Raw genomic sequence first — 144,179 nt, forward strand, 5'->3', positions numbered from 1 at the left:
GGTGTCATGTATTACCCCCCATGACGGGTTGTGCAGCCCGAAGGCGGGACTCGACAATGGCTGGCCGACCACTGCCGAATCAAATATGTCTGTAAGTACGATGAGCCCGCCACACCCTGGTCCGGACTGTCAGGTGGACGTCCACACTCTACTGAAAGCCACATCGACTATCCATCTCCCATCCCCTCGTGGGACAGTAGCACTAATAAGGCCTCGTGCCAAAATGAACCCATAGCTACGGTACCGAACTCCTGGTCTGAACTAAACTAACATCCTAGTTGTGAAAACATATAATACATGATCACACGTAACATCATTACGGCCTCGTGCCGAAAACATAGATACGGCCTTGCGCCGAAATCATACATATGACCTCGCGCCAAAATCATAGTAAATATGGCCTCGCACCAATAATATAAATACAGCCTCGTGCCGATAGCATAAATACGGTCTCGTGCCGATAACATAAATACATGGCCTCACGCCAATAACATAAATACGGCCTCGTGCCGATAACATAAATATATGGCCTCGCGCCAAAATTATTTCAGGTATATATATACTGAAATACATCATTTATTACATAATCGTCAAAACCATCACAACATAACTCATATTTTCATAATACCTGAAATCATGCTTGGTTCGTAAAATCTTTCACATCATAATACATTTCACATAAAATAATATTCATGCCACACATATGCTGTTAAAAGTCATACTTCATATTCTAAAATCGTGAATTCCTTACATCTCATACATACATATACATTTTAATCATCATAGCAGTATTTTTCCCAATCGTACATTTCATTTGTAATACACAATATAACTTATGTTTTTCTGAAAATAAATTTACTCATAATCAATAATAATTTGTATGGAAAAATTACTACTTTAGTTTATTCCCTTACCTGACTATTGAAAAATTCCTTAGGACCCAAAATTTCACGCCCTTGGCGCCCGAAATCTAATTCCTGCAATTTACATTTTTCCCAGATTAATTAATCTATTTCTCCAAAATAATACTCATCTAGCCTTCCTTAGGCTCCATATACCTCAAATTAATATTTAAACTATTATTTAATATCCATACTTAATTTTCCAAATTTTGCCTGCGGGTCCCAAAATTACACCCGCGGCACTCACCTGAGCCCTAAATTTCAGAAATCCTACTTCAGTCCTAGATGCTTAATATTTTAGCATTTCTAAATTAATGCTAATTAATTAAAAATAAGCCCCTTAATAATCGCCGCACCCCAAATTTAGAATTTTGGCCCGACACCCCCACGAGAATTCCGTCCCACTAGACTTGTAAAAAATCATCCCTAGATTCTCGTGGTGGTGTCCGTTCGTCAATTGGGCTTATATTTTGTAAGAAATTAAAGAAAAATGGGAAAATGGCTTACCCCAAGGAATACGCTTACGCCGCTCCTACCACCGATCCGCTCTGGTAGAAATAACGGCAGCGGCGAATGGAGTCCAGTGGTATTTTCAGATTTTCGATCGGGCGAAAATCCATCACAAAATCGAGGAGAGAGGGAGAGAGAACGTGAGGAGAGAGAGAGATTACAGAGAGTTGCAGGACAAACAAAACAAATAAATAAATAAAGAAGAAGAAGAAGAAGAAGAAGAAGATAAAATATAAGGGGGGGGGGCGTGAATCATTTATCAGAAGTCACCTGAAGCTTCAAAGAAGCTTCAGGTGATTTAATATCTATATATATATATATATATATATATTATAATAATAATAATAATAAATAAATACATATTTAATTAATATAATAATATATTTTATTAATAAAAATAAAAATAAATTTTAATTAGTTAATTAAATTTTTTTCTTTTTCTTTTAAATCTGATTAATTAATTAATTAATTAATTATTATTATTATTATTATTTTTTTTTTTTTGGGAAATCAATCCACTAATATTTATATCTCTTTTTGGGGGTTTTTACAATTAGCTCTTCATTAATAAGACCAATTACATGTATGAGAACCTTTTAAAGACATATTTCACCAAATAATGGAAGTCATTGCATTTAGGTAAGTTCTCGTGTAGTCTTAGAAGCTATGACCACTTTTCACCATCCATTCATTCAAGGAGTCATGGATGGATAACTAGCATACAAAGAATATTAGGACAACTAGAGCATGAAACAAATATGATCAAGCTATCGATTCTATGCATTCATTGAAACCAAGAAGGGCAACCTTTATTTCATCCAAAACATGCTTCCATGAATATCTAATAGAATCGCCAATGATATCAAAGTGATGTACAAAGGAGCATACATGGCGTGGACGTTAAACATATGTAAATATCTAGGAGCATGCAATAAATAAATCTAGACAATTTCAGCCCAATCATACCTTAAAGCTCAGCCATTAAGGCTGCTGCTCATTGTTATCCTCACATATATATATATCAATACAAAAAGAAAATAAAAGGATATACATTGATGATTCTACTATTCTCAAAGTATATTGAAGAACATGAAAAATTATTAAACCATTTTCATTATTCAATATATGATCATTGTCGATAGCCATATTTGACCAAATGGTCAAAAACCCAATCACAAAATACCATAGTGAAAATCAGGATCAATAAAACCTTAATTCTCCATTACTTTCTGTTTATTTTGTCTATTTGGAGACATTTATTCTTCTTTTTGACCATTTCAAGTGATCCAATATAATATAAAATAATTAAAAGTGCTTGAGGAGAATTTCAAACGCTTTGCATGAAAAAGTCGAGAAAAATATCTACTCTTGGTACATTTTATAGAAAAATAATTGTAAAGTATGAAAGTATGAATAGTTGAATAAAAAAAATAAAATGTTCGTTTATATATATATTTTTATGCATGGGTCCCATTAGAAGAATGCATGATCAAATCACAAAATTCATTTCAATTGGTATAACTTCTAAATTTGATGGGATTGGTATAAATAATGATCAACCCAAATGCAATTTACATGGCAAGTATACAATTTTGGGCATGAGTGATTGTGCACTACTATTTCCCCAAGCAAGGAACATAAATAAAATTCTTGTGACGTACCAGTGATCATATATCATGTAGTTGGATGTAGGGGTGAGCATAATTCGGTGAAAACCAAATTAACCGGATTAACCGGTCGAAATTGGCCGGTTCGGTTCGGGTAAAAAACCCGGTTCGATTAGAATTCTACAAATTTTCAGTTAATCGATTTCGGTTCGGTTAACGGTAAAAAAAATATCGGTTAACCGATTAACCGAATTACTAATAGTTTACATTTTTAATATAATTTATAATAGGGGCGGGCAGTGAACGCACTGAACGGCAGTCGAGCTTGGGGCCTGGGGGGAAAAAGGTCTTCGTTCACAATGGGGATTGGGGATTAGAGTTAGGGCTAGGTTTCTCACTTTCTCTGCGCTCTGCCGATCTGCCCCGCAGGCCCGCAGCTCTCCATCGGACCACCTCTCGCCTCTCGGAGTCGGAAAATCCCCTCTGGCCTCTAGCCTCTTCGAGTCTTTGGCAGCTCGGCTCTCCAGAGTCCAGCCTCTCGGCCCTCAGCGTCTCAGCCACCAGCTCGCTGTGCAAACCCAGACCCTGTCACCCCAGTAACTCTTCAGTCTCTTCCCCTTCTCCTCCTCCTCCTCCTCCTCTTCTTCTTCTTCTTCTTCTTCTTCCACCCCGTAAAATATCATTTTTATTAATAAAATTAATAAATAAGGTATATAATTAAGCTGGATTTGGTTTTTTTATTTTTTTTATAATAATCAATTTTTAAATAATTTCGATTAATATCGGTTAACCGAATTACCCAAATGGGTAATTCGGTCGGGTGCTGTTCGATTTCCTCCTTCAATTCGGTCGGTTCGGTTAATGGTATTATTTAGCCGAATTTTTCGATTAATTCGGTTAATTACCTGAATTTGTTCGAATCGACCGTTTGCTCACCCTTAGTTGGATGAGTCGAGTATGTTTGGACACCCCATCGTAACATAAAAAAGAAAAAAGAAAAAGAAAAAGGAAAAGAGAATGATAGGTAAGATGGTCATTTTACTTACACAATCCAGCGCCAGCGGGACCCGCCTAGGAATTTAGGTGGGTCCCACCGTCATCTGATCTGCGGCTTGTAGCCGAGTTTCTACAGTCTACACTAAAACTTTCTTACGTTTTTCAAACAATCGTCCGCAAAGCACCACGTCACTGTACTGACATTTTGTAGTACTAATCTACCCTCCATTTCACTCCAAAATACCAAACCACAACCCCCAACGACACTGATACGGCATCGTATTGTTCGCAGCCATACGTACTGCGCTGATGCAAATGCTCTCTCTCTCTCTCTCTCTCTCTCTCTCTCTCCGTTTTTCCTTCTCTTTTTTTTTTCAGAGCTCTCCCCCTTCGCACGGCCCCTTCTCCCTCTCTGTCTCTCTACCCTTTTTCGAATTCAACCTCTGCTCAGCTCTCCTAGCCCAGGTACAGTCTGTCTGTCTGTCTCTGTTGGGTACTGGGTACTCTTTTTGGTTGTTTCGTTTTGTTTCATAGAGAAGGTTGATAATGGAGGTCGATCAGAGAGCATAACAATGAGAACTTGTTTGCCCAGGTGTTCTTTCTGCACGTGAAGTTTAACGTGAAGCTCTTCCATGGAGGAGGCAAGTGAATCTCCTCTACCCTTACTCATTGTTCTGTGCATGTTCTGCTTTGTGTGTTTGAGCCATCTCAATATAATGGGGTTCTTCTGTGGTAAAAAGAGCTATGCTTGACGTTATCAGTTAGGAATTCTCTATCTTGTTATGGGTTTTCTACTTGATGCTTGGACTGTTTTAATTTTGGTTCATTGGCTGTGATTATGTGGGTACTCTACCTTCATACATAATTTGTTTTATGTTAGTTCTTGCGTACGGTTCTTATATGGTCATACGTTGGGTGAACATGTTTGGTGGCTGCTGTTGTTAACTTGTTGCCTAAAATGGATCTGCGGTTTCTCACCTTGTTTTGGGTCAGTGATTTTAAAGCTATGCTCATTTTTAATGGCGTGTTTGTAGAAATTTGGTGCCTGGCCGGTCAGCATGTTGATGATTGATTGCAATTGAGAAAGTGAAGAAGATTTTTAATCTTGAAATGCTGTTGATGTTTGAGATAATTAATGGTGTTTTATGCATAGAAGCTTGGTCTCTAGGTTTTTATTGGCTCATCAGTGTATCAATGTTTGTCAAAATATCTTTGTTGTAGCTTAGTTGGCTTTTAAATAGAGTTTGGTTTGTTTTCCTTCTCAGAATGCCATACAAATTTAGCATGTTTTCAAGGTAGTTTTTCATATCATGTTTTCAGAGTTTTGGGTTTTCCCCCAATTTCTCCTTTTTCTTGAATTTTTTGGGTTTATTCATTTTTATTCCTTTGTTCATTTTGTAGTTCTGAATATTTTATCTGATCTAAAGCAGGATTGTAGCAGGTTTGAGGTTTGTGTGTACTCACATGCGCATATTTTTCTCCTTTTCCTCAGCTGCATGTATGTTGGCTTCGTGGGATGTCCATCACACATGCTTTCTCATAATTCCACTATTTCATTTACTTTCAGAAATATTTTTCTTTCTTTATTTTTCCCCTGAATATCATGCATGGTGGTACAGATCACGTTTCATCCCGCTCACACACTCTCCCTTTTTTGAAAGCTTCCAACCATTTTGTGTGAATTGAATTGAGAAATGTCTTTTTGGTTAGATATGATCCTAATTTTATAGCTGTCTACCTAGAAATACTTAATTTCAGCATTCTATAATGCGTGAATATGAAACAATTTATCATTTATGGTATAGAATTTTATTGTAGTCACCTAACATGGAAGTGTAATCACAAGACAAAAATGGAGCACAACGCAGGAAATACAATGGGGAGATCCAGATGTGTGTTAATGGTTACTCTAGTTATTTGGTATCACTGCCATGTGTTATTGCTACGTTAATAAGTGTGAGTTTAGTTAGTGCATGAGTTAATAAGGTTATATGGCCATTGTTATATACTTGGCATATATTATAATTGAGGTTGAAAGACCTATCATTGTTATTAGGTCATCCAATTTACTTCACTCTCTTAACATGTCAGGGTTGCTAGAAGGTCCTGATTTCTGGTCTTGTTGCCTATGTTTATTGTGTTGTGGTTAAATCCTTGTTGTGAGTATTACTTATTGTTTGCTTGTCTTGACATGCACAATCGAGTTGCACGTGTGGGGGAGCATTAAAGCTTGATATACATTGTTAGCCCACTAACCTAAGCTTAAGATTTTAGGTAACAAATGTGTTTTTATGGGCTACTCTTGTATTCAAAAATTGTGTACTCGTGCTATCAAATGTATTCTTTTGGGCTACTGTTGCATTCAAAAAGGAAATCAATGTTATAGCCCCTTCTTTACTCTAATTTCTTACTTTGTGCTGATGTTACCTTATTTGAGTCTACACCATGCTATTTTGATTCCTCGAGTCCTGCTCAACTGGATGAGTCCCTTCCTCTGCCTAGTCTTCTAGATCCTATTCCATTATCTCTACCAAGCCCTCTTGAACTCCTTCTCGATACTTTTGTTAGAATCAAGGGAGGAGCCTCCTCTAGCTTCTACTTCTACCCCTTTAGTTCCTTCACCAATTCTATTTCCCAAGATGTTGATCTTCCTATTGCTGTTTGGAAAGGTAAAAATGCACTTGTACCCTGCATCCAATAGCTAATGTATGATTTCTTTTCACCCTCATATTATGTTTTTGTTAGTACTCTATCTTCTATTGCTTTTCCTAAATTTTTTTTATTTTGAAGTTGTGCCTCATTTTGGGTCGAACTATGGAAGAAAACAATGATTGAAGATATGTATGCGTTATAGTATAGTGATACTTGGGAACGTGTACCTCATCCTCAAGTCTACGGTTTGGATATTATGATAAATTCTCTTGGTCGCTAAACTTACTTGGTCATCGACTTGGTCACCATGTGTCATTGGCCTCATGAAGTTAGATGTAAAGCTCTTCCTACATGGTGATGAGGAGGTGTATATGGAGCAACCACTTGGTTGTTGCTCTTAGGATTAGTGTGTTGGCTTAAAATAAATCCTTGTATGGTTTGAAGCAGTCTCCTAGAGCATGATTTGGTCTATTTAGTGTCATTGTACTTGAATTTGCTATTCAATGGTACACGATTTATCACTTCCTATTTTATCATACTACATCTCGTAGGTGCCTGCTGTGGATGATATTGTGATTACTTGTGATGATGATCAAGTCATCAAGCGTCTAAAGCATTTTCTAGGTTCTAAATTTCAGACCATTTTGGGCCATTGAAATACTTCTTGGTATTGAAGTAACCCTATCTTGTGGGGATTGTTTTGTCTCGAAGGAAATATGTTCTAGACCTTTTGGATGAGATTGGGCTGTTCGGATCCAAATAGCAAGTTAGTGCTAGATGTGGGGTGATTTGTTGGATGACCCTAGACGGTATCGGAGACTTGTTGGAAAGTTGTACTATCTCACAGTCACTCTATCATAGATATCTTTTGCAACGATTGTCGTGAGTCGGTTTCCTCATTCCCCAAGAACAATTTACTGGGATGCAATTATTTGTCTCTTTAGATACCTCAAAGGTGCATCTAGGAGAGGTTTTTTACATCAGGATAAGGGCTGCGCTTTTGTTCAGGGATATATAGATGCATATGTGGCTCAATCACCTTCCAATCTACAATCGGGTATTGTGTTTTTGTTGGTGGTAACTTGGTATCTTGAAAAATAAGAAACAAACTTGGTGGCTAGGTTGAGTTCTAAGCCAAAGTATTGGACCATGGGCCACACTACATGTGAGCTCGTTTGGCTAAAGAACATGTTGGGGTGGGTTTCCATATTCTCAGCCTACGGAGTTGATGTGTGATAATCAAGCTCCAATTCTTATTGTCTCCAACCCAATCTTCCACGAGTCAATGGGACACATCAAAGTTGATTGTCACTTTGTTTTGGAGAAACTTGTGAAGAAGCTCATTACACCCACTCACATGAAGTCTAAATTCCAATTTGCTGATTTAGTTATTTAGTATTACTGCTTTGTGTTGTTGCTGTGTTTGTAAGCATGAGCTAGTGTGTAAGATAGCAAGGGAATATGGTTTGTAATGTACTTGACATATATTATAAATAGAGGGAGAGATCTACTGTTGTGATTAGCTCTTCCAATTTACACAGTACTCTTAACAATGCGAAGCATGTATTTAAGAAGGAAATATAAATGTTCAAAAAAGAAAAGAAAAGAAAAGAGTGAAACAATTTATGGCATTCACATTTCAATGGACATTTTGGTTACTCAATACTCCACTGCTTAGTTGTTTTCTAGTTTTTGTTTCCCTTCTTTTCTGTCCCGCAAATTTCATCGAATTTCTACCATGCTTGGGATACATAATGATTTTTGGAAATGAGAACAGATTTCCTAGAAAATGCTGATCATTTTGCATGACGAGTTTTCTGCAACAATGTTTAGGAGTTACCAGTGATTGCTATGCATGCCTACAGCATGCTGAAAGTGTTACCCACTTCTTGTGATTCAAGTGCAGAAATTATAATCACTCTCACGTGGACATGTTCCAATAATTGATGCATAGCATCACACTCCTTTTTAGGTGTTGAAGTCAGTCCAAATTTTCCAACATGTCTCACTGTTACTCCTGGCTGGCTTTCATAAGGAGGACATTAGATTATTCTTCCTTGCTTTAGACAACAGCTTATAGTATTTGTTTTTCTTAGGTTACTATGCATTTTTAAGTTGTAGTATAACTTGACACTTATTTTATTCTTTATTTTCATTAATTTGTTAAGTTGTTTTTATTTTCATAAATTTGTAGAATGATTGGTTTAGTTTGCAATCTTAGATCTGTTTCTTGGACCTTATGCTGTTATTGTGAGTTTGAGTTTTAATGCAAGTACAAGATTATAGAGGGAACTGATTTCTAGCCATCACAAAATTGGAATTCTAGAATTTGGCTAGTATCAACTGTTTCCTGTGCAAATATTTTTTCTGGGACCTGAGAAAATATTTGGAGGATTAGTATTTTTTATTTGATTTATATCAGGAGTCCTAACCTCAAATAAATTTTACTCCCTCCTTTCAAGCCTCAGCTATGCACATATGTAGTACACTTGTTTATTTTAATTTTCAGTAGTTTTTAATTTGTTTGAATAATGTTACAATCTGCCTTTTTTGCTTGAGATGGCCTTTGCCTCTTTGTCCTGTTTATGCTTTTATTCATTCATGGTCTCTTTTTTTGAGTTAATTTGTGTGTTTCAAATATATTGATCAACAGGTTGACTTAGTTCGGCCAGATCATGATGTCAAGGGCATTGAAGAAACAGAAGCTGAGCAGTTACTTCCCCGTGATTCTCCTGATGCATATGATATATTTGGAGATCCACTGGTGCATCCTCGAGTTGGTTGTGAATACCAGGCCGAAATACCTTCCATCATATTGGAATCTGAGCATTTTCATCTTTTAATGAATTCTATTGATACAAAAGTCATGGAAGATTCTTCCCACTCTTCTCTGATGGGATTACCCATCCCAATTATGTGGGTTGTTGATGAAGCATGTAATATTAAAAATGAAGGGGCAGGAACATTTTGTAATCCCTACAAAGCAGTCAGTGTAAATGGTTTTGTGGAATCTAAATGCAGGAACAAGGGGCAGATTAATCCAACCAATAAAAATTCTAAACACAAAGTTGAAACCTTTGATCCTGGATTGCACTGTGAAAAAGAAATAGAATCAATGAGCCTAGATTCTACAATTGAAAATTCTAACCTGGATCAAATTTATAAAAGCAAAAGCTGTTGTCCGCTCCCTGGTTCTTTAGGTGGCTCATGGAATGATATTGAAATGGATAGTTTTGTCCTTGGTTTATACATATTTGGGAAGAATCTTGTTCAGGTGAAGAAATTTATGGAGTGCAAAGAGATGGGAGATATATTGTCATTCTATTATGGTAAATTCCACAAGTCTGATAGACATTGTAGATGGTCAGATTGCCGGAAAATGAGAAGCAGGAAGTGCATAATTGGACAGAGGATTTTTACTGGATGGAGGCAACAGAAGCTGCTATCTCGTGTGCTTCCTCATGTCTCAAAAGAATTCCAGGACACTTTGCTGGAGGTACTTCATAGGTGTTACATATGCATGTTACTTTAATTTGCAGATTTACAATTATTTAATCAATGATCTAGTTCCCAAATATATTTGTCTATTTTGTAACTGTTGCATATCTATTCCTCTTTAGTTTATATATTAAGACTATTTGATCAGATATCAAGTACACAAATATTTGAGTTTTGGAATCTATGGTAGATTAACCCCTTTTATTTTGGTCTTAATTGAGTGCTTTATTGCTGATGAATTATTCCTTACTTTTATGGTGTCACAGTCCATTGTGCTTCCAACTTTATTTTCTGTTGCATCTTAGTTTTCTTTATCTCTCACATTCTAATTGACAATATGAAGAGCGTCAACAAGTGCGAAGCATTTTTGTTGTGGAAAATTTCTTTGTTGGGTCTGACAAAAGGAGTAAAATGGATGAAAGATCAATTTTTTCTAGAACAGGGGTAGATATATAGTACATAAACTTACGATAGTAGAAAATTCTTTTTCCCCCTTCTTGTAGTCATTCTTGGTGAAAAAGAAAATAAATCTTTTTAATGCGATTGTCATTTGCTTGTTGTTGTTGTTGTTGTTTTGTTATTTCATTAGAGAATCCTGCAACATTTATCTTTCTTGGTAATGTTCTGTGCTTCCACATATGTTCCTTTTCTTCAACTTGCTAAATATATGGCACAAGTATGTAACCTGAAGCCTATCTCTCTTAGTCAAGATTTATGCAAATAAGTTATTGTTGTGCAAATGAATGCGCAGTGGAAAACAGAATCACACAATGCTGCAGCCAATAATGAAATATACAGAAAACACAATCACACAGATTATATGAAAGCAATAAAACAATGACACAAAGAATTACGTGATTCAGCAATGCCTACATCTACGGGAGCAAATGGGTGTGAATTTTCACTATCTTGTGTCCAAAGACAGAGTTACAACATAAAACAACAAACAACAAAACCAAGCCTTAGTCCCACTAAGTGGGGTTAGCTATATGAATCCTTTTCCGCCAATTTATGCGATCATGGACCATTTCTCGGAGGTTTTTTCCCCGAAACCCAACCTATACAACTTCCCAATTCAAAAATTGGAAACCAGTGCAGAGTAACTGATCAAAACCGTCGACGGTTTAATGCTGAGACCAAACAGTCGATATACCACTACAAATCCGTCGACTGTTTCTTTTGCACCTGGACAAAACCGTCTACGATTTCAGGCAAACCGTTGCCAGTTTCTTCCTGCAAGTCAGCATCACTGTTTTCTACCATGTTTTCTTTGTACATGCATTCCGTTCAACATATGAGCCACATATTACAAAAATCTCCACCTTGGTGAATATACACCCCTTCGGAGAAAATCGAAAACATAACCCCACCTAGGACAATAGGTTGGGACCGCCTCCCGTCTAGCAACTGGAGACATTAAACAAGTCCAAGCAATCCTTGAACTTATCCGTGGTAACAAGCTTTATCAATACATCTGTTGCATTCTCAAAAGTGTGAACTTTCTCAAGCAAGAGTTCACCAGAAGAGACCAACTCTTGGATCCTGTGAAACCTCAAATCTGTGTGCTTCATTCTTGCATGATACACTTGGTTCTTCACCAAATAAATGATACTTTGATTACCACAACGCAGCAAAACTCCATCTTACTGGATACCCAGCTCCTTGACCAATCCTATAAGCCACAATGCTTCCTTGGCAGCTTCGACTACTATCATATACTCCGACTCAGTTGTTGATAATGTAACCAGAGACTGTACCATGGACTGCCAACAATAGGCCCTCCCACAAGGGTAAAAACATACCCTCTTGTAGACCTCCTGTCATCCAAGTTCCCTGCATAGTCTGCATCCACATATCACTCAACTGATGGATCACTCTGTTGCCTGCCGAACATGATGTCATAGTGTGAAGTACCCTGTAAGTATATGAAAATCCACTTGACTGCATCCCAATGCTGTGTACCCGGATTTGAAAGAAACTTATTCACCGCACTGCACTAGCATAGGGTACCTTTGACATGTCACGAATGTTATCATCCATCCTTGGGCACTGAGCGATAGATAATTTAAAATGATTTACCAACAGTGTACTTACCGATTTTGCATTAATCCTACTAAACCTCTCCAACACCTTTTCCACATAGCTGTTTTGAGATAACCACAATCTCCTAGCAGCTCTATCCCTGTGTATCTCCATCCCAAGAATCTTCTTGGCCGCACCCAAATCTTTCATGTCAAACTATTTACTCAACAGAGTCTTCAACTGATTTACCTAAGTCATATCCTTCGAGCAATCTGCATGTCATCAACATTTTGCAATAGAAAAATGAGAGAACCGTCCTCAAGACTCTTCATATACACGCAGCAATAATACTCACACCTCTTGTAGCCAATCCGGATCATGTAGGAGTAAAAACGATTGTACCACTGCCTTGGAGACTGATTCAGCCCGTAAAGTGACTTCCTCAGTTTACAAACCAAGTGCTCCTATCCAGGTTGATTAATCCCTTCTGGCTTTACCATGTAAATTAGTTTTTATGTCCATTTGCTCCAAATGCATTTTGAAATGCGCCACTAATCCCAACACTACCCTAATGGAAGTGTGTCTGACCATAGGGGAGAAAATCTCATCATAATCAACTCCTTTCTTTTGCGAGTAACCCTTTGCTACTAACTAAGTCTTGAATTTCTCTCATTCCTTTTCTAATACCGCTTCTTTTTTCCTATACACCCACTTGCATCCTATCACCCTCTTCCCATTTGGAAGCTCCACCAACTCTCATGTCTGGTTCTTATGCAATGAATCTATCTCCTCCACCATAGCACCTATCTATCTATTTTTCTCTTGAAAAGTAGTAGGATCCTTGTAACTGGTAATGAGAGCATAAGACACCAGATTATCAAATCCATACCTGGGCAATGACCTGATAGTGCGTTTGGGTATGTGTATAGCTATACTGTGATCCTGCTGGTCTCCCGTGTTAGAACTCTCTGCATTCTGAACAATGTCATCTCTGCCCTTAGTCGCTAACTCCACCTACACCCCATGCTTATTTTTGCTGCAGTTTTCTGGCGCACCTGTTTCTTTTCATCTTCCTCCTGAGTACGCTGCACCATGACTTTACTGATCACCACTTTGTTTGCCATTGGATCCCACAGTTTGAACCCTTTCACACCTTTCTGATACCCCAGAAAAATGAACCATCTAGACTTAGCATCATACTTTGATCTCTCCTCACTAGAAATGTGCACATAGGCTGGACATCCAAACACTCTCAAATAGGAGTAGTCTACCGCATTACTTGTCCATACCTCTTCTACAACTTTCCCATCTAGTGATGCCCTTGGTGATCGGTTAACCAAGAAACACGCTATACTCACCGTCTCGGCTCAGAAGTTTTTTGCAAGCCCTGCATTCAACTTGAGACACCGAACCCTTTCAGTTAGAGTTCGGCTCATCCTTCCCACCACACCATTCTGTTGTGGTGTCCTGCGTACGGTGAAATGTCTCCTTATGCCATGCTACTCGCACAACTCCATGAACCTCGAATCAGCGTACTCGGTTCTATTGTCTGACCTGAGGCATTTAGTTCTCCTCCCGGTCTGATTTTCTACCTCAGCTTTTCACAATTTAAACTTGGTAGACGTCTCTGACTTGTGCCGCATGAAGTACACCCAAACCTTTTGTGAGTAATCATCAATAAAACTCACGAAGTACATATGTCCACCCCATGATGCTACCCTCACCGGCCCCCAAACAACCGAATGAATGTTGTCAAAAATCCCCTCCGTCTTGTGTGTGGCTGTTTTGAATTGCACACTGTTTTATTACCTAAGAACACAATACTTGTAGAAATTTGGCCTGCACGTTTTGACACCTTTCAAAAGATTTCCCTTATAAAGTTCCTTCATCCAATGCTCACCCATATGCCCTAATCGCATATGCCACAAAACAGTATTATCTAACTAAGAATCTGCAACTGTAACTCCACCTACAACTGTAGTACCTAGCAGTGCATAGATATTTCTCGCAAATTTCTATCCCTTCATCACCATTAGGACGCCTTTACACACCTTCATTACCCACTTTTAGACTTGTAATTAAACTTGTTACAATCCAAAATGCCCTATGAAATTAAATTCTTTTGTAGATCCGGTATGTGCCTAACATCACATAATATTCTCACAACACCATCACATATTTTAATTCTTATGTTTCCTATTCCAACAATTTCGCGTGAAGTATTATTTCCCGTTAGAATAGAACCAGAATTAATTGACCTATAGGTGCTGAACCAATCCTTATTTGGTGTTATGTGATAAGAGCACGTTGAATCTAGGATCCAAGAATCCGTAAGGCAATTTGAACCCTATGAAACAGAAAGCATATCACCATCACCGCTTTCCGGGTCTCCTTCTTCCACTACATTCGCCGATTTTGAAGAACCCTCTTGATTTTCTGCATTCCCCTTCTTCCTTTCTGGACACTTCGGTTTTATGTGTCTCTTTTTCCCGCACTTAAAACACTATATGTCCTTTTTCTTCGTGGATTGCGACCGAGACTTATTATTACTCGATCCGCTCCGGAACTTGATTCTCTCACGTTTTTCGTTACCTTTCACCACATGCCCTTCACCTTGTGAAATCTCATCGTTGGCTTTCTTTCTTTGATGAAAGCCTAGTAGAGCGCTTGTAACCTCTTCCAAATTCAGGGTTTCTTTTCCCCCTGTTAAAGTTGTAACCATATTTTCATATGTATGAGATGCAAGTAAGGGATTCAATAGCATCAGCGACTTGTCTTCCTCCTTGAACTTCACATCAACCCACATTATCACTTATAATCTGATTGAATACATTGATGTGTTGGTTCAAATCCGAACCTTCTGTCATCTTAAGCCAATACAACTTCTGCTTAAGATATAATTTGTTCGTTAAAGACTCAGACATATACTGGCTTTCCAGTTTCTGCCAAACAGCCGCCAGAGATTCCTCATCCATGACGTGATACAACATGTCATCAGCTAGACAAAGCCTGGTAGTTGCCATAGCCTTCGCTTCCAACTCCTTCCAACTCGTTTCGTGTATGCCTTCCGGTTGACTTCTATATAATGCCTTCACCATACTCTGCTGCACTAATAGATCCTTAACCCTTTTCTGCCATAGTCCAAAGTTTCTCGATCCATTGAACTTGACAAAATCAAACTTTGCAGAAGAAATCTTAGAAGCCATTGTAACCAATTGCTCTGATACCAATTTGTTGTGCAAATTAATGCGCAACAGAAAACTGAATCCCACAATGCAGTAGCCAACAATGAAACACAATTACACAGATTATATGAAAGCAATAAAACAATGATACGAAGAATTACGTGGTTCGGAAATGCCTACATCCACGGGAGCAAACAACTGTGAATTTTCGCTATCTTGTGTCCAAAGACATAGAGTTACAACATACAACATGTATATATAACCCTTTCGGAGGTTTTCTCCCTGAAACCTAACCTATACAACTTTCCAATTCAAAATTCGAAAACCAACATTGAGTAACCGAGCAAAACCATCGACGGTTTAATGCCGAGACCAAACAGTCATTATACCACTGCAAATCCGTCGACTGTTTCTTTTGCACTTGGAAAAAACCTTTTACGGTTTTAGGCAAACCATCGCCCGTTTCTTCCTGCAGGTCAGCATCACTGTTTTCTACCATGTTTTCTTTGTACATGCATTCCACTCAACATATGAGCCACATATTACAACAGTTATCTATCTTTTTTAAAAGCAGAAATGAATTTTGCAAGGTGCGAGTTCTGATGATAAATTGATAACTTCATTAGATTTGTCACATTGGCATGCTTTCTTTTCGAATAGCTAAAAGTCCATGTCCAATTCTAATGGTACTAGAAGCAACATCCTAGATGCTTCATGAACCATTAATGCATACAATCATAATTGTCAACTATGATTCATATTGTGAATTATCTTAATTTTGTGAAGTGAGAATCACAATATTCACCATAAATTATAAAAAAATCTGCAAGTGACATGTACATATGTAGAACTAACAAAATACAAAAGGAAAATATACATTGAATGATCGTGCATCCATATATCAAAATAAATGTATGGAAAATATATTGATAAACACTGTATGTATGTATAGATGCATGCATATGTGCATGATGTTATTTATTAGAATTCAGAAGGTTAACAGTGTGAAAAAGGCCACTTTAAATTTAGTATTTTAAAAAAAATCTTCATCCTTAAATACTTCTAATCTCCAAATAAACAATTTTTGAGGAGAATCAAACAACTGAAGATTGTATGGTATTTTTGAACTCTTTCAAAAAAGTTACACTTAAATCCTTTTCATGTTAAAACTAAGGCATCTTCATGTTTGAAATTTATGTTTAATTCACAACCAATTGGATCAAACTATATAGGTCACAATTACTTACTGAGTCATGGAACATGAGGTCCAAAATGTGAATTGTATGATTTGAATTCCAGACTCATATGCATGGTCAGTCCTTACTTTGATTCTCCAAATAGATTCAAATTGGTACGCCGGTGAATGGAATTAAATTAAGTCATATGATTTTATTCGAGAATTGTATGATTTTGAGAACAGTGCAAATGGTGCACATAACATTTATTGACTCAAATGAGGGGGAAAATGTATTTTCTCTGGTTTACACGGTATAACTTCTTGTAATGTCCTGACATGGGACACTATGGCAGATCCTAAAGAAATGTGCAAGGAGATCCAACTGTTTGGGTTGTCATGACAAACATACCAACCTAGTTCCATAATTTCCATCAAGTATATTTGTTATTTTCCTTGTATGTTCGTTGAATAGCTGCAGAACTTCTTGTACTCCTCTTCTGCCTTCTTGATTCATAGAGGAGAAAACATTGTCATATAATTTTTAAGTTTTAGAAACCAAGAACTGTCGAGTTAGTGTATGTTGAGGCTTGAGGTACATGGTTGGTCTACTACCTAGAGTTTATGTTAAGCAATGATTAATATGGTATCAGAGTCTTGGTTGTGGGAGGCTACGAGTGATTCAATTTTGTTGCCTGCATTTGTCTTCTATTTATTAAATTATTTTATTCCTATAATGGAAGTTGTTCACTGTTATTATTTTGCTGCATGCAATCAGGCCACACATGTGGGGGAGTGTTAAGGGATTAAGGCTTGATAGCTGGGATGGCCAAATCAGTCTTAACTTTTGTGCTTAGATTGAACTAGAATCAGCTCAAGTGGACTTGGTTAGGGTGGTTTTGGATTGAGTAGATGAAACAGGTAGGCCAGTGGCACTGTGGATCCTTATCATCAAGTTTACTTCTCCACATAATCAAAACCAATGATGGACATGGATTAAGGCTAAACTTGTTCCTCGGGAGCCCTAAAGGTAGTTTGAGGCGTTGCAGGTTGAATTTTGAATTTGATTTTGGTGTAGCCAGATTAGAACCTAGGAAATTTTAGGGCCCGTTAAGTTGTGGAAAAAAGTTTTTATTTTATATTTTAGTAAGTTTTTATTTTATATTTTAGTTTTCCTAAAATATTACAAAAAAGCTATCTAATTTTTCATTTTTACAATATTTTTATGAAATATGTGAACAACAATAAGCAGTTTTGGCATTATTTGCTTGTGAAAATAATTTTATTTTTCATTTCTAATTTTTCAAATAATTACAAATATGCCACCTCATTTTCCAATTTTCCAAATTTAAAAAAAAAAAGATGGAAAACATGGAATTTGGATCTTAAACTTAATTTTGTATGGATTATGCATAGAGTTTCTTATAGATCCACAAAAGTCCAAATTCAAGCCCCAAAATCCATGATTCCAAATATTACCTTATACAAAATTTGGAAAATTGGAAAACAAGTTTTTTTTTTTTGGTGATTGTTATAAAATCAAAAAGTGAAAAGTGTTTTGCACATTTAAACAAACTGTTTATTTTCTACCTCTTTAATAAGAATGTTGAAAAACTTAAAAAGTAAGCTAAAATTTTTATAATTCTTTGGAAACTAAAAATTGGAAAAATGTTTTGCACGACTAAACAAGCTCTTAGTATTTCTATTGGTTCCTTAAGCAGGGAGTCTTTCAATGTATTAGTTGCATATAATTCTGCAATTAGCCTATTCTTTTATAATATATATGTCTATATATATATATATATATAAAATATAATATATAATATATATGACAGAAATTGGATGTTCTAAGACATTGTCTTCAACTCAAATCCAAACGCTCTTCAAATGATCTGGAGTAAGAGGTCTGGAATACACAAGAGCAAGACGAAATCAGTTGCAATTAACAAGGCCTCTTTAGATGGATGGCAGGTGTTAAAATATCAACCCTGAATATCTTTGTAAATAAAATACAAATTAGGAAAGTGAGTAATTATTGGGGATTTGATATTATTCAATAGGAAATTGTTTCCTTGTTTAAAATAGGTAATTGTATTATATATTGGATTGTACATAAGAACAATATAATGAAGAAATATATTTTTTCCAATTGTTTCTTCTTTCGTGGTGTCAGAGCTAGGGTTTCTTAAACCCAGCTAAACGATGGCTGACAGCAGAGGCTCTACCTCCTCTGCAAACATCACCGGCGACTCAGAGGTTACGTCCGGTGGGGGTACGAATGATAACACAGTTTTTCCACTCTCATTGGAAAAACTAAACGGAAAAAATTTCCTTGAATGGTCTCAGTCCATGAAACTGGTGATTGAGGGAAAAGGAAAGCTTGGTTATCTTACCGGTGAGCGAAGGAAACCAGACCCTTCCGACGCCGTAGCCTTGCAAAGATGGAGGTCCGAAAACTCCATGGTCACGACTTGGCTCGTCAACTCGATGCAACCATCAATCGGAAAAATTTACTTGTTCTTGCCGACGGCGAAGGAGGTCTGGGAAGCCGTACGTGAGACGTACTTCGATGTCAAAAGTTACTCACAAATCTTCGACATCAAGACCCGATTGTGGCAGATGAGGTAAGGCGAGAGAGGTGTTACCGAGTATTTCATGGAGATCTTTGGCCGGAGCTCGATTTGAGCATTGACGAGGAGTGGGAGTGCTCTAGCGATAGCACGTGATACCAAAAGAGGCTCGAAAACGAGAGGGTCTTTGAGCTTCTTGCCGGCCTGAATCGAGAGCTCGACGACGTGAGGGGACGGATCCTTGGTCGGCGACCTCTCCCTTCAACTCGAGAAGTCTTCGCAGGGGTTAGGAGGGAAGAGAACAGGAGGCGGGTGATGTTGCGGCCTCAAAATGAATCCGCTGGGTTGGACCCGGTTGTACCTATATCTGCCCAAAAATTAGATGGGCTACATGCTGGGCCGGATGCCTCAGCTCTTGCATTAAAAGGCCCAGGAGGACCTAGTCAATGACCACAAAGAGGAAAAATATGGTGCGAACATTGCCGAAAAATAGGTCATTCAAAAAATACCTGCTGGGAGATTCATGGAAAACCGGCAGATTGAAAATCGAGACAATACCAAAAAAATCGTGGGTACCAGGCTAGCACTGGCGGATCAACTGAAAGATCACAAGAAGTGAACAACAATACCCCGTCCAGCAGTGCATTCAGTCCTGAACAGTTGGATCAGTTATATAAGATGATTTCATCAATGCAAACATCGGGTCAATCTTCCTCTGGTTCCTTGGCTCATCGAGGTAATCATCTGTCAGCTTTAAAAATCACATCTTGTTACAAATGTCCTTGGATAATTGATTCGAGTGCATCCGATCATATGACTGGGTCTTATCAATATTTTTCATCCTACTCACCATATGCCAGGAATTTGAGGGTAAAAATTGTAGATGGATCTCTCTCACCACTTGCTGGAAAAGGAAGTATTCGCATATTTGATTCCTTAACTTTACAATCGGTCTTACATGTCCCCAAGTTATCGTGCAATCTGTTATCTATCAGTAACAAAAGACTCGAATTGTTCCACTAAATTTGTTTTCTCCCATTGTGTTTTTCAGGACCTATCATCGGGGAAGACGATTGGCACTGCTAAAGCGTATGAGGAACTCTACTACTTTGAGGAGGCAAGTTTGAGTGAACTATGTAATACTGCGATTTGTGATTCTGCATCTACTTCTAGAAATAGTGAACTTTTGTTATGGCATTCACGGATGGGTCATCCCAATTTTCAATATTTAAAACGTTTGTTTCCTTCTCTTTGTTCAAATAAAATGGCTTCTGAGTTTCAATGTGAAGTATGTGAGCTTGCAAAACATTGTCGTACTTCTTTTCCATCATCCATATACAAACCATCTCGCCCATTTGCTATGTTTCACAGTGATGTATGGGGTCCCTCACGTTCCCTAAATCGCACCAATACAAAATGGTTTGTGACCTTTATCGATGACCATACTCGTCTTTGTTGGGTCTACTTACTGAAAGACAAAACTGAAGTCCGCTCCATTTTCATCAATTTTCATAGCATGATTCATACACAGTTCCAGACTCATATTCAGATCCTACGTACTGATAATGGTACGGAATATTTCAATACCATTTTAGGAACTTATCTTCAAGATCATGGGATTGTTCATCAAAGTTCTTGTGTGGATACCCCTCAACAAAATGGGGCTGTTGAACGAAAAAATAGACATATACTTGAAGTAGCCCAGGCTTTAATGTTTACTACTCACATGAAACATTATTTTTGGGGCGATGCCATCTTAACAGCCACACATCTCATTAATCGAATGCCAAGTCAAGCACTCTCATTTGTCACCCCTCTTTAGAAGTTTCAGGAAAACTTTCCTACCTTTTGACTCCCTTCCAGTCTCCCATTGAAAATTTTTGGTTGTACTGCTTTTGTTCATGTCCATGCACACCATCGCGATAAATTGGATCTTTGTGCCATTAAATGTGTCTTGCTTGGTTATTCACCTACCCAAAAAGGCTACAAATACTATGATCTGGTCTCCAAACGACTGTTCATTAGTCTTGATGTCACTTTCTTTGAAACCACTCCTTATTTCTCAAAGCCCTCTCTTCAGGGGGAGAAATGGAGTGAAGATCGGTTCTTTGATTCTTTTACTACTGAATATGCGGTTACTCCAGTTACTCCATTCCCTGACCCATCTATTGAGTCTTCCATTACATTACTTCCCGACTCGCCAAACACAACTGAACACTTACCCTCAGGGGGAGATGCAGGAGAGCAAAACAACGCAGACATACTGGTTTACTCAAGAAAGCCGAAAACAAAGGAGAGGGAGAATCTCAAACCTGAGGCACCAAGAGCGTTGGAACCGGTGATGGCTCCAAATAATCATGAGCCCTTGACTTATCCTAATCTGATAATTGAGTCTTCCTCTAATAATTCTGCACCTGATGATATCAATCTACCTATTGCAATTAGAAAATAAACCAGGTCATGTACTCAATATCCTTGGTCGAAATACATGTCTTATAAAAGCTTGTCTACAGGATATCGTGCGTTTGTCTCTAATCTTGACAGGATGAAAGTACCAAAAAACATTCAGGAAGCTCTAGAAATACCAGAATGGAGAGAGGCAGTCATGGAAGAAATGCGAGCCCTAGAAAAAAATGGAACTTGGAATTTGACAGATCTACCGAGAGGGAAGAAGCCAGTGGGTTGTAAATGGGTTTTCACAGTGAAATGTAAATCTGATGGATCAATTGAAAGATATAAAGCCAGACTTGTTGCAAAAGGCTTTACACAGACCTACGACATTGACTATACTGAGACATTTGCACCAGTGGCAAACTTAAATACAGTTCGGGTTCTCTTGTCTCTGGCAGCCAATTTAGATTGGCCACTACAACAACTTGATATTAAAAATGCTTTCTTAAATGGAGAATTATAAGAGGAAGTTTACATGACTATACCACCAGGATTCAGAAGAACAAGTGAAGAAAACAGAGTGTGTAAACTAAAGAAATCGTTATATGGCCTCAAACAATCTCCGAGAGCGTGGTTCGACAGATTCGCAAAGGTACTAAAGAATCAAGGGTATCGACAAGGGCAATCAGACCATACACTATTCTTCCAACAGTATGAAGGAGGTAAGAAAACAATTCTAATAGTGTATGTTGATGATATAATCCTTACTGGTGATGATACTATAGAAATGGAGAGATTGAAGAAGGTTCTGGCTACTGAATTTGAAGTTAAAGACTTGGGACAGATGCGGTACTTTTTGGGCATGGAAGTGGCAAGAACGAAAAAGGGGATTAGTGTTTCTTAGCGAAAGTATGTTATCGACCTCCTAGTTGAAACTGGCATGCTAGGGTGCAAACCTAGCGATACCCCGATAGAAACAGTAAAGAGGGTTGAAGATTGTGGAAAACCAGTAGAAAAGGAGAGGTATCAGAGATTGGTTGGCAAACTAATCTACCTATCACATACTAGACCAGATATTGCATTTGCAGTCAGTGTAGTAAGTCAACACATGCATTCGCCAAAGGAAGTTCACTTCGATGCTATATACAAGATCCTTAGATATCTCAAGGGATCCCCGGGAAGAGGACTCTTCTTTAAGAAATGTGAAAGCAAGGAAGTAGAGATCTTTATAGATATAGATTGGGCAGGATCAGTAGAAGATAGAAGGTCCACCACAGGATATTGTACATTCGTATGGGGAAATCTCGTGACTTGGAGAAGCAAAAAACAGAATGTGGTGGCTCGTAGTAGTGCTGAAGCTGAATTCAGGGCAGTCGCTCAAGGGATTTGTGAAGGATTGTGGTTACGAAAACTATTGGAGGAATTACGGGTACTGGTGAACCTTCCTTTCAAACTCTACAGTGTCAATAAGGCAGCTATTAGCATCTCTCTTAATCCAGTCCAACATGACAGGACTAAACATGTGGAGGTAGACAAACACTTCATCAAAGAAAAAATTGAAGAAGGAATTATATGTATGACTTATGTACCAACCAAGGAACAAACTGTAGATATCCTCACTAAAGGGTTGGGATGACAGAGCTTTGATGATCTTATTAGTAAGTTGGAGATGATTAATATTTATGATCCAACTTGAGGGGGAGTGTTAAAATATCAACCCCGAATATCTTGTAAATAAAATACAAATTAGGAAAGTGAGTAATTATGGGGGATTTGATATTATTCAATAGGAAATTGTTTCCTTGTTTAGAATAGGTAATTGTATTATATATTGGATTGTACATAAGAACAATATAATGAAGAAATATATTTTTTCCAATCGTTTCTTCTTTCAGTAGGCATATGGGAGTCCATTTATCTGAGTAGGAAAAAAGGGTTAAGACCCAATCTAAAAGAGGTATCCACTTTGTTTGTATTGGTCAGATCCAACTAGAGTGGTAGATTTATGGATTTCTTAAAGAGGAATCAATGGTCATCCTTTAGAATCAGAGTCCTTGAAGCAGCTGAGATTGAAGGATGGTGCTCTTTTCCCAAAAATGCCATGAAGTTGGAGGGTTAAAGGGTTCATCTGAAGATGCTTCTGCCATTCAAAGCTTGTCTTCACAGCTAGAAGGAAATGGACCAAGAATAATACTCTTTTGGAAGACTTGGTAAAAAAAAGACAGATTTTTTTGCTCAGAGTTGAGAGTTCAAATGGGGTGCAAATGAGGCTTCCATCTGCATTTGGTTGGAAGCTTATGAGGTGATGGTTTAGTCCTAGGTAGATTGAGATGCAACAATGCATAGAGGGCTCTCGGGGTCTAAAAGTAGGAGTGAAGGTCTTCAACATGAATAATTGTCTCTTTGTATTTGACTTTCAATGAGAGTTAAAGCGGAGGAAGTGCTAGCAAAAAGGTGGTTTTGGTGAAGATGAAATCATCTTGGATTGCATATGCTGAGTTTTATGCGGGGGGGAAAAGGGGAGGGGGGGGGGTGTAGGTAAACACAAGACAACATACTAAATGTGATCATCTCTCATTCTTTTGCAATAGAAATATATGAAGTACACAAAAATATCCCTTTAAAATAACTTTGAAACTTACACTTTTCAACATTCCCCTGAACCTGGAGCATATATGTGTGTATCATATATTTCCTGCTTGTTACAAATATACCTGAAGACTTTGTGAGTAGATTAGCAAGCTAATCCTTTGATTTCGTATGAATAGTGTTGACAAATTTCTTTAGAAGTTTATCTCTAATAAGTGACAATGAACTTCAATATGCTTTGTCCTCTAATAAAATTCCGAATTTGAAGCAATATGGACAGTAGCCTTATCATCGCATACTAACTCCCAGCTTCTCTGACATATTCTTCAACCGGGCAAACTGAAAAGTAGCATGTGCCATGACTCAATATTTAATTCCTCTGTAGGTTGCAACTATTGATTGCTTCTTGCGCTTCTAAGATATCAAATTTCCACCATAAAAGACGCAATACCTTGTAAATCTTCAATTAGGGGAGATCTGGCCCAATCTGCATCTGTGTATCCCTGGATCAAAGTTTAACCATGATTCTGATATGTCAGTCAACTTGTTGGACCTTGAGATACCTCAAGATGTGCATAACTACATTCGTATGACTAGTTGATGTGACTCTAAGAACTATCTAACCACACTCTGTGCGAAAGCTTGTCTGGTAACTGTAAGATAGTGTAGTTTCCCATCTATCTCTTGTGCTGCCTAAGGTTTGGTATCAATTTGCCATCATCTTCTGTTAACTTAGTGTTAGGATCTACCTGTGTATGAATGGGCTTGGAGCCTGACATTCTTGTTTCAGTTAACAAATCCAGTTCATACATTCTTTGCCATAGAAAAATCCTGAAAATTATTGATGTGCTTTAAATGCCCATAACCGAGCCAAATCTTTGGTTTGAAACCTGCCTTGCAATACAATTTCAACTCTTGCATTCCCTTGCTGTTGTGATGTGTCATGGAAACATCATCCACATACTATAAAGAGAATGTTCCTTATAGTGGTGTTATGGTTGAATACTAAATAATGCATCCTACACTTGTCAAGACTGAAAGCGATTGCTACTCTACTAAATCTCACAAATCATGATCATGAAGATGTTTTTAGATCATATCAAGACTTCTTCAAATGGTAAACCATCATTTACTCCCAGTTAGCATAAAAAACTGGAAGTTGCTTCTTGTAGATTTTCCCTTTTAAAGTCTGTAAAAAGGCAATTTTGATCTCTAAGTGATGCAATGGCTAATTAAAAGTAATGGAATGGCACTAAAATAGATGCAAAGAGGCGATATTGGCCATAGGTGAAATGCCTTGTGTAATTTGGTTCATAAATTTGAGTTTTCCTTTTATCGACAAGTGAACCAAACCTTTGGGATTAACTTTTATTGTAAGCACTCATTGACAATCTGCAACAGACATATTAGATGGAAAAGGTATTAATACAGTGCATTATTTTGCTGCATCTCTTCTTGTATAGCAGCTAGCAGGCCAGGATGGGAGATGGCCTTAGAAACTGAATTAGTAAGAGAAACTAAAGAAAATGTGGAGATAAAAGCATGATATGAATGTGACAAAAGACTACATGACATGAAATTTGATATTGGACGGGAAATGAAAGTACACTTACCTGATGGACAGCTATTAAAAGATCTAACTCACTGGAGACTGGATAAATGGACAAGGACCTATTAGAGAAATCTGTGAATCCACAGTCAAAGGCACAGTGTGATTATGACTTTGTTGAGTAGACCTAGAAATATAGAGATGGATGTTTGGAAGAAGAGAAGATGAAGGTACTAGGAGTTTTGTCGAACTAAGTAACAAGAAGAACAAGCAACAGAAAAGATTGTGAAGATGTGCAAAAGTATTTGTGGTAGACTAATATGTGATAAACTCAAAGAATATAACATTAACACAAGCAAAGAATCAATTAGAGGTAGGACTAAAACACTGACCCTTTTTGAGATTGAGAATACCCTAAAAAGATACATCTTATCGCTTCGGGATCTAATGTATCAATAGGAAGTAAGTTGATTGTCACAAACCAAGCTCGTTTAGGGCAATATGCTTGTTAGTGACTGTTTGTCTTGTGTACATGGGATGGGTAACCATTGGGAGTATGACTCCTCAGTCAGTTTGATGTTTCCTAGTTTCAAAGTTAGAATAGCGTAGAAAGCTCTTTAGGGGAGGGTGAGTATTCATCAGTCATTGTCAAACTCACTAGATTTTGTAAACGAGTTTGGGCTACTTGCCTCCTAACCTAAATACAGGTCACCTAATTAATAGTGAATTTTTTCTTTACAGTTTACTATGTGATTCTTGTCTAATTTAATGCTTGTTAACTACTGCTGGTTAATTTTGTATTTTATGGTTGAGAATTTGTTCATGTGGTGAAACAACGGTATACTTTCAGTTGACTAGTTAAGCACAAGTGCTATAACTAGTGCCATATGAGCCTTCACAAGGTGTGAAGTGTTTGTCCTATGAAAATTGGTATTAGAGCTTGGTTATTTGCTTCGCGAATTCTGTTGCCTTCATATTGTGGGATTGTGTAAAGCATTGGTAAAAGATCATGCCCATCAATACTGAAAGAATTGAGGCCTTAGAGGCGCAGGTTGTGATAGCCAACAATGTGGCCATAGAGATGGTTAGACGTGCTGAACATGTTGGTGTATTGGAGGGATCACAGAAACATCAGCAAGGTTCTATTTTGGAATTGTAGAAGATTTACAGATTCAAATGGGGGATCTTACTGCCAAGATGAACCTGATGGTTCGTGCTGCTGGGAATTCGAACTCTACATTGGTAAAGTATGGAAGAACGGGTGCTAGAACCCTGAGCGTATGGGGGTGCCTGTGATGCTAATGGGTTGGGGAACTTTTTATTTGACATGGAGCAATACTTTCATGCAGAGGAGGCAAAAGTATCCATGGCAACAATGTACTTGAGTGGTGATGCTAAAGTTGGAGTCAATATTTCTTATTCTAGCCCTTGGAAATTTTTCTCACAAATTTATCATCTTTTTAGATCTAGCTTTTATGATAGGTTTGATACTGAGGAAAGAATTCAGTTTTGGGCTGGTATAGGTATTTGGATTTCTGTTCCTTAAAAGAGGTTGGGCAAAGCTGGATTTTCACTTTTTTGAGAAACCTTAATGAGAGGGAGAATGATGATCTTGTCCTTATGTTGAATGTGCTTGATTCGTTTCATGTCCATTTGAGGAGGAATAGAAGATTTTGGTTGCTTGAATCCTTTGGGGATTCCTTTGCAAGTGTTCCTTCTCCCATTTGATTCATTATCTTTGTGCTTTGCCTTTTGGCTTTCATTCTTTTATCTGGAAAGCTAAGGCCCTGTTTACTTGAGGAAAACTGTTTTAATTTCCATTTCCAGTTTTTCAAATAATTACAAAAATGCCACCTGGTTTTCTTTTTTCCAAATTTGTATAGGAAAGTTGGAGAACATATTTTTATTGCTTTGTAGATTTTCTATTGGAAAACAGGAAAACAAGGTGGCATTTTTGCAATTATTTAGAAGCCTGGAAAAAGAAGACTATTTTCTACACTAAACAAAGCCAAAGTTGTGCCAAATTTGTAATGCTGTCTCCCTGTTTATAGTTATTATATGCCATTCCTCCAGCTTTTGAAACTGCTGGGGGCTGAGTCCAATTACAGTGTTATCCATTGTTTTAGAAGGCTTAATTGAGGCAGGCTTGCCTCAAGAGAAGGTATGCCCAAAATGCATTAAGGCTCAGTCTAAATTGCCAAATAACAAAAGGCTTACACATTATACTTAGAGGGATGAGCTGCATATGCACTTGTATAGAAGGCGCAAGCACCTTTAGTTGGGACTTAAGCATTTTGGGTGTGTGAATCTCAAATTTGATTTGGTTAGAAAATTTTAATATGTTTATATGAAAAGGAATGTTGTAATATGAGCTGATTCGTAAACCTCTAAACCTCAAGGTCAAGTTATTTTTATTTTTTGAATGCATCAAGTAAATTATATTTGATTTTTAAAATTTATTTGTAATTTTCTTAATTTTTTGTTTATTTTTAAAAATATATGTAATTTTATATTTACATAATTTTATATCAAAACTAAATGCTCAAAAGGCTTACCTCAAAACCTTAAGGCTTACACCTCATCTCAAGAGCGTCTGCCTTTGTGTTTTAAGACATTGTTTTATTCACTTGTGTGAGAATACCACTTTACCTAAAAGCTTAAGCTCTTAGGTTGTGGGCCAACAATTTATATCAAGCTTTAACCCTACCCTGCACATGCAGCCCAGTGCAATGTGGAGAGATAGAAACATGATAAATAACACCCATTATGGGGAATACAATAATTCTTCAAATACTATGCAATAAATGTGGACAACAAGACTAGAACCCAGGACCTTTTGGTAACCAGCTTTGATACCATGTTAGGATACAACATTTACCTAAAAGCTTAAGCTATTCGGTTGTGTTCCAACACTTTATATCAAGCTTTAACATCTTGTTTAGAGAAAATTCTGGATCTTTAGTCTTTTGATTATTAATTACTCACCTTATATCGTCATTTAAATTTGATCCATTATCAGGTCTCTAAAGCATTTGCAGTAGGAAGAATTTCACTGGAGGAATATGTCTTTAGTTTAAGGAATACTGTGGGAATCCATGTTCTTATAGAAGCCATAGGTATTGGGAAGGGGAAGAAAGATCTCACAGGCCTTGCCATGGAGCCTTTGGATGCCAATCAAGTGTTTCCTATTCGACCTGAAATACCAAATGGCAAAGATTGTTCTTCTCTGACTTCTGGAGATATAATTAAGTTTCTTACTGGTGACTTCCGATTAAGCAAAGCTAAATCAAATGATCTCTTCTGGGAAGCTGTTTGGCCCCGTTTGCTAGCAAGAGGATGGCACTCTGAGCAACCAAAAAATCAATGTTATGCTGGCTCCAAACAGTGGCTGGTTTTTCTCATGCCAGGTGTTAAGAAGTTCTCAAGAAGGAAACTCGTGAAAGGAGACCACTATTTTGATTCTGTTAGTGATGTCTTGACCAAAGTAGCATCCGAACCAAAACTTCTGGATCTTGAGAATGAAGAAGCTAAATCCAGCAGCTGCAAGGAAGGAGCATGGCTCTCAGAAGTGAAATCAGAGCCAGATGATGTGCTTGTTCACAAGCACCAGTGTTACCTTAAGCCTCGGGCTTCTGCTAGCAGTTCAAACTTCGTAAAATTTACAATTGTGGACACCAGTTTGGTTAATGGAGAAAGGTCATCTAAGGTGAGAGAATTGAGAAGTTTGCCAATTGAGACTAGAAGTACCTCTGACCAAACCAGTTCAGGAGAAACTGAAGCAGATTCCTCTGCCGATTCACTGGATGAGCCAGAATTTGCTGATAGGTCATTAAATGATAAAAAGTGTACTAATAATTGTAGCCGTGCTAAGGGTATATCTGACGGTAGTGGTTCAAATACAAGAAAGCTAATTAATTGTTCTGGAGCTCCAAAGAAACTGCAGGAATATCACCAGGATCAAAACACTAATGCATCTGATGACAAGCACTCAAGGAGAGTTATAAAGCACCAGTTCAGCCGGAGAGTGAAACCTGGTCATTCTGATGATCCAGCCCCTCTAATGAAACGGCAGAGATTAGCTACTTGTATGAAGGCAGAGGCCAACCTAACAATGCAGACTTGCATTGTGGGTCCTGATTCAAAACAAGAGGATCCCCATCGCGTGTTGGACACACCAGAAGCAAGAAAGAAAGTTGTTTCTTCAGCAGTGCCTTCAGCATTATTCATCAGTTCTGCAAAAGGCAGTCCTGAAGGCGAGAGTTGTGAAGGTATCCCCAATGGAAGTTGTGATGGTATGGAGATGTCTTGTATGAAAAATGAGAAATTTCAACATTGGCCATTGATTGACCTGAACCTGCCCCAGGTCCCTTCAGAGTCTGACAGGGGTGAACCATCTGTGATGGAGGTGGACAAAGACCAGGCCAATCTTGATGCAAATGGCTTGTGCCTTTCAGTTGATACAAATGAGCATGTTGATGATGTTAAGGCATTGGAAACTACTCCACTAAATGTCGATATAGGAGGACAGCATCCTGTTATGAACCCCAGGAGGCAAAGCACCAGAAGTCGGCCATTGACCACTAGAGCATTGGAGGCTCTTGCAAGTGGGTTCTTAAACATTAGACAGAGCCGGAAGCGTACAGAAGTTCAGAGACACGAAAATTTGATATTGAGACCTTCTCGCAGGGCTCGCAGCAGAGTGCCAATAGCTACAAGGTTTGGTAATACTAGTAGTGTTATTGTGAATTCCAAAGAAGATGGTTGCAATGGTAACACAAAGATGGTTGGAAAATCTCTTGCCCCAACTGAAAGAAAACTAGCTCATGAACTACTGGGGATTTCTAAAGCTTCCTACTATCATGGTGTTTTGGGTGTCAATGACAGTTGATCAGGTTTGGTGCTGATTAGTTCCTCTCTTGATGCTTTCACTGGCTGCTGTACATGATAGCACCTATAGAATTGCTTTTTCTGTAGTTACTTTACTAAGATACAAGCATAAGCCGTGCTATGGAATATAATCAACATACTAAAAAAAATAATATGCAGAGAGAGTTATAGACCTCACATAATTTAGTTATGAATTCATTATCCATTTTTCAAATATATATCTTTAATTGATTTTTGATTTTAAAAAAGAATAAAAATATTAAGGGTATGTGTAGTTGTGGAAATCAATTTTCATTTTTTGTTTCCATTTTTCTAAAGAATTAAAAAATGCCCATTTTTTTTTTTTTTTTCCAATTTTCCAACATTTTATTATTACTATATGAATGCATATGTATACTTTCCAATACAAATGTTGGAAACTAGAAACAAGGTAGTGTTTTTGTAATTATTTAAAAAATTGAAAATGGAAACTGGAAAATGGAAACTGTTTTTTAAAAACTAGAGAGGCCCTTTATGCCTCTAAAGAGGTACTATTAAAGTATTCAAATTAAATATGCCTCTAGAATTGTATGAGAAGTAGTTAAATGCATTATACATACTTATTGCAATATGAATATATTGAATTTTATATAATATTGAGATATAACATAAATAAATAAAATATTATCTCAATAGTAAAATGTGTAAAATGAATCATTATAAATATATCAGAAATACGTAGAATATACCTCAACATTTATTAATATAAGATTTTATTTATTACATAGACAAAACTGATTAATGTTTGGAAGGAAGACCACCTCTAGAGTAGCATGAAAAATACTTAAATAAATATTGATTTTTTTTTTTTTCGTTTTGATGTATAGCTATGTTGCATCTAGATACATATGAGTATATTTTTAATATAGGAAATGATAATAGCTTAATATGGGTTGATATTTTCATTTCATTTATAAATAAACTTATCTTTTACATGTTTATTTAATTGCATAATATGCTTATGTGTGAGTTTAATGTAAATATCATTGTTTACATGCTAATCCAAATTATATTATTGCATCATCTAATTCTATTTTATGTAAACAACTTCCTTGTTTTTACTAGCTAGAAGGAACATTTCCAAATGGGGCTTAGTAACTCCTTCCAATACTCGTGTTGGATCATTATTCCCTCTTATTGGAAGCGTCTGTTATGGGAAAGAGGGAGAGGGGCTATGAGAAGAGGTCCTATACTGTTCTGTTTAAAGAATGTGTGGCTTAAAGGCATAATGGTCCAAAGAGCTTGTGGAGATTTGGTGGAAAGAGATATTAGTTGAACGTCATGCAAGCTTAATGGCGTGCTTGAAAACTAGGGGCCTAAAAGCTGAAACCAAGAAGTGAAATTAGGAGGTTTTTCTATACTTCTGTGTCAGAAAACTGTATCTTTTAAAGGCAGCAGAGAGGATCCCATTGAGGAAACAGAGTATAATTTTTGCCAAAACAAGCTTTCAATTGTTATAGGAATGGAGGAAGTCACTTGGAGATAGAATTCTAGAGCTCTATTGTTCAAAGAAGGGGACACAAAAACACAATTTTTCACTCCAACTGCAAATGTTCACAGCAGATATAATATGATTATGGGTTTACCCTCAGGTGGTGTTGTCTTATGTCAACTATCCAGGGATGCTGAATTTTTGTACGTCTGTCTCAAGTAGTGTATGGTGTCACTTTCCCATGCTTTGACTTGCAGGTGGTTTATGGTGAGTACACTTACATGAGGATTGTACTGTGTGGATGGGAGTCACCCTTTCTTGTGGAATGTAAGTTCAATAACCTTACCATTTAAGTCTTGGTTCCTCAGTGATCATCTCGGATGGGACAAGGGTTGTCATGCCACTAGTCTTGACCATTAAATTTATCTGTAAGCATTTCACTGTATTTGGATGAGTGTGGCTGAGCAGGACATGGTGTAGTCAAGTGTGACTTTGTCACATGTTGGGCAGATTAAGGCAATGGTGATTCTTTTAGCCTTGGTATTCTACCACTTTGTGACTCCTAGCCATGGTCTTAAATTTCCAGCAAATTGGCGAAATTTTCGTCAAAATTTCCGGTTTCCATCACCCTCGAAATCGAAATGGCAATCAATTTACATCTTACATAATTTCTGTTCAAAATTCTACGAATCATTTGAAATTTATCAAAATCTTGAAATCTTAGCGAAACTTGTCAAAATTTTAAATATAGAATGAAATTTCCTTGGAATTCAAATGAGAAATTAGAAGTGAAGTGAAATTTCTCTCTTAATCTAATTTATTTTTTTATCAAAACAAAAGATTATTACAAGGGCTTTTGAAATTGATTTAAAAAATAAACTTCCAACAAAATTTTGCTTAACCATTCATGTCTAAATTATTATTATTGGTATAATAAATTGTTGAGAATTCTACTAGTGAGTTTATCGTACATTGAAAAAATTGAGTGGATGATGGGTGCTTATATATATGGTTGGGCCCAAGACCCAATAGACTTAAGCTTTTTGGGTCAAGTTGGTGCTCATCCATATGTATCAAACCCACCCATGGACTAACAAGTGGTATTAAGCCCACCCATGTCTTCACAGTAGGTGCTACTGCCGTTAGTTGGGTATTATAGATACATAAGATTGTTGCACTATCCACTACAGAGGCAGAGTATGTAGTCATAACAGAGGCCAACAAAGAGATGATTTGGCTACAGGGTTTGTTGATAGAGTTGGGTTTCAAGTAGGCGAAGAGTGTTTTGCATAGTGACAGTCAGAGTGCCATACACTTGGCGAAGAATTCAGCACTTCACTCAAAGGCCAAACACATCGGACTTGCTATCACTTCATCAGAACTCTTCTAGATGAAGGGGTGTTGGAATTGGTGTATTCCCAAGGGGGGGTGAATTGGTTATTTAAAAATTTCTTCCTAGCTCAAATAAAACCAGCAGCAGTAATACACAACTTAGGGTCTGTCTAAACGAATACCAATTACCCAACAAGAATTTAACTGAGCAAATAATCAAAGCAAGTATATCAGGCTTAGTTTCTTAATCATTCACAATAATAAAACATAAACATTCAAGTGCAGAAATTTAAATTGCGGAAATTAAAATTAGGCACAAGAAATGTTATTGGGGTTCGGCCAATACTGCCTACGTCCCCGTCTCAAGCTAACAAGCAAGATGATTCCACTAAGTTGCTCACTTGCGGGTGGAACGACATCGATTACAACACCTTACACGATGGTGTACCCAGTTTTCCTAATCGGGTCTGAATCAATCCAATGCTCTCCTAACCAAGTTTGAGCAATTCAGGACTTTTCACAAGGCAAGTCTCTCTCTTCCAACCACACGTCGGGAATACAACGATATTTCAAAAAAGTATTTTTCGTACAACCATGATACCTTTTAAAAGCAGATGTGTATAACAATAAAGCACAAATGCCCTCACGTATGATATGAAGAAAAAGCTCAATGCAAGTGTGAATATTTTTCTCGATAAAATTTTATAATCTTTGAAAAGATGTGTATGATGAACGCTTCAAAGATTCAAACCCTAATAATAATTTTCTCCCAAAAAATATTTTTCAAAATAAAGTATAGGAGAACCTAGGGTTTTGCACTCAAATTAATTTATGCCTGAATAATAATAAATGATCTTTGATAAAAAAAGTATGCAAATTATACTTCAAAGATCTTCAAATTCTCAAAAGCAATCTTCAAAAATATTTTTCAAAATGAAGTATAGGAGATTTTAGAGTTATGCTCAAAAACGAATTCTTGTAACAAAGGTAAGATAAGTTTTATGAATCTTGCAATAGAAATGCTAAAGATTCACAAGCTAGAAAAATATTTCTCCCAAGATATTTATCAAAGAAATATGTGGAGAAACACAACTTATACTCTCAAGGAATGATTTTAAAAAATAAGAGCAAATGAGAGTAAATGATATTTTTTGTGAAAAATAAATGCCCAAATAAATTTTTTCTTGAAAAGATTTTCAATGTAATGAGTATAGGAGACTATAAAGGAATGAAAAAATCAAAAATTTTTTCAGAGGATTTTTCAATCTAATCTCTTGTTAAATTTTAGTAATGAGGGAGTATATATAGACTTAGGGGAAAATCTAACTATTAGGGACATATTAGGCATTTTAGAATTTATTTAATAAAAAAATAATTATGTTTAAGCGCTTAAAAATGGTCCAACCCGAGAGGCTTGGTTGATTGTATTAAAGGGTCAGTCGGCTGAGCCAAGGCAATATTCCAAACCTTCGTAGGTTCGGTTGCTCGGGCACAGGTTCGGTCTGCCGGTTCTTGAGAGTCGGTCGACCGAGGCAAATATGAACTGAAAGTTCGGTCGATTGGGGTAGGTAGAAAGGTCAAGATTTAGGGTTCGGTCGACCGGGAAAGGTGAGTTCAAAAGTTGTTCGGTCGACCAGGCTAAGTCAAATTTTGACTTCTGGCTTGGTCGGTCGACTGAGCTATTTTGACCTGGAATGGTCGGTCGACCAGGCTTTTTAATTAAGCCTAAAAACCAACGTTGGTTGACCGAAGTCTGTTTAAGCCCCAACTGTGACCCTAAAGTTATTCCGAAAACCCTTGTTTGGTTTTTGTCTCTATGAAAAGGATTTTTGAATAAGTTGATGGTCCCTAAGGTCTACCTAAGGTCATTTTGAGCTTTCAATCACATCATGCATGCCATGCAATTATTACAAGCCACAAACTAAATATATATACAATTTAAAAACAAATAATGTCTTCAATCTTCTTTTGCTCTTCTTGTTCTTTATGGAATTCGCCAAGTGAATGTGAGCTCTAAGTCCTTTCTGGTTTCCATTTTCCTTTTCCATGTGTGTGTTTTGAATTATATACCTGTTCAAGTACTAGGCACACACGTTAGTTTCAAGTGCTTTGTTAGCTTCAAAACAGGGATCAGACTCAAAAAGTCAACCAGGGGTGTTAGTAGTTGAGAAGATCCTTGGCAGTAAAAACCCAGCAGATGTGTTGAAAAATACAGTGACTACAAAATTGAAGCTATGCTCAGATTCAGTGGGTCTCCTAGATCCAATGAAACCATCCAGAAGATGGTTACTGTACGAGCACCCCAGCAAGGGGGTGCGGGTACTCCTGCAAGGGGGTGCGGTCGCTCAGAGAGTAGGGCGAGGACATTGTGTTGTAACACCAGAGCAACCGACACTTGGTTGCCCCCATATGTTTGGAGGGGATGATTTGTTGGGCCACATGTGTTGCAATAAATGATAAGAGAAGAAAAATGTGAAGAAATAAAAATCAAAGATTGTATATTCCAAGTGAATTACGCATGCTCCAGCATGATGGTTTTTTTCGGCACCGAATCCTCCATAGTCAAGGATTTGCAGCTTGTAAATCTTGGCTCAATAAATGCTACACTATCTCAATTTCTCCTCTCCCCCCTTATAAAATGGGTTGTGTGTTGTAGAGGGATATACACAAGTGTAATCGGTGGTGTAAGCAAGTGAGTTTTGTGTTGCAAACTGTGATTGATTGGCAGAGAGGTTGAGCTGAGAGTTGAGTTTGAGTGTGTTACTCCTCCACCGTATTTCCTATTGATATAGTGAAACTCCCTCTCTCCCGTGGATGTAGGCCGATTTTGGCTGAATCACGTAACTCCGGTGTTCCTTGTGATTGCTTGTTTGTGTTTGTGTTCTGGACCATCCCCAACCCCTAACAAGTGTTAGCAGAGCTGACAGTTTGTAATTCAGGGTGAGCGACATCTTAAAAGTCGAGACGTGAAGTTAATTCTCTTGACGTGCTAACAATTGGAGGACCAAGTGTGTGACTGACGCCAATAAGGATCATCTAGGCTTGGAAGATGGATCCGAATAGGGTCAAGACGTGGGAGGTAGGATTGGTTCGGTGGCACGTGGAATGCAATTCGAGGCATGTAAGGCACGGTGATAAGACCCACTTGAGCAATTGTTGGAGAATTAGACTTACTCTCACAAAGGAGACTGTTTCCGTCCAAGGGGGAGCAGTTGGATCTCACAAGTGAGGGGGAGATTGTTGAGAATTTCACTAGTGAGTTTGTTGCACATTGAAAAAATTGAGTGGATGATGAGTGCTTATATATATGGTTGGACCCAAGACCTAATAGGCTAAGCTTTTGGGTCAAGTTGGTGCTCACCCATGTGTATCAAGCCTACCCATGGACTCCTCCGGCGCTAATATAAATAATATTTAAATGATTTATGACTTTCACTTGTATTAATTGAATATGTTTAATGCACATTATCTTACATATATGTTTGATACATGTTGTGACATCCCCAGGAGCGAGGGTGCCCCGAGGTGGGCGAAATAAAAAATGATTTTGATTTTCGTGAATAAAATGGAATGTAATGGAGTCCCCACTAACCTTTTGGAGTGTAGTTAAAACACTTGATTACTACCCAATTAAGGGTAGAATTGGTCTGTGTTACCAAAGTAGGGATCGGGAGTTCGGTTACGGTTACGTGAGGGGAAGGTATTAGTACCCCCTACACGCCTGTTCTTCGAACGGTACCTACTTAATTGAAAATTATCCTTCAAATTAAATTTAATAGCCTTTTAAATTACTTCGTTTGAAAAATTACAAAAATGCACATACACATGCAAAATACTAAACCACACAAATATTTACATAATATACATATTCCCTTAGAACTAAGACATACAATGCTCCGAAGAGTCCATGCCCCCTTTTGAAATCATAGGGAAAGAAAAATCGAGAAAATATGTTACAAAAATAAACTCCTAGATTTGTTTTGAAATTTTATGGGATTTTTCTAAGTATTCTATAATATTTTTAAAATTTCCGGGATTTTTCAAGGTAATAAACATAATAATATAAATATAACAATAAAGATAAAAATAATAATAAACTAAAATAGTAGAATACCACAATGTATACTAAACATAATGACACAATATATAATGATGCAAAGAAATACTAAACTATCAAAATACATGATGATAAAAAGAACCCTAACAATAAACTAACATGAATGCATGATGATAAAGATAATAATAAATAAAACTAAAATATTAAACATGATGATAAAAATAACCCTAACAACAAACTAAACATCATAATAAACCACAATACATGAGATAAACATAATAACTTCAAAGGTTTGTTTTTTCATTTTATTTTTCTAAAACTGCCCAGAAAAATCCAATTTCTTCTGCAGCTGTGTGTATGCTGTGAATGAGAGAGAGAGAGGAGCAGTGTGTGTGTGTGGGTGTTGACAGTGTGTGTTTGCCGTGTTCACAGGGTGTGTTCGTGGGTGTTGGCAGTGTGTGTTAAGGTGTGTGCATGAGCTAGTGTGTGTTTTAGTGTGTGTGCAGGTGTGTGTGAGTTAGTGTGTGCTTTAGTGTGTGTGTATGTGTAAAAGTGTGTGTGTGCGGGTGTGTGAGCTAGTGTGTGTAAAGTGTGAAGAGTGGCTGCAAGTGAGAGAGTTACCGGAGCAAAGACAACCCTCCCGGAAACGGACATAGGGCAGCTACAATGGTGGAGACGGAGACAGAGACAGAGACGATGGCGAGCTGCGAGAACGAACAGATCTGATTTGGCGATGGAGACAGAGACAGAGGCGAGCGGTGTGGGCGAGGGCGAGGGCGAGGGACGTCGCGTCAGCTAAAAGTTCGCTGCGGCAACGGGTGGTGTCGCTGATGTTGTGATGATGAAGGGCAAGGGGTGACGGCGACGGTGAGGCTGAGCTGGGCTGTTTGTCGTGTGGCGTGCAGGCGGCGTGCAGGCAGTGGGTGAAGAATGACCGGAGTGTGGATGAGTCGCCGGAGCTGTGGCCGGCTGTATGTGGGTGCGTATGGTTGTGTGGAGAGAAAGGAGAGAGAGAGAGAGAGAGAGAGAGAGAGCGTGAAGGCGAGCTCTTCCGGCCGTGGGGTGAGCAAGGGAGATGATGGAGAGGGGGAGAGGGAGGTTGTCTGCGGTGGTGTGGGGCTGCTGGTTTCGAGAGGGAGCGTGAGAGCAAGAAGAGTGGTAAGCAGCGGGGTTGAGAGAGTGAGGGAGTCGAAGGTAGTGGAGGGATTCAATGTGAAGATGGAAAATTGAGGATCGAGAGATGGACGAAGACGAGAGAGCTACTGGGTTTCTCGGCTGTTTTCTGGTGTGAGAGGGTGCTTGCAAGGCGTTTTTTGTGGGCTGTTGAGAGTGCGAGTGAGGTGAATAGTGCCAGTGAGTCCGTTTATAGGAAGCTTGGGTGCGGAATGAGCGTCGGCATTCCCGCCGGATTCGATGCTTGTGGGTAGTCCGTTTGAGAGTCTTTTTTTTTTTTTTTGTATTTTTTTGTATTTGTTTTTATTGGGTGATTGGATAATAATAATAATAATAATAATAATAATAATAATAATAATAATAATAATAATAATAACGCCTTTGTTTTATTTGTCCTGGACAAAATGGGGTGTCTATAATACACATTATATTATAACGTTTCCACCTCATACACAACATAAATTTATTTAACTTATAATATATTAGTCCTAAAACTTACATTATTATGTCTATTAAACATTTCTAAAGTTTTATAAAAGAGTTTTATGCTTTACTATTGATTTCTGTTATTTTTTCAAATCGAAAATTGACATTGAAATTGAAATTGAAATTGAAATTTTTGTACTTTTGGAGCTTCAAAATTTGAGTCGAAATCGAAATTTAAGACCTTGCTCCTAGCTGATTTTTCACATTGCATTTTAGACACTCCTTAATTTCTTTTAGGTGAATGCTCTCGAGATGGTTTTCTCTCGTGCAAGAACCTTTTTATTTCTCATTTCGCTATTGCACTTTTTCATGGTGCTGTTAGATTTGATCGTGGGGGTCATTCAGTCCAGATCGAGGGGAAATTCTTCAATATGAGATTGGGTGAAGTGGGGTAGGTTGCACCTTTGTTCATTCTTGAGAAGAGTCGGCAACACAATCAATGGGTAAGACTATCATGGGCTGCTGCAACATGGTTCTCGCAGGGATTTTAGTCTCTTGTTGGGAGGTCAAGCAAGGGTTTTCGAAGCTCTCGGGTGGGTTTGGCTGACCAGGGAAGGTAAGTTCTTGGAATTAGGGCATGGATGGAGAGGCAAGTGGTACTCTATCTTTGTTCCCAAAGGGTCCAAAGGTGATCAATGGCTTCAATTTGGGTAAGAATTTAGTGCTCTAGTGAGCTCTCTTCTTCCTAGCACTAATGGTGTAGGTAGTAATAAGATCATTGAGAATCATTCTTGGAGTCAGGTAGTTTCACGAAATAGTGATGACACTGGTGCTCGTGCAACTTCTAAGGGTATGCCGGAGGTGTTGTGTGTTCGTTGTTTTGGGGGGGGGGGGGGGGAACATGCAAGAAGAAGTCCTTTGACCTCCTTTGTTTGATCAGTTGAAGCTACTGTGGGCAAGGATTCCAGCTAGAATTCCAACTGGGGGGTTGAGTTTAGACGTGAGTAGGATTTCCTGTGGGATTGATGAAGGTTGGATGGGTTGGGCCTGGGTTTTTTTTGACGATTGCTTTATACCTGGGCTGGCTGCTTGACAGCAATAAAGGCCATTTAAAACATTTGATGGGCTTATTGGTTAAGGAGGCCCAAAATCAGAATCAGGATTCTACTTTGGGCTTGATTAATGAGAAAGAAAACCATCCGGGGAAGCCTCAACTGGGCCAACTGAATGGACGGGCCCAAGAGTCTATTCTTGTTGGCTTTAATAGCCCGGTTGAAAATTAGGTCCCCAACTCGGATGAAGACCATAGTCTTTCTTCTAAATCCTGTGAGGTGGTAGGACTTCATCTTCCTTCAGGCCAAAAGCAAACTGTGAGTGCATTAGTGCTTCACTTGACCTCAAATCAGATCCATGTTGGTCAAGAGGAGAGGATTAGCTGTTCTGAAAAGAGAAAACAGAAGATGGTATTAGAAAGGTTGGCTTCTAAAAAAATTCAAATAATATTCTTGAGGGTGATTTTTCTCCTGTTCAGAAGAAGAATGCAATTGGGTGGGGTTTCAGGGGTGAAATGGTTAGATTCATATAAGAATATTAATTGTCGTGAGAATGAAATTGAGGATTTTGTTGTGGGTTTGGAAGGAATTTCAGATAGTAAGGAAGCAAATTCAGATAATCTAAGGGGTCAAAAGGTTTACTTTTGCCATAAGGAAATGCAAAAGGGTTTTGAAATAAGGAAACATCTTGAAGAAATTCGACATTCATCTGGTGAAAAAACAAAAAAAAAATATTATTAAGAGAGATTCAAAAGGTGGGTTAAGTACAGTGGAGGAATCAATTGGTGAGAGGGCTAATACTTGCAAGGATAGTAAGAAATGGGATCTTGAGAGGATGTTTCAGATGATGATAGTGCAGACAGTAGTGATTTTGATTGTGACAGGCTTACCCTTGGATCAAATTTGGGATCAGTGTGGTTATTTTTCCTACTCTTCTTCTGATCATCTTGGGGATTTATCTCATGGCCTCTTCCTCTAGAAGGGATAAATCGTATTAGTATTTTATGGGATGATGTTTCTAAAAAGAGCAAAAGGAAAAAGATGTAATTCCGCCCACTCCAGCTCAAGAAACTTCAGGGAAGGACCTTCAAACTTAGAGTTTGTTGGATAACTTGGGCCTCAATTTGTCTAATCATGGAGGAAATGTAGTCAAGCTAGATGGTGGTAAATCTAAGTTGAAGAAGGGTCAGGGGAAGGGGTTTAGAGGGGTTTTCTTTGCTGATTTTGGTTTTATTTTTCATTCGTTATTTTTTTAATCTTTTATCATTTTTTGTTTCTTTATTATTTTTTTCTTTTTCTGTTTAAGGATTTAGTATCCTTGCACTGATTGTATATTCTCTCTCTTAATAGATCTTCTTTTTTATAAGAAAAAAAATTGTTTTAAGACATTCAAGTACCATTTCTTCTACTAGTATTCTTGGTGTGGAGGATTTTAATGTTTTTGTCTGGGCTTTTACTAGTCCCTCCCATATATGGGCTAAAATAAAGACCAGGGAAAGGCGAAGACGAAGGCATGGATCGACTTGAATCTATGACTGAACTTGAATCGCCCTGGAATCAGTTGTTTCTTAAGTAATTCATATCATCTGATAGAGCAGACCTGCCAAAGAAGCCTTTTTCTTTCTATGTCCCTTTTTCGTACTATAGGTAGCATCGTTAGTTTCCAAGTGTTCCCCATTAAATAATAAATGGGTGCTGTTGAGAAAATCTAGTCCCATTTGAAGCAACTATGCAGATTTAAGCTTGCTGGCTAAAAATGAATTGGTTTATGATCATTTAACTTGACTACGTCAAACCTGAATCTCAAAAACCAGATCCTATTGGGTTATTGTTGAGATTTTGATTAAATGAATGACCTAACTCAAAGATAGGTCTCTCCCTCTATTTATAATACAAATCACATGCATTCTAGTGGCCATAATACTCTTACTTTCTCACTAATTAACATAACACTAATGCACTTAATAATAATACTAAAAGACTAAAATAACCTTGAACACTCCCCCTCAAGTTGGAGCATAGATATCATATGCTTCTAGCTTGTTACAAATAAATTTAACACAAGCACCACCTAAAGCTTTGGTAAACATATCAGCAAGTTGCATATCAGACCTACTTAAGTGGTAGTAGTGAGCTTCTGCACAAGTTCCTCCCGAACAAAAAGCAATCAACTTCAATGTGTTTCACTTGCTCATGGAAGAGTAGCTTGATTATCACACATAAACTTCATAGATTGAGAATGTGGAAAACCCATTTCTACCAACATGTTCTTCAACCAAACAACTTCATGTGTAGTGTGAGCCATAGCTCTATACACTGACTCAACAACTTGACTTGGTCACGACAGTTCGTTTCTTACTCTTCCATGGAAGCAAATTACCAACAACCAAGATAAAGTACCAGATTGTGGGTCTTCAGTTGGAAGGTGACTTGGCCTGATCTGCATCTGTATATCCTTGAACATAAGTGTGACTCTATTCTTGATATAAAAGACCTCTTGTAGGTGCACCTTTTAGATATCTCAAGATGTGAATTACTGCATCCTAGTGACTTGTCTTCAGAGAATCCAGAAATTGACTCACAACACTTGTTGCGAAAGATATATTTGATGGAGTGACTGTGAGATAATTCAAATTTCCAATAAATCTTCGGTACCGTCTAGGATTAGGCAACGAATTACACATATCTGACATTAACTTGCTATTAGGATCTATGGGTGTATCAACTAGTTTGGATTCCAGCAGTCCAGTCTCATCCAACAAAATATACTTCTTTTGTGACAAAACAACTCCTATACGAGATTTGGATACTTCTATACCCAAGAAGTATTTCAATAGTCCCAAATGTTTGGTTTGAAACTTTGTTTGTAGAAAATGTTTAAGGCTCTGAATACCTTGATCATCAGCACCTATAATTACAATATCATCCACATACACAATAACAAGGAGTCAAGGATCCTACCTGTTGAAGTATGACGATAAAAAATAGAGTGATCCGCTGCACACTATTGAAGGCCAAACTCAAGTATGAATCAACCAAAACATGCTCTAGGAGACTGTTTTAAACCATATAGTGGCTTCTTGAGCTAACACACTAAGCCTGCTCCCCCTGGGCAACAATCCCATGTGTTTGCTCTATATAGACCTCCTACTCAAGATCACTATGCAAGAAGGTGTTCTGCAATAGGTGGTAGCCAAGGAGATGAGTAAACGAATTGATGTAAGTTTGGCAACCAAGGAGAAAGTGTCGGAAGAATCTAAACCATACACCTAAGTTTACTCCTTAACAACAAGACGTGGCTTTAGACAAGCCATAGAACCATCTGAGTTGAATTTCACCGTGTATACCCACAATAACCAACTACAGACTTGTTAGGAGGGAGAGATACCAAGTCCCAAGTATCATTGTCCTGTGAAGCATTCATCTCTTCAAACTTGGAATTCCTCCACCCAAAGTGAGCTAAGGCTTTTAAAATAGATTTAGGAAGGGCAGCAGATGATAAGAGTAGTAACAAAACAATAATAATAGGGTGATAAGAAGTAATAGCAAACATAGTTGGAGATGGGATGTTGTGTACATGAGCATTTACCTCTTAGGACAGCAATGGGAGGATCAACATTGTGGGAAATATGATCATTAGACGAGGAAACCAAAGGTGTGGTAATAGAAGCTAGAGGGAACTCTCTTCCTTAGAGCTACCATCATGAATACACCTGCAACTTAGGGATGATCGAGATGATGAAAAGGACTCAAACTACATGGAGACATGATTGGGTAAGGACAGAAAACTAGAATTTGAAAGATTAGGCAGAGGAGGAAACTCATTGAGATCAGGAGCACTTGGGGTCTGAGTGTAGTAAGATGTAGACTCAAAGAAGGGAACATTTGTAGAAACAAAGAAGTGATGTAGTGTAGGACTATAGCAAAAATATCCCTTTTGAGTATATAAGTAGCCTGGAAAGACACGTTTTATAGCACGAGGATCCAATTTATCCACCTTGGGAGTTAGTTAATGAATAAAGGACACACACTTGAATATATGGGGGTAGAGAGAATAGAGATGAATCAGGAAAAAGAATGGAGTAGGGAATCTTATCACTAATAACAGAGGATGGCATCTTGTTGATAAGATAGCAAGCAATAAGTACAACATCAATCCAAAACACTTTAGGTACATGCATTTGATAAAGTAAGGTGCAAGTGATTTCAAGGATATGTCTATTTTTCCTCTTTGCAACCCTATTTTGTTGAGGAATGTGGGCACAAGAGATTGATGAACAATACCAAACAGAGTCATGTAAGTAGTGAATTGAGTACTAAAATACTCTTTAGCATTATCATTTTGAAGTATTCGAACAAGAAAACTAAATTGAGTCTTTATTTTAGAACAAAATGCAAAAAATATATGAAATAACTCGAAACAATCTTTTATTGCATATAGCCAAGTCATCCTTGAATAATCATCCACAAAGGTTTCAAAGTACCAAAAACCCAACTTGGACATAACTCTACTAGGACCCCAAACATTAGAATGGACTAACATGAAAAGGTTTGCAGCCCGGTTACTGAAACAGCTATGGATGAGGTGAACTAAAACACTGCCACAGCCTCACAAATCAACTTATGAACACTGTCTCTGCTCCAAGAAACTCACAAAAAGCCTTTATAAATAAACAACTAACAGATTACCACAAGTTCATGGTCGAAAAGGTTGGATCTTTGAGCAAAAAACATGCCCAATAGCTTGATAATATGGTCTAGGGAAGGAATCAAAACATGCTAGAGGAAAAACTTAGAAAAGGTGGCCGGAATCACTCTTATGCGACAACATGTGGGGTTGGGACTGCTGGCAGTTGGCCGGAGTGTGGGGGCACGTGGGGAGGTTTCTGGCAATGGGATTTGTAGGGTTGTGGTCCAAAGGGTTTTTTTTGGCTATATGGTTAGTTTTGTGAAACAATGGACGGTTGTGGTGGTTCTAAGAAGGGCAGCCATGGGAGGGTGTTTTGCAACGGCGGCTGAGTGCGATAGAGTTTTGGTTGGATCACGCTCTAATACCATGTTGAAATTTTGATTAAATGAATGACCTAGCTCAAAGATAGGTCTTTGCCTCTATTTATATTACAAATCTAATTCATTCTAATGACCATAATACCCTTACTAACTCTCATTAATTAACATAATACTAACATAATAATAATACTAAAATACTAAACTAGCCATTAACAGTTATAACCAAGCGTGCTTTTTACTTGGTCCATAAAAGGGAAAATGGCTACATTTCAAGAAAGTTGTGCAGGATTTTAGCTTCCACACTTGTGCCCAGGCATTTCTAAATTTGTTGAATGAGTCTCTTCCTTGGTGTGTCTAATCATTCCAAGTATCCATAGTTTCTGTTTTGAAGGTTTCAAAGAGGTGGGATCAATATCCCTTTCAAATTCTTAAATTGCTCATTTCATTATCTGAATTTCCTCTACTGCTTGGAATGCTTGGCATTCTTGTTCCTATTATGGAGTTTCTATGCACTCTTTCTATCAAAAGCTCAATAATTTTAAAAAGGTCCCTATTCTCATAAAGAGCATTTTTCCAATATCGGAGATGGGCTAAAGGAAGCAAGAGATGACCTAGACATAATTCAACTAAGAATGCTGGAGAGGTCTGACCTAGATTTGGTTAAGGAAGTGAAGGATAAGCGTAAGCTATTTGAAGCTTAAGCGTGGAGACAAAAACAATGAGTTTTGTTTGGCAGTGAATGCTAAGAAGACTAGATCACAAATCAAAATCCTGGTGAACCACGATGGGACAAAAGTTGATAACTTTTGAGGGTATAAAAGAGGAGCTCCTAAGTTTTTATACAAAGCTTTTGGGTTCCCAATATGGCGAGGTTATCCTTTGGAGTATCCCATTTTTGAATAACCTTCCTAATTTCAATTGGTCTCACGAGGGGAAAAGCATTTTGGGCAAGTCTGTTGAGAAGGAAGATATTAGGAAAGCTTGATGCTCTTTTTCAGATGGTAAGGCACCAGCCCCTGATGGCTTTAATTCCATATTTCTAGTCTTGTTGTGATATCATAGAAACAGACTTAGTGGGTGCATTTCTTTTACTCCAAGCTTTTAAAGCAAGTTAATGCCACCCTTTTGTTCAGGTGCCTAGAATTAAAAATCTGTCATCTCCTTCTGATTATAGGCCAATTGCATGTTTCAGTATTTTATATATATGCATTACAAAAATCTTAGCAAATAGGCTTCTACAGCTCTTGTCTTTTTCATTATTATAATAATCTGAAACCTTCTTTTAGGGGGAGATGCATCCAAGATCACATGTTGCTTGCTCAAAAGCACAACGACAACAAAACAAACAACAACAAAACCAGGCCGTAAGCCCCATTAGGTGGGGTCGGCTATATGAACCCTTCTCTACCAGTTTATGCGATCATGGACCATTTCTTTTGACAGATTCGGGGATATTGAATCCTTACTCACTATCTCCTCCCAAGTTGTTTTAGGTCTATCCCTACCCCTTCGACTGCCCCCAACAGTAACTAACTCTTCCTCACTGGTGCACTATGCGGCCTACGTTGTAAGTGTCCATACCATCAATCGTTCCTCCCTTATCTTTTCTTCTATAGGAGTTACACCTAACTTACCGCAAATATGTTCATTCCTTAATTTATCTTTCAATGTTATACCACTCATCCATCTAAGCATTCTCATTTCGGAAACTTTTACTTTTTGGATATTATGTTTCTTTGTCGCCTAACATTCCGATCCATATAGCATAGCTGGTCTTATAGGTGTCTTATAAAACTTCTCTTTCAATTTTAAGGGTATTCTATTATCACAGAGCACACTTGAAGCACTTCTCCATTCTACCTAACCTGCTTTAACTCTATGCATTACATCATCTTCAATTTTTCCTTCAGCTTGCAAAATAGATCCAAGGTATCGAAATCTACAAGTATTATTTATTTTTTCATCATCAAGTTTAACTTTGTCTCCAATATTACTCTTATCATTACCAAAATTTCATTTCATATATTCTATCTTATTTCTATTTATCCTAAACCCTCTAGATTCCAAAGCTTCTCTCCATAATTCTAATTCAGCCTCTACTCTGTCCCTAGTTTCATCAATTAATACAATATCATCTACAAACAACATACACCATGGAACCTCCTTAGTCAATTGGTCCATCACTAAAGCAAAAAGATAAGGACTCAAAGCAGATCCTTGATGTACACCTATGGTGATTGTAAATTCTCTAGTTTTTCTATTTATAGTCCTTACACTAGTCATTACTCCATCGTACATATCCTTGATGACATCAGTATACCTACTATATACACCTTTTTTTTCCAAAACCCACCATAGAACTTCCCTAGGTATCCTATCATATGCTTTCTCAAGCTCAATAAATATCATATGCAAGACCCTCTTCTTTTTCCTAAACTTTTCCATTAGTCTTCTTAAAAGATATATAGCTTTTGTGGTAGATCTCCCAGGCATGAAACCAAATTGATTTTCTGAGACCTTCGTTTCTAACCTTAATCTTTGTTCAACTACCCTTTCCTTTAATTCCACGATAGTTATTACAATTTTGAATATCTCCTTTATTTTTGTATATAGGTATTAAAGTGTTTTCCTCCATTCATCTGACATTTTATTAGTTTTTATAATTGTATTAAATAAATTAGTAAACCATATAATTTCGCTATCACCTAAACATTTCCAAACTTCAATTGAGATGTTATTTGGTCCCATAGCTTTCCCATTTTTCATCTTTTTTAGTACAAACTTAACTTCATTAACTCTAATTTTGCGAATAAATCTCATATTTTTAGTATTTTCCTCATTTGACAATTCTAAGTTTAAGCCTTCTATTTGGTTTTCATTAAACAACTTACTAAAATAACTTCGCTATCTTTCTTTAATGTCTTCATCCTTAACCAAGACAATATCATCCTTACTTTTTATATATTTTACATTTCCTAAGTCCTTACTCTTCCTTTCTCTAGCTTTGGCAAGTTTAAATATATCTCTTTTCCCTTCTTTTGTATCTCATCTATCATACAAACTATTAAATGATCTATATTTAGCTTCACTAATGGCCTTTTTTGCATCTTTTCTTGCCTCCTTATGTTTTTCAAAGTTATCCCTGTTTATACATTTTTGCCATGTTTTATACAAATTTTTTTTGCCTTTATGGCTTTTTATACATCTTTATCCCACCACCAATTTTCTTTTCTATTTGAGAATCTTCCCCTTGATTCACCTAAAATCTATTGTGCTATCTTTTTAATTGAGCTAGCTAATCTACTCCAAAGAGTATTTGTATCTATCTCATCCTCTATAGTCCAATCCCCATCTTTGATCATTTTATCGTTAAATTTTATTATATTTTCTCCTTTTAGGTTCCACCACCTAGTTCTCTTATATTGGTTTATTTTATCATTTTTCTGCCATTTTTTAATACATATATCTAACACTAAGATTTTATGTTGTGTGGTTAGACTTTCACCTAAAATAACTTTACAATCCTTGCATGATAAACGATCTACCCTCCTAGTTAAAAAAAAATCTATTTGACTTCTATTTTGTCCACCTTTAAAGGTTATTTAAGTGTTCTTCTCTTTTTTTAAAGCAAGTATTCATTATACTAAAATCATGACATAGCGAAGTCTAAGATCATCTCCACAGGCTCATTTTTGTCTCCATATCCATATCCTCTCTGTATCCTCTCATAATTTTTTTTTATTCCTTCCAATGTGTCCATTCATATCTCCTCCTATAAATATTTTCTTAGTCCCTGGTATGCCTTGTATAATGCTATCCATATCTTCCGAAAATCGTCTCTTAAGATTTTCTACTAAGCCTGTCACGCCCTGAACCCCGTAATGGGACCCAGGTATTGAGTGTTATGATGATACAACATACACGCAGTTGAATGCAATCCAGTACTAATTCACACAATGCATACACGCACGCATACGACGGCCATTTATACGCAGCCCCATCACAATACACACACATGATCAGTAATACATAGTGTCGTCACACTCATCGGCTTGAAGCCGGTCCAGCATTCCGGCGTTGGCTCGTAGCCAACCCGCGAAGCATGGCGCCACCGGCACATGGCTAGTCCTCGACTCCCATGACATCGTATCGGCGCTTACTGGTGGATCCACACCTTTCGGCCTGATCTGCCATAATAGGCTCACGCCTTCGAATGTAGAGTCGGACACTCTTGCCTACGTGGCAGGTGATAAACACACGCCCTCGGATATAGAGCCGGACACTCTCAGTACCTGGAATCATTTTGGAACTGCGTTCCTATCAGCAATTCCGCATATCACACACACATGTATGCTCATATAACCAAACAAACCACACTCATTTGGTAATCTAAATCATGGTTTTCCAAACAAATACAGTTTAAACAAAGTCAAGGCACGACCATCCCAATGTCACAGTATAAATCACACATATACTCAGTTTTCAACAAAACTCAGGATTCAGCCCGTCGCCCCCTTTTTCCCAAAACTACAATAATGAAAAATCCATAGTTTTTCCCGTTAGATCCCCCCAAATGAGTAGCCAAAACACACACAGGACTGTGGACCACAGTTCCACCGAGTCCCATTTCGAAAAGAACCAATATAAACATAGTTCCCCTTACCTTAACCCCGTATAACAAATCTCAAACTCCAAGGCTTGTAAACAACGAATCGAGTTTCAATATCTACAAATCACAGTACAGAATATAATCACAAGATCATCCTCTACAAAACTACCAGATTAGAAATGAAAACCGAGCCTTACCTCGATTTTTAGCCAAAACCCAAAAACCTCTGAAACGAGATTCCGATTCGTAGAAGTTGTAGAGAATCCTTTCACGATCCTCGTGGTAACTTTTGTTTCCCGATTCTATCAACGATTGACGAAAAAATCTAGAGAGAGAGAGAGTAGGGAGAGGTTTAGAGAGAGAGAAAGAGATAAGTTTGAGATTTCTTGATGAAGAAGTAATGAAAATTTCCTTTTATAGCCCTTTGACCCTGCCCAATTTCGTCGATGAAATGGTGCCTTCTTCGACGAATCTTTCATTAACTTCGTCGACGAATTGGTGGCCTCGTCGACGAATCTAAGATCGCCGGTTTTTCTGAGACCCCTCGGCTTCTCGTTGACGAGTCTCTGAATTTCGTCGACGAGAAGAACATAGGCTTTGTCGACGAAATCCGACTTCGTCGACGAATATGCTCTTTTACCAAAATGTCCCTCTCTTTATATATATAAACCCATCATCACGGTTCGGGTTCTTACAATCTCTCCTCCTTACAAAAATTTCATCCTCGAAATTTGCCATCTCTCATTCACAGATTCATACATACAATCGAACACACAGACACAACTCAAGAGCGAACTGGCGATCACCACAGCGCAGTCCCATCATACACATACACATACATACCCTCACTTATGGCGGAAGAATACCGTGGTTACATATACAATGGTCTCAGGAGTTCACAATACACACACACTCCCGACGACTAACCACCTATCCCAACCCATAGTAGGATCATGTACAAGTGCTCAAAACAACTGTGGATACTTCCGGCGTATTTCCGTTTCCAGTTCCCAAGAAGCTTCCTCAACCTCATGATTTCGCCACAATACCTTCACTAACGGTATCTCTCTGGTACGAAGCTTCTGAACTTTACGGTTCAGAACCTGAATAGGTATCTCCTTATACGCTAAAGTATCCCCAATTTCCAACTCATCATAACTAATAACATGTGAAGGATCCAACGCGTACTTTCTCAACATGGAGACGTGAAACACATCATGGACCCTCGAAAGTGCTGGAGGTAATGTAACTCTATAGGCTACCGGACCCACTCGCTCAAGTACCTCGAATGGTTCGATATACCTCGGGCTCAGCTTGCCCTTTCTCCCAAATCTCATCACCCCTTTCATTAGAACAATACGTAGAAATACCTTACCTCCCACTTCGAACTCTTAACTCACGGCGGTGAACATTTGCATAACTCTTTTGCCGACTCTGAGCTGATTTAATCCTCTCCCGAATCAAACCCACCTTCTCAGACGCCTGCTGCACAAGTTCAGGTCCTAACACCTGACGTTCACCAACCTCATCCCAACACAAGGGAGATCGACACCTCCGACCATACAAAGCCTCGAACGGTGCCATCCTGATACTAGACTGGAAGCTGTTGTTATAAGCGAACTCCACAAGTGGCATAAACTGTATCCAGCTACCACCAAAGTCTAACACACAAGCTCGCAACATATCCTCCAATATCTGTTTCGTCCTCTCCGACTGTCCATCAGTCTGGGGGTGGAACGCCGTACTGAAAGTAAGTTTCGTCCCTAATGCCTCCTGCAAGCTCGTCCAGAATCGAGAAGTAAACCTCGGATCTCGATCCGACACAATGGACACCGGTACTCTGTGCATTCTCACAATCTCATGCACATACAACTCTGCTAGCCTACTCCAGGGATAGCTAACTCTCATTAGTATGAAATGAGTAGATTTCGTCAATCTATCCACGATCACCCAGATAACATTCTGCCCTTGAAGCGCTGGCGGCAATCTGGTCACAAAATCCATAGAAATATGCTCTCATTTCCACACCGGAATAGGCAAAGGCTGCAACGGCCCTGTCGGCGTCTGATGTTCAACTTTCACTTGCTGACACGTCAGACACTGCTCCACGAATTGAGCAATCTGCCTCTTCATACCAAACCACTAGAAGGTCTTGCGCAAGTCCCGATACATCTTTGTACTACCGGGATGTACCGTATACATAGAACGATGCGCTTCCTCCAAAATCATCCTTCTGATCTCATCATCATTCAGAACACATAGTCTGTTCCCAAATCTCAACACACCTCCCTCGGAGATATTAAACTCTGTAGCCAGTCCCTGCCGTACCTTTTCCCTAACCTCTGCCAACTCTGCATTACTAGCCTGTGCGGCTTTTATACGCTCAAACAAAGTCGGTTGGACCACCAAACCAACAAGATAAGCCTGATGATTACTAACCACCAACTCTATACCTGAGCTTTCCAAATACTATCTGATGTGACACTGAGTTACAACCGCAGATACAGCCGTAGGCCCTGACTTCTGACTCAACGCATCAGTCACCACATTAGCCTTCCCTAGGTGATAACTGATCGTGCAATCGTAGTCTTTAATTAACTCTAGCCACCGCCTCTGCCTCATGTTCAACTCTTTCTGTGTGAAGAAATACTTGAGGCTCTTATGGTCTGTGAAGATCTCACACTGCACCCCGTACAAAAAATGTCGCTAGATCTTCAGCGCATATACAACAGCAGCCAATTCCAGATCATGCATAGGGTAATTTTTCTCATACTCTTTCAATTGTCGAGAGACATACGCCACTACCTTACCCTGCTGCATAAGCACACATCCCAAGCCTTTCAGAGATGCGTCGCTATAAATCACAAATCCACCATCCCCTGAAGGAATGGTCAACACTGGAGCAGTAATCAGCCGGTGCTTCAACTCCTGAAAGCACTGCTCGCAATCACTGGTTCACTCAAACTGCACTCATTTCCTGGTCAATCGTGTTAGAGGTCCAAACAGTTTAGAGAAACCCTCTACGAACCAACGATAGTAACCCGCCAGTCCCTGAAAACTCCGAACCTCCTGTACATTCTTCGGCCTTACCCAGTCGACCACAACTTCAATCTTGTTAGGATCAACTGATATACCATCCCCAGTAACCACATGGCCTAAGAACGCAATCTGACTCAACCAGAATTCACACTTCTTCAATTTAGCATACAACCTCTTTTCCTGCAGAATCTGTAATACTAACCTCAAAAGTTCAATGTGCTCTTCCGTACTCCTCGAGTATACCAAAATGTCATCAATGAATACCACTACGAATCAATCTAGGTACTCATGGAAAACCTTGTTCATCAGATCCATGAACACCGCCGGTGCATTCGTCAACCCAAAAGGTATGACTAAGAACTCGTAGTGGCCATATCTGGTTCGGAAAGCAGTCTTCGCTACATCCTCCGCTCTAACCCTGACCTGATGATATTCTGACCGCAAGTCGATCTTCGAAAAGACCCGTGTCCCCTGCAACTGGTCAAAAAGATCATTTATACGAGGTAAAGGATAGCGATTCTTCACAGTTACCTTGTTAATCTCACGGTAGTCAATGCACATCCGCATCGATCCGTCCTTCTTCTTCACAAACAATACTGGAGCTCCCTAGGGTGAAACACTAGGTCGAATGAATCCCCTGTCCAGTAATTCCTGCAACTATTCCTTCAACTCCCGAAATTCTGCTGGAGCCATCCGGTACGGAGCTTTAGAGATCAGTGCCTTACCGGGCAGCAATTCTATTGCAAACTCCACCTTACGATCTGGAGGTATACCAGGTAAATCATTCGGAAACACATCCGGGAACTCGCTGACTACCCGAATGTCCTCGAGTCTCAACTCATCCCGCGGCGGTTCCTTCATACAAGTTAGGTATCCCTGACATTCGTCCAAGAGTAGCCTCCTCGCCTGTAGTACCGACAGAATCTGTGGCGCTGAACGCACACACGATCCCACGAATTCGTACTCTTGCTCCCCAGGAGATCTGAAAACTACCACCTTCCTACGATAGTCGATCACAACATAACTGGAGAACAACCAATCCATCCCCACAATGACATCAAACCCCAACATGTCGTATACCACAAGATTTGCCGTTAGTAGCTTCTCCTGAATTACCACTGGGCAGTCCTCCAACATCTTCCTACAGAAAGATACACTCCCACATGGCGTAGTAACAGATAATACCTCATTCATGTCTCGGATCTCAACCCCACATTGTTCCACAAAATTCACAGATACAAAGGAATGGGTTGCACTCGAATCAAACAAAACAGAAGCTTTATTCGAAAGCAATAATAAGGTACCTGTCACCACGTTACCTGCATGCTCAGCATCCGCTGGAGTAAGAGAGTATATTCTGGCCGGAGTTGCATTCGTCTGAGCGGTTCCCCGAGGTATCTGGTTGCTCCCTCAGTCCCCACTAAGTGCAGGCACGTCTCGCCTCGGTGCTCGATAATCACGAGACATGTGGCCTGGCTAGCCATAGTTGTAGCAACTACCCCCAAATGACCGGCACTCACCCTCGTGCCGCCTGTGACATCTGGTACAACGACCACCAATCTAGCTCATTTGAGAATCCTAGCGCTCTGTATTCTGGCGGTAATCTGAGCCCTTGCTCATTTTCTTCCACAATCCTTGACGAGATCTATCTGAGAACCAGAAGTTACTGTCCTCTCCCTCGATTCCTGATCTGCCTCATCCTCTCGAATACCAGTCTTGATCACCGTGGCCTTATCCACCAATACCGAGAACTCGCGGATTTAAAGCATACCCACCAGTCTACGAATATCCTTCCTCAAACCCTTCTCGAACCTCCGAATCTTCTTATACTCACTCGAGATCATACATGGTGCAAAACGGGACAGCTCTATGTATCGAGCCGCATACCCCTGCACCGTCAAACTCCCCCGCGTCAGAGCAGAAAACTCATCTGCCTTCGCATCACGTATTGAAGCCGGGAAGTATCTGTCAAAGAACACTTCCTTGAAACGACTCCATGTCATCTCCTCAGGACCACCTCTTTGTTTCTTCAGCAGATTCACTGCAGTCCACCATCAACCCGCCTCCCCAGACAGCTGGAAGGTGGCATAAAGAACTCGTTGCCTATCCGTGCAGTGCAGGACCTCCAGGATCCTCTCAGTCTTTTCCATCCAGTCCTCTGCTGTCGTTGGGTCATGTCCTCCAGAGAACGTCGGAGGATGCATGCGTGTGAACCTCTCAATGGTGCACCCTGCAGCAGTAGGAGAGCGCTCGCGTCTCCTCACACTCCGCCCGATCTCCCGTAACACTTGCCTCGTCAAACCTCGAGGCACAGAAGGAGACTCATTACTCGCAGTCTCCTCGGAGCCACTTCCCAGGTTATTTTCCTTGGGCTCCATGCTGCAACACAATAAGAATCTATCAGTATCCCTACAACACATACAGTTAACACCATGATCTACACTAATCGTGTTAACTACTCCCTGCCAGGTCTAGGTCTGTCCTATCACACCGACACGAATGTCATCAATGATCTACCTTGCTTTTACTAGAATCGTCATCCCAGGAAAAACACAGAATACCGTCGACAAATCCCGGTCTAGCAACCGAACAACTCTCAACCAACTCTACCCATATCCGCATCCTATACTCTGGTATGTACTCAAAACTAAGCCTAACCAAGTCTACAAGATCTAGTAACCTGGTTAGCTCTGATACCAAGCTGTCATGCCCCGAACCCTATAATGGGACCTAGGGGTGAAAATATAACCTAACTTGTTCCTGTATCATACAAATCATCATAGATACAGTACAATGGATAAGGGTCCGACCCCGTGGGGTTCCCAGGCACCCTAAACACATCCAACCACAATCATATACGCAACGAAAAAAAAGTCATTTTATATCAACATATGCAGTACCATACCAGAATCTATACAAGAGTAGAACATGACTCTAACAAAACGTACAAACTGGGTGCCCAAATACCACTTAAAATGGCAACCCAACAAACTACAGTCCTTGCACTTACCCAACGCTAAACACAGTACACCGGTCACTACGCTCCCTACACCAGGACGCTAGTTCCGGTTACTCGAAGGACCTATAAAAATATACGTACAGCAGGGGTGAGACACCTCTCAGTAAGGAATAACACAGGTTATATCAGTGTGTGGCATTTGAGTGTTATGATGATACAACATACACGCAGTTGAATGCAATCCAGGACTAATTCACACAATGCATACACGGACGCATACGGCAGCCATTTATACGCAGTCCCGTCACAATACACACATATGATTAGTAATACACAGTGTCGTCACACTCATTGGCCCAAGGCGTTGGCCTGTAGCCAACCCGCGAAGCACGGCGCCACCAGTATATGGCTAGTCCTTGACTCCCATGGCATCGTACCGGCGCTAACTGGTGGATTCACACCCTTCGGCCTGATCTTCTGGAATAGGCTCACGCCCTCGGATATAGAGCCGGACACTCTTGCCTACGTGGCAGGTGATTAACACATGCCCTCGAATATAGAGCCAGACACTCTTAGTACCTGGAATCATTTTGGAACCGCGTTCCTATCAGCAATTCAGCATATCACATACACATGCATTCTCATATAACCAAACAAACCACACTCATTTGGTAATCTAAATCATGGTTTTCCAAACAAATACAGTTTAAACAAAGTCAAGGCACGGCCATCCCAATATCATAGTATAAATCACACATATACTCGGTTTTCAACAAAACCCGGGATTCAACCCGTCGCCCCCTTTTTCCCAAAACTGCAATAATGAAAAATCCATAGTTTTCTCTGTTAGATCCCTCCAAATGAGTAGCCAAAACACACACAGGACTGTGGACCATAGTTCCACCGAGTCCGATTTCAAAAAGAACCAATATAAACATAATTCTCCTTACCTTAACCCCGTATAACAAATCCCGAACTCCAAGGCTCCTAAACAGCGAACCGAGTTTCAAAACGTACAAATCATAGTATAGAATATACTCACAAGACCATCCTCTACAAAACTACCAGATCAGAAATGAAAACCGAATCTTACCTCGATTTTTCGCCAAAACCCGAAAACCTCCGAAACGAGATTCTGATCCTTAGAAGTTGTAGAGAATCCTTCCACGATCCTCGTGGTAACTTCCGTTTCCCGATTCTATCAACGATCGGTGAAAAAATCTAGAGAGAGAGAGAGTAGGGAGAGGTTTAGAGAGAGAGAGAGATAAGTTTGAGATTTCTTAATGAAGAAGTAATGAGAAATTTCTTTTAGGCTCAATTTTGTCGACGAAATGGTGCCTTCGTCGACGAATCTTTCACTGGCTTCGTCGACGAATCGGTGGTCTCGTCGACCAATCTGAGATCGCCGGTTTTTCTGAGACCCCTCGGCTTCTCCTTGTCAACGAGTCTTTGAATTTCGTTGACGAGAAGAACACAGGCTTCGTCGACGAATCTGCTCTTTTACCAAAATGTCCCTCTCTTTATATATATATAAACCCATTATCACGTTTCGGGTTCTTTCAAAGCCGACTTGAGGAGCATAAGCACTAATGATATTTATTATCTCTTGTCCTAATACCATCTTGATTTTTATAATTCTATCCCCTACTCTATTTACATTAACAGCGCTATCTTTTAGGTTTTTGTCTATAATAATTCTTACTCAATTCTTATGTTTTTCTTTTCCAGTGTACCAAAGTTTAAATCCCCATTTATCAATTTCTCTAGCTTCCTCCCCCATCCACTTAGTTTCTTGAAGGCAAGTTATATTAATTCTTCTTTTGATCATTGTATCCACAATTTCCATACTTCTACCCGGAAGTGTCCCTATATTCCAAGTTTCGCATATTTGACACCGTACCTGAGCGCCGACGTCGCTTCAAGGCGACGTCCTAGCCCACCCTCGCCCCACTTTTCGCTACACCTAGGTGGTACAAGTGCAACGCGTCGCTCGTAGCGGATGCCCCAGCAAATATTCGGTAAGGATTCATCTATGTCTGCTGGCTGGGTTAAAGAGTGCATAACCTCCCCTTTCTTTTCTCTTTCCATAAATGGTTCTCTGAAGGGTTTTTACAAGGGAGAAAAAGGTGTTAGGCAGTGGGATTCAATTTCCTCCTACCTCTTTGTCATTGTAATGGAATTCCTCACAAAACTTCTTGAAGGGGCTGCTACTCATGGTGAGCTTAAATATCACCAAAAATTTATTAAAGTGGGTATCGCAAATCTATGTTTTGCTGATGACATGCTATTTTTCTCCCATGGGCATGCATTCAAAATGTTCTTCACCTGCTCTAAAGGCTTGGGGCTCCAAGCTAATCCTGCCAAGTCATCTATTTTCACTGTGACTGTTAAATGGGGCATCATCCAAACCCTTGGAGTGGCAGAAGGCTCCTTTCCTGTGAGACACCTTGGTCTTGCCCTGGTCACAAGAAATCATTAAGTAGGAATGTCCCAGCTTAAGGAAAAAAAAATCTCCACAAATATTTATAACTGGACCGCTGAGAACCTTTCCTATGCTAGGCTCCTGCTCAGTATGTATGTTCTGATGAATCATCAGAGCTTCTGGAATTCTGTTTTGCTCCTCCCAGTTGAGAAGAAGTTAATGGGTTTCTTATGGAAGGAGAATGACACAAATTCCAAGGGTGCAAATCAGCTGGCCCAAGATCTGTAAACCCTATTCTGAAGGTGGGTTAGACATACGGAAGCTCTTTGAATAGAATTATGTTTTAGCTATAAAGATGCTTTGGCATTTCCACTTCCAAGTCTTTCTTATGGGTAACTTGGGTCCATGTGCCTGGATAAAGATACTCAAAATAAGGGATTTTGTGTGTTGCAACTTCAGTATACTGTTGGAAATGGGAAGTTTGCTACTCAAACCTTCTGATAATTGGCATCCTTCAAGTCTTCTTATGGAAAAATGCATTCCTATTGTAAATGATTTGCTCTTCCTTTGAAGGTGCCAATATTATCGAGGATAGGCATTGTTATGGCCAAGAATATCTTCATGGAGAATTTTAGAAATCAGGTTTGAGGATTCCTCCAAATCCAAAGTCCCAATGATGAGTTTCAACCATTTTCTTCTTATAGGGACTAGAAATCTGTTGGATTGTGCTTTGAGCATGATTAGAATTATTTCAATTGTGGCACGCTCTGTTTCAGGAGAGTTGTGGGCTTGGAGAGGGGAAAAAAGAGTGGCATGTGGTGAACTTATGCCATAATAGTGTGCTCACATGTCATGCTCTGAAGTAATACCAACTACTCACCAAAAATGTTGAAATGCGTCAGTGCCGGTTACCATAGCCAAAAAAAACTTAGTTGGGCTCTGAGAATAGGAATGAAAAAAGGGTCCTTTTGGATGAAATCAAAAGGAGTTTTTATTTTAATTCATTTATTTATACTTATTATATTGGACAGATCTTTTGAGCCGTGGAACTTATCTATATAGTATTTGAGTAATTTACTAGCCTTTCTATTAAAAACAAAAATTTACTCAACCTTTTCTTTTTTAGGAAAATGATGAGTCTTACTAGACTATGATGCGGTGTGTTACAACTTACATTCAGCTGAAGGCTTGCTAATGGACAATTGCTACCGACTTTATGAATAACAGAGGAGACAAACCTTCTTCAGAGAAACTGCCATTCTTTCCAGCCCTCCATTGGCTGAAATTTACAGCTGGTGAAAATTGGAGCACGAGAAAGTTGTAAATATTTTATTGAGAGTTTCTGCTTCCTTTACCAGCTATTTGCATCAGATGCCAGCCCCAAGCATGATCGTGGAGTTTAATATTTGACCACATCTCTTGGAAAATGTCTGATAGTCGAAGGACGTGTTTCCTATTCTTGAACATGATGTTTATGTTGTAGCTCTTGGGTTCTAAAATTATCGGGGTTTGTGGGAAAGTCTGGTGAATAACCAGTCTCCAAACCTTCTGAGCTGTCATAGGCTGTTTTATTCTGCACATTCTGAAAAACGTACCATGCTGTTTATCCACCACTTGAGTGTGCTCATGTAACCATTCATAATATATTGGATGAATTTCTTGCTTATGGTATGTCCTGAAAAAATTGTTCTGTGTTGGGCTATTAAAATTCAAAACTCTAACTCATTTTTAATGTGATCATAAGTCACGTCTGTTGTGTGCTGTTCCCATTTTAATTCTGGATAGGGGATGACTTTATTTACAGCTGTGAGTTACATGAAAATTTTACACAATCAAATGAGTTTATTTTCATCAGAATATGCATGATGTTGCTGGAATCAAATGTTCTCATCACATGATCACAATTTCAGTTAACATAGCAGAGTAGCCATTCAGCATCTAGCCTTTCACATAGCAGCAGTTTCTATGGCCTTTAGTAGAGGTTGCCGCTGGTAAAAACACTCTAGAAAGATTTTTACAGTGCCTGGCAAAACTGGGCATTTTTTCAGGACAAGGAAGTCTTGAAAAATGTCAACTTTAAGATCAGCCTAATAAACCCCAGTACTTACAACGGTAAGTGAAGCCTAAAAGGATATGCCAACCATTTGGGACCGAGACGGGGGCGAAACCCGCAATCGAAAAATGTCCTTGCAAAAGAAGGAAAGGTTTAGGGTCTACTATAAAATTAGGCATCCTCCTACATGCTGGCTTGTTATGGATACATGTACAAACTTAGTAAATGGGGAATGACAATATGCTGGCCCAAGGTTTAATAATCTTGGATTTAGTGATAGCAAACTATTCTGGAGTAACATCTCTGAGTCTGAGATTAATACATATTTACTATTGGAAAGTTCATATGGAACCATTTGAACTTGAAGCTTGAAGACTTTTAGTTGGTTACTTTTTTATTTTGATTTTTTTAGATGTTAATCTCATACGTTATCTTCATCATGGGCAAAATGGGATCGCATTACCCTGGGGACAGTCAGCTTACTCCTTTACTGGTGGTTGGTTACTCCTTTATCAAGTAGTATGCGGTCGACAACCTATAATAGGCTCTAACTAGCATCATTAACTTTCCTTGACCACCAAGCCTATGAATAAGTTATAAAACCTCAATATACAAGTGTATGATAAAAATACACTAATAAGCTTTTCTACTCTCGAACTCTCAAATTTCTTTATCATGCTTTCTTTTCGAGAGTGCTATAAAATTCTTTGTTTCAGGCCTTGATAATCTTGCTTGAAGTTTAATGTCCTTGTGCCTTCATTTGAAAATCAGTCCATTGAGAGGATCCATTTTTATTTCTTCTTTCTCATTTAAAAAAAAAGTGTGTGATTGCCTTCCCTTGAAACAGTACATGTAAGTTTGGGAGAGCCAAGCCAATATAAAAGAGTTTGTATTTCGTCTCCTTTAAATTTGTGAGATATTGTGTTTGTATTTATTTTGAACACATTAAGTTTTAGCTTAATAGCATAAACCATTATTAGTTGATAAAATATTTAGTAACCTAATTTATTTTTCTGTTTTGTCACACTTTGGCATAGCAAGATGGAGAATGAACTTAGAATGCATGTAATAATTCTCCTAATGATATGTCGACTCATAGGGACCAAGGAAAATGTATAAGATTTGGCACTAGTCTTAGGGAAAGCTTTTTGGATTTATAGCTGGACGATTTTAACATATGTGGTACTAGAAAATTCAACCTCAACACCACCTACTTCACAAACTCTCCCACATGGAGCTGGTTGCTAGCGTACTCAAAGAAAGGACTAGCTTCACACACAACTTCCTTGTTCATGGAAAAAGAAATTAAATGAAATTAAGACATGGATTTCTCCTTGACATTGCAACACAAAATCAAATTCCCATGGTGAGCCATGAAAACAAGATAATTCTTAAGGATGAAACAAATCAAAGGGGGAAGGGATAATCAAGTAAAACAAAGGAATTAAATATAGGCACGTAGTTGATTAAGGAAGAAATATAAGCTAAGGATCAAAAGACAAGATGCTTGGTTAATGAAGATCAAAGAATTGAAGAGTTGCATAGGGTTTTGGCTTTCAAAGGAGCTCGAAATAAGAAAGTGAAAAATTAACCATATTGTAAACATATGAAAGCGTGGATGTTTATATTGAATGAAATGTTTCTAGCAACTGATTGAGAAATGACATGTTGGCATGTGTACTAATTGTTAGGATGTGTGGCTCGTATGGGTGTCAGCAGCCGCATCACCCGGCCACAATTGTTGAAGCTGGAGATGGACGACCACCAATAATCTGCCTACCATCTTTGATTTGCAGCAGCCTTACTTGACTTCTTCCCCCTCCCATGTATATATATATATATATATATATATATATATATATATAGATATATATATATATATGTTTGTAATTGTGTGTGAGTTGTGTGAAGAGGTGCAGCAGATTGTGGTGAGTTGTGCGACTTTGTTGTGTGCAACAGACAGCTATATGTGTGTGCATGTAGAGAGTTGCATTGTGAGAGTACAGAAAGCTGTGTTGTAGAGAGGTGTGGTGAGCTGTGTGTGAGGCAGAGTGAATCCTTGTAGTGAGAGTGAGAGAAGAGTTGAGGGCAGTAGCCTCCTCCTTCTCCTTGTATATTTCTCCCGATGGTTATAGTGGATTTTGTGCTCTCTTGTGGATGTAGGTCACAGTGGACCGAACGACGTAAATCTGGTCTCGTATTTGTGTTGCGTAATTTTTAATTATGCGATTGTTGCTCGTTGGATCACTTCCTAACAAATGGTATCAGAGCAAGGTTGGAGCAAAATCGTCGGATCGAAGCAAAATTCTTAGGTTTGAGCCTCTGCCCAGTAGCTCGAAACTCAAATTTGAGACCACCACAAGATTCCTCTCGTTGAGACGAAGCTAACGGCAGTAACCAGAGTTTGAACGGAGCTTGGACGAAGCCGCACGCGCTCACGTGCTCCACTGGCGGAAAGACCGCATTGTCACGTGCTCCTACGCACCGGCGGCTGATCGGGAAAGGTTGTCACGCGCCCCCAAGTGCCGGTGAAAGTATGGTGCACGTCCAGAGGTTAAAGACGTTGACGTTAGCGGTCACGTAAGCGCTGAGTCAGTGCCGCTTTAGTAAGTGCCAGGCCCCGTCATCTTGCCACGTCAGCGCTGAGTAAGCTACACAATTAGCAGCCACGCCAGCGGGGGACAGCGACACGTCAGTAGTCCGTGTGCCACGTCAGCAAGTGGGTCCCACCACAATGTCACGTCAGTAGTGGGTCCCATAGGGGGTGGGCCCCGATGCCACGTCAGCAGGTGGGCCCCCACAGGAGGTGGGCCCGGTGTCACATCAGTAGGTGGGCCTCGGGACACGTCAGCAGGTGGGGACCGCGACACCACGTCAACAGATGGCGTTAGTGGCCATTAATGCCATCAAGAATATTCCGTTAATGGAGGGAATATTCCGTAAAAGTTAACGGAGAGTTGACTTTTGTTGACCAATTTGACCAAAAGTTCGATTGGGCCTTTCGGAGCCATTTTGGGTTGATTTTTCGAGCGGTTTGAACCATTTCTAAGGTTTTCAACTGTTCCGGAGCCATTGGCGGTGTCCATTTTGTGAGATTTGGAGCAGAATGGTAGGAATTGGCACTTCAAAGTTTGAGGTGGAGAAATTTGATGGGCGGAACAACTTCAGTATATGGCAGAGCACGCTGAATGATATTTTGGTTCATCAAGGCTTGATCAAGCTGTTGATTGGGAAGAAACCAAATGATTTCAAAGATGATGATTGGACCGAATTAGAGATGAAGACGGTCAGCACAATCCAATTGTGTAACGTCCCTCAATTTCTTAACACAAAATGTAATATATTAGATAAAATAGTCAACTCGGACTCGTGGGTAACGGGCACACCTGTCAATCACAGCGGAAGCCTAAGCAGTAGTAAAATAAAATCTCAATCATTCAACCATGGAACATAATACCAGAGTTATTTACATTCCCAAAATACTATATTTATTTATTTACAATCTTTCAAAAGTCAAAAATGACACTACGACCTTACAACAAAAATCTCCTAGTCCTAGTTCAACGCTTACCCTTCTAGTAGGGAAGCTCCACTCACTCAACAACGGCCTTGACCCGCCGGTTTCTCTGGATTTCCTGAAAAATATGTTAATGTTGGGGGTGAGACACTTCTCAGTAAGGGAAAATAAACAAAATATAGCTGTGTGGCAACATGAACATTTAAAGTGCTTATATATATACAATACATTTCATAATTCTGAAAATAATCATAATATCCTACTGGATAATCATGTACTTTCATATTTGCTAATAAAATCATAACATACATAAGCATCTGTTATAACTCGTAATACTGAAATCATCCCAAGATGAATAGCTAGCTAATGTCATGTATTACCCCCATGACGGGTTGTGCAGCCCGAAGGCGGGACCCGATAATGGCTGGCCGACCACTACCAAATCAAATATGTCTGTAAGTACGATGGGCCCGCCGCACCCTGGTCCGGACTGCCTGGTGGACGTCTACACTCTACTGAAAGCCTCATCGACTATCCATCTCCCATCCCCTCGTGGGACGGTAGTACTAATAAAGCCTTGTGCCAAAATCAACCCATAGCTACGGTACCGAGCTCCTGGTCTGAATTAAACTATATCCTGGTTGCAATAACATATAATACATGAACATATGTAACATCAACACGGCCTCGTGCCGAAAACATAGATACGACCTGGCGCCGAAATCATACGTATGGCCTCGTGCCAAAATCATAGTAAATATATATATAGCCTCGCACCAATAACATAAATACGACCTCGTGCCGATAACATAAATATGGCCTCGTGCCGATAACATAATAATACGGCCTCACGCCGATAGCATAATAAATACGGCCTCGCGCCGATAACATAAATACGGCCTCGTGCCGAATCGTTTCAGACATTTACATTCTAAAAATAACTCTTTTATCATATATTCGTCAAACTCAATATAGCATAACTCGTCTTTCCAAAATACCTGAAAATATGTTTTACACGTAAAAGCATACATATCATATCTCATTTCACGTAAACTAATATTCATGCCACACATGCTCTGTTAAACGTCATATTTCATATTCTAAAATCGTGTTTTTCTATCGTCTCATATATACATATACGTTTCATCATAATAACAGTATTTCTCAAACGTACATTTCATCTATAATATACGGGTATATCATATGCTTTTCTAAAAATAAATTTACTCATAATCAATAATACTTTGTATGAAAAATAACTGCTTTAGTTTATTCCCTTACCTGGCTATTGAGAAAGCCCCCAAAATATCTTAGGCTAACCCCCGTATGATTTTCTGATCAATACCCTAAAACTCAAAACTCCCAGTATTAAACATCAGTATTTTCATGCGTACGTCAATTTCTATAATTACCATAAAGTCTACTTTGGCTTAAAAAGCCTTACCTCAACTCTGGGATGATTTCCTACTTCGTTTCCTCAACAATCTGCTTTGGCAAACTTGTAGGGAACTTCGCCAGGAGCGTCGTGGTAGCCTCAGATCTTTGATCCGGCGTAAAACTAGCCCAAAATCGAAGAGAGAGAGTGAGAGAGCCGAAGGGGAGAGAGAGAGAGAGTGAATAGGAAGCTTGCAAATGAATAAAAAAAATTTGATTTTTCATATATATAGACAGCAGAATTCGTTGACGAGCCCGATCTTCGTCGACAAGTTCTTCATAAATTTCGTCGACGAGACCTTATATTCATAGACGAAATTCAAGCTGCCTTAGAACCCTTCTTGGTATTTTCTCGTCGACGAAGCCCTGTGTTCGTCGACGAAATTCTTAAAGACTTCGTCGACGAAACAATGTGTTCGTCGACAAAGCTTAGCGGCTTCCCTTCTTTTCCTTTTTCCAATTTTCCTTTCTTTATTATTTAAATTTCATTTAAAATTCGGGTCGTTACAAATTGTGTCTGGAAAATGAAGTTAAATATTCAGTGTTAGACGAAACCTCACCAATGGAGCTTTGGAAGAAACTGGAGCAAAGGTATATGTCAAAGTCCCTTACCAATAAATTGTTTCTGAAGAAGAAACTTTATTAACTTCGAATGAACGAGAGAAGTAGTCTTTTTGATCACATAAATTGTTACAACAATATTTTGACCCAGTTGTTGAGTCTTAGTGTAAAGATTGATGAAGAAGATAAGACGCTTCTACTATTGTCGTCTCTACCAGCTTCATTGGATGGTCTGGTAACTGCATTGCTCGTGGGGAACGATACCTTAAAGTTGGATGATGTGATTACATCACTTCAAGATTTTGAGACGTTAAGAAAGCTGATTGTGGCGTCTCATGAGCAAGCTTTGGTAGCTAATAGTGAGAGACAAGGAAGAAGCAAAGATCGAAAGCTCGGAGGTAAGCAATGGCATTCGAAATCAAGAGGATGAGACATGAGCGAGGTCGTATGTTACTGGTGTGATAAAAAGGGGCACTTCAAGGGGGACTGTGAAGATCGAAAAAGATACGAAGAAGAAAAGAAGACACGGGATGGTGTCAATGTATTAGAGCATGCCACATGGCATGGTAATGACGAGGCCCTTGTAACGGTGAGCAGCTCATATCAACAAATTAGTCGAAGGAACGTGCAGTGTCGATACTGCAAGAAGCATGACCATATGAAGAGAGAGTGCCGGAAATTGATGAGAAAGAACATGAATGCTCATGACAATCCAAACGATGATGGATGGGTTTTGGACTCTAGGAGTTCAGTTCATGTCTGCTTTAAGAAAGAATTTTTCCATTCTTTCAAAGAAGTTCGCGGTATGGTATCACTTGGTGATGGGTCTTCATGTGATGTCAGAGGGATTGGATCTGTGAAGCTGAAGACGCTTGTTGGAGTGGTCCGTATTTTGGATAACGTTAACTTCATTTCAAGGATGCGAAGAAATTTGATCTCCCTTGGTCGGTTGGATTCTAAGGGTTGCCAAATCTCTGTCACATGTGGAGCTATGGAGGTGACCCGACGTGACTCAATGATATTTACTGGGAAGGAGTCTCGTGGGTTATATCAGTTAATGGGAACCACAGTAGTTGGTGGTTTAACCTCAAATGATGATAGCGGTACGTCGTCAGAAACAGACAGACGAGTTCGGTTTGCTGACGAAGAAGGCGGTACTCTTTGCATGGTTCAGACGTTTGAACCAAGTTTCGAAGACTTGCCTTGATCGAGTTCGTATCAAAGTGGAACTTTGGACTTGGGAGTTGATACTCGCCAAGGTGGAGATTGTTAGGATGTGTGGCTCGTATGGGTGTTGGCAGCCGCACCACCCAGCCACAATTGTTGAAGTTAGAGATGGATGGCCACCAATAATCTGCCTACCATCTTTGATTTGTAGCAACCTTACTTGACTTCTTCCCCCTTCCATGTGTATATATATATATTTGTAATTGTGTGTGAGTTGTGTGGAGAGGTGCAGCAGATTGTGGTGAGTTGTGTGGTTGTGTTGTGTGCAACAGATAGTTGTGTGTGTGTGCATGTAGAGAGCTGCATTGTGAGAGTGCAAAGAGCTATGTTGTAGAGAGGTGTGGTGAGCTGTGTGTGAGGCAGAGTGAATCCTTGTAGTGAGAGTGAGAGAGGAGTTGAGGGCAGTAGCCTCCTCCTTCTCCTTGTATATTTCTCCCGGTGGTTATAGTGAATTTTGTGCTCTCCCGTGGATGTAGGTCACAGTGGACCGAATCACGTAAATCTGGTCTCGTATTTGTGTTGCGTAATTTTTACTTGTGCAATTGTTGCTCGTTGGATCACTTCCCAATACTAAATTCCATTAGTATATATAAACATTGCACCTAATTTATATATATATATATATATATATATATATATATATAAATTAGGTGCAATGTATATATAAATGCGAAAGACATTTAGTCTTATTGAAGAGGTGCACCCCATCAACTTTCAACCTTTGGCTGGGTGCATAAAATGAGAAGCTCAATGCTCTGTGATAACCACATTCCTATGGCATTGGGACAACCTAAGTGATCAAGTGTGTAGAGTAAAACATTGGCCAAATGACATATGACAAGGGTTAAACAACGGCCTAACCAAGACAAATATGGTCGCCTAGCGAGGAGGGGTCAGACATCATCCAAGATCAAATAGAGATGTGGCCATAAAGTTTATACCTGATCTTTTAGAAAAAATCCAACTTTATCGTGAATATTATAATCAAATAGTAATGGGGTAGTAGAGATCATGTTAGATTTTGCAAGTTTGAAAGACAATTTGTGACGGGATTTGAAATAATAATAATGGCAAAATCTTCAAAATTTGGTCATTTAGGTAACTATAGGTTTAAATTTGAGGAATGACCATAAATTCCCTAAAAAAATAGAAAGTTTTGTTGGAGTATGTGACTCATGTTGAGTGGAACACATGCATAAAGAAAGCATGGTAATGAAAACAAGGAAGCTGAGTTGTAGGAAGAAAATAGTCAACAGATACATTGATGGTTTACCCTCGGGAGAAAACCGTCGATGATTTTAGTCTTTGCAACTCATTCTCAGTATTAAACCGTCGACGGTTTGAGTTAGCGCAAATTTTAAATTTTGAATCGGGAAGATTAGTAGGTTGGGGAATTCAAAGGATTTTCTTACGGGGATTACGACAAGGGTACTTTAGGAACTTTCTAAGTCCTTTATACGTGTAGGGTTAGCATATAAACAATATTGTAACCCTTGTTTGAGAGGGATAGTGAAATTCAGGCGCTTGCTCCCGCGCATGTAGGCACATTGTCGAACCACATAAATTCTTGTGCCGTGTGTTTTATTTGCTTTCCTTTATTGTTTGTGTGATTGATTGTTTCCGTATTATTCATCGTTGATTGCTGCATTGCACAATCTGATCGATTTGTGTTTTTGCTGTGCATTGGTATCTTTGCACAACAAGTTGGTTGAGCAAGTTGCTTATAAATAAGCATGTAACAAGAAGGAAAGGACGCATCATATATAAAATGCGATCTGGTTCAGCCTCCACACCATATATCTTCTTCCCCTCTCCTTTTCTGCATCTTGAGTTCTCTTTACCTCTCTCCTTATGTCTCTCATTCCTTCTTTATCCCTTCTAATTTAAATCCAAACAATTGATTAATCACTTCCCTCATTTCTCCTTATTTTTATAATTTTTATTATTATACGCTTTGCTCTAATGGGTACCCGTTATGTTATGAGTAGGAGCCATCGAATCCCAATTTCACAAGGTGTTTGATTTTATCATACAAAAATTTTAAAAATTAATTAAATTCAAACTATACATATATAACATGGCCACTAAATATGTGAAAACATTTTTGATTTGTTAGTTGTATTTTGATGTCTCTGGAAAAATGGAGTGATTTCCACTTACTATCTTTGATAATGGCCATGCTTTTCTACATCAAAACTATATAAGGAAGAGTGTAGAGCAACAGAAGTACAAAACTCCCTTTCACCATTGCACCTTCTTGAGGATTTTCCAGTCTTTAGCTTGTTTCCAACTTTGATCTTTTTGTTTGTCTTTTTTAGCTTTTGAGCAGTGTATTCCATGCATAGTTCTGCAAATGCATAATTGCTGTATTGTTGTGTTGTAAATAATAATAATAATAATGATGATGATGATGATGATGACGACGACGATGACGATGACGATGATGATGATGATGATGATAATGATAATGGACCTTGCCTTTGGTGATAGTAGCTTATAGCCTTGCACTTGTCCTTTCCTCCCACAATAAAGTAGAGAATTGGGGAGTAAGTATCCGTTTGGATCTTTGGAAATATTAGGGAAAGCAAATAAAGTTTTAAAGAATTTTTTTTAATGTTTGGTTGTTAAGGAAAATGAGAAAGAAAATAAAAAATATACTAAATGAATAAAAAAATGATTTTATGCAATATTTAATTTTTCTTAATTTTTAATTATATTAGAATAAATTTTTATTTTTAATATTATTTGATATAGAAAGAAAATAAAGAGAAAAATGAATTTTCGTTTTTATTTTTTCAAAAAAAAAGAGAAGATATTCTTGATGTTAAGAGAAAGTGGGATGGTTGGGGAGAAGATGGGAGAAGTGTTTTTGTACATGGGAAAGTAGGGAGTTAGGTGAAAGTGGGGGAAGTTGAGAGAAGTTAATTTTGTAGAATTATGACCCACATGAAATGGAAGGCTAATGGATATTTTGGATTAATAGATTAAGGTGACTTTTGGCTTTCAAAATGCTGTCAGAGTTAATGAGAAAGTGGAAGGATTTTTTCCTATTAATGCCTACTTTTTGGGAGAGTGGGATAATAACTATATATATATATATATAGGGTTGGATATTGTCCACTTGCCACCAATCTTTCTCTCATCAGTTTACCTATATGATCTGGTGAAAAATAGAAATAGAAAGAAGGCTAGGCGAGAGAAACAATTCTTACAAGTCTTCTTCAAAAACTAGTTTACATCATGACTGATTCATGTATGTTTGTTTATGGATTTTTTAGTTTTCAGCATAAAGGAAATATATGTGAATATCATGATAATTAAACATCTTATAATTTCAACAAAATAACAGAATAAATTCTTAAATGTGGTATCAGAACCAAGGTTAAAATTATCATGTTTTTCCTTTGAAATAGAAATTGATTTTGTGTGTAATGTTTAGTGTTCATGATGTTTGTTCGTTTGATTTCGAAAAATTCCCATGTTGTTTGTCGGATTTAATGAAATATTGATGGAGACATATAATCGTTGGATTTATTGGATTTTTATATCATGATTCTGAAATCGTCATCACCTTTGTAGTGATATATTGTGCTAATTATGTATCTAAGGAAAAATTTTGTCTAGAAAAGTGGGACTTAAGAGGTCCATTGTGACCTCTCATTTACTTGAAAATTTACCTGATATAATTTAACACAATCATCACTGAGCCCATTGCCGTGTCATCAGTGCCACCTCAACAAACGGCGTTATAGCAATCAGGAAATATTTCATTATGCCAGCTTTATTGTTTGAGTTTAGTATGGACTCACTTACGTTGGGTTAATAAATGTATTTATGCATGCAAGGGCTAAAATGTTATGAGCTGAATTTTATATATCTTTCATGATGAAAATCTTATTCTAGGATTTATTTATCTGCTGTGAGCTTGGACAATTTTTGCTAAGTAAGGTATCAAACAATGTTTATTTTATGGTTAGCATGTTGTCACCAAAGTGATCTTGTTAAGAAAAGTTATAAACATTAAATTGAAATATGATTTTACAAAAATTATTACAGAATGATTATTTGATTATTATGGTTAACCCAAAGGTGCACCAACTTTCAAGTAATCATTGAATTAACCAGGATAATTGAAAGAATGGTAGTAAGATTGGGATGGATGCCCAAAGGTGACAGACCAATCGAACTTTAAAGGATTATCAATTATGTCTGGGTATAGGTTTTATTGTCCTAACCATAGTACAAGAATTGTTGAAACCGGAAATGTAGAGACCTAGAAAAAAAAATAATAATAATGAAAAAAAATTAGTTTAGTGCAGACCAAACCGTTGACGGTTTGGTGTGCTCAGGAAAAATCGTCGATGATTTTGAGTTATCGAGGCCCAGTAAAGGTAAAACAGTAAAAATAGGTTTGGTTCCATCAACGGTTTCCCCTGAGACAGCAGCCTATAAATAGGGTTTTACGCTCATTTTGTTTGGAAAATTTTTTCCCTCACTTTCTCTTTATAGAGGGCTATGACACACTCTCTCACTATCCTTAATTTTTCTCAAAACTTCATCCAAATTAGCAGATAAACGCTATTTCAAGGCCCTAGCGTCGATCCTTAGCAGTTTAACCAGAGCAAATTCGTTGTTTGATGATCCTAAGCACCACTCCAGAGATAAGGTAAGGGGAATAGATTATGTCAGCTATTTTAGAAAATTTACCTAATTAAATTGAAGTATATGATTATTGAAATGATATATATGATTTTTCTGAATATTCAGACATATGAAAATAGTAATTATGAATTATTATATGTATGGTTTGGAAAATCGGGTATTTTGGGTTTAAGTAAACCCTAGAGATGATTATACGTCTATTTCTCAGCAAAAATATATTTTTCCCAAGAAATTATTATATCATAGTTTATCACTCAAACTGTGTGGCATGGGTAATGAATATGTTACTGCATATATAACCTGTTAGAATATTTTATGAAAATATACAGTAAAATACAAATTTATACAGAGGTATGATATGACAGTTTAGTCGGTTTTATGCCGAGTTCAGTATGATATGATAGTTCAGCCGGCTTTATGCCGAATTTAGACGGCTTTATGCCGAGTTATGAAATGACAATTTATATAGAAATATGATGTGACAGATTTTATACAGAATTATGAAAATGAGATCAAGTAATAGTTTTATTATATATGAACAATATTATTTGGTATAAGAACCTTAATGGACCAATTATATTCAAAGCATGGTTACGTAGCTATTATGATATAGTCAGTGCCACCAAACTTCTCAAAAAGAGTGTTGGTGTATGGATAGTCGATTGAGCCTAGAGAAGAGTAGAGTACCCCCCCTGGCAGTCCAGACCAAGCTGGGTAGGCCAATCGTACTTACAAATGCGTTATATTTGGCTTAGCATGGTAGGCCAGTCATTACTAAGTCCCGCCTATGGACCGCACAACCCAATCATGTGGGGTTATTACATGATATTATATGATTGTCCATCCATGGAAGATTCTTTTATGTATAGACATAACAGATGATTTACATATGTAGAGAAACTTATTACGACAAAGTATGCTTATGTTGAAAAATATGTATTTTCCAAATATATATAAGAGAATACATATTTACATGATTTATTGGTTAAAGTTAATTATTTACAAGATATGTTTATGATACACTAAAACTCATGTTGCCACACACTGATGATAATCTATTTCTTCTTACTGAGAGGTGTCTCACTCTAATAATTTAACATTTTAGGAAATCCAGGGAGTCAAGCTTAGAGAGCTCCGGGGCGAGACTTTTTAGTTTTTGGTTGAAATAAGTATTGGTGAGACTCTAAGATGTACATGTATATGGATATGTTTTGTATACCTTGGGTTGTAGTAGTATTTGGTTTTTGGGGAGATACTATTGTATTATGATGCTTTTAGAACTCTAGTATTGTTATTATGGTATTTATGTTTTCCGCTGCATGTTGGATAATGAGTTATGGACAGGTATACCTAGTACCCCACTTCAGGTTCGAGTAGTTATAGTTATAATATCAGAGATAGTTGTATGGTAGTATGGCACTTCCGAACCCACTGGGTTCAGGATGTCACAGTTGTGGTATGAGGAGTAGATATAGTATATATATATATATTTGGGGTCGTTAGAGGAAATGCTAGATTCCTCGAGAATGGTGAAATTAGTGGGAGTGATGTATCACGTAATGTGGTCATTGAAGAAGTTCGGGTGCCTATCCTGATGCCTAGAACTTCAATAGAAATTGTTGTTTCTCCAGTTATCGAACAATATGATAACATTGAACAACAATCTAGTGATCAGTCACTCTATAATGAGAATGTCACTAATGAATTAGTTGTAGAACAATTACAAGGAATAACATTAAGGAAATCTCAAAGAAAAAGGAGATCAGCTATTTCAAATGATTATTTGGTATATTTGTAAGAATCTGATTATGATTTAGGGACAAGTAAAGATCCGGTTTCATTTTCACAAGCCATTGAAAGTAATGATTTTGAAAAGTGGATCAATGCAATAAATGATAAGTTGAATTCAATGGAACAAAAATAAAGTCTTGGACATAGTTGTTTTGCCTGAAGATTTTTAAACAGTTGGGTGTAAGTGGGTCTTTAAGACGAAACACAACTGTAATGGCAATATTGAACGATATAAAGTTAGACTTGTAGCAAAGAGTTTCACTCAAAAGGAAGGTATTTATTACAAAGAGATGTTCTCTCCTGTATCTAAAAAGGACTCTCTTAGAATCATAATGGCTTTGGTGGCTCATTTTGATTTAAAGTTACACCAAATGGATGTGAAAATTGCTTTTCTGATTGAGAATTTAGACGAAGAGGTGTATATGGATCTTCCTGAAGGTTTAATGATCAAAGGAAATGAGCATATGATTTGCAAATTAAAGAAGTCAATTTATGGACTTAAACTATCTTCTAGAAAATGAAATTTTAAATTTCATGATACCATAACGTCCTTTGGATTTAAAGAAAATACCGTTAATCAGTGTATAGATCTAAAGGTTAGTGGGAGTAAGTTTATCTTCTTGATTCTATGTGTTGACGATATATTGCTTGCTAGTAATGATCTTGGTTTACTGAATGAAACCAAGAGATTTCTTTCTATGAACTTTGAAATGAAAGATATGGGTGAGGCAAGTTACATGATAGGAATTAAAATACTTCGTAATAGATCACGTGGAGTGTTAGGGTTGTCTCAGAAGGGATTTATCAATAAATTTTTAGAAAGATTTCATATGGCTGAATGTGCAACCACTTCTGCTCCTATTTGTAAAAGGGACAAGTTTAGTGAAAAGGATTGTCCACATTATGCATCAGAAAATAAAAGAATAGAAAATATTTTTTATGCATTTGTTGTTGGAAGCTTGATGTATGCTCACACTTGTATGAGACCGGACATTAGTTTTGCAGTTAGAATGCTCAGGAGATACCAAAGTAATCCCGGGATGGAGCATTGGAAAGCTGCAGAGAAGGTTTTAAGATACTTGAAAGGAACAAGACATTGTATGCTTACATATCGAAAATCTAATCAGTTGGAGATGATTGGTTACTCCGACTCAGATTTTAATGGTTGTGTTGATAGTCAGAAATCAACTTCTGGTTACTTGTTCTTATTAGTTGGAGAAGCAATATCGTGGAAAAGCGCCAAATAGACTTTTTAGCTTAGATCCGTTTTGAATCAACTATGACATGTGCTTAATTATGATGATTTTGTTGAATATTTTTAAATGAAGATTATATTCTTGGCCATAGGTTCTCTGGTTTGCCATATGATCCTTGTTTTTAATTGTCTGATACATTTAGGATCTTTATGGTTTATTTTTCTAGTTATATTATAAAATTGTGCTTAATTGCTAAACCAGAATAACGTTTTGCTTGCTTGCATGATTTTTTAACATTTTTTTTTTGGGCAAGCATCACTCCCAGTACTTTTTGCAAATATCAAAGGGGGATACATATTTATTATTATATACATATATATATATATATGTTATAAAATTGCATAACTGGCTTTGTAACTTCATATGTAAATGCTTGTGAACTTGTTAGACTGTGTTTGTGCTCAAACCAACTATTTGCTATCATATGTCATGTGCTTTAAACTCAAGTCTTCCACGGGTCTTATGATATGCTTCACTTGCAATGGTTTGTTTATATTTATGGTCTAGCCTTGTTTTCATGTCATTTAAATGACTAGTTATATTGTTTGTGTTCTCAAATTGTTATAATTTTTTTTTTCAAAAATAGTTATATTTTTTTTTCATGCCCTTTTTGCTGGTTTCGGGCGACCGAACTAAAAGAAACATACCGTCCTCGATCAATCAAACCATGATTCTAACTTTTCCCACTAACTCGGCAGTCCCAAACTTCACGTTCTAAAATGCCTCGGGCTATCGAACACATGAGTTTGGTAAAATGAACTCAGGACCATACGACCAAACCACGGACATAATGGAAATCGCCTTAGGTTAGCAAACCGAACCTTGATTCAGGCACCCAAACTTCAAAAAATTAACTTTTTTCATTGTGTCTGTTCGGGCAATCGAATCATGGATCAGGCCCCCGAAACTCTCGGGTTGTTTTCATTTTTACCGCAGTTAAGAAGGGTTAAACATGGTTAATTTTTCTAAAATTTTTAAAACAAATTTAATAATACCCTACATTTCCCCAACGGTCATAATTCTTCCCATCTCTATATATAGGGTCTCATTTGCAAGATTAAATAGAGATTAGGGATTTTAATTAGCAAAATTTTCTCTAAATTTTTTAGAGTTATTTCTTCAAATTCAAACCCTAATACTCATCCTTTTGCTATTCCCTTGCAAAATATTTTGAGTGAGTATATCTTGAGAGATCCTACAAAGCTATAACTCTCATTGTGTTTAGTTGTGTGATTGATTTTTTGATTGAGAGTTTAGAAAAAGTTTTTCCCTTGAGAGTTTAGAAAAAGTTTTTCCCCTAGTTTAATTAATAATCTTTGTGTGGGGAAAACTTAGTAACTTGTGAGTCTTAGCATTTGTATTGCAAGACTTCTAAGCTTGTATTTTGATTTGTGAAGTAATATATTTTTACAAGCTTTGACTACAAATATATCTTGTGCTAGATTGTTGAGAAAACTATTTTATGAGATATTTTTTATTACACTTGTTGGAGATATTTGAAACCATGCTTGTGATTGATATGCTTTGATTTATTGTTTCAAAGATTGTTTGAAAATACTCTCTTGTGCTTGATTGAATATTAACATAAGATTGAGTGTTTAACACACATATTGCACAGAGCTTATAAATTCTATTAGTTTGAGGTGCATTGATTAGTGCTTGTGCGTAGTGGTACATATCTGCTTGTGTAAGAAGTATTTCTTTGTACGTAAATTTTTATATCGTTTGTATTCTAGGCGTGGGCCTGAAGAGGGAGACTAGTCCTACTGAATAGTTTTGGATTGACTTAGACCCGATTAGGAAAGTTAGGTGCACCATTCCGGTAAGGTGTGTTTGTAGGTTGAGGTCAACCCTATTAATTGACCTACTTGTAAACGGTGTTGTTCCACTCGTTAAGTGAGTAGTAGTGGAATCCTTGTGCTTGTGAGCCACGGCGGGGATGTAGGCAGTATTGGCCGAACCCTAATAACATATCGTGCGTGTATTTTATATTTCTAAGACTTTATATTCGTGCACGTGTATGTTATATTCGATATATTGTGAGTGTTGCGCATAATTTAATTTCCGCATATTATCTGCGCATTTGAGTTTATGTGTATATAGAAAAATCCTAAGTTGTGAAATACTGTTGTTGGATTGAAATCAACCTAGGAAGTTTTAAATACCCAATTCACTCCCCTCTTTGGAATACACCAAAGTCAACAAAATTATGTTAGTTATTTTAGAAATTCACCTGGTTAAATCATGATATATAATTACTGGAATATTGGATATGAATTTCTGAGTAATTTTATGGGTATGAAAATTATGGTTTATTTATTAAAATTGTAGTGTTTGATTCAATTAGAATTTTGGGGATATTTTGGAATTAGATTAAATTGTGGGGATTTGATCATACTGGTGTTTTTAAATATGTTAAAAATTAAATTTAAATATGGGAAGTGGATCATGCCTGCGTTTTTGTTAGAATTTAATTGGTTAACGAGAGCTTGTGAGCCTAGGGATGTTAGGATAGCAATTTTGGGTTGAGCTGATTGAACTGGAAAATGTAGTTTCAGGGTTTTTGAGCTCTGATTGCCGCAGACATCTGTTTAGGGATCCTAGCAAACACCTTTTCAGTAAGCAGGTAAGGGGAATAAATTATAACAGATATTTTTGGGAAATTAACTGGTTAATTTAAAGTATGTGAAAATGAGAATACTATATATGGTTTTGGAAAACTATGATATAGATATTTCCCTGTGATTATTATATTATGATTATCAGAAAAAAAAAATTGTGTGGCGTGAGGAATGTGAAATAACAGTTTTGTACTGGGAATGTGATCTATACTGAAATATCTGATTTGCACTGAAATATGATAATATGAGATATACTGATTTGTTTTATACAAATATAAAGATATGAGAAACCCAGTTATGTTTTATATAGATATGATGATATGAAATTTATACACATATGTTTTATTGAGAAATGATGAAATGTGATATACAAATATGTTTTTACAGAAATGATGAAATGTGACATACAAATATGTTTTCTATAGAAATGACAATATGTGATATATACAGACATGTTATATACATATATGATGAGAATTATACGAAAATGATGAGAATTATACAAACGTGATGAAATATGAATACGAAAAATGTGAAAATTAGTACTCTAATAGACTAGAGATGTACAAAGAGCACGGTACTGTTGCTAGGAAATGTGTTAGTGCAACCACACGTCTTGGATAGAGTGTGGCTGTAATGACCCAAGAAAATCTATTAGGACCTCGTTGACGAACACAAGGGATTCGTCAACGAGGGTACAAGAGGGCCTCGTTGACGAAGACAAGTTTCGTCGACGAGAAGATACTGAGAGGCTGTTTTCTAAACCCTGAAATTCGTCGACGAGGAGATGGTGTTCGTCGATGAACCTTCTTCATGACCTCGTCGACGAGATGACGTGGCTCGTTGACGAAGGCCAGTGTATAAATAATGTTAAACTCGGATTTTAAGCAGAATTTTCAGCAAAAACTTTACTTTCTCTCTCCTCTTTGGTTTCTCTCCCTTCTCTCTTCGATTCCGGTCCCGTTAGTCGCCGGATTGACGATCTGAGGCCACTACGACACTCCTAGGGAAATTCTCTTCAAGTCTGCTAGAGCGGATCGTCGGTGGGACGGAGTTAGATTTCATCCCAGATTCAGGGTAAGGTTTTTTAAGCAAAATTTGGCTTTTTGTCAGTTATAGGAAATGCAGTAAACGTAAAAATAGTGATATTTTGTTCTAAGATATATGATTTTCAGGGTGTTGAGTGGAGAACCCCGCGGGTGTAAGACCCGTCATAATAGGGGATTTTTAGCAGGAATCAGGTAAGGGAAATATGCTATGCTAGGTAGTTCTAGAATGATTTTCAGTATGAAATGTATATTTTTACCAGGTTATTATTCATAGCAGAACTTTATATAGTTTATCAATAATGAATAATATGTTTTAAATTATTGTGTGGTTTGAGAATATAGATATGGTACAGAAACATGCTTTACAATATTTTTCAGAGTTATGTTTTACAAAATATACAGACAGTGGATATGTTTTATAGCATGATTATACAGTTTACAATACCATGACATACAGATTTACAGTTAATTTCAGAAACTTAGTTGATACAGATACAGTTTACCACAACATCATAGTTAATACAGTTATTACAGAATCATGGTAAAACATATAGTTGTATATAGAGTGTATTATATAGTATCTGACCCTGATGGACCATTACAAATACGGTTTATAGAGCACGTGTAAGGACTCGAACCCAAGTGAGTTCCTACATATAAATTTTTCAGCGGATACAAATAAATCTAAATTATTTTTATTACCAGAGCACTAATTAGTTTTATTACAAATATATGTCTCAACTATTAAAATATAAATTTCTAAAATTCTAAAATATACAAATATATTCTAAATTGTATTATGCTAATTTTTTTATTCTACTCTACTCTTTTTATTCCCACCCATGCACTTGCTACACCAGATTTCTGGTACTCTCTTCAAAATGATCTGAAATGTAAAATAATGATTGGGCTGAGATGATGTTCAGTAAGTAAATAAGATTATTATTAGTATGTGACCAAAATGAACTTTCATAATTTTGTAAAATAATATTTAATACTATAACTTCAAAAATGCTTTTAAAATAAATGTATATTTAAAAATTTTCGCATAAAAACTTTTGCCACCAACTATAACAGCAAAATTTTATAATCATGTACTATAACTGTTAAATAAATCTTTTAACTTTAAAAACTATAATTATAATTTTTAATTATATGTATATATATACTTTTCCTTATACGTTTCGTTTAGATAATCATTTAGGCACAATAATGGCTATGTTCATATAAACTTATACTTTACCTTCAAATCATCAATAATTATGTACACGTAATTAAATATGTATATACATATACTGTAAAAATCACCCTTAAGCCTGTTAATCGTAAGTCATGTTTACTCCTATGACTGGGCTGTGCGGTCCAAAGACTGGACTTAACTGACTGGCCGGTTAAACTAAATCAACGTACATAATCATTAAGTTAGATTTTCCATATTAAACCCTGGTCTGACCCAAGTGTGCACTCAGGAGAAATCCACTACCATATAAAACCACTCTGTAAACAGTGTGGGTGCACTTTGATCTGTTTAAACTTTAAGTTGCGGTACCGAGTATCTGTAACTTTGAACTTTATTTGTCATAAGGGGTTTTAAAAATATTTTTATTATATAATTTGTACAATTAAAATAATATTATGAAAATCTCATTTTTACTCATATTTTTGTAAAATACGCAACGTAAAAAAAATTAACTCATGTAATCTTTACTCATATTTTCGTGAAATATGTAATGTATAAATAAACTCATGTCACACAATTTTCGTGTTAAAAATATTTTCTTGAGTAGAAATTAATGATGTAAAACACCTAAGGGGTTTAGAACATTTTTTACCTTAAAAATAAATGCAAGTATATTAAAGAAAAAAACTAGTATAATTAAATATGCGTAAAAATAAACTCAAAAGAATTTTATGAAACTAATCAACATAATCGAAATTTACTTACAAATAATTTCGGGTATGAATTTTAAATAAAAATATAACATAATTGTAAAAACTCCAAAAAGAGATATAAAAGATTAGTGGATTGATTTCAAAAAAATTAAAATTAAAATTAAAAAAAATAATTAATTAATTAACTAATTAATTAATCGGATTTAAAAGAAAAAGAAAAAAAATCTAATTAAAATTAATTTTTATTTTTATCAATAAAATATATTATTATTATTATTATTAAATTACCTGAAGCTTAACTTCTTGGAAATTGGCATAGCCCCCCCCCCCACATCATCTTCTTCTTCTTTTTTTTCTTTCTTTCTTTTCTTTTCTCTTCTGCGCAGCCTCTGTAATCTCTCTCTCTCTCTCTCTCTCTCTCTCTCCTTGATTTCGTGACGGATTTTCGCCCGATCGAAAATCCGAAGATACCACTGGACTCCATTCGCCGCTACCGTCATTTCTACAGAAGCAGATTGGTGGTAGGAGCGGCGTATGCATATTCCCTGGAGTAAGTCATTTTCTCTTTTTTCTTTAATTTCTTGCAAAATATAAGCCCAATTAACAAACGAATACCACCACGAGAATTTAGGGATGATTCTCTACAAGTCTAGCGGGACGAAATTCTCGTGGGGGTGTCGGGCTAAAACCCTAAATTTGGGGTACGGAGGTTATTAAAGGGCCTATTTTAATTAATTAGCATTAATTTAGAAATACTAAAATATTAAGTATCTAGGACTGAAATAAGATTTCTGGAATTTAGGGTCCGGGTGAGCGTCGCGGGTGTAATTTTGGGACTTGCAGGCAAAATTTGAAAAATTAAGTGGGGATGTTAAATAGTAGTTTAAATATTAATTTGAGGTATATGGAACCTAGGGAAGGCTAGATGAATATTATTTTAGAGAAATAGATTAATTAATCTGAGGAAAATGTAAATTATAGGAGTTAAATTTCGGGTGCTAAGGGCGTAGGATTTGGGTTCTAACGAATTTCTCAGTAGACAGGTAAGGGAATAAATTAAAACAATTATTTTCCATACAAATTATTATTAATTATGAGTAAATTTATTTTCAGAAAAGCATATGCTATATTGTTTATTATGAATGAAATGTGCGATTGGGAAAATACTACTATGATAATTAAAATTTATATGTATGTATGAGGTGCCGGAAAATCATGATTTTAGTATATCAAGTATGACTTTTAACAACATATGTGTGGCATGAATATTATTTTACGTGAAATGTATTATGATATGAAAAATTTTACGAACAAAACATGATTTCAGGTATTATAAAAAGATGAGTTATGTTGTGATGAATTTGACGAATATATGATAAATGATTTATTTTCAGAATATATATATATATATATATATATATATATATATATATATATATATATACATACCTGAAACAATTTTGGTGCGAGGCCATGTATTTATGTTATTGGCATGAGGCCGTATTGATGTTATCGGCACGAGGCCATATTTATGCATGATTTTGGCACGAGGCCGTAATTACTATATTTTCAGCACGAGGCCGTAATGATGTTATATATATGATCATGTATTATATGTTATCACAACCAGGACGTTAGTTTAGTTCAGTTCAGGGGCTCGGTATCGTAGCTATATTGTAGATCAAATATCTACGTCAGATTAGTGCTAACCATCCCATGAGGGGATGAGAGATGGATAGTCGATGTGGCTTTCAGTAGAGTGTGGACGTCCACCTGGCAGTCTGGACCAGGGTGTGGCGGGCTCATCGTATTTACAGACATATTTGAATCGACAGTGGTCGGCCAGCCATTATCGGGTTCCTCCTTCGGGCTGCACAACCCGTCATGGGGGGTAATACATTACACCAGCTAGCTATTCATCCTGGGTTTGTTTTCAGTATTATCAGTATAACAGATGTTTTATGTATGATATGACTTACTAGAAAATAGGAAAGCATGTGATTTTTCAGTATGGTATGATGAACGTTTATGAAATATGAAATGTACTGTATACGTATAATTGCATTAAATATTCATGTTGCTACACAGCTGTATTTAGTTTACTTTCCCTTACTAAGAAGTGTCTCACCCCCAAACTTAATTAATTTTTCAGGAGCCCCTGAGAGACTGCCGGGTCAAGGCCGCCGTTGAGCTAGTGAGATTACCCTGTGAGAAGGGTAAGATTTTGTAGTAGGGTTAGAGTTATTTTGTGTTCGACCCTAGAGATATTTTGATGTATATGAGGATATATAGAAGTACAGTTTTATAATGTTATAGAAAGCTCTGGTATTATGCTTTATGGATGGATGTTTGGATTTTATGTTTATTACTGTGTAGAATTCCACTGTGTTTGACAGGTGTCCCCGCTACCCATGGGTTTGGGTTGACCATTTGATCTATTATGTGACATTTTATGTTAAGAAATTAAGGGACGTTACATTTGGTATTAGAGCCTAGGATACTAGGTTCTGTAGACTCTAGAGTGCAGCAGTAATAATATTAGAGTATAGGATAAGGGGATTTGCGATCTAGTTTTGTAGTCTAAATGCAGGACTTCCGTGGTGGTTTGTGTGATTTTCCTGAGGTGATGACTTTAGGAAATTCATTGTAAACTATCGTCGAGTTGGGTATCTAGGTTGCAAGATTGAACCTTGAATTAAGATCAATAGTGGCGAGTTAATGAGGAAAATATACCATATGAGCTGAGTGATATGTATAGAGAATGAGGTTTTGAATTTAAGTTACATGTTTTTCAGGATGGACCTTGGTGGCAATAGTGCCCACGCCAGTGGAAGTGAGGGTGCTGGACCCTCGGGCGCTGCAGGTAGTGATTTAGATGCCGTTTTACGTAGCGTAGCACAGTAAGTGATGGTAGAGATTGCTAGAAGTTCAAAGGGACAGGGTGGTTTTTCTAGAGGCCACAGTAGCTCGATAGAGAAGTTCATAAAAATGAATCCTCCAGCTTTCTTAGGGGGAACGGATCTTGTAGTCGTTGAGAATTGGGTGCAGAAGATAGAGAAAATATTTGCAGTGCTGCAGTGTTCTAAGGAACAGAGGGTATTATTTGCCACATATAAATTGACTGGAGAGGCTGAGAGGTGGTGGTCGGCGGTGAGAGTATTAGAGTAGCAGAGGATTGTACCTTTAGAGATGACGTGGGAACGGTTTAAAGAAACATTCTTCGACATATATTTTCCAACCTCTTCTAGGGAGGCTAAGATTGAGGAGTTCTTGAATCTGAAGCAGGGACAGCTATCAGTGCAGCAGTACGCGGTGAGGTTCATTGAGCTATCTCTCTTCGCCCCGTACATCATTCCAAATGAAGCGAAGAAGGTACGACAGTTTGAAAGAGGTTTGAGGAGAGAAATTTATAAGCAGATATTGATTCTGAAGTTGCAGGATTTTACTGAACTAGTGGATAAAGCCACTATAGCAGATATTGGAGAACGGTTGGAGGCTGAGGAGCAGAGACAGAAGAAAAGGTCTACACCTTCTGCTTCCCAACAGGGAGTTGGTCGTGCCGCGTGGAAGAGAGGTGGCTATTATAGGGACCGGAGACAGAAAACCGGGTATCATGGTTTCCAGGGTGTTCAGCCATCTCCAACTTGCCTATCTTGTGGGAAGAGACACCTGGGAGAGTGTCGTGCTGGGTGAGGTGTCTGCTATAGGTGTGGGGAGCCAAAACATATGATGAGGGAGTGTCCGACACAGACTGGTACTACTCCTAGACCTGCCTGAGGAGGTTATCAAGTTCCATGAGGAGGCTAATAGAGGAATATGGCCCCAGCCAGAGTTTTCGCTTTGACGTCAGGAGATGCTGAGGCGGCAGGAGATGTGATGACAGGTACTGTTTCAATACTGTCATTTAAAGCTATTGTTTTGTTTGATTCTGGGGCGACGCATTCGTTTATCGCCCGGGATTATGTTAAATTGTGTGGGTTTGAGTCTCAGCGGTTAGAAATTAGTTTGTCTGTTGCTACGCTGACTAGGGCCGTAGGGGTATGTAAAAAAGTACTCAGGGACTGTCCAGTGGATAATTCAGGGGAGGTCTTTGTTAGCTAATCTGGTGGTTTTAGACATGCATGGGTTTGAGGTAATCTTGGGCATGGATTGGCTAGCTGCCCACTATGCTAACATTGATTGCCATCAGAGAGTGGTAGTATTCAAACCTCCAGAGGGACAAGAGTACAGATTCGTGGGATCATGTGTGCGCACCCCACCTCAGTTTTTATCTGCTATTCAGGCGCATAGATGGCTATCAAAAGGCTGTCAGGGATATTTAGCCTATGTGAAGGTTGTATCAGAAGGGGAACTGAGGGTGGAGGATATCCTAGTGGTGAGGGATTTTCCTGATGTATTCCCCGAGGATTTGCCAGGACTATCTCCTGATCGTGAGGTAGAGTTCATTATTGATCTGATTCCAGGGATAGCGCCGATTTTGAAGGCGTCATATAGAATGACACCAGAAGAGCTGAAAGAATTGAAAGAGCAGTTGCAGGAGCTGTTAGATAAGGGGTTTATTCGGCCTAGTGTGTCACCCTAGGGAGCACCGATTTTGTTTGTGAGGAAGAAGGATGGCTCGATGAGATTGTGCATCGACTATTGAGAAATAAATAAAGTAACTATCAAGAATAAATACCCGCTCCCGCGTATCGATGATTTGTTTGACTAGTTATAGGGGACACAGATCTTTTCGAAAATAGATTTACGCTCCGGGTACCATCAGGTGAAAGTTAGGGCGGAAGATGTTCTGAAGACGGCATTTAGAACACGGTATGGTCATTATGAATTTCTAATTTTGCCGTTTGGGTTGACGAATGCTCCTGCAGTGTTTATGGATCTTATGAACAAGGTTTTTCACCAGTACTTGGATCAGTTTGTGGTAGTATTTATTGATGATATACTGGTGTATTTGAAGAGTCCAGAGGAGCATGAGGAGCATCTGAGTATAGTATTGCAGGTGTTGCGAGAGAAGAAGCTATATGTGAAGCTCAAGAAGTGTGAGTTCTGGCTGGAACAGGTTACCTTCCTTGGACACGTTATATCCAAGGGTGGTATTTCTGTTGATCTGAGTAAGATTGAGGCGGTAGTAGACTGGGTACGACCAAAGAACGTGCACGAGATCAGGAGTTGCCTGGGATTGGCTGGGTACTACCGCAGGTTTGTTGAGGGCTTCTCTAGATTGTCAGGTCCGTTGACCAGATTGACCAGGAAAGGAGCGAAGTTTGAGTGGTCTGATGAATATGAATAGAGCTTCCAGGAGTTGAAGTAGCGACTCATCGCTGCGCCTGTGTTGACAATACCTTCAGGAGAAAAGGGTTTCGTAATTTATAGTGATGCATCCTATAAAGGGCTTGGATGTGTATTGATGAAGCGGGGGAGAGTAATAGCCTATGCCTCACAACAGTTGAAAGAATATAAGAACAACTACCCTACCCACAATCTAGAGTTGGTGGCGGTTGTTTACGCGCTGAAAATTTGGAGGCATTATCTATATGGGGGTAGGTGTGAGATATTTACTAACCATAAGAGTCTAAAGTATTTCTTCATGTAGAAGGAATTGAATATGAGGCAGAAGAGATGGTTGGAGCTAATAAAGGATTACGACTGCACTATTTGCTACCACCTGGGAAAGGCTAATGTGGTTACTGATGCTTTGAGTCAAAAATTAGTGGATTCATCTGTATCTGCAGTGAAAATTCAGCATTTGATCCAGATGGATCTGAAGAGGCTCGGTGTGGAGTTGGTAGAGGCCGATCCCCAGGCGTTCATTGCTGACTTGATTTTGCAGCCGACTCTATAGGAAATGATTAAAGCAGCCTAGAGGAATGACGTAGAACTAGTAGAGCTTATGGGAAAGGTACAGGATGGTCAGGAACCAGAGTTCAACATTTCAGATGATGGAGCCTTGAGGTTTTGTACCAGGATATGCGTTCCTGCTGATCCTGAGATCAAGAGGGTTATTCTGGAGGAAGCGCATTGGTCCCTATATACTGTACATCTAGGTAGCACTAAAATGTACAGGGATCTTTGAGAGACCTTCTGGTGGAGCAATATGAAGAAGGAGATAGCTCAGTATGTGGATCAGTGTTTGACGTGCCAGCAAGTGAAGGCTGAGCATCAAAGACCGGCAGGATCGTTGCAGTCACTTCACATTCTTGAGTGGAAGTGGGAGCATATAGCGATGGATTTCGTCCCAAGATTACCGCCAGCATTACATGGACATGACGCTATTTGGGTAGTGGTGGATCAATTGATGAAGACTGCCCACTTTTTGCCAATCAGAGTTAGCTACTCCTTGGACAGATTGGCTGAGTTAGACATCCAGGAGATAGTTAGACTCCACGGCATCCCAGTGTCCATAGTTTCAGATAGAGACCCACGGTTCACATCTCGTTTTTGGAAGAGTCTGCAAGGGGCCATGGGTTCTTAGTTGTCGTTTAGTGCAAATTTTCATCCTTAGACAGATGGACAGACAGAGAGGACGATACAGATTCTGGAGGATATGCTGCGAGCATGTGTGATGGACTTTGGAGGCCGTTGGATACAGTATTTGCCACTGGTTAAGTTTGCATATAACAACAGCTACCAGGCCAACATTGGGATGACACCATGTAAGGCACTTTATGGCAGGAGGTGCCGATCCCCGTTGTACTAGGATGAGGTTGGAGAGAGACAGGTATTGGGGCCAGAGCTGGTACAGCAGACTCAGGATAAAGTCAGACTCATCAGAGACAGAATTAGGACAGTGTAGAGCCGGCAAAAGAGTTATGCTGATACTCGTCGGCGAGAATTGGAGTTTGACACAGGAGATCATGTATTCCTAAAGGTGGCACCGCTGAAAGGTGTTATGAGGTTCGGGAGGAAGGGTAAGCTGAGCCCTAGGTATATTGGACCATTCGAGATTCTTGAGAGAGTGAGTCCAGTTGCCTATCGTTTGGCATTACCACCGGTCCTATTAGGATCCATGACATATTCCACGTTTCTATGCTGAGGAAATACGTCCCAGACCCCTCCCAAGTGATTATGAAGCACTAGAGTTGAGAGACACTTTAGCTTATGAGGAAGTGCCAGTGCGGATTCTTGACTGGAAGGAACATGAGCTACGCACGAAGAAGATTCCACTGGTAAAAGTTCTGTGGCGCAACCATGCCATTGAGGAGGCTTCCTAGGAACTAGATGATCAGATGCGCCAGAGATATCTGCACTTATTCAGTGGAGTTTAAAGAATAATATTATGTAGTTTTTGTTTGTATTGTGTAACATAGGATAGATAGTGTTTTTAGTTTTTCAAACGTGAATGGTTTTGAGAGAATTTTGAATGGTTGTAATTTCCCAGAGCCCTCGTTGTAACCACGGTATTCCTTACCCATAAGTGAGGGTAATTAATAAAATTGGAAGTGTTTTCGCTAAGGAAGGGAAATAGGGGAATGACAAATTTTAAGGACGAAATTTTTATAAGGAGGGGAGAATGTAAAAACCCCAAAAAGAGATATAAAAGATTAGTGGACTGATTTCCAAAAAAAAAATGAAAAAAAAAATTAATTAATTAACTAATTAATTAATCGAATTTAAAAGAAAAAGAAAAAAATTAATTAAAATTAATTTTTATTTGTATTAATAAAATATATTATTATTATTATTATTATTATTAAATTACCTCAAGCTTGAAGCTTCAGGTAACTTCTTGGAAATTGGCATAGCCCCCCCCCCCCCCCCCCACATCATCATCTTCTTCATCTTTTTCTTTCTTTCTTTTTTTTTCTTTTCTTTTCTCTTCTGCGCAACCTCTGTAATCTCTCTCTCTCTCTCTTCTTTTATTCTCTCTCCCTCTCTCCTCGATTTCGTGACGGATTTTCGCCCGATCGAAAATTCGAAGATACCACTGGACTCCATTCGCCGCTGCTGTCATTTCTACCAGAGCGGATCGGTGGTAGGGGCGGCGTAGGCGTATTCCCTGGGGTAAGTCATTTTCTCATTTCTCTTTAATTTCTTACAAAATATAAGCCCAATTGACGAACGAACACCACCACGAGAATCTAGAGATGATTCTCTACAATTCTAGCGAGACGGAATTCTCGTGGGGGTGTTGGGCCAAAACCCCAAATTTGGGGTACGGGAGTTATTAAGGGATTTATTTTTAATTAATTAGTATTAATTTAGAAATGCTAAAATATTAAGCATCTGTGACTAAAGTAAGATTTCTAGAATTTAGGGCCCAAGTGAGCGCCGCGGGTGTAATTTTGGGACCCGCAGGAAAAATTTGAAAAATTAAGTGGGGATGTTAAAAATAGTTTAAATATTAATTTGAGGTATATGGAGCCTAGGGAAGGCTAGATGAGTATTATTTTGGAGAAATAGATTAATTAATCTGGGAAAAATGTAAATTGCAGGAGTTAAATTTCGGGCGCCAAGGGCATAGGATTTGGGTCCTGACGAATTTCTCAATAGCCAGGTAAGGGAATAAACTAAAACAGTTATTTTCCATGCAAATTATTATTAATTATGAGTAAATTTATTTTCAGAAAAGCATATGCTATATTGTTTATTATGAATGAAATGTGCAATTGGGAAAATACTACTATGATGATTAAAATATATATGTATATATGAGGTGCCGAAAAATCACGATTTTAGAATATGAAGTATGACTTTTAACAGCATATGTGTGACATGAATATTATTTTACGTGAAATGTATTATGATATGAAGGATTTTACGAACAAAGTATGATTTCAGGTATTATGAAAAGATGAGTTATGTTGTGATGAATTTGACGAATATATGATAAATGATTTATTTTCAGAATATATATATACATACCTGAAAAAATTTTGGCGCGAGGCCATGTATTTATGTTATCGGCATGAGGCCGTATTTATGTTATCGGCACGAGGCCGTATTTATGTATGATTTCGGCATGAGGCCGTAATTACTATATTTTCAACACGAGGCCGTAATGATGTTATATATATGATCATGTATTATATGTTATCACAACCAGGATGTTAGTTTAGTTCAGTTCAGGGGCTTGGTACCATAGCTATATTGTAGATCAGATATCTACGTCAGATTAGTGCTAACCATCCTACGAGGGGATGAGAGATGGATAGTCGATGTGACTTTCAGTAGAGTGTGGACGTCCACCTGGCAGTCCGGATCAGGGTGCGGCGGGCTCATCGTACTTACAGACATATTTGACTCGGCAGTGGTTGGCCAGCCATTGTCGGGTCCCGCCTTCGGGTTGCACAACCCGTCATGGGGGCTAATACATTACACCAGCTAGCTATTCATCCTGGGTTTGTTTTCAGTATTATCAGTATAACAGATGTTTTATGTATGATATGACTTACTAGAAAATACGAAAGCATGTGATTTTTCAGTATGGTATGATGAACGCTTATGAAATATGAAATGTACTATATACGTATAATTGCATTAAATATTCATGTTGCCACACAGCTATATTTAGTTTACTTTCCCTTACTGAGAAGTGTCTCACCCCCAAACTTAATTAATTTTTCAAGAGCCCCTAAGAGACCGGCGGGTCAAGGCCGCCGTTGAGCTAGTGAGATTACCCTGTGAGAAGGGTAAGATTTTGTAATAAGGTTAAAGTTATTTTGTGTTCGACCCTAGAGATATTTTGATGTATATGAGGATGTATAGAAGTACAGTTTTATAATGTTATAGAAAGCTCTGGTATTATGCTTTATGGATGGATGTTTAGATTTTATGTTTACTACTGCGTAGAATTCCGCTGTGTTTGACAGGTGTCCCCGCTACTCACGGGTTCAGGTTGACTATTTGATCTATTATGTGACATTTTATGTTAAGAAATTGAGAGACGTTACAATAATCAAATTTACTTATCTCTTCTTTACCCTTGTGCTATGAACACAATGACTATCTCTAAGAAATGAGATCGGAAAGAGTGGGTGAGTGAGAAATTACTCAAAAATTGTCTCTCCACCACTAATTCTTTCACTCACTAATCTTTCCTTTCCTTTGAAAATTTTTATGAAAAATGAAGGTTGAGAGCTTCCTATTTATAAAAAAATTTTGGGGAAAAATATAGAATTTGTAAAAGTATAAGGAGAGGGGTGAAATTATAATTTTTTTTTTTAAATTAAAGAATGGGTAAGGGATGGGCTAGGTATGGGTTGAGTATGGAATAGGGATGGAGGCCATGTGGGAGTACTTGCCACCACTCCCCTTTAATTAATTTTTAATTAATTACCTAATTAATTAATTATTTTATTTTTTTTAATTTTTTTAAATCATTATTATTATTATTATTATTATTATTATTATTATTATCATTTTTAAGTCATGTTTTAGTATTAATTTTTTTAAAGAATTAAATTCGAATTTCGAAAACTCATGTGGGCCACACACAACTTCGAAACCCAAGTGAGTCATACGTAACTCCGTTAGTCCTCACATGATTTTATGAGGCCCATATAGTTTCAGGACTCATGTGGATCCCACACGACTTCAGGACTCATGTGGGTCCCAAATAGGATACTTATATTATTATTATTATTATTATTATTATTATTATTATTATTTTACCATGTATTTCTACAAATTATGTCTGTCAAAATACTATTTTATGTATATGTATTTATTTACGTGTACAAATAGTGTCTATTCTATTTATCCTATGAAATTCCATTTTTGACTAGGCCGACCTCCAGGAAGCGACTGAGTCGCAATGATCTTTGAGCACTCGCTAAGACAAGGTCTTTCTTAGGCATCAAATATGTAATCAATGATCCTACAAAAAATAATTCTGTATTGATATTGACTTAATAACCATTATTATTATTATTATTATTATTATGCTTTAATCATATATATATTTTTGGGTCATCACAGCACGGTATCGTTGCTATATACAGAATAGGGTGCAACCGCCTATTTAGATAATACATGGTAGGTAGGTCAATCGTTGCCCACGTGTGGACGGGCTCCCCATCAGATATGGGTTGAGGAAGGCTGATCAAACTGACGGAGTATAGTGGTTTAACCTGGTTGGCCAACCAGGTTAGATCCTGCCTACGGGCCGTACAACCCTGTCATGAGGGATTAAATCACGACATACAATTATCCATCCAGTGAAGTTTTCAGTAATTATTATGTATGTACAGTTTCACAAAAACAAGGAATATACGTATATATATGTTAAAAGTATTATGCATAGAAATTTAAAATATTGATATGTTAAGCAACATAGAAGAAGGGGGGTGATTTATATTACTTGAATTGCATTTACAGATTCAGTTGTTCATGATTATATAGAAACAAATTTTCATAGTATTGTAACTTATTTGCCACACACTAGCAATAGTATATTTCATCTTACTGAGCGCTGTCTCATCCCATTCAATTAATATATTTTTTTAGGTGATCCAGTTAGGCAAGTAGATCAGGCTCGCAGATAGAGGAGGTTACAGTTCAGGCTTATCAGTAGAGTGAGTATTTTAGGAAGGTTACTCAGTTGAGGGTATTTTGGGAAACAGTCATATATGTATATTTTGGGAACATTTTAGCACTCTAGTATTGTATATTTTCTTGATTGTGTTTATATGAATTCCGCTTCTCGTTACTTAGGTTGATGGTTTGACTTAATCTAGTAGGTATTAGAGCATTATAAATTTCATAGTATAAAAAAAAAAAAAGACATAGAACTAGAAAATAAATAGCAGGTCATTATAGTGGCGGTGACAGTCGATTGGGCCTGCGAAGAGTATAGTTACCCCCTTGGGGTCTGGACCAGGATTGGATAGGCCAATCGTACTACAGATGCATACAGTTTTGATCTAACCTGGTAGGCCAACCGCGCTTAGGTCCCGCCTTCAAGCCGCATAACCCGATAATGTGGGGCGAATATATGACGATGTGATATGAATGTCCTTAGGATGGTTCCTCATTACAAATGCAATAATTGTATGTCACAGATATGATAAACAACCATGAGTTACAGACGGGTAGTGTTATATACTGGTGGATACTCATGAGCTAGAACTTGAATATGAGAAATGAAAGCTTGTGAAACTATGTTTATATGATTATGAGTACACATCCATATGTTTTTATCAGTTGATATAATTACTTAAATGAATGTGTTATGATATATCAAAACTCATGTTGCCACATACTATCAATAATTTATTCCAACTTATTTAGAGGTGCCTCACCCAAAATTTAAACATTTCAGGAAATCAGGACAGACAAGTGGTGCGAGCTCCAAGATAGTGGAGATCTAGTACCCTAGTATTCAAGGTAAGTGTTTTAGAGTTTGAGATATGTTCTGTATAACCCTAGAGTATTTTATGGATTTCTGGGGATGTATATGTATATGTGTGGAGGTTGTACTTTGGTATTGTATATGGGACTCAGACACTTTATGTATTTCGCTACATGGATAGTATGTTTTGATGGACAGATTTCTCGGTACCCCACTTAGGGCGGGGTCATGTTGATATATGATATCAGAAATGTTTGTTAGATGATTGATTATTATTGTTTATGATTGTATTGGAAAAAAATGGTAGAAAATCGGGTCGTCACAATGTATCTTTTAAAAGGGATTGTGTGGATTTATATGGATTGATGGTAAATGGGTTGTAGATAGACTCGTTATGCTAATCTCTATCAGAGATGCAAAGATAAGGATGATGAGAATCATAGATATTGTAGAGAGAGGGAAAAAGATAGGGAGGTGAAGTGGCTTGGATTAGAAGAGATTAGGAGAGATATAGAGGGAAGAGAATAAGGGGAGAAGAAAGTGAGAAAAAGAGAGATTGAGAAAGGGGAAGAAGACACTAGGTCCGTTTAGTATTGTGCTAATTGTATTATGTGTGTAAATTGGTTAAGGGATGTCTTATAAGATACTTCTACCCCTATTTATTCCTTTGGAGTTTGGGTCAAACTTACATAATTCTAAGATTACAAATCATAAACTCAAGCTATAAATCCTAATCATAAATTCAATTATTTCTAAACATCAAAAACCATATCATAAATTAAAACCGTTTTAAACATTAAACTCTTAATTATTACGGTTAACATTCATACTTGTCCAATGTTTATTTATTATCCTAGATGAATGGGGTGATATTTGTCGCTTGGTTACTTCACGATCTCCATTGCCTGGATGTCCACTTTGATCTTCTCGCCTTGCTTGGTGATTAGGTGATCAGCATGCCTAATGGTCACTTGTAGCCTAGTTAGGCTTTTACTTGGTATTCCTAGTTGCCCTAAATGATATGTTGACAGGCGTAAATGAAGGAGTGAAATATTTGCACTAAAAGTATGACCACTAAATCTTTATGTTTTGAAAACTATATTAAATTATAACTTATTAATTTATAGGGCAAGCATGCTAGAAAGATTGAAATACTTGCACAAAAAGTAATCAAAATAGAATATTAACTAATTTTTATTAGTATTCGTAAAAAGTTAAAGGGTTATTCCCTTTTTGCTAGCAACGAAAACGTCAAATCTACACTTTGCATATTCACCTTATAAGGTCTTGTTGGGATTAGTTAAGTCATAAAATTTGTATGGGATGTAATCTAATTAGTTAATATTTTGATTTAATTAATTATTTTGTGATTATTTTATTATTTTTAGTACCTCTTATTCATAAAAAAAATAATAGAGTTACTATTTTACATATTTTTGAAAACACAAGGGAGTTTAATAGTAATAATGAAACCACAAGATACCTCACTATTTTAAAGTTAAACCATAGGATAAAATATTGGATATCGCATCGGGATTGCATCTTAGTTGATACCCAATAAACCAATAATGTTGCGACACTTATATTGTGAATTTATTTCCATCCAAAATTTTTAAGAGTGCACATGCAATGCGCATGACGTAATTTTGCACTATGGGCTCAATATATAATTGTACATAGCTCGTACATAAAAAACTTTTAGGCTCCATTTGGATTAAGAATTCCATTTTTTTGGGGGGGGGGGGGGAGAGAAAGGAAAAATATGCCTAAAATAAACCAGCCAATAAGTGTGATGACCCGAATAATAATGGTATTTAAATAATAAAGAGGAAGGGAAATCATCAGGGCCTCGTCGACGAACACAGGGGATTTGTTGATGAGGGTATAAGAGGACCTTGTCGATGAAGACAGGATTCGTCGACAAGAAGATACCGAGAGAGGATTTTGGGGAGTCTGAAATTTGTCGACGAAGGTGCAGGTTCGTCGATGAACTTTCTACAGGACTTATCGACGAGGTGACATATCTCGTCGACGAATCTAGTCCTATAAATATCAAAAAACCGGATTTAAACGTCAAAATTTAGAAAAATCTCACTCTCCATTCGGTTTCTCTCCCTTCTCTCTTTGATTCTGGCTTCATCGCTCGCCGTATTGACAATCTGAAGCCACCACAACGCTCCTAGAAAAGTTCTCTACATATCTGCCGGAGCGGATCGTCGGTGGAACTCCATTGAAAATCATCCCTGAGTTGAGGTAAGACTTTTTAAGCCAAATTTGGTCCTATTGTAGTTATAGGAAATGATAGTCGCATGAAAATATTGAAGTTTAGTACTGAGAGTTTTCATTTTCAGGATATTGATTAGGAAATCTTACGGGTGTGAGTCCGAAATTTATAGGGGCTTTTCTCAATAGCCAGGTAAGGGAATAAACTAAAACAATTATTTTCCATGCAAATTATTATTATGTATGAGTAAATTTATTTTTAGGGAAGCATGTATTATATATGTATATTACAAAGGAAATGCACGTTTAGGAAAATACTGCTATTATGTTGAAATGTATATATATGTATGAGATGTCAGAAATTATGATTTTAGAATACAATATATGGTTTTATACAGAAAATGTGTGGCATGAATATTACTTTACGTGAAATGTATTACGATATGACTTTGTTACGAATAAAGCATGTTTTCAGGAATATGAAATGTTGCAGTACAAATGATGTTGAAAATACATGATAATTGATTTATTTTCAGAATTATATATATATGAAATGATTTCGGCACGAGGCCGTATATATGAAATGATTTTGGCACGAGGCTGTATTTATGAAATGATGAAAAATGCTATAATATCATGTATTATATATTATCAGAACCCGGATGTTAGTTTAGTTCAGTTCAGGAGCACGGTATTGTAGCTTATATATCATATATCTATAATTAGATTGGTGTTAACCACCCCATGAGGGGGTGGGAGATGGATAGTCGAAGTGACTTTCAGTAGAGTGTGGACGTTTACCTAGCAGTCCGGATTAGGGTGTGGCGGGCCCATCGTACTTACAGACATTTTTTGACTAGGTAGTGGTCGGCCAGCCATTGTCGGGTCTCGCCTTTGGGCTGCACAACCCGTCATGAAGGGTAATACATGACATTAGCTAACTATTCATCCTGGGTATGTTTTCAGTATTATCAGTTATAACAGACGTTTTATGAACGATATGATTTATTAGCAAATATGAAAGTGTATGATTATTCCACCATGTGATGATGTATGTTTTTAGATATATGTAATGTATTGAGTATGTATAACTGCACTAAATATTCATGTTGCCACATAACTGTATTTAGTTTATTTTCCCTTACTGAGAAGTGTCTTACCCCTGAACATTAAATGATTTTCAGGAAACCCAGAGAGACCGGTGGGTCAGGGCCGCCCCTGAGTGAGTTGAGCTTCCCTACTAGAAAGGTAAGCGTTGATCTAGGATCAATTGATTTTGTTGTATGATCCTAGAGTTATTTTGATGTTTTGAAGATTGTATATAAATACATTATTTTGGTGATGTAGTGAACTCTAGTATTAGGTATATTATGTATTCTATGGTTTTGAGAATGTGATTTATATTTACTGCTGCTTAGGTTTCCGTTGTGATTGACAGGTGTCCCCGTTACCCACGGGTTCGGGTTGTCTTTTCTATTTATTATATTTTATTTTATATTAAGATTTTTTTTAAGGTCGTTACAATAAGAGCGAGTTAACACCTAGCCCGCACCTCCCAAGTCAAACCTTCTGGTGAGAGCAATCAACTCCAAGCCAATAAAAAGGAGGAGAGATCCATGCTAGTGGCTTAAATAGTCGAGTGATGTGCGCAGACACTTTGTGACCCAGGAGTGATTCACGCCCCCACGCAATAAAAACGGATCAACCCAAGGGTAAACTCTAGTCCTTATAAGAAGGGATTTAGGGAAGAGGCTAAGGTAAGTCATACAACCCATTCCACTATTGCATTCAGCCTCTCTAGAGCATTCCCCTTACTTAGGCATCAGAGTGATCCCCCGGAGTACAGCCCGAGTCCTCCAAGCCTTTCTGTTTCTATCCTTTTCAGGTCATCGGAGATTTGAGAGCAGTCTTATTGGTCATCATCGATTTTATCCCGCAACAGTTGGCGCCGTATGTGGGAATTGCTTCAGAGAGGCACTCATCTTGCTCTCGACCTCTGACGTTCAAAAAATGCCAACCACACACGACTCTAACTCTGGCCCTGCCAAAAAGGAGTCTCCCCAGTCCATCCACTCCACACCCGTAGAACCCTCAGGAGTCACCAGAGAAGAGTTCCTTGCCTTCCAGAAGAAAATGGAGGATATGTTCAACCTACTCCTACAACAAAAGAGTCAGGAAGGACATGTCCCCCATCAACAACAGGTGAGTCCCGATCCACCTAAGAAAGTAGATAAACCAAAGGAGAGTGAGGATAAAACCTTCCCGATCAAGAAGGTAGAAGATGCAAATAGCGTAGATATCAACCAACAAAGGTCCTTGGAGCTGGAGGAAAGGATCAAGAAAATTGATCAAATAGAAAAAAATGATGAAAGAGGGCAATACCAACCTTTTCTATGGGGAAGCATCTCTAAAGTCCTCAGAGCCGCCGTTCACTAGAGAAGTGATGGAGGTCCCACTACCGAGCAGATTCAAGATGCCTACTTTTGAAAGGTACTAAGGTCTCTCCGATCCAATCGACCACTTGGATACCTTCAAGGTGTTGATGCAGTTGCAAGGCGCCCCTGATGCCATTATGTGCCGAGCTTTTGCCACAACACTTAAAGGTAGTGCCAAAGATTGGTACCGGACCCTGCGACCTAGATCGATTGTCTCCTTTTCGGAGATGGAGCAGCTGTTCACCGGCCACTTCCTCAGTAGTCTGAGGATTGTCAAAACCACAACCCACCTGATGAGCATGGTCCAGGAAGAGAAGGAGACATTAAAGAAATTCATGCATCACTTCAACATCGTGACCCTGGAGATCTGCAAGTTAGACATGGGGGTGGCTTTGACAGCTCTAACCACGACCCTTCAGCCCAAAAGCTTCCTGTACTCTTTAGAGAAGAAGCCGCCGATTGATATGGGAGAACTGATGGCTCGAGTGCAAAAGTACATCAACCTAGAAGAGATGATGGACACCAGGGGAAATTGCATCAAGCTGAAAAGGAAAGGTAATAGTCGGGAGATGGGAGAATCCTTTAGATCCATAAAGAGACAAGAGACTAGTGCGCTGCTCACCAGCCCTAGGATGAGAGGGCAACCCAGTAAGTTCTCCACCTATACACCCCTAAATGTGCCGCATTTTGAAGTACTGATGCAGATAAGGAAAAAGGACTATGTCTCATGGCCTGAACCCATGTGAACCCCTTTACATAAACGAAACATGTCCAAGTTTTGTCAATTCCACAGGGATTATGGGCATGACACGGACGAATGTATTTAGCTGAAAAATAAGATTGAAGCCTTGATAAAAAGGGGATACCTGTCAAGATTTCTAAAGAAAGAAGATCCACAAAGGGAACCCCGCAAGCAGAGGAGACCCAAAGGGGACGAAAAAGAAGAACATGTCATAGGGGAAATTATGGTGATCTTCGGAGGATCCGTTAGTGGAGGAGATAGCGGAGGTGCTCGCAAAAGGTATGCTAAACAGGTACTCTCAACGGAGAAAGGGGAACCAAGTAGCAAAAAAAACAAGCAAGATGATGATATCATCTTTGATAGCGGAGACGAAGAAGGAGTACAATAGCCACACGACGACACCTTGGTACTCTCCCTACTGGTGGCAATTTACAAAGTTAGACGCGTATTGGCAAATAACGGGAGCTCGGCAAACGTTATGTTCTGGTCAATACTTGAGGGAATGAAGATCGGTAAGGAACGACTCTAACCAATCTCAACCCTCCTGGTTGGGTTCGGTGGAGATGTAGTCCATCCCATGGAAACGATCACACTATTGGTAACAATGGGGATGACCCCACAGCAAGTTACTTCTCGGACAGAGTTCCTGGTGGTCGATCGACCTTCAGCATACAATATCATATTGGGCCGACCTTTGCTTAATGCAGTTCGGGCTATAACATTGACGTCCCACCTTAAGATGAAATTCCATACTCCACACGGGACAGGGGTGGTTAAGGGATATCAAGCAGCAGCTCGGAACTGCTACATAATGGCCCTAAAAGGAAAGATGGAGGTAAGAGAAACCCTAACTGTGGAAGACCTAGAGGTAAGGGGGGAATACCCCCAAATTAGCACAGTGGATGAAGACATCATGCGCATACCTTTAAATGGCCACCAAGAGAGGTGCGTATAGATCGGGAGTCACCTACCTAACGCCTTGAGAGCCGAGCTAAGCGAATTGCTGAACGAATTCGTAGATGTGTTCGCCTAGTCAGTCGAAGACATGCCGAGCATTGATCTTGCCTTCATAGAGCACAGGTTGCAGGTTGACCCCAACCACCGACTTGTGAAATAGAAGAAAAAGAGTTTTGCCATGGAGCGAATCAAGGTAATTGATGAGTAGGTGATGAAGCTGGTCCAAGCCAACTTTGTCAGGAAGGTAAACTACTTGGAATGGCTAAGCAACGTGGTTTTAGTGAAGAAATCGAACGAAAAATGGCGCACCTGCATTGACTTCATAGAACTAAATAAGGCATGTCTGAAGGATAGCTTCCCTCTCCCTCGAATCGATCAGCTAGTGGATTCGACTTCCGGACACGAACTCCTCAGCTTTATGGATGCCTACTCGAGATACAATCAGATCCCAATGCATCGAGCTGACGAAGAGAAAACATCTTTTATCACCGAGAGGGGGCTGTACTGCTACTGAGTAATGCCCTTCGAACTAAAAAATGCAGGAGCCATGTATCAGATATTGGTGAACAGGCGTGAGAAATGTTAAGTTTATTTTATCTTGAAAATTTGAGGTCTAGGACTTCCGAAGCCACCTTTGCATTTTAAGTAAATTCAAATTCACTTTCCCAAAATTATTAAATTGAAACCGTGTATTTGAATTTGAGAGATGTTATGCATATTAATTATGTTTGAAAGCCCTTACCTATTACACATATCTTGCCTTTGCCAATATTTATAAAGTCAAAAGTCATACCTCATTTAGAGTCCTTTCTACCAATAAACTCTAACCAGAATATACATATATATATATTGAAAGAAGGATAAACAAATGTCATTTTATATGAAATTTTTTTAAAAAATTAAAATAAATAAATTATATATTTTAAACAGCTGACTCGTGAATTATTAAACGGGCGGGTTAAAATTGGTGCATGTGTGACCCATTTAACATTGACCCTTTTATGACTGGCCCGTTAACAACTCGCCCGTCCGCTTGTTTTGCCACCCTGCTAGAGTTAGAACACTAAAAAGTAAGTTTAAATTTTAATAATTAAATAAAATAATTATTAATTCATGTTTTTATCTTTATTTGACTCTATAAACAAAAATGAGCATGAGCAATTATATTTTAAATTTGTTTTAATTTTAAAAACACTAGTCGAATTGATTTTTATTTCTTATTTTTAATTTTTATAATTTTGGATAATAATCCTAAATCACCCTGAAAAAGTACATTCCCAAAATAAAATAATTTTGGCCGAACGATAAAATAATTTTCATCTTTTGTAATTTATTGCTCACCTTTTTTTGGGGTGAACCAGACGCGAACCGGAGCTCTCTTACCCTACCATTGCTGAATAACTCAGAAGCTACACAAGCTCGCTAGGGTTTTCATTCTTGTGTGTTAATGGTTTTTGCTCAGAAAATGGTGTCTCTAATGGCCGCGAGACGAGCACAGAACTTCAGTTCCAGTTCTCTCTTCAAGCTGCGCTTCCAGCTCCCTCGCCACTTCTTCCCGCAGCACAACCAGATCCTAACCCTAACCACCGTCAAAACCCTAAGCACCTCTGCAGCCCCTAGTGACTGGCAGAGAGCTCCACAGACTTCTGACCCCACGGCTGTTCAGAACCCCACTCAATGGGCCTTTCAACCCCCCCAAAACCCTAATCAGCGGACTCCTGGAGAGCAGAACTATGGAGACTATCCTCCGCATGGAAACCCCTACTCTTTTCAAAACCCTAGTAACTCTCAGCACCAGAACAAACCTAATCAGTGGACTCCAGTACAGAACAGTCAGAACTATCCTCAGCGTGGAAACCCCGGGGCTTTTCAGAACCCTGGCCAGTGGGACTCTCAGGACCCGAAAAACCCTAGCCAGTGGACTCCGCAAGAGCAAAGCTATCAGAACTACCCTCAGCGTGGAAGCCCTAATCAGTGGGGGAGCCCTAATCAATGGGATTCACGTAATCCAAATTTTGGTCAGCATCGTCAAAATCCTGCTGTGAATCAGAATTATCCACCGCAGCAGGGGCGTTTTAATCAACTAAGCAATCAGAATCAGGGTCAAAATCCTTCTGTGAATCAGAATTATCCACCGCAGCAGGGGCATTTTAATCAACTAAGCAATCAGAATCAGGGTCAAAATCCTGCTGTGAATCAGAATTATCCACCGCCACTGGGGCGTTTTAATCAACTAAGCAATCAAAATCAGGGGTACCCGCAGCGCGGGAACCCCAATCAGTGGAGACCAGAAGATCAGAACAATGCTCATGGGGCATATCCTGATCAACAGACCATTGAGAACCCAAAACAGGGGGAGGTTGTGGAGAAAACTGCCCCGAAAAGTCTGCCTTCTGAAACTGATCTGATCAGGTTGTGCCAAGAGGGAAAGATGAAAGAAGTTATTGAGTTTTTGGAACAAGGGGCTCGAGCTGATGCTCTGTGTTTTTCTGCATTCTTTGAGGGATGTGCAAAGAGGAAGGTGCTTGAAGATGCAAAAAAAGTTCACGATTTCTTTTTGCGGTCTACCTTTAGGGGTGATCTTCAGCTGAACAATAAGGTTCTTGATATGTATGGGAAGTGTGGGAGTATGGTTGATGCACGCAGGGTGTTTGATCACATGCCTGATAGGGATAAGGAGTCTTGGCACTTGATGATAAATGGATATGCTGCAAATGCATTAGGAGATGATGGGTTGCAGCTTTTTGAAGAGATGAGGAAGCTAGGATTGCCACCTGATGAGGACACTTTCCTTGCTGTTTTAGCTGCATGTGCTAGTGCAGAAACTGTTGAAGAAGGTTTTATACATTTTGAATCCATGAAAAAGGACTATGGTATTGCTCCTGGGATTGAGCATTACTTGGGGCTTTTAGATGTTTTAGGGAAATCTGGGCATGTTGCCGAGGCCAAGGAGTATATTGAGAATCTGCCCATGGGAGTTTCAACTGTGTTTTGGGAGTCTCTGATGAATTATGCTAAATTTCATGGAGATATTGATATTGAAGATTATGCTGAGGAGATGTTGGTTACTCTTGACCCTTCAAAGGCAACTGCAAATAAGATTCCTACACCTCCTCCAAAGAAGTATTCTACAATCAATATGCTTGATGGAAGGAACAGACTTGCTGAGTTTCGGAACCCAACACTCTACAAGGATGATGAAAAAATGAAAAGCTTGGCAAAAGAAGCCCGTTATGTGCCGGACACAAGATATGTTCTTCATGACATTGATCAAGAGGCTAAGGAACAGGCTTTGTTGTATCACAGTGAGCGTTTGGCAATTGCATATGGTCTCATCAGTACTCCTGCAAGAACACCTCTCAGGATTATCAAGAACCTCCGTGTCTGTGGCGACTGTCACAATGCCATCAAGATCATGTCCAAGATTGTCGGCAGGGAATTGATTGTTAGGGACAATAAACGTTTCCATCATTTCAAGGATGGCAAATGCTCTTGTGGAGATTATTGGTGATATTATCGTTGCTTTAAACTTCGATGGGATACAATGAGATTTTCCCATTTGCAGTTTTGTATCTTTTGTGTAAAGTTCCAACCACCAAGCTCTATGGGCTGTTGTGGAACAGAGTTGCAGATTGTGGGAATTGAACAATATGGTATTCACTGCTTTATATATCGTGAACTTCTTAGTCTGAAATTCGATAAATTTATTTTACTATACAAAGTTCAATTACCGTTGTTTTTAGCAGCATTTTTTAGTGTATTATTGAGCATTCTATTGGTAGGCTAAAGTTACACTACAGGATGAAGCAAATTATTTTCTTTTGGTTGTCAATATATCAGATGTTGAAAGCAAAACAAAAGGAATCCGTTTGGAAAATTTTCAGATGTAATTTTACAGTGTGTTATCATGGCATGCTAGGAACTAAGCATAAGAAATACTTGCTGTATCCCTAGTCTTGGTTTATTTAACATCTCCCTATAAATGGTCGGGGGATGCCACTAGAGCCCAAGTGAGGAAGGATGGAGTAAGGTGGGGTTGAGGTGCATCTAGGACTCTAGGATTTCATTCTTATCTGGTGAAAAATAAAAGGATCTTTTGCTAGGGTTGTAAAATTAGATAAAAGTCAGTTTCATGCATTAGCTCTGACTTAAAGGGGAATTCTTGAAATCAGTGGGGAGAATTACTGCTTTTCCTGAAATCGGAATCTCTCTCTCTCTCTCTCTCTCTCTCTCACTCACACACACACACACACACACACACACACACACACTCACTCACTCACTCACGTTTACACATGTTGATTTGGGATGCATCCACAAAATCTCTGGAAATGTTCAGATAATGGTAGGTTTTCAACAGAGCCATATATTGCGTCCTATGATCCTTTAAATGAGTTTTTCTTGATATATTGGAACATTTGGACAGTGTACACCATGGTTTTAAATCGCGGTTGTGGGCAGTGTAACGTAACGGTAACGGGTGTAACGGGAAGCGGGAGTAGCGGATGTTACATGACGGGAAGCGGGTGTAACGGCTGTGAATTTTTTTGAAGCACTTACAACTTTGTGCATATTAGCGTACTTGTATGTTTTAAGCTTTTAGCCTTACTTAGAAAGAGTTTGTGTATTTTGGATCCTTTAGTTCGAGTAACTAAGTTATTTGGTAAGGGCAACAAGTTTACATTTGTTTTAAACCACCATTAATAGAAAAATTACGTGCGTGTGTATTAATACTTCTTATTGTTCTTATTTGTAATAAATTCTTATGTGCGCTAAATTAATTAATAGAACAAAATACATTATACACTTTATTAATCTATTAGACACATAAGACATACAAATAATACAAATATAAAATAGCTAGAAAAGAAAGATGATTGAAGTTGAAAAATATAGAACATAAATATCACATTACAATATCAAAATAAAATATTTTCCTAACTATTATTTTCAAATTGTTAATTAATGCATCTATTGTGATTATTTAAAGAAATAGTAAATTTTGTATCATTGTCATCCTCATTATAATCATTCCCCCCTCTCGCCACATGGTATATTGAGAATGATTTATGAAAGAGAGGGAAAAAGTGAGAAGAAAAAGTAAAAAATAAAGTAAAATTTTTGGTGTAAGTCTTATAGCGGTTATGTAACGGCCATAGTGGCCTTTATGTAACGGTCGAGGTCCGTAACGGCTGCTACGGCCGTGATTTTTCTTCTCACCAATTTCGCGGTGTGTAACGGTATCGGTAACCCAAAAAATCGTTACGTAACGGCGTTACGTAACGGTTGCGGCCTTTATTTAAAACCATGGTGTACACTGCAGCAACTATCACTATTGAGTGAGCTCTTATAATTTGTATGAGTTTATTTCAGGGAGAAGATTGTGGCTGAATTACGTTGCATCCATCAATGAATCCTCAACTGTCGGACAGGGAAAAGATGACTTCATACTTAAGTTCCACATGATTATTTAAAAAGTCAGACCTGATTATGGTGGTTTGATGCCTAAGCTAAAGAGAAAACTTCTTTTGTATTCCTCAAATTAGAATTTCAATTTTTCTGTGCATATGCTTCTCGTTAATATCTCCTCCATCCTTATTTTTCTCTTATTGCTGTACTAAGGGATGGTGGATTTTTGCAATGAAAATTGCTGCCAGGGCTGGTCTCACATTTATTGGTATGCTGTTTTGGAGATTCACTTACATGAAGAATGGTAAATAATTTATTATTTTTAAAATTTTAACTCGTGCAAGACATTCATTTCCCTTAATATGTCTAAATATGATCTGCTTGGGAAGCCGAATTTGGACCTGTGTATGTGAATTTGGAGAGTCCAAATGCAAATAGATTGTTTGGATTTAATCTTATTCTTTGAACTATGAGATCAAATACAGAGTGTATATTGGGAGTACAAAAACATAGGTTTGAAGCTACCTATCCCATGAATTTAAAACTAAAATGCATTTCAAAGGCATGCAATCTCTCACAGTTGAACAGTCAAGGAACAGCAGTAGGTCTCAGTGGCTAAAGCTTTCACTGTCTGCCATGTATCTGCCTATTCGAAGCTCTGTCTGTTTAAACTTGTATCAAGGACACTGGGTTTTGAGAGTACAAACACATGAGTTCTAAGCTTCCTACCAACCTATGAATTTAAAACTCAAATGCCTCCAGTCCCAAAAACTCACGGTTTAATGGTTGAGAAGCTCCTCTGCAGCTCAACACAGCTGAATCTGCCACCACTGGTGCGATGATCTCAATCTCCATAGTTGAAGCTCGATCTGCAGCTTGCCATAGCTCCAGATATGTTCTTTTCTTCTTCTTCTTCTCCTCTCTCTCTAGCTGTAGCTGATCCTGACACACTTCAAGTTGGGTTTTTTTTTTTTTTTTCAATCTTTAATGTTTTAATTTTTCTTGTGACTTACTCTGTCTCTTGAACTTGTGGTTGATGTTTCAATTTGCAGAGCAGCAGTACCAAGCATATAAATTCCATAGGTTTCAGGTCAAGGTAAGGTTGTTCTAGCTAAATCATCCAAAATTATACTAAAATCTTTTGCTTTTCTTGGCATTATTTTCTACAATAACCTGAGATCTCAAATCAAATTATTCTTACTGGAAATTAGTTTCATTTGGTGGGGTTTTATCCAAGAAGGGGGTATTAGTGATATATATAGGACATTTTCTCTGGTTTTCACGCAGATGACTCTATAAGGGATATTTTCAATTGAGCATGGCTGAATGCCGGATCGCTCTTGACCAATTTGAGAGGCAAGGCTCTTTACTTCATGGAATTTACATATAGTGTAGTACTTTTTGATATTCTACAACTGCATTGCAGACCCATTCTGTATGGCATCTCTTGTCAATTCTGCTTTAACGACTGAAGCACTTTTTCCTCATGTACATAATTTTTCTGGTTTCGGTTGGTTCATGTAGCTGATAAGTGGATATTACAACTGAATGCTTGTGTTTACATTCATTGGCAAAAGCAGAAAATGAATTCAAAATTGAAAAATTGGGTGTAACCAGTTATGTTCATGATATGCCCAATTGAAAATGCCATGCTGTCAATTTCAGAATGTAAAATAGAGAAATGGCTGGTATAAAATGATTGGAAATTTAAAATATGACCTTATTTCTTTATTGATACGGAAAGCACTATGAAGAAATTTTCTATGTATCATCTCACTACATAATTAAATTTACAAGATAATATGGACTTAAATCAAAACAAAAATTATTCTTTTATTGATTGTGAAGGAATTTTTATATAAATTACATAAAATTTACATCCTAGATAAATGTTTGTTTTCATTCGCAAATGCACTTTGTACAAATGACTGTACAACAATTTGAAGAAGCAGTATTCATACACAACAATTAGAAGAACTTGGCCACATGCACAAGCTGTTATATGATCTTTTTGATATGCATTCCCATGGGGCAGGCAATAGATGGGTGTTCTTCCTTAGAACAAAGTCTATTCTGCATGTGTTCATACACAACAATTAGAAGAACTTGGCCACATGCACAAGCTGTTATATGATCTTTTTGATATACATTCCATTGGGACAGGCAATGGATGGGTGTTCTTCATTAGAACAAAGTCTATTCTGCATGTGTTCTCCCAAGAACAAGTATTAGATGGTGATGGCTTGTTTGAACAAGATGGTTCATGTATATCAACCTACCCAAGCATGCATGCAAACACACATGAATGTATGCACACATCCTTGCACATTATCATATGCATATCATATCCTCACAAGCTGGCTCACACTCACACACTCATGCTTGCATGCATGTATTTACCCATACTTCCACACCTATCCATGCACATCTACATACATGTAAACTATCAACTACATTCACATGTATGCATTATGTTCATTCACCATGCTCATAAACATGCGCTTCCATGAACACATTTGAACTCATGCATGCAAATTCTCCCACATATCCATGCATACTAATTCATATTCATACTCACATACATGCACTATTTTACACTCACATGCATGTCATGCAACTGCACTTAAAAGTTAAATGCACATTCATACATACCCATGCATTCATGCACTTCTATTTAGACATGCATAAACATTAAACACTCGCATACATGCACATGCAACTCATCATGCCTACTCATGCATTCATAAATTCATGTTCTCATCCATATAAACATGCTTATTCATGCCCCCATTCATTTGTACACATGCATACCCGCATCTAAACATGTATTCTCATATGGCCTGTTAACATGCCCATGTTTGCAAATATACATATCAATGCAAACTCATACCTGCATGCATAAACATTCATGTTCACTCATTTATGCCCATATGCTTGCACACATGAAAGGCATAGTACATGTTACATGCAGGCACACACACTGCCACTCCTTATGTCACATGCATGCACACACAGAAGGGAGAGGGATGAACTCAAACAGAGTGGCAGGAGTAGTGAAGAAGGGATTCAGAATGAGGAAGCAGTAGCGCTTTGGCTCTTTTGTCTCCCCTTCACTCTCTCTCTCTCACCTGCCAGTTAGGAGGTCCATCAGGTCAAAATACACAAAATGGTAGTCCAAGTGTCCAACCCCATCCCAAATTTCTGTTCACCCCTTTGATGGTTGGAACCTCTAATTTATCTCAATTTCTAATTATTGTAACCTCCAATAAAGAAACACACACACACATTTGATCATATATGCAGGTACATATGTAAGCTGTACTTTTGGTTATGAATTATTTATATCCATTTGACTGTGTGTGAGTTTGGATTTTAGGCTCTTTTTTTTTTTTGGGTACAAATGACGTTGGATTTTGGGCCTTGGATTTAAATTTATGTGGGTTTTGATAAATGCAGTATGAAATTTAAATTTTATTCAAATTCTTACAAATACAAAATGAAGACCCAAACTCCAAAATTGCTGCCATTTGCTGCCAAGTGATATAACTTGATTTGAAAGCCCAGAGATTTGATTGCTAACCTCAACAATCAGACCAAATTGCTGCCATTTGTAAGTGGTTTATAACGCTGTCTTACTTGAAGATTGTTCTTAAGAAATTGAAAGTGAAGTTTGTGGTTTGCATGATTAGATTGAGAATTGTTGGCAATTGTGTTAAGGGCTTTTGGTGATACATAGTTGCAGTGTATATAAGTATAAATCCAGCAATATGGTGTCAAATTATTGGACAAAGGAATGCCATTTATCATACCATAGTCACAATTTCAAGCTTTTCCGCACCTTTCTCAATTGTGGAGGAAATGTTTGCAAAATCATCATTGATGGATGATGCCCTATGAACATGGCTTCTACAAATGGAGTCACTCGAATCCAGCATCATCCAGAACCTCATCCAGAGTCTTATGAGATGTCTTGGGTTGGTCTACTATATGTTTGTGAAAAATGTTTGGTTCCCTATCAAAATGGGTGAATGTTCTAATAATGTTTGGTGTGATATCAAACCTATGAACATTGGCCATATACTCCTTGGTTAGATGATTTGGGTATATGACTCATGGACATGAGAACGCATGTCTTCCACTATAATGGTAAGAAGGTCATCTTGAAGCCCACGCTACCAACCAACTAACCAACCAAGGCAAATAATCTATTAGAGTTACTCAACTTGAAGACATTGGAAGGAAGAAAATGCATGTATTTGAAGACATTCAAAGTCTTTCAAACATTCCTATTGTTGAGTTTGTCATTCTGATGTGTTTATTGATGTCAACCCTCAATTCAAGTCTATGATGCTGCCAAAGGATTGTGGTTTCTTGTATCGCTCTAGCACTGACTTTCAAAGAATCCAAGTTTGTTTCTTAATTCTGATCCTCCAACATTTCAAAATTTGAGGCTGGATTTTTTTTTTTCTAATTGGGGGAAAGTTGATGTAGGACAAAAAGCAAGACCTTGGGAAGGTCCTTGTTGCGAAGTAATTAAGAAGAGTAGGGTCAAGGAATTGTTAGGTTTAGTTAGTAATTTATTATATGTTTTTAGTTAGCAGAGTATTATGTGTATTTGGGGGCTTATTTGTAGTATTTGTGTATTCTAAGGGTATGTTTGTAATGCAATGTAGTTTTAGGGGTTTATTTGAAATTTTCCATGTGAAGAGGCTTTCTTATAAATAGCGTGTGAAAGCTATTTGTAAGCAATTGTTGAATTTGAATTGAAGTGAACGTGAGTTTCTTTCTGTATCTCCTCTCTTCCTCGTTATTTTCAGTTTCTTCTAAATTCTCCCGGGCTGCAGATCCTTGATGCTGCCCCTACATCACATGGTTAGTGCAAAATGATTGGGCTGGCTTTATTGTATTTGTAGTATTTGGAAAACCATATTAGTGGTAGTGTGAGATGATGTATAATATAAAAGCATAAATGTTCGATTACAATTAGGTCACTGATCTACTTGAACAAATATATCAAGCCTACTTGTGGTAATGCTGTAGCTGTGTGAAAACTATAGAAGTATGTACCTTTTGATGTCCATGCACTATAGTGCAAGTCCAAAGCAAATCTTCCACAAATTGCATGTGGATCATGTTGATTGTGTGCTGAACAGTATTTTTTTATTTTGTTTAGAGGAACATCAATGTTAGGTGAGTTGGACGGTATGATTTGATTAACATTTCAGAATGCTGGCCTGCATTTTTAGGCATGGAATGCTGGGTTATTGGCCCATTAATAGTATAGAAGGTCTTAATGAGGAGAGAATAGATCTTTTCCAAAGTTAGTAGTATTTTTTTGTTTTGAATAGCTTACTCGTGTTCGCATCAAGATTTAAGATTCACTCTTATCTTCGTTTGACTTTGTTAATCTATAATTTACATCTAAACCCCAATATGTAATTTCAGCAACCAAGGATACCATAGAATATTACTTCCTTCTTTCAAGTTAGGCTTGGGTTTACTGTGAGTTCAAAATTATTTAGTCGTAACCTACCCTAGGTTCATGATAGTTAATTGATATTATATTTTATACCTGTTGTTAATAGAGCATTGAGCTCACTGGATGCTTCCCTATATTATATATGTGGTCTGTCAGCTCCTTATGGCAGTTTTTGCTTTATTTTATTTTTGTTTTAGATTTTCTCATCCTTTTACTTGAAGAGCTGTCTGATTTTTTTTTTTTTTTCCAAATCCATGCTTATAGAGACTCCAAAGATGAGATGGTAAGCTGTCTATGCATTATAATGCATGGTATTATGTGCTTAGATATTTTATATAAAATTTTTGAACTTCCTACATTGTCCTTGGAATATTTTAGTGGTCTGCTTTCTGAAATTGTTTGATAAATTAGTATCTTCCAATCTTTTGATGACCTGAGTATGTTTAAGGAAGTAGCATGGTCTGATCTTAAATTTGCCTAGAGTTCTGTTCGTGACTTTTCTGTTTTAGTTTTGAAATCGAACACATTCAGACAAGGTGAAGCTGTCCAAGTGGACTCTCCAGAACCAGCCCTGCCCAGATTTTCCATCTCACCAAACAGGGTCAAACCACAATCACCATACAAAACTAGCCATGCCCACTAAATTCACCTGACGGTTATTACTACCTTTGATGGGAAATGCACACATTCTCAAACAAAATTGTTGTGGTACTATTTTTCCTGATAATATATATTACTTATATTATATTTTCGAAAAATTCTATATTTTTAAGTTGTCCTGCAGCATATATTCCTATGCATATAACATGCAACATAGCCAACAAAGCAATTCTACTAAGGACTGGTCTGATTTTAGTATTTGCGCTGTCTGTGTTTCGATTTGGGTTAGGCTCAGGAGGGAGCAGGCCGCCTTGTCTCTGGTGTTTGTTCCTTCTGCAATTCTATGCGAAATTAAGGTTAGATTCATCTCTTACATTTTTTCCTTCTTTAACCTCAGCTCTTTTTTTTTCTTTTTTTCAGTTTTAATTATTTTTGGTCCATTTTTGGCATGACTTAGGGCCATTTGAATGCAGATTTCTGTATTGGGATTACATTACATGGGTCCGTGTTAATGGATGGTTTAAGGATATCTGCTTTTTATGGTGTTGACGATATAAGTTAAAGTTCTAATTTACTTTGGTTGTTTTCTTTCCACATTTACAAAATCAAGGTTCTTTAGCTGCTGTTTTTATCCCCTCTGGTTAGTTTATTTTTTGTCAAATGTTCTCTCTGATAGTAAAAAAGGATCCATTAATGAAAAGAATAATTACAGAGAATGGAGGATAAGAAATCCTCTTGATGAAAAAACAGAAAACTAACAAAGAAACACAAATACATTAAAGCTGCCTTCATTCTCTTTGGACATCAGACAGCAATATAACCCTAAAAATTCCCAATAGAATGTGCCCAGAAAAAGAGGCGAAAAAATTTACACTTGAATTCGATTCAGCTATAAGTTTATAAAACTTGAGCTTGACTTAATTATAAATTAATAGTAAATACATATATATATATATAATGTATATTATATTACATATAAAAATAATAAAATTAAAAAGTTCGAATAGGCTCCAAACTCGACTAGTGTACTCTTACTGAATTTGAACTAGAACCATTAAAAATATTCTAATAGCTCAAACTTTAGTATAGAGTCAAATTGAGTTAGGGGATGAGTTGAGTTTGAGTAGCTCGCGATAAGTTTGACTTAGTTATATTCGTAAGTAGAGTACACAAATTCAATGAGTTTGTCTATAATCCATCACTACATCACTTCCTCCCATTCCCAAGTTCTAACTCTGCTAGGAGACATTTGAATGGGCCTAGTGGCTTTTTAACTACTCATTTGCTCCAAACTGCATGGATAGTGAGGTTTTCTGGAATCAATCTGCTCTATCTGATTGGCATGTTGTGCTGTGTGCATCCCCCATGGTACATGGGAGTCTTAGATTTTCTTGTGCTTGAATGGGCTCAATAACTGGGCCAACCAACTTCATTGCATTGGAATTAACTAGGCTGGGCTGGGCTGGGCTGGGCTGGACTGGGCTTCCATTGTGGGCCAACCTAGTTTTCAATCCCATTCTGATTTGCCCGTTGTCATGAGATTGATTTAGGTTATGTTCAAAAGGAGTGGGACTAGTCAAGCAAAAGAATGAATTATTGCATATCTTATTTTTCACATAAACTACTGATTAGGTTGCATGCAAAACTATTTTGTATTTTTTTTTTGTGTTTCTTTTCTCTTTTATATTTTCATGTTACCATGTTCCATGCTATTATATTGTTTTTTTTTTGAAGTTTAAAAATATATAAAATAAACGGCACAAAACTTAGAAATGACCAATCAGAAATTATTAATAATATTTAGACTCGATGAAATGTTATGGACTTATATACTTGGAATTCATATCTAACAATATATTGATTTCAAATGTTATGTGAAAAAATTGTTCTTTATATTTGTAAGTATTCTCATATTGCTGGGGCTATAAAAGTGGTGTAGTTGGTAGAAATAAAGAAATGATACTAGTGGTGGTTGTGATGGTGAGTTAGGGGAGAGTGACCTTTTTTCAGCACAACTTTTGTAAAGACAGTTGAACTATTTTTTTTCTGTTTTATTCTTGGTCTCATTTAAAACATGCTTTGAAACACATGAAAGCAAATAGCCAAATACAAATAGCAGCAAATTTTTTTCATCTGCCACTCTGTTTAAAATAATTAGGGTTTGCTTGGTTACGTGGGAAAAGAAAAGGAAAGAAAAATAAGGAGAAGATTTATTTATTATATATATATATATATATATATCAAATACTATAAAAAATGAAAGTTTGTTTTACATCTTTTTGAAATTTGGAAAATATGAGGGAAAGGAAAAAATAAATGAATCCATTTTTTCATGTTTTGTTATCAAAGTAATTAAAAAAGAAAATAAAAATATATTGAATCAATGAACTAAATTTTGGTTTTACACACCATTTATGTTTAATTTTCTAATTTTTAATCATATTAGAATAAGTTTTTTATTTTTAGTAGTATTTGATATAAAGAGAAAAATACAATGGAAAACGAGTTTCATTCTCATTTTCCTTTTCTTTCTTTTTCCTACAAAAATTCTTGATCTAGATAAACCCTTTAGTACGACCTAAAATAATAATAAAAAAACGTTAATGATGTGCAAAATTAAATTTTTGTTTATATATATATATATATTTTCTCATTTTCCTTTATATCCAAACACGTAAATTAGAATTCCTTTCTATTTTTCTTTCCTTTCTTTAATATTTTCTAAGTTTCGTTATACTTATTTTATTAAGATAATAGTAAATTGAAATTTTTTTTTTTGAAATAACTACTTATTTAAGTGCAAATCAAATATTATTTGTTGACATATGTACTTATAAAAAGTATTTTTTTTAATAAAATGCTTATTTTTAGTTTGTTCTTGACGAGCACTAAGGTTATCCCCTCTTATTATTATTATTATTATTATTATTATTCAATCGATCCTGGGACTTAAAACTTCTTATTATCATTGTTGTTATTGTATTTTTACTATTTGCTATTGTTAATGTCATGAAGTAATGTTATTATAAATCTAATATGATATTAATTTTCATTCATAATTTGTCATGCATAGAATTTCCATTTTTTCTCAATATTTTTGATAGTTTTTATCACAAATTTCGGGTTATTGAGTTTGTAAGTGAAAAATTTTAAATAGAGGGTGATCAAAGGTTTAAAGACCAGTAAAAAAATAATATGTATTTTGTATCGAAACATATAGTTATGTGTGGACAAATTTACGTATAGAAATTTCATAAGCACGAATATTTCCTGAATCACATAACTTGCTAAATTACTCTATATGTTTATTTCATGTAAAATTTTTTATATGACATATGTGTGCACATAATTCAAATTTTGATTCACTATATTTTTGTTTAACAATTTGATTTTCCTCCTCCTCCCAACCCTAAGATAACAATTATTACACCATAATTCTTCCCTATTGCTTTCTTCCTCCCTTCTCCTTGCTCCACAACTTCAACATGTGGACAATGTTTCAACTTCATTTTCCTTACCCGCATGAATTTTCTCGGGAATCGAAATGGGTAGGGCTGGAAAATTATTTTCACGAGAGAAAATGCTGCCACGTGCTGCAAGCTTTGTTTGATGGGGGCTTGCTGGGTCATTCTATTGGCCCCACTTTGGAAATTTGCCCACCACCTTCACCTTGAGGAATTTGATTTTAAATCATCACTTTGATTTGGGATTTGATGGGCCTCCGGGGAAATCTCGGGAATTCTTTTTCTCGTCAGACTCACCCCAATTTTCTGTTCCATTCTAACTTTTTCCCACAAGACAAACACATCCACATTTCCGCGAAATTTCATATAACGGAAGGACTGTTAGGCCACCTTGTGCTCCGTAAACTTGCTGGTTGGCCCCAAAAGGCAACTCCATACCATTGCAATTTACGAGAGATGACCTTTGGCAAAGGAAATGATTAATTAATTTTGGTGTTAATCTTCAATTCTGATTTTTAAACAATTATTTACATTCATGAATGATGCTAGTCTACACCATATATTCTTAAATTACTTTTGTAAGTTTATTATGTAAATATGATATGTTGTACAAGAATTGAAAGAGGTACTAAGTAAGTTCTGGATGTTTTCTTTTTTGCTTTTGCTAATTTTTATTTTTGAGTGATATTTGTGTTGTGAAATTATGTCCTAAGATTATGCGCGCATATACACAATAAATACGAAAAATGAGAGAAAATCAAAAAAGAGAAGAACACGAATTTACGTGATCCAAAGAGTCTCTGTGCAATTTTCACTATCAAATGAAAAACTGCTTTAGGGTTCCAACCTTCGGCAACAATGGGTATATATAACCCCATATGAAGATCTCAAAATACACTCACATTTTATATAGTTACATTGCACCCTGACTCGATCATAATATGCTGTACCAATTTGTAACTACCTTCAACTGTATACCCTTTGAATATGAGTCACAATTCAACCGTTCGTCTATTGAAACATATCATAATTTTATGATATTTTATAGGTGATCCCTATCTTCTGAATGTTCCGAATTTTTATTTATTAACAAATGTCAATTTCTTTATTTCCATATTCCAAGAACTCTAAAAATGATCTAAAAATGAAAAAATAAAAATAAAAGTAAAAACCTTTAACTTTGATTGAGGAATAGGATTGTTCGCATTAAGGCTTTATTATTTTTATTTTCAATTGCACTATTGCACTAATGACGACTCAGACTTGGATTAAAGATATCACATTTCTCCTTTCATATATTTTCTCAGTTTACTTAGATTAGAACTTTCTACCTTTAACATGAAAATTTTGAACTTTAATCGCGCCCGAGTGTACTGTATATTTCTCTTTCATCTAATAAATGGGGCCCACCCACCTCCCTATTACCCAACTCACCTAAATATTAGTTAAGGATTCCACTTTAGAAAGAAACCCCATCAAGTAATAGGAAGGAAAGTACTGCAAAATGGCTTTAACTTGAAGGGTTTGAGGATAGGTGAATAATATACACTTTCAAATGGAACCTAGACTTGAACCCTATCTGCCACCTGCATCCTCAACTCCGACCAGCGGCAGAGCTACGATGAACCATTCTAGTCTTCAGAGGATTGGCTTTTGTGAGTGCAGCTAGTTTCCTCTTGAGTTTTGGTAAGAAAGTAAAGGTCTGAAGGGTTGTAACCGTCTTAAGTGTCTTAGAATATATTGGACGCAACTCAAAAAATACTAGAAAAAAGAAAGGAAGTATATCAAGAATTTCATATTTTCATATTTGGTTATCAAGAAAAATCAGGAAAAAAATGAAAAAAAATATACTAGATCTATGAACAAAGTTTTAATTTCACACATCATTAATATTTAGTTTTTCTTAATTATTAGTCATATTAAAATAAATTTTTTATTTTTAATAATATTTAATGAAAATAATATTAAAAAAAATATTTATTTTAATTTATTTTTTCAAATAAAATCTTTAATTCAAAAGAACTCTTTAAAAAAGTAAATAAATAATCACCCTATTTGTTCAGGACAACTATAGGGCACTTGCACCAAACTCCTCTTTAATTTGTCGTGGAATGGCTTGGGAAATCTGGCCTACTATATATATATATATATATATATAGAGAGAGAGAGAGAGAGAGATATGATGGGCAGCTGGCCAAGCTAGACAAACGTATGCTTGGCCCTATGCCAGGGCAGCCCTGTGCGTGTATGTATTTTGGACTTCCGGGGATATGGTGTGGAGCCACTTATATCTGTGCCCAATGCCCAACTGTCCCCTTTTCTTTGTTAAGGGCAGCTGTCCTCTTTAATAATTTGCCCCAATATGGCCTCCCTCACTCAGTTGTTAACTGAAAGATACATGGTAGGCATATATATATATATATATATATATATATATATATATATATATATATATGTGTCTCTTATGTATTTATGTAAATGGTGTGTAAAGATACTATATGGTTTGCTGTGAGACATGTCCATTCTTATATGATAGACTTTATTTCTTAATTATATCTTAATCCAAAGCAAAGTCGAACTTCTTCCCCCCTGATACTGTATCCTTGTGCTTTTGAGGCTTTCTTTGAACTCACAAAAATGACAAGAATTCAATATATAACTTCTCACTTCATTGGTTAAGATATGAAATAATATCCTTGTGGTTACCTTTCCTATTTGATAATTTGCCTCAGCATGGCTTCTCCTACTCAAAAGCTTTAAATTGAAAAAGATGTATGATGTATGTGTGTGTATTGTATGATTTGTCATGAGACATGTCTTCTCATATAATAGAGTTACTTTTTTAAGCATACTTGAATTGTGAACAAGGTCTTCTTCCCCTTCAACATGTAAATTTTCTATGCAGTCAATTAGTCACCTCACGAACAGATCCAGATGCCATTATATACGTACATATGTACCCACACACACACACACACATATTATAGATCAGATGCCGGAATTCATCTCATTATTTGGCGAAGGTAAGAATTAAGGAGAGAGTGATTTAGTCAAATCTCAAAAAGATTCAAATACCATTACATATATACCAAGGTATGTGTATGTACACTAATACATACAGATACATATCTATCATATATGTTAGAACCAGTCTCATTGTTAACAAAAATAAAAAATTAAAGAAAGAACTTGCTATTCAATTAATTAGTCAGACTCCAAAGAGACCCAAACATCATTATATTTATAGATACATGGGTATGTACGCAAACATATATATATATGACCTAGAGGCTAGAGGTGGCCCTTTGCCAACCAATAGACAGGTGATACGGCATTCTTTACCTTTTAAACTTTTTAGTTTTTCAAGGCGCCCATGGATGCGTTGGGCAAGCATTTCCACGAGGTGAGACAAGAGAATCTTGGGGTGAGCTACTTTAAAGTAGCTTTTATCTTTAATGTTGACTTGTGATATATATATGGATGTGAGGTGCGTAGTAGCAGCCAGAAAGCAAAACGACTTCAACTTTAAGAAAGGGAAGGGGGGAAAATAATTGAGGAAGGTATTCCCAAATTCCTAAGACATCAATGTCTGCATATGCATTGTTTTTCTATCAAGCAATCTCCTCAAATTCACATCATTACTCCAAAAAGAAAAACCCATTTGCTGCTGATTTTTATTTGGATCACTATGTCTTTGATAACCTAAGAATGACGTGTAAAAGAAAAAAAAAAACTAAAAATAAGAATGTCAGATGAATTTATATGTCCTTGTTGATTAATTATGAAGAATGGTATCATCCAAAATTATTCATGAAAGGAGAATTCAACGAATAAAAAATAATCTTTTAGCTATAATTATATAAAAATATGCGTAATTTATTTTCTTTGTGTGTAAATTGGAACTATTATAAAAAGTGTTGAACATGTAGTCTCTCATTTTCTCTTTTCTTTGCTCAACCGCAAGTTATAGATTTGTCAAAATGTATAGCTCGAGAAAAATAAAAATAAAAAGTATGAGAATGTTGAACCCACTAGGTTTGAAGATAAAGTTTTTCAAGTATTATTTGATTTGGTTAATTAGAGGTTGTTATTATTCATGCGCCCAATAATTTGAAAAAAAAAAAATTTCGCAAGAACAAATCCCTCTATTTTTGGGAGGTGAAAAGAGCAGTCAAAGAATGAAAAAACTAAAATGATCGTTCTAAAATGATTGTTCATATTGAAGGTTTATTGCCTACTATATATACAGAATATTTTTAGTTCACTAATTGTTTTTTTAAAACTCTAAGGCAATAAACCTTAGAGTATAATCAATAGTTTATTGCCCACACACATCTATTTATAGCAAATCATACAACAGTATAATCAACAATTGTGAGAATTAATCTTCAATGAAGGTGGGCTGGTAGGTGGAGTAGGTTGTCTGCCGACTCCAGAAAATTCAACAATGGTGGGCTACCAGCCATCTTCAGTCAAGTTTAATTTCCAACATCCCCCCTTAAACTTGACTCTCCTGGTTTTTTCATTCTGAGCATTGTCTTTAGACTTGTAAAAATATCATGTCTAAGTGGTTTCGTAAAAATGTTAGCATTCTGATCATATGTTCTGTAAGATATCAACTCCACTTCTTTCTTCCTATAGCCCTTGGCGACAAGTCTTACTTTGTATCTCTAAACTTCTTCTTGAGCGTTGTTCTTAATCTTGTAGACCCATTTTACACCAATAGTTTTGCGGCCCTTCAGGAGATTCGTCAGCTCCCAAGTTTTATTCTTCTCGATGGATTGAATCTTCTCATACATCGTTTTTCTCTATTTGTTTTCTTCGTTAGTCTTCTCAAAGCTAATCGGGTCGCTAGTCAACAACAAACAGTTTAGAGTAACATACTCTTCCATTGGTTCTGTATTTTCATACAGATCAGCTAGGTTACGAGCACCTCTAGGCCTCATGTTTGAGATTTCACGCTCAATCGGTGATGAAGCTCCATTCCTCTATAGTGAATGGTAACTATGTGGAAGTGTATGCACTTCGGGACCTTGTGACTCGATAGCCACTTCTTTTGTCTGTGTGGGTTCTTCTCCTTCAAGCGTTAATTCTGCATCTTTGGAAGTTTTAGCCCGGTCCCGCTTTTAGGATCATTTTCTTCAAAAATGACATCCCTGCTATAAATGACTTTCTTGTTGATGGGATTGTAGAGTCAATATCCCATGGTACTATCGTTGTATCCAACAAGGATACACGTCTCTTATTTATCTTCCAACTTTGTCCTTCTTACTTCTGGGATCTTGGCGTAGGGTATGGAGTCAAACACTCTAAGATGACTCACACTGGACTTGTGAGTACTCCAAGTTTCATATGGTGTCTTTGTATCAAGACTCTTCATAGGACACCTGTTAAGAAGATAGACTGCACATGATACTGCTTCTGCCCAAAAACTCTTGGGCACATTCTTATCCTTTAACATGCTTCTGACCATGTTAAGGATCTTGTGGTTCTTCCTCTCAGCTACATTGTTCAATTGGGGAGTGTACGTCGGTATGAACTATTTTTTGAATCCCTTGCTGCCTAAGGAATTCCAGGAAAGCTTCGTCCTTGTACTCTCCTCCTTGGTCTGATCAGAGTGACTTGATGCGATAGCCACTCTGTTTCTCCACAAGAGTTTTGAACTCTTTGAACTTGTTGAACACCTTTAACTTCTTTTTTAGGAAGTAAACCCAAGTCTTCTTGCTGTAGTCGTCGATGAAGGTGAGGAAGTATCGATTTTGTCCATTTGAAAATGACCTCAATGGACCACACACGTCTGTGTGTACTAGTTGGAACGACATGGTAGATCTCCAGTCGGCTTGCTTTCCAAAGCTGTTTTTGTGTTGCTTACTCAGAACACAACTTTCACATATCATATTTTGGTGGTAGATGTTGGGTAAGCCTTTCACCATCTTCTTGCTTCCTAACTTTTTCAAACTTTCAAAATTCAGATGTCCATACCTGAGATGCCATGGCCAATTTTTGTCTTTGATGATAGCGCTCAAACACCTTGGTGTATCCTTTTGAATGGCGAGTGGAAACATTCAATTCTTTGCCATTTGTACTTGAGTAACCAGCTTTCCTTGAGCATCTGTTATCACCATCTATTTATTACTAAAGCTAATTCGGTAGCCTTTCTTGACAAACTGTTCGAGACTCAAGATGTTATTCTTCATATGTGGCACGTAATAGGCATTGGAGATGTAAGCATTGATCAAAACATCTCCTCTCCCTCGAACTGGGATTTTAAAATTATCGCTAAAAGAGATCTCCTCCTAAAATTTCTCATCAAGTTCAAAGAATAGGTTCTTTCTTCCAGTCATATGGTTGCTGGCTCCAGAATTAAGGTACTAAACACTTTGATCCTAGAGAGTTGAATTGTGTGCCATTAGCATCAATGAATCTCCATCTGCATGTTCAGTTTCGGCATGGTTAGCCTCCTCGCTAATCTTTTCTTGTTGTCGCACCCAACACTCATTGCTATAGTGTCCGTACTTATGACAGTTGTAGCACTGAATGTTTCTTTTGTCTACGTTCGGGCGGTTTTGTATTCCCCTCTTCTTCCTTGCCCTTTACCTTGTGGAACATATTTTTGTTGATTAGGTCCTCCTCTGGTGGGACCTTTTCCGCCTCTGCCACCTTCTCTAGATTCAAAATTTCCAAAATTTCTTCCACGAGATCCTCGGTCTTGTCCTCTTCCTCGCTGTGACGTTCCCCCTTTATTGTATCTATCTGTAGTGAGGGACAACTTTGTTTGGAGGGCTTGCTCCAGTGCTTTATCATTACTCCTTCTGTTGACTTTATGCTCATGGGCTTGAAGTGAGCTCACAAGTTCTTCTATGAACATGGTTTCCAAATCTTTTGTTTCTTCCATGGTCACAGCTATATAATCATATTTTGGATCCAAAGATCGCAAAATTTTCTCAAAAATTCTCTCGTCATTGAGAGTCTCTCCATTTCTTCTCAATTGATTTGATACTACCATAACTCGTGTATAGTAATTAGCAATAGATTCAGTAGATTTCATTTTTAAAGATTCGAAATCACCTCGCATTGTTTGAAGACGAATCTTCTTTACTTTGTCTGCACCTTTGTGTGTTCTTTGGAGAGCGTCCCAAACTTCTTTAGATGTCTTGGCGGAGGCGATGATTTCGAACGTGGCCTCATCATGACCTTGGTAGATTATGGACTTTTCCTTACAATCTTTCTTTCGATCAGTTCGCAAGATCATTCTTTAAGCATCAGACATAACTGCTTTGGCTTCTTTTGATGGGCTTTCTCTGTACCCATCTTCAACGATGTTCATGACATCATGAGCACCTAGAAGGGCTCTCATTTGAATAGACCGGTTGTCATAATTCTCCCGGGTCAACTTTGGAATGACCGTTTGTGTAGTACCGTTAGCCATCAGGTTTAATATATCAAAAACAGAGTAATGAGGATAGATTTTAGCAAATCTGATACCACCAATGTGTTTAGAAGGTCAAAAAACCTTAGGAACCAATTTTGGGTTGCAAAGAACCGGTTTAAAAATCACTGAACCGGCCAAAACAATTCTGAACCAATTTTTTTTTTTAAATCAGTTTGACTTACAGCCAAAAGACGGGGTCAGATAATATCGTTAGGGCCATGTGGCGGCTTCTGCATGTGCCACGTGTTGGCGACTGGATGTGGGTCAGATAGCCGGGTTGGTTCGTACACGCGGGTCTAGAACCAGGTTGCTGAGCTGGGTAGATGGATGCGGGTTGCAGGTCAGGTTTCCGGGTCGGATCACGTTAGCCGGGCATAGAAGACACGCGCGGGCACATGATGTCGCCGATCAATAAAATTGTCTGCGTGTGAGGCGCGTTTCTTTGACACTGAATTCGTTGGTGGCACGTGGGAGCACGTGTAGGGCCTTCTGGACTCTGTTGAGACGCGGTTTTCATCTCTGGAATCGTCTCGACTTGAATTTCACAATAGTATGCTCAATTTGGGATTTTGAGAAACCTCCAATCTAGGAAGAAAATTGAATTTTTCCTCTGTTCCCCTCTATTTGGCAAATTTTGGAGTACCTGGACACTCTAATACCACTGATGGGTGGAGGGGACATTCAGTCACTGGTTGTATTTGAAACTTAGTGAGAATCAATTGCACAGTAAACACTTTTAATTTATGTCAAACTGAATTATAGAGGAGAAATAAAATCACTCTCTTTCACTGGTTATTCACCCTCTTTACACCACACTTTACATCACACACACACACATCTATTTATAGCAAATCATACAACAGTATAATCAACAATGGTGGGAATTAATCTTCAATGAAGGTGGGTTAGTAGGTGGAGTAGATTGCCTATCGACTCCAGAAAATTCAACAGTAGTGGGCTGCCGACCATCTCCAATCAAGTTTAATTTCCAACAAAATCCTTCTACAACTCTTCTGTTTGATCTTCAATCAAGCCAAATTGATTCGCAGTTAACATTTCTTCCTTAATCAACAGAACAAACATTTATATTTAATTCCTTTCTTATATTTGATTAACCATCCCCCCCCCCCTCTCTTTTCAACTTGTTTCATCCTTAATAATTTTCTTGTTTTCATGGCTCACCATAGAGATTTGAGACCTCATGATTTCAAGGAGAAATCCAAGTCTTCTTCTCATTTAGATTCTTTTTTCATGAAACTAATTGTAAAGTTAGTCCTTTTACTTAGCACATTGACAACTAGCACTATGTGGGAAAATTTGCAACGTGTGTTGAAGTTGAATTTTCTAGTGCATACTACATGTCCCATGGCTCAATTAAAATCGTCCATATATAAATCTAAAGCTCTTCTAGTAGTAGGTCTCTAAGACTATCGTCAAATCTTGTACGTGTTCTTTAATCCCTATAAATCTTCATATCATTTGAAGACTTATTACGGGCATTCTAAATTCATTCTCTATCTTATTATACCAAATAGAAGCACAAGAGTAATGCATTACAATACTAAATTTTTTACCAATTGATTTTTGATATATATGCTACTAAGCTAATATATGTAATGCATCCAAAATAAATATGACACATAATATAGGACAAATTCAAAGAGTAAGGGAGAAGAAGGTTTGATTATCTCAAACTTACACCTGCTTTCTCAAGGCTTCAACTATTTTAATATTCCAAAATTCACCAAAGTCTTACAATTCAACAGAAGCCAATCATACACTCTTTTTACAAGAAATTAAATGATGAGAAAGAAAAAATATAATTGATTTTCAAATAAATGCATAACTATATTAAACTGAAAAAAGGTTATCAAGGCAGGACATAAAGAATTTAATAGCACTCTCTTGAAAAGAATAAGCATAATGAAGAAATTTGAGAGTTTGAGAGTAAAAAAGCTTGGTAGTTTTTTTTTTTTTAATTATAAAGATAATAGTTATTTCTTGAGGTTTTTAATTATGACTTATCTATAGGTTTGGTGGCCGAAGAAGGTTAATTTTTCTTATTGGAGTTTGAAATGATTGACCAATCATATGCTACAAGTTAATTATTGAAGGTTATAGTTACTAATCACAATAAAAAATGTCAGTTGAATGTCCTCGGCATAGTTCTCCTTTGCCTAACATTTAAGGTGCATGCATATTTTTAAGTTTAAACGGGAAAAAAAAAAATCTGGTGATGATAATGCATGAAATTAACATCTATACAACAACAACAACAAAAAACCAAGTCTTAAGTCTCACTAGTGAAGTCAATTATATGAATCTTTTTTCGCCAATTTATGTGATCATGAACAATTTCTTTCAATAAATTTAGGCTACTAAATTCTTACTCACTATTTCATTGCGAGTTAATTTAGGTATACCCCTACCCCTTCAACTGTCCCTCACAATAACTAACCTATTCTTTTTCACCGACGCACTATATGGCTTACGTTGCAAATGCCCAAACTATCTACGTCGTCCCTCCTTTATCTTATCTTTCACAAGAGTTATGCCTAACTTACCAGGAAAATGTTCATTTCTTAATTTATCTTTTAACGTTACACCACTCATCCATCTAAGCATTCTCATCTTTGCAACTTTTACTTTTTGAATATGTTGTTTCGTAATCGTCCAACATTCTTATCCAACCTAGCTAGCTAATTGGTCTTACAATGGTCATATAAAATTTTTCTTTTAATTTTAAGAGTATTTTATAATCACAAAGCACACTTGAAACACTTTTCCATTTTACCCAACCTGTATTAACTTTATGAATTGCATCCTCTTCAATTTATCTTTAACTTGTATAATAAATCCAAGGTATCAAAATCTACCAGTGCTATTGATTATTTCATCATTAAGTTTAACTTTATCTCCAATAGTCCTCCTACTGTTACTAAAGTTATATTTCATATATTTTGTCTTATTTCTACTTATCCTAGAGCCTCTAGATTTTAAAACTTCTTTCCATAATTCTAATTTAAACTCTACTCCACCTCTAGTTTCATCAATCAAGACAATATCATCTGTAATCAACGTACACCATGGAATATCATTTTGGATACTTCTAATTAGTTCATCCATCACCAAAGCAAAAAAATAAGGGTTCAAAGCAAATCAATGACGTACACCTATTATAATTGAAAATTCTCTAATCTCTCGACCTATAGTCCTGCCACTAGTCATTACTCCATCGTACATATCCTTAATCACATTATTATATCTAATACACACACCATTTTTTTTTTTCTAAAATGCACCATAAAATTTTCTTAGGCACCCTATCATACACTTTCTCTAAGTCAATAAATACCGCATGCAAGTCCCTCTTTTTTTTCTTAGACTTTTTCAGAATCTTCTTAAAAGATATATAGCTTCTATAGTAGATCTTTCAGGCATAAAACCAAATTAATTTTCCGAGACTTCATTTCTAACCTTAATCTTTGTTCAAATACCATTTCCCACAATTGCATTGTAAAACTCATAAGTTTAATTTCACGATAATTGTTACAGTTTTAAATATCCCGTTTATTTTTTACTCAAAAATAAACTGTCGTGGTAACTCAAACCATTGACGGTTTTCTCTGAGCTTACAAAACCGTCGACGGTTTCGCTTGTGCCAGATCAAATTTCCTCTTTTTTTTTATTGTTTCATTAATTACTATTTTTTGGGTCTCTACAAAAATAATATTTTATTTTTCAAAATTCTGACTGTTGGAAGCTCAAAAATGTCTGAACTCGAGAGGTCCGGTCGACTGGGGCTTGCTCTGGTCGACTGGGGCCAAGGCGATTTCCCAATTTGCGAGCTTCGGCATGTTGGGCCATATGATATGGTCAACTGGGTTTAAGGCCAGTCGACTGGGCTTTAATAAGCATAAAAGGGTCAGTCAACTGGGCTATTCAATTCTAGCCAATTTGAACTGGTCGGTCAACTGGGGCTATTAAAGCTCTCAAAGGGTTGGTCAACTGGGCCTTTACAATATGACCATTTGGTATTGTCGGTCGACTGGGCTGTGAGGCCCGGTCTACTATGGCCTTTACAGAACTGAAGTTTTGGTCATATCACTGGTCGGTCGACTGGGCCTTAGAGGCCAGTTGATTGGTCCTCAACAAAATTAACATTTTGACCCTGATTTAACTTCAAAATCATTTTAAAAACTTTGTATGATTTTAGCTTTTTAAGAAAATGGATTTTCATGAAAGATTTGTTTCCCTAAAGTCAGTCTATGGTCCTTTGAGCTTAGCATCATATCATGTAAAACATGCATATTACAAATAACTCTAAGTGCAATACAATTTAAAAATAAACTTCTTCTATTCTTTACTCTTCAATTCTTCATGGAATATGCCAAGTTGTATGTGCTTTAAGTCCCTTCTTGGCTTTCATTTATCCTTTACCTTATGTGTGTTTAATTGTAAACATGTTCAAATACTAAATACACACATAAGATACAAGTGGCTTGTCATTATCAAAACGGGATCAGACTCAAAAAGTTAATAGACTTTATTTGATCTAATTAGTTTTGATTTGAATAGGTTGCAAGGCTACTTTGGAGGCTTGCAACTTGGTCAAGGTTAGCTTTTTCTTATTTTATGACTTAAATCTTGTGTCCTTGATGTTTATGGATTAAGTCAAATTACTTCCTTGATTTGAATAGTCGTTGGTTTCCTTTTGATTCATGTTTTCTTTTATGTGACTACAATGATTGTTAGTTTCCTTTTGATTCATGTTTCCTTTTATGTGATCACAATGGTTGTTGATTTCCTTTTGTTCATGTTTCCTTTTATGTGACCACAATGGTTGTTGGTTTCCCTTTTTTGAATCACGTCTCCTTATATATTACCACAACGTGTTGTTGGTTTCCTTTTGATCCATGTTTCCTTATATATGACCATAATGGTTGTTGGAAAATTTGGGAATGTTTTTAAAGATTCTTTTGCTTAAAAAATTTGATGATTTTATTAGATTTTTGTGTGTGTCCCTCAGATTTTAAAAAGAGCAATAAAGTATTTTAGACTTCACTTGTATTAGCTCAAAGGGGGGGGGGGGGGGTTTATCTAACAAGATCCCTTCGTTTGAGGGTCTTATTAGACATTCTTAGATCACACTGAGGTTTTTTTTTTTTTTTTTACTCTTGTTAATTTTGTTGATTTTACTTATTTATTCATTCATTTATTTATTTGTTTGTTGATTTTAAAATGAGTTAATTAAAGGTTATTAAATTCAATTAAGGGATAATTCATAATAAATTAGGTACTGTTCGTCGAACAGGTGTGTAGAGAGTGCGAATACCTTCCTCTCGCATAACCAAACTCCCGATCCCAATTCTGGTACAAGTAGATCGAGACTATTGTTTTCTTGGCGTAAGTTTAGTCTAGTGATCAATTAAATTAGTAGTAATTAGGTGTTCTAACCGCACCAAGGAAAACTAGGTTAGTGGCGACTCCAAATCAAAATTTTTAATATCATACATAATATTTCATCGCCTTCCTGGGAACCCTTCTCTGGGACATTGCGACACGAGGGACTTTTGTTATGATATCATATATAATATTATCTCGCCTTCTCCGGAACCCTTCTCTGGGACGTTGCGACACAAGGGACTTTTCTTATGCTTGAGTAGTTTTGTTTTATGCCTTTGCATCTCTACTCATTTTTTATTCTTCTATTCTCTTCCTCCTCTAGTATATGCACATTTCCTACATGAGAGCCTTGTGCACTCTTTGATTTTTTTTAGAGGATAATATTATATATTTTACACACACACACACACACACACACACACACACACACACATATATATATATATATATATATATATATACAACAAAAATTTGACATTCTCATTGTTTGATCAGATCAAGCACCTTTTAAGGGATGGCGATGATGAAATTGAGATAGGGTAAAATGAACGTGTACGTTGTGCTAACCAACGTTAGAGGAGCAAGGATAGGGATAGAATCGTAAAATTTGTAAAAATCATAGGAGGGAGGAAGATAGAAAGGTGAAAAGACTTAAATTAGAAAAGGGGGAGAAGAGCATATAAGAGGCATAGGTTAAAACAAAAGGAGACAAAGAGATAAGTAGAAAAGAGGGTCACACAATCGACCTAACTAAGACGAGTGGGTCACCCAATTGGAAGGAGTCAAATATCATACAGGATCAAACAAATTGTACCAATAAAGACTATATTGGATATTCTAAATAAAATCCAACGATAATAAATATCATATTCAAATTGTAATTTGGTGATAGAGAACATGTGATGTTTTGCAAGTTTGAGAGTCAATTTGTAACAAATGGATTTTAAATTGTAATAATGACAAAATCTTCAAGATTTGGTCATTTGAGTAACTAAAGATTTAAATTTGAGGATATGGCCATAAATTCTATTAAAATTAGGGAGTTGGCTAACCGAGTTGCCTATATAGGCATGTGACGAAGAGTGAAAGGATATATATATATTGACATACCACATATGCAATATTAAGTTTTGGCCTCTGTGCCATCTTATCATCTTCTTAGCCTCTCCTTCTCTCTTACCTTTGGTTCTCTCTACCTCTCTCCTCCTAGTTTCTACAACTTTTATCATTGTATGATTCTCTTAATTTAAAGGGTACCCCCTATGTCGTGGGGCACCTCACACCTATAAGGTGAGTAGGCACCATATAATTTCTGTTTTATATCCTCTCAAAATTAATTTTCTACCCATCTTAAAAGATGTACGAAAATTTTATCAAATAAAATTTCAAAAATTAATTCAAATCAAATGATACATAGGATCCTAGTTTAACATCCTCTCATAATTCCCTACCCTTCTTAATTTTTTTTATTAAATAAAATTTTTAAAATTAACACAACTTAAACGATGCGCATAGCATGCCACCAACAATGTGAAAACTCTCTTAATTTCTGGTTTTGTTTTGTTCTCTTTGGAAAAATGGAGTGGTTTCTGCATACAATCTTTGATAATGACTATGCATTTTTGCTTCAAAATTATATAAGGAAGAGGGGAAAGCAACAAAAGTACAAAAATCCCTTTCACCATTGCATTGCTTGAGGAGTTTCCACAATCTTTGGTTTGTTTCCTTCTGATCTTTTTGTTGGATCTCATGGGTCGTCTTTATCTAACTTATGAGCAATGTGTTCTTAAATCCTGGCAAGTAAAAAAGTCCAAAATTGTTGGATTATTTTTTGATAAAAATAGTCATTAATTAAATTGCATGTTCTAATTAAAATAAAAGTTAAATTAATACTAATTGGTTTTATTGTTCTTTTATATTTATCATGCATATGTTGCAAAGTGGAAGTCTTGGGAGTGATTAATTAATTAATTTGTTGGGAATTCCACTTGTGAAGTTTGTTCCACATTAGAAAATTGAGTATTTGATGGGTGTTTATATACATGGTATAGCCAAGACTCAATAGGCTTAAACTTTTAGGTCAAGTTGGTGCTCACCCATGCGTATCAAACCCACCTTTGGACTCCTCCGATTTTCACATAATTAACATTAATAATGCATGACCAAGCCATTGAAGTATATCTTCAATATGAAGAAAATACGATAATACATTATGAGTACGTGTTGGTAGGGGTTGTGAGCATGGTTTGAACCAATTCAATCGACCACTTAATTAACCCAAATCGAATCATAGATCATTTAAATCGTGAACTTTCACAATTTGACTTGGTTCAGGTCAATAGTTTAGACTTTAAAGTTAATTTTTAATTACATTCAAATTAATCTATATAAAAATAAAGCAATACTCTAAATTCAAACACATTAATGTCTATTTCCAAACACACAAATGTAGTGTTCCCTACTCACCGGTCAATAAGCCATTAATTAGTATTTATGTAGCAAATTTGGCACTTCGAGTTGATTTTCACAATATCAAAAATTTTAAATCATAACCAAACCAACAATAAAAGTATTTTGATTCGATCAGTGTGACGATTTGAACGAAATCATTGCTCACCCTAAATATTAGCTTAGGATGAAACCTCAAAGAGCATCGGAAAAATTACTCTTTCTCTATATTACAACTTTGTTTTCCCTACAAAAACAAGGGAGAAAATCAAACAAAGTGGCTGAGTCGTCCATATATATGTGACGTTGTTGAAGTGATGTTTTGAAGTCAAGTAAGAGAAGCTTATAATAGCATGCAAATAATTTTCAATGCATAGGGCATTGAGGCCCACGTCTTTTGATACCATTAATATTAAAATTAAAATTTATAAATAAATAAATAAAAATATATATATATATATATATAATAAATAAATAAAGGAATCAAATTTAAAGATAAAAACTAGGTAGACTAGCTAAACCCCTTCAATATACAAATGATGATGGCAATTGATTAACTAACCTATTTTAATGAATGCTTGTAGTGTTGGATACATAGGTTTAAGTAATTAATTAAGTGTAAAAGATTTAAGAATATGTTTGTGTTTTGTCGCAGTGTGGTAAAACTTTTATTTATATAATAATTTTAAAATTACTCCGTACAGAGTACTTTTTGCATGGTAATTGATAAATCGGGTATCTAGTTCTTAACACCAATTATGTGATGTACGTGGTCTAATGAGTAGGTGCCATGTGCTATTGTGTAGGGCGACACAATGGGTTCACACAGGCGTTTTTCTTAATTTTCAAAGCGTAGGCCGGTATCAATCCGTAAAGTACCTAAAATGAGAAACGTACGCCATATGTGACCAAATATGTAGGTTCTATCTACTTGCGTTATTTGTCTCTTGCTATGTGTGTATGACTTTTTTGTACTTAACATTTTGAAAATTTTCAACCCTAGTAATTTTTTGCACTTAACATTTTAATACAGAAATGAAATAAAAGGAAAAAAAAAATATGAGGCCACAATGTAATTTCCACTCAATAAAATATTAGTGATCTTATCATCCAATATAAGCATTCATCAGTTTAATTATTTGAACTAATCATCCACATGTTTTTTTGCCTCCTATTCACGACCCAATAATTAATGAGATGGTTATTAAGGTCAGTATATCATAGTCGTTGGTTCTGGTCGAAGTGAACATCTTCTTATATATGCCCAGTCGAGCTAACTCAAGTGGTAAGGGCAACTTGTGACTTTGGTGACCTCAAGGTCACAGGTTCGATTCTCCTTTGAGACATTATGCCGGTGAATTACCAGGGGTGTGTCAATGGGCAGACGACTTTCACCCCCCTCCTCGGGTTTGGTGTCACACCATAGTGTCAAAAGTGACGCGATGGTGGCTGAAGTTTCCGAATTATCAAAAAAAAAAATCTTCTTATATCAAATTAAAAGGATTGTAGTGGAATTCAATTAGGTTCCCATGTACATCCTCAAGGTCTAGGAAAACAAGATGTATGCTATCTTACCTCCATATATCAAGAACCTATTCTCACAATTTCTACTTTTGAGGATATAAAAGAAACAATAATTGAAGCATTGCAATAGAAAACTTTCAGTGATGAGTATTCTTTGTTATTACCAAAAAGTATAGTACACAAATCCGAAGTCTCCTACATCATCGAGGTCTGAGAGAACAAGTTGCATGCAATCTTACCTCCATACATAGAGATCGAGAATCTATTCTCGTAATTTCAACCCTTGATATTCATATTTGAATATAACAACCTTATGATCATAGAATCGAGACCCGTTCCTCGAGCAATATCATTTGTTAGTAGGGTTTACGAAAAATATATATGGGGTTTTGTTGTTAGGGGTTTTATTGAGTCTCGAGGGGTAAATTTTGTGTCGCAGACAAGAAGACAGCTACATCCAAAGGCAGAGCTCCAGTCCAAAACCAAGGAATAGAATCAAAGAAAGCTGATTGTGTTGGACTCCTTGCAGTTTAAACAAATGGTTTCCTCTACCTATTTAAACTAAAGAAAATATTAAGAAAAGAGTTTGGCCATGACTGAATCCAAACTTTTCTAAGTAATAACAAACCACTATGGGATCCTCCATGCAACCTTGCTACCTACTCCTTCAAAAAATAAAAGGATGAAAGGTTTTATTGGCCCCATTAGCCTATTGGGCAGAAGGGGCAAAGTCAAAAAAACAAAAGTTGCAGTGAGGGCAAAATCATAATCTCAATAAATTAATGGAGAAATATAATATACTTGAAAGATAAAGAGGGTGTCAAATATAAAATTTAATTTTTTAAAATTATTTTAGATTAGTAATTATTTGTTCTTAAGACAAAATCAAATAAGGGGGCAATTATTTGCCTACCTTAATTGAATATATTACATGTGGCTTTCCCTGCATATGTGCAATGTATGTGTGCCCTAGCTCATTTTTATATCCATATTTTTTATCTTATTTTAAAGAATATATAGGCTCGATGATAAGCATGTAATTTAGCTATTATTTTTAAAAATATATATATATAGTATAAAATTTATGGCCTTATACTCCTCACTTTTAAGTTTCAAGACGTTTGAATTTGCGAGGGGTAGCAATAATTTTGAATTTAATTGTCCAACTTGATTAGTTTTTCTTTTCGAATTCTTTCTCTCACTCTGAAAAAGAAAATTTGCTTTATTTGATCATAAAAATTAATATGCTTTTGAATAATTTATATTTTAATTAACAAATAAATTGACTTTTATATATAACAATCAACCTATTTTATTCTTCTTAATTTTAAAATCAATTCGTTATTTTCTAAAATGTCACTAGTAATTTATGTAGTTTTTTTACTGTGCACATATTTAGCTATTTAAATATATATAATTACGATTAGTAAAACTGCTAAACATATTCAATTACCGCAGAACTTGTCTGATATGCGCTATACACATGATCAAAGCATAAAAAATTTAATTAAAGACCGATTCGATAAAAATATAAATTATAATTAAAAATGACAGAACATCGTTAAATCTCTCTTTAAAATGGTAAAAATACTATAAATTATAAATTATAAAACTTAAAAATTCATATAATAGTACAAACTAATTTTGTCTTATGCATGAGTGTCCAAAAAATAAAAACAATAATATTTTCTACCTTTAAAAAAATAGGGGCATTACTGAGTAAGTCTACTTACAAGTTATTTATACTTGACTTGATTAGAAACTCGGTTCAACTTGAATCTATTCGCATTCAAGTTCGTGCTATTCAAGTAATTTAATAAGTGGAATTTTAGTTTTGCAATATTGTTTGCAAAACTAATCGAACCAAGTAATCAAGATTCTATAATTTTATTATTTTTAGATTATATAAGTGATTTTATACCTATGTTTAATATTATATATATTTTATACATGCATATATTTAATATTAGTCTATAATCAAATTAGTTTTTTTTTGAAACAGGTAATATCATTAAATAGTGGAAAATTCAAGCAAGATGCTTGGACCTAGACCAATGGAAGAGATTTGATAAACAACGGTCAAATACAATAGAGACTGTAGCCAAATTTCTCAACATACTGCCGGAATTGTTGCTTTCAATCTTCTAAGACATCCTTAATGGAATCAAGTTCGAGTTTTAAGAATTTGCAATTGAATCAACTTAATTTTGAGCTCAACACGTATGAGTAAAGTCAAGTTCAAGTATGCTACTGTCTTAACTCGATTCGACTCAAATATACCTTTACTTATAAAAAATATATAATATAAAAGGCTAGCATGTGAATAGACTGCAAGATCTTTTAATCATTTGAGTTATAGACAAATCAATGTACCCTATAAACATAATCAAAATATGCATGGATTAGTCATTAGACTCCTAATGACTTTAGAATATTTGACAAGAAGCTGTCACATGACTGTAGTTTCTCTGTACCCAAACGTGCAGAAGGGAAGTCCCATCATTGATGCACATGCATAAGGGTGGTGTTTTTTTTCTTCTTCTTTTTTAAGGGATAGTTATTTTTTTTGCAAATTTTCCTCTTCTTCCTTTTTTTTTTTTCCCTTGCTTTTTACCATAATGCATAATTTCTCACTGGCATGTGTCTACTCAAAAGAGAAAATAGAGAGTTTGAAAATTAAGCATTAAATTAAGTGCAGGGTTAAATGCGAACATTATTATATTTCAATTTTATATATATATACACCCACTTTTCATATTTCAAAATATCTCATGTCATGTTATATATAATAAAAAGATATAAACATGTTCTAAAATTTTATAAATCTCATCGACCTCCACTGAAATATTTGATATTTAAAACATTTATATCCTTCAACAAGTTAGTCTTTTGACAAATATAAGGTAATGTTTTTATTTTTTCAACAAACTTTTGATGAAATTCGTAAATTTTTTAAAATCTCAAAAAATGTCTTTTGAGGACTTTAAAATCTCAAAGGAGATATACATATATTTTGGGGTAAAAAACACTCACTTTCCCAAATATTTGATAAAATGACAGAGACATTTCTTAAAGTTTAAAAAATGTCATAAATTTCTCCTAATATTTCAAAAATGTCACAAATCTCTCTTGAGATTTATTAAAAATACACAGAACTCCCTTAAAAAAACTTATCTTTTTATAAAATATAAGCAGATCGAGATTTATATTTTTTAGCAAATCTCATGAGAGGTTTCTGAAATTTTTGAAATTTCAAAAAGGGTTATAGTCTTTTTGCCAAACCTTAGGGCATGCCTCTACCTTTTATTATTTTAATAAATCACTCGTCAAAGAGAGAGAGATGAAGAGAGAAACAAAATGAAAAACAAAAAAACAAAAAACAAAAGCTCCACATGCATAATATTGTTACAAATGACAAGCAACTTGGCAATTTATAAATGATAGCTGCTAGCTTGTAAGAACCCGACCTGAGATAAGTGTATTAAATAAATGGGGAAAAGAGAAGGAAAATTTAAAAGGGAAAAATCTACAGGGCTCGTCGACGAGGCCTCCTTGCTCATCAACAAAGTCCCTTGTGCATCTCGGTGACAAGGTTTAGTGGTTCGTCAACGAGGAGATGCCGAGAGATTTTGGGAAATCCTGAAATCTCAGGCTCGTCGACGAGGCCACCTTGGTGTCAACGAACTTCCTTCTTCGGCTCGTCGACGAGGCTGGCCGGGTCAAAGGGGTTATAAATATCTTTTAGCTTGCTTAATGAGGAAGAAATCAAAATCCTCTCTCTCTCTCTCTCTCTCTCTCTCTCTCTAGGATTTCGGGCCATCAGTTGTCGAAATCAACGATCCGACGTTACCATGTGGATCAGGAGGAGAATCTCTACGTTTTTAGCGGATCGAAAATTCGTTTTGGGGATTTTTGGGTTTTGACCCAAAAATGAGGTAAGGGTTGGATTTGAGTTTTGTTTCTGAATATGTGTAGTAGTAAGAATTGTAGTGAAGTATAGTTCTTGGATGTTTAGGTTTTGGAGTCTCGGTTCGTAGTTTTGGAGCCGTAGAGTTCGTATTTTGGTTAACGGGAAAAGGTAAGGGGATTATGTTTATATCAGTTATTTTTAAAATCGAGATCGGTAAACCTGTAGTTTACAATCGTATGTATGTTTTGGCTACTTATTTAGGAAAATCTATCAGGTAAAAATGCAGAATTTTTGGGTTACAATTTTTGGAAAAACTAGGGGTTTCGGGTATCATCTCTATTTCTATTGGAAAAACTGTATGTGGTATAAAATTGTAGTATTGAGATGACCGTACCTGTATTTGTATTAAACTGTATTTCTCGAACTAAAAACGACATGATTTGTTGTATACTCAAATAAGTGTGGAATGAAATATTGTATGTAAAATGTTCCAAGGTTTTTGCAAAACAGCTAGGGGCAGCTAATTACCGTACGCTGATGAGTATAGAGACATGAGTTCCAAAATTGTTCCAGATTTTGTAAATTAGCTAGGGGCTACTAATTACTGTACGATGAATCAGTTAGGGACTAATTACCGTATGTTGACACCATGTCTCATCTAATTACTGTGGGTGAGGGTGTTCGGCTTTATATCCGAGGATGTGAAATATCACCTGTTTGTTCCGGCTGGTCACCGATAGGTGTGAGTGGACACTATACTAGCATGATATCGTTGCGAGGCCTCAGTTATTGCAGGGTATCAGTTGCTTGAGTATGACGACACTGACCATATATTTTGTATCGTATCTACTGGAACTGAATTGTGAAAATACTGGAACTGTATTATGTTATGTTTTACGTTGAAATAAAATTTGTATGTCACACACTGATATAACATGCTTTCTTCCTTACTGAGAGATGTCTCACCCCGAATATACAAATATTTTTCAGGTCCTTCGCGTAGCCGAAACTAGCATCCTAATGTCCGAAAGTGTGGGTGTCAGTTAGCTGCATTTAGTACCTGTGTAAGTACGGGTTTTGTAACCAAATTGTCATTGTTGGGTTTTGTAGACACCCGGAGTATGTATTGTATTTTGGGAACGTATATTCTAGTTATATATAGACTTTGATATGGTATGATGCATGTATAAAAAGAACATTTCCGCAACATATTTAATAAGTATGGATATGTATGTGAATGTGTATAGGGTGTACATGAACTCCTCGAGTCGGACCCTCATTTAGTATAGTATCATGTATGTTTTAATTGATACAGAGACAGGTTAGGTTACTAAATTCACACCTGGGGCCCACTTGTGGGTTCGAGGCATGACAGCTTGGTATCAGAGCAAAACCAAGTTGCTAGGTGTTGTAGATTTGGTTAGGCGTAGTTATGTGTACATACCAGAGTATAGGATGTAGGAAATGGGTAAAGTAGGTCGAGGGTAGTTTTGATGCTAGGTGGGGACTCATTGGTGGTGTTATGTGTTTTTCCCGGAATGACGATTTCAGTAAAATCACAGCAAACTATTGATGGTTTCGTGTCAGTGTGGTAGGACAAACCTGGACCCATGAGAGTCGTAGTTGACATGATTAGTTTTCAATGATTGTCTTAAATGTGTACAATATAGGAATTCTAACCAAGTCCTATCTTACTTTCAGAATGGAGCCCAAGGATAACAACTTGGATAGTTGTCCCAAGGGGATTGCGAGTGACGAGTCTCCTTCTATGCCTCGGGGTTTGATGAGGCAGGTTATACGAGAGATCGGGCGGAGTGTTAGGAGACGTGAACATTCTCCTACTGCTACGGGTTGTATTATAGAGAGGTTCACCCACATGCACCCTCCGACGTTTATGGGAGGACCTGATCCGATAGTAGCAGAGAACTGGGTGCAGAAGATCGAGAAGATATTAGAAGTTCTGCACTACACCGACCAACAAAAGGTTCTCTATTCCACTCATGACGGGAAGGCTGATGAGTTCTTAAGCTTGACGTAGGGAACCCTGACGGTGCAGAGACATGCTGCCAGATATATTGAGCTATCTCGTTTCGCACCGTACTTGGTCTCGAACGAGTATGAGAAGGTTCGGAGGTTCGAGAAGGGTTTGAGGAAGGACATTCGTAGGCTTGTGGGGATGCTGCAAATCTGAGAGTTTTCTGTTCTGGTGGATAAAACCGCCATAGTCGAGGCCGACCTTCAGGGGGATGAGGTGGAATAGGAACAGAGGAAGGGGCTAGTATCTTTTGGTTCTCAGACTAGTCCTCGATAGGGACAGTGGAAGAAGAAGAAGAAATATGGTTCGGGGTATCGTCAGAATACCGAATGGGAGGGTTCTCCGGTGGGATCCATCCTCCGCACCATGCGCCAAGTGCCGTAAGTGGCACTATGGTGAATGTCAGCCATTCTAGGATAACTGCTACAACTGTGGAAAGTAGAGCCACATATCCCGAAATTGTCAGGCACAGAGGAGTGATATGCCTGCACAGAGCCAGAACCGTGGGAGTAATCAGATGCCTCGAGTAAACTATCAGGCAAACACGGCTCTGGCGAAGGTGTACTGCCTTAATCTAGAAGATGCGGAACATGCTGGGAACGTGGTGACAGGTACGATGTTATTGCTTTCGAATAAAGTTGTTGTTTTATTTGATTCGGGAGAAACACATTCATTTATATCTGCTAGTTTTGTAAAACTATGTGGGGTTGAAACCCAAGTAAGGGATAAATGGTTGTCCGTGGCTACACCGACTTGGAGTATAACGATCTGTAGTAAAATGTTGGGAAACTACCTAGTGGTGATTCAAGGAAGATTGCTACCGGGGAACCTAGTAGTGTACGACATGTGTGGATTTGATGTCATACTAGGGAAGGATTGGTTATTCTATAGTTATGCGGTGATTGATTATCATAGGAAGGTAGTGGTGTTCAAACCTACTGGGGAGCAAGAGTATGAGTTTATGGGATCGTGTGTGCGTTCAATGCAATAGATTCTATCGGCTATACAGGTGACAAGGTTACTCTTGGAAGGTTGTTAGGGGTACCTAGCTTGCGTGAAGGAACCACCTCGGGATGATTTGAAACTTGAAGATATCTAAGTGTGTTGACCCTATGGGTCATACCCTGTTTTGATTATGACAAATTTTCAGGTATTTAATGATTGTCAAGTTGATGTGCAGGTTTATCTTGATAGTACCCTATGATGGCACTCAGAGACCAAGAGGAAAACGAAGACTCTGAAGACCCTTGATATAATTTATTTGTTGTAATTTATATTCGGGTCTGTAATATTTAAGTAGGAAGGGTCTGTAATAGTAAATAGGTTTTGGTTCGTAATAAGCTCACACACATCACATGTATGATAATACGTAAGCTCAAACAAACCGTGAATGAGAAAGGACCTTAGAAAGACCTTAGGGTTTTCCCTTTAGTCGACCGACAACGGACTTTTTCGGTGTCTTCAAAATTGGACCCCAAATGACCCTAGGACACACAAATTTGCATATATGTTTGTTAGGCACTTGAATAGGGTTTGATTGTGTCAATACGGAACCAAAATGCACACTTGGTGCACTTTCAGTCGACCGGCCAACTCAGTTCATTTTGGCCTGGTCGACCGAACCAGAATTGGGTCAACTGTTGACCAAGGTCCCGGTTGACCAAACCAACTCAGTTCAAAATGCTTCGGTTGATCGAAACCCTCTATGGTCAACATTTTGACCACCTGGTCGACCTAACCAAGTAGTTCAAAAAGCCCCGGTAGACCGAAACCTACCTGGGTCAACATTTTGACCATTTGGTCGACCGAGCACTTTTGTTCTCCAACTACCTGGTCGACCAAGGGTCCTCGAGAGAAATCCCAGTGGTCTAGTCGATCGAACCAGCCAGTTTAAATTGGCTTGGTCGACCGAACCTCGAAAAATTAAGAAATCGCCCTCTCCTGGTCGACCGAGCCTTCAATTCAAAAGTCCCCTGGTCGAGCGAATCATATGAGACTTGGTCGACTGAACTTGTTTTGGTCGACCGGACCTCTCGAGTTGCCCTGATTTTTTTTACCATAGTTAATATTTTTTAAATAGGGTTAAAATGCTTTAAACATCATTAAACTTTCCTAAGAATACCCAATAAGTCCCCAACGGTCATATTTTCTCTCATGCCTATATATATGAGATCATTTGAGAAAATTAGTGGGGATTTAGTAATCTTTGATTAGGAGAAATTCCCTAAAAATCCCAAAGCTTATAATACTCATTTACTGATCCTCCAACACTTATTCTTACTAGATCTTCCACTCAAACATTTTTGTAAGTGTGATTTAAGTGTTGTTGCTTTCTAGGGTTGCTCTCCCATGTGTGGTAATTGTTTTTGATAATTTTAATTGAGAGCTAACCTAAGTATTCTAAGGGGACTTTGTTAATAAGTCTCTCCTATGAAGACTTATACTAAACTTCCAAGTATTGCACATTCATTGCAATACCTTGTGAAGTTTGTATTTGGTGTGGATTGCAAAAACCATTTCAAAATACTTTCAAATATCTAGTGTGCTTTGTCTTGATAAATTTTTAAAGAGATATTTGTTTGTGTGAGAAAAATCTTTGTTGCAATATTCATTGATTTATATCTATAGTTGAATACAAAGATTAAACTCTTTTTGCAAACCAAACTTATTCATTGCTAGAGCTTCATATGCATATATGTATTGAGAAAACTTGTTGATTAAAATATATGAAGTGTGGCTAATATCTTTGCTTGAGCATTTATATTGAATATCTAGTGATGCAAAGATCATATAGGTTTGCACTCTCATGCAAGAATTACATCGATAGTAAATCTATTTGAGAGTAGACGTCTTAAGACCACATTGAGCTTACATATTGAATCATATTGTGGTGTATGTTATTGCGCGCATCTGGGTACATATCTGTTTTACATGAAAGCACAATCACTGTACCATATGATTATATACACATTTGTTGTATATCTAGGCACAGGCCTGAAGAGGGAGACTAGCCCTGGAATAGTCCCGGATTGGCTTAGGCCCGGTTAGGAAAGCTACGTGCGTCGTCCTGTTAAAGCGTGTAGGTTGAGGTCAGTCCCACTAATTGACCTGGTTAAGGTTGAGGTCAGCCCTGTATTAATTTGACCTGGTTAAGGTTGAGGTCAGCCCTGCATTAATTTGACCTGGTTGTAAACGGAGCCACTTCACCCTTAAGTGAGCCTTTAGTGGAATCCTCTGGCTTGCGAGCTAGAGGCGGGGACGTAGGAATAGTTGGCCGAACCCCGATAACATATCATGTGTTTGTGTATATTGTCGCACTTTATATTTACTGTACGTGTATGTTATTATGTGAATAATGCACTTGATTTAAATTTCCACATATTGTATTTATCGGCTTATTTGGAATTGGATAAAAAGACCCTAGGTTGTTATATTCAGCTGACATCTAATTCAACCTAGGAGAAAAGTTTAAATTTCCAATTCACCCCCCTCTTGGAAATAGACCAATTCTAACAAAGTGGTTAACAAATTTTAGGATGTATTATTGAAAGACTTACCCGATTTACCGCCCGATCGTGAGGTGGAGTTCACTATTGAATTGCTGTCAGGTAAGGCACCGATTTCTAAAGCTTCATACCGGATGGCTCCAGCAGAACTTAGAGAGTTGAAGGAGCAGTTGCAGGAACTACTGGACAAGGGCTTTATCCGACCTAGTGTTTCACCCTGGGGAGCTCTAGTATTGTTCGTGAAGAAGAAAGACGGGTTGATGCGAATGTGCATTGATTACCATGAGATCAACAAAGTAACAGTAAAGAACTGATACCTATTACCTCGTATAGATGATCTATTTGACCAGCTGCAGGGAACGCAGGTCTTTTTGAAGATCGATCTACAGTCAGGGTATCATCAGGTGAGAGTTAGGACCGAGAATGTTGTGAAGACTGCTTTCCGAACCAGATACAGTCACTATGAGTTTTTGCTTATTCCGTTTGGGTTGACTAATGCTCTGGTGGTATTTATGGACCTAATGAACAAGGTTTTCCGTGAATAGCTGGATCAGTTTGTAGTAGTGTTCATCGACAATATTCTAGTATATTCCAAGAGTTCAGAAGAGCACAAAAACCATCTGAGGTTGGTACTTTAGGTTCTACGGGAGAAAAAGTTGTATGCTAAGCTGAAGAAATGCAAGTTCTGGCTAAATCAGGTCGCGTTTCTAGGCCATGTTGTGTTGAAGGGTGGTATCTCAGTTGATCCTGGCTAGATAGAAGCAGTGGTTGACTGGGTGAAACCAAATAGCGTGTAGGATGTTTGGAGTTTTCTAGGACTAGCCGGATACTATCGGCTGTTTGTGAAGGGATTCTCTAAGTTATCTGGCTCTATGACATGGTTGACGAGGAAGGGTGTGAGATTTGACTATACCGACGAGTGCGAGTAAAGTTTCCAGGTGTTGAAACACCGATTCTAACCATCCCATCTGGGGATGGTGGTTTTGTGATTTACAGCGATGCATCACTAAAGGGTTTGGGATGTGTGCTGATGCAAAAGGGGAAAGTAATTGCTTATGTTTCTCGAAAACTCAAGGAGTACGAGAAGAATTACCCCACGCACGATCTAGAGTTGGCAGCAATAGTATATGTGTTGAAGATCTAGGGACACTACTTATATGGTAAACAGTGTGAGATCTTCATGGATCACAAGAGTCTCAAATACTTTTTCACACAAACAGAATTGAACATGAGGCAGAGGAGGTGACTAGAACTGATCAAGGACTACGATTGTACGATTAGCTATCACCCGGGGAAAGCTAACGTGGTAGCTGATGCATTGAGTCGAAAGTCAAAGCACGCATCAGTATCTATAGTGGTAGGTCAACATCATGCCAGATAAGATCTGGAAAGTCTTGGCATCGAGTTTGTGGATGATAATCATCAGGCTTTCATTGCTAGCTTGGTGATCCAGCTGACACTATATGAGAGGATTAAAGCCACGTAGGCTGATGATGCGGAATTAGTCGAGACTGTAGAGAAAGTGTAGCAAGGGTTGGCTGCAGATTTTAAAATCTCAGAGGGAGGTGTGCTCCTCTAAGATTTGGGACCAGGCTGTGTGTTCCCAGTGACGATGGGAAAAAGAGAACAATCCTAGAAGAGGCGCATCGTTCTTTGTATACGGTACATCCAGGTAGTACGAAGATATATCGGGATTTGCGCGAGTCCTTCTGGTGGAGTGGAATGAAACGGGAGATTGCTTGGTTTGTGGAGCAATGTCTGACGTGTCAGTAGGTAAAGGCTAAACATCAGAGGCTGGCAGGGCCGTTGCAGCCATTGAGTATTCTGAAGTAGAAATAAGAGCATATTTCCATGGACTTTGTCACCGGGTTACCACTAGCACTTCACCGGCAGAAGGTAATCGTGGATAGGTTGACTAAATCTATTCACTTTGTATCGATAAAGGTTAGCTACTCTTTGAGTAAGCTAGCAGATTTGTATGTGCAGGACATAGTTAGAATGCCCGGGGTACCAGTATCCATTGTTTCAGATTGAGACCCGAGATTTACTTCTCGATTCTGGAAGATCTTACATGAAACACTGGGGATGAAGCTTACTTTCAGTACATTGTTCCGCCCGCAAACTGATAGACAGTCATAGACGATGATACAAATCTTAAAGGATATGTTACGGGCTTGTGTATTAGACTTCAGTGGTAGTTGGATGCGTTTTCTACCATTAGTGGAGTTTTCCTATAACAACAACTTCCAGGCTAGTATCGGGATGGCACCGTTCGAGGCATTGTATGGTCGGAGGTGTCAGTTTCTTTTATATTGGGATGAGGTTGGTGAACGGAAAATATTGAGTCCCGAACTCGTACAACAGACTTCTGAGAAGGTCAGATTGATCAGAGATAGGATTAAATCAACTCAGAGTCGGCAGAAGAGTTACGCGGATGTTCGCTATCGTGAGTTGGAATTCAAGGTTGGGGGTAAGATACTCCTGAGAATCGCTCTGATGAAAAGGGTGATGAGATTCGGGAAGAAGGGTAAGCTGAGCCTAAGGTATATTGGACCATTCGAGGTACTAGAGCGAGTGGGTTCGATGGCTTACAGGATTGTACTACCCCCAGCGCTCTCGAGGATCCACGATGTATTTCATGTATCCATGTTGAGGAGGTACCTGTCGGATCTGTTGCACGTGATTAGTTACGAATCATTAGAGATTGGGGATGCTTTGGCGTATGAGGAGATACCCATTCAGATTCTAGACCATAAAGTTCAGAAGTTGCGTACCAAGGAGATACCGTTTGAAAAGGTACTGTGGCGGAATCACGCAGTTGAGGAAGCTTCATGGAAATTAGAGACGGAAATACACTGGAAATATCCACAGTTGTTATGAGTAGTAGCTTGGTAGTAGGATCGGTATGGGTATGTATATATGTATATAATTTTCTGCTATTGTAGTGATGTTATGTGGTTAGTCTCTAGGAGAGTTTGTAATATTGTGAGCTCCCGAGATAGTGTATGTATGTAACCACGGTATTCTCCCGCCATAAGTGAGGGTATATATGTATTTGGGTTGGGGCTGCTATGTGGGTGGTCACCGGCTCTTTCTAGAGTCGGGTATGCATTGGGTATGTAGTTAAGTTGGTAAATGAGAGATTCCAAATTTCGAGGATGAAATTTTTGTGAGGAGGGAAAGTTGTAAGAACCCAACCTCAGATAAGTGTATTAAATAAATGGGGAAAAGAGAAGGAAAATTTAAAAGGGAAAATTGTGCAGGGTTCATCGATGAGGCCTCCTTGCTCGTCGATGAAGTCCCTTGTACATCTCGGCGACGAGGTTCAGTGGTTCGTTGATGAGGAGATGCTGAGGGATTTTGGGAAATCCTAAAATCTCAAGCTCGTCGACGAGGCTACCTTGGCCTCGACGAACTTCCTTCTTCGGCTCATCGATGAGGACGCCGTCTCGTCGACGAGGCTGGCCAAGTCAAAGGGGTTTTAAATATATTTTAGCTTGCTTAATGAGGAAGAAATCATAATCCTCTCTCTCTCTCTCTTTCTCTCTAGGATTTCGGGCAATCAGTTTTTGGAATCAACGATCCGACGTTACCACGTGGATCAAGAGGAGAATCTCTACATTTTTAGCAGATCGAAAATTCATTTTGGGGATTTTCAAGTTTTGACCCAAAAACAAGCTAAGGGTCCAATTTCATTTTTTTTTTCTGAATATGTGTAGTAATAAGAATTATAGTGAAGTATAGTTCTTGGATGTTTAGGTTTTGGTGTCTCAGTTCGTAGTTTTGGAGTCATAGAGCTCGTATTTTGGTATTCGAGAAAAGGTAAGGGGATTCTGTTTATATCAGTTATTTTTGAAATCGGGATCAGTAAACCTGTATTTTATGATCGTATGTATGTTTTGGCTACTTATTTGGAAAAATCTATCAGGTGAAAATGTGAGATTTTCGGGCTTCAATTTTTGGAAAATTGGGGGTTTCGGGTATCATCTCTATTTCTATTGGAAAAACTGTATGTGGTATAAAATTGTAGTATTGAGATGGTCGTATCTGTATTTGTATTGAACTGTATTTTCTGAACTGAAAACGACATAATTTGTTGTATACTCAAATAAGTGTGGAATGAAATGTTGTATTTAAAATGTTCCAGGGCTTTTGCAAAACAGCTAGTGTCGGC

General features: G+C 37.4%; 3 protein-coding genes across 3 annotated transcripts; all 3 read left to right on the forward strand.

Annotated features, from left to right (window-relative positions):
- Positions 1 to 4,315: 4,315 nt before the first annotated feature.
- Positions 4,316 to 59,748, forward strand: LOC131154294 (uncharacterized). Its single transcript, XM_058106975.1, has 5 exons — positions 4,316 to 4,480; positions 4,608 to 4,656; positions 9,321 to 10,163; positions 28,665 to 30,537; positions 59,209 to 59,748. Exons 2-4 carry the CDS (start codon positions 4,648 to 4,650, stop codon positions 30,531 to 30,533), a joined length of 2,721 nt encoding a protein of 906 aa, XP_057962958.1. The 5' UTR covers positions 4,316 to 4,480; positions 4,608 to 4,647; the 3' UTR covers positions 30,534 to 30,537; positions 59,209 to 59,748.
- A 37,452-nt stretch (positions 59,749 to 97,200) lies between these two features.
- LOC131153950 (uncharacterized) lies at positions 97,201 to 97,839 on the forward strand. The gene has a single exon (XM_058106395.1). It carries the CDS (start codon positions 97,201 to 97,203, stop codon positions 97,837 to 97,839), a length of 639 nt encoding a protein of 212 aa, XP_057962378.1.
- Positions 97,840 to 100,109: 2,270 nt separating this feature from the next.
- On the forward strand, positions 100,110 to 102,460 carry LOC131153360 (pentatricopeptide repeat-containing protein At2g15690, mitochondrial). Its single transcript, XM_058105627.1, has one exon. The coding sequence runs from the start codon at positions 100,240 to 100,242 to the stop codon at positions 102,301 to 102,303; it is 2,064 nt and encodes a 687-aa protein (XP_057961610.1). The 5' UTR covers positions 100,110 to 100,239; the 3' UTR covers positions 102,304 to 102,460.
- The last annotated feature ends 41,719 nt before the right edge of the window (positions 102,461 to 144,179 follow it).

Source organism: Malania oleifera, chromosome 4 (assembly GCF_029873635.1).
Source record: "Malania oleifera isolate guangnan ecotype guangnan chromosome 4, ASM2987363v1, whole genome shotgun sequence".
In the NCBI taxonomy this organism is placed as follows: Eukaryota; Viridiplantae; Streptophyta; class Magnoliopsida; order Santalales; family Ximeniaceae; genus Malania; species Malania oleifera.

Bases quoted from the DNA above. Each gene is read 5' to 3' on its own strand.
- LOC131154294 (XM_058106975.1), top strand. The intron at 10,164-28,664 runs GTACTTCATAGG...ATCCATTATCAG, and splicing joins TCCAGGACACTTTGCTGGAG to GTCTCTAAAGCATTTGCAGT.
- LOC131153950 (XM_058106395.1), top strand. From the start codon at position 97,201: ATGCAGTTGCAAGGCGCCCCTGATGCCATTATGTGCCGAGCTTTTGCC.
- LOC131153360 (XM_058105627.1), top strand. From the start codon at position 100,240: ATGGTTTTTGCTCAGAAAATGGTGTCTCTAATGGCCGCGAGACGAGCA.